The following is a 142,182-nucleotide window of genomic DNA, read 5'->3' as shown; positions in this document are numbered from 1 at the left end:
TCAAATCCTCAAAAATGATGAAAAACGGCATGCTATAGTATGCCGTCTGAGATGGGCTATAGCCCATGGTCAAAAATGATGAAAAACGAGGATTTGAAAAAAAGACGAAAATCACTCCGAGACCATGGGCTATAGTCCATTGTCTCGAGTGATTTTCGTCTTTTTTTCAAATCCTCAAAAATGATGAAAAACGGCGTGCTATAGTATGCCGTCTGATATGGGCTATAATAGTATGTCGCTTTCTTCTCGATTTTCACCTTTCTCTCAAAACCTCAAAAATCGAGAAAAACGACATGCTATAGTAAGCCGTCTGAGATGGGCTATAGCCCATGGTCAAAAATGATGAAAAACGAGGATTTGAAAAAGACGAAAAATCACTCCGAGACCATGGGCTATAGTCCACTGTCTCGAGTGATTTTCGTCTTTTTTTCAAATCCTCAAAAATGATGAAAAACGGAGTGCTATAGTATGCCGTCTGATATGGGCTATAATAGTATGTCGCTTTCTTCTCGATTTTCATCTTTCTCTCAAAACCTCAAAAATCGAGAAAACGACATGCTATAGTAAGCCGTCTGAGATGGGCTATAGCCCATGGTCAAAAATGATGAAAAACGAGGATTTGAAAAAGACGAAAAATCACTCCGAGACCATGGGCTATAGTCCATTGTCTCGAGTGATTTTCGTCTTTTTTTCAAATCCTCAAAAAGGATGAAAAACGGCGTGCTATAGTATGCCGTCTGATATGGGCTATAATAGTATGTCGCTTTCTTCTCGATTTTCATCTTTCTCTCAAAACCTAAAAAATCGAGAAAAACGACATGCTATAGTAAGCCGTCTGAGATGGGCTATAGCCCATGGTCAAAAATGATGAAAAACGAGGATTTGAAAAAGACGAAAAATCACTCCGAGACCATGGGCTATAGTCCATTGTCTCGAGTGATTTTCGTCTTTTTTTCAAATCCTCAAAAAGGATGAAAAACGGCGTGCTATAGTATGCCGTCTGATATGGGCTATAATAGTATGTCGCTTTCTTCTCGATTTTCATCTTTCTCTCAAAACCTCATAAATCGAGAAAAACGACATGCTATAGTAAGCCGTCTGAGATGGGCTATAGCCCATGGTCAAAAATGATGAAAAACGAGGATTTGAAAAAGACGAAAAATCACTCCGAGACCATGGGCTATAGTCCATTGTCTCGAGTGATTTTCATCTTTTTTTCAAATCCTCAAAAATGATAAAAAACGGAGTGCTATAGTATACCGTCTGATATGGGCTATAATAGTATGTCGCTTTCTTCTCGATTTTCATCTTTCTCTCAAAACCTCAAAAATCGAGAAAAACGACATGCTATAGTAAGCCGTCTGAGATGGGCTATAGCCCATGGTCAAAAATGATGAAAAACGAGGATTTGAAAAAGACGAAAAATCACTCCAAGACCATGGGCTATAGTCCATGGTATCGGAGTGATTTTCGTCTTTTTTTCAAATCCTCAAAAATGATGAAAAACGGCATGCTATAGTATGCCGTCTGAGATGGGCTATAGCCCATGGTCAAAAATGATGAAAAACGAGGATTTGAAAAAAAGACGAAAATCACTCCGAGACCATGGGCTATAGTCCATGGTCTCGGAGTGATTTTCGTCTTTTTTTCAAATCCTCAAAAATGATGAAAAACAGCATGCTATAGTATGCCGTCTGAGATGGGCTATAGCCCATGGTCAAAAATGATGAAAAACGAGGATTTGAAAAAAAGAAGAAAATCACTCCGAGACCATGGGCTATAGTCCATTGTCTCGAGTGATTTTCGTCTTTTTTTCAAATCCTCAAAAATGATGAAAAACGGCGTGCTATAGTATGCCGTCTGATATGGGCTATAATAGTATGTCGCTTTCTTCTCGATTTTCATCTTTCTCTCAAAACCTCAAAAATCGAGAAAAACGACATGCTATAGTAAGCCGTCTGAGATGGGCTATAGCCCATGGTCAAAAATGATGAAAAACGAGGATTTGAAAAAGACGAAAAATCACTCCGAGACCATGGGCTATAGTCCACTGTCTCGAGTGATTTTCGTCTTTTTTTCAAATCCTCCAAAATGATGAAAAACGGAGTGCTATAGGATGCCGTCTGATATGGGCTATAATAGTATGTCGCTTTCTTCTCGATTTTCATCTTTCTCTCAAAACCTCAAAAATCGAGAAAAACAACATGCTATAGTAAGCCGTCTGAGATGGGCTATAGCCCATGGTAGCCCATGGTCAAAAATGATGAAAAACGAGGATTTGAAAAAAAGACGAAAATCACTCCGAGACCATGGGCTATAGTCCATTGTCTCGAGTGATTTTCGTCTTTTTTTCAAATCCTCAAAAATGATGAAAAACGGCGTGCTATAGTATGCCGTCTGATATGGGCTATAATAGTATGTCGCTTTCTTCTCGATTTTCATCTTTCTCTCAAAACCTCAAAAATCGAGGAAACGACATGCTATAGTAAGCCGTCTGAGATGGGCTATAGCCCATGGTCAAAAATGATGAAAAATGAGGATTTGAAAAAGACGAAAAATCACTCCGAGACCATGGGCTATAGTCCATTGTCTCGAGTGATTTTCATCTTTTTTTCAAATCCTCAAAAATGATGAAAAACGGAGTGCTATAGTATGCCGTCTGATATGGGCTATAATAGTATGTCGCTTTCTTCTCGATTTTCATCTTTCTCTCAAAACCTCAAAAATCGAGAAAAACGACATGCTATAGTAAGCCGTCTGAGATGGGCTATAGCCCATGGTCAAAAATGATGAAAAACGAGGATTTGAAAAAGACGAAAAATCACTCCAAGACCATGGGCTATAGTCCACTGTCTCGAGTGATTTTCGTCTTTTTTTCAAATCCTCAAAAATGATGAAAAACGGAGTGCTATAGTATGCCGTCTGATATGGGCTATAATAGTATGTCGCTTTCTTCTCGATTTTCATCTTTCTCTCAAAACCTCAAAAATCGAGTAAAACAACATGCTATAGTAAGCCGTCTGAGATGGGCTATAGCCCATGGTCAAAAATGATGAAAAACGAGGATTTGAAAAAGACGAAAAATCACTCCGAGACCATGGGCTATAGTCCATGGTCTCTGAGTGATTTTCGTCTTTTTTTCAAATCCTCAAAAATTATGAAAAACGGCATGCTATAGTATGCCGTCTGAGATGGGCTATAGCCCATGGTCAAAAATGATGAAAAACGAGGATTTGAAAAAAAGACGAAAATCACTCCGAGACCATGGGCTATAGTCCATTGTCTCGAGTGATTTTCGTCTTTTTTTCAAATCCTCAAAAATGATGAAAAACGGCGTGCTATAGTATGCCGTCTGATATGGGCTATAATAGTATGTCGCTTTCTTCTCGATTTTCATCTTTCTCTCAAAACCTCAAAAATCGAGAAAAACGACATGCTATAGTAAGCCGTCTGAGATGGGCTATAGCCCATGGTCAAAAATGATGAAAAATGAGGATTTGAAAAAGACGAAAAATCACTCCGAGACCATGGGCTATAGTCCATTGTCTCGAGTGATTTTCATCTTTTTTTCAAATCCTCAAAAATGATGAAAAACGGAGTGCTATAGTATGCCGTCTGATATGGGCTATAATAGTATGTCGCTTTCTTCTCGATTTTCATCTTTCTCTCAAAACCTCAAAAATCGAGAAAAACGACATGCTATAGTAAGCCGTCTGAGATGGGCTATAGCCCATGGTCAAAAATGATGAAAAACGAGGATTTGAAAAAGACGAAAAATCACTCCAAGACCATGGGCTATAGTCCATGGTCTCGGAGTGATGTTCGTCTTTTTTTCAAATCCTCAAAAATGTGGAAAAACGTCATGCTATAGTATGCCGGCTGAGATGGGCTATAGCCCATGGTCAAAAATGATGAAAAACGAGGATTTGAAAAAAAGACGAAAATCACTCCGAGACCATGGGCTATAGTCCATTGTCTCGAGTGATTTTCGTCTTTTTTTCAAATCCTCAAAAATGATGAAAAACGGCGTGCTATAGTATGCCGTCTGATATGGGCTATAATAGTATGTCGCTTTCTTCTCGATTTTCATCTTTCTCTCAAAACCTCAAAAATCGAGAAAAACGACATGCTATAGTAAGCCGTCTGAGATGGGCTATAGCCCATGGTCAAAAATGATGAAAAACGAGGATTTGAAAAAGACGAAAAATCACTCCAAGACCATGGGCTATAGTCCATGGTCTCGGAGTGATTTTCGTCTTTTTTTCAAATCCTCAAAAATGATGAAAAACGGCATGCTATAGTATGCCGTCTGATATGGGCTATAGCCCATGGTCAAAAATGATGAAAAACGAGGATTTGAAAAAAAGACGAAAATCACTCCGAGACCATGGGCTATAGTCCATTGTCTCGAGTGATTTTCGTCTTTTTTTCAAATCCTCAAAAATGATGAAAAACGGCGTGCTATAGTATGCCGTCTGATATGGGCTATAATAGTATGTCGCTTTCTTCTCGATTTTCACCTTTCTCTCAAAACCTCAAAAATCGAGAAAAACGACATGCTATAGTAAGCCGTCTGAGATGGGCTATAGCCCATGGTCAAAAATGATGAAAAACGAGGATTTGAAAAAGACGAAAAATCACTCCGAGACCATGGGCTATAGTCCACTGTCTCGAGTGATTTTCGTCTTTTTTTCAAATCCTCAAAAATGATGAAAAACGGAGTGCTATAGTATGCCGTCTGATATGGGCTATAATAGTATGTCGCTTTCTTCTCGATTTTCATCTTTCTCTCAAAACCTCAAAAATCGAGAAAAACGACATGCTATAGTAAGCCGTCTGAGATGGGCTATAGCCCATGGTCAAAAATGATGAAAAACGAGGATTTGAAAAAGACGAAAAATCACTCCGAGACCATGGGCTATAGTCCATTGTCTCGAGTGATTTTCGTCTTTTTTTCAAATCCTCAAAAAGGATGAAAAACGGCGTGCTATAGTATGCCGTCTGATATGGGCTATAATAGTATGTCGCTTTCTTCTCGATTTTCATCTTTCTCTCAAAACCTCAAAAATCGAGAAAAACGACATGCTATAGTAAGCCGTCTGAGATGGGCTATAGCCCATGGTCAAAAATGATGAAAAACGAGGATTTGAAAAAGACGAAAAATCACTCCGAGACCATGGGCTATAGTCCATTGTCTCGAGTGATTTTCGTCTTTTTTTCAAATCCTCAAAAAGGATGAAAAACGGCGTGCTATAGTATGCCGTCTGATATGGGCTATAATAGTATGTCGCTTTCTTCTCGATTTTCATCTTTCTCTCAAAACCTAAAAAATCGAGAAAAACGACATGCTATAGTAAGCCGTCTGAGATGGGCTATAGCCCATGGTCAAAAATGATGAAAAACGAGGATTTGAAAAAGACGAAAAATCACTCCGAGACCATGGGCTATAGTCCATTGTCTCGAGTGATTTTCGTCTTTTTTTCAAATCCTCAAAAAGGATGAAAAACGGCGTGCTATAGTATGCCGTCTGATATGGGCTATAATAGTATGTCGCTTTCTTCTCGATTTTCATCTTTCTCTCAAAACCTCAAAAATCGAGAAAAACGACATGCTATAGTAAGCCGTCTGAGATGGGCTATAGCCCATGGTCAAAAATGATGAAAAACGAGGATTTGAAAAAGACGAAAAATCACTCCAAGACCATGGGCTATAGTCCATGGTCTCGGAGTGATTTTCGTCTTTTTTTCAAATCCTCAAAAATGATGAAAAACGGCATGCTATAGTATGCCGTCTGAGATGGGCTATAGCCCATGGTCAAAAATGATGAAAAACGAGGATTTGAAAAAGACGAAAAATCACTCCGAGACCATGGGCTATAGTCCATTGTCTCGAGTGATTTTCATCTTTTTTTCAAATCCTCAAAAATGATGAAAAATGGAGTGCTATAGTATGCCGTCTGATATGGGCTATAATAGTATGTCGCTTTCTTCTCGATTTTCATCTTTCTCTCAAAACCTCAAAAATCGAGAAAAACGACATGCTATAGTAAGCCGTCTGAGATGGGCTATAGCCCATGGTCAAAAATGATGAAAAACGAGGATTTGAAAAAGACGAAAAATCACTCCAAGACCATGGGCTATAGTCCATGGTCTCGGAGTGATTTTCGTCTTTTTTTCAAATCCTCAAAAATGATGAAAAACAGCATGCTATAGTATGCCGTCTGAGATGGGCTATAGCCCATGGTCAAAAATGATGAAAAACGAGGATTTGAAAAAAAGACGAAAATCACTCCGAGACCATGGGCTATAGTCCATTGTCTCGAGTGATTTTCGTCTTTTTTTCAAATCCTCAAAAATGATGAAAAACGGCGTGCTATAGTATGCCGTCTGATATGGGCTATAATAGTATGTCGCTTTCTTCTCGATTTTCATCTTTCTCTCAAAACCTCAAAAATCGAGAAAAACGACATGCTATAGTAAGCCGTCTGAGATGGGCTATAGCCCATGGTCAAAAATGATGAAAAACGAGGATTTGAAAAAGACGAAAAATCACCCCGAGACCATGGGCTATAGTCCACTGTCTCGAGTGATTTTCGTCTTTTTTTCAAATCCTCAAAAATGATGAAAAACGGAGTGCTATAGTATGCCGTCTGATATGGGCTATAATAGTATGTCGCTTTCTTCTCGATTTTCATCTTTCTCTCAAAACCTCAAAAATCGAGAAAAACGACATGCTATAGTAAGCCGTCTGAGATGGGCTATAGCCCATGGTCAAAAATGATGAAAAACGAGGATTTGAAAAAGACGAAAAATCACTCCGAGACCATGGGCTATAGTCCATGGTCTCGAGTGATTTTCGTCTTTTTTTCAAATCCTCAAAAATGATGAAAAACGGAGTGCTATAGTATGCCGTCTGATATGGGCTATAATAGTATGTCGCTTTCTTCTCGAGTTTCGTCTTTTTTTCAAATCCTCAAAAATGATGAAAAACGGCATGCTATAGTATGCCGTCTGAGATGGGCTATAGCCCATGGTCAAAAATGATGAAAAACGAGGATTTGAAAAAGACGAAAAATCACTCCAAGACCATGGGCTATAGTCCATGGTCTCGGAGTGATGTTCGTCTTTTTTTCAAATCCTCAAAAATGATGAAAAACGTCATGCTATAGTATGCCGGCTGAGATGGGCTATAGCCCATGGTCAAAAATGATGAAAAACGAGGATTTGAAAAAAAGACGAAAATCACTCCGAGACCATGGGCTATAGTCCATTGTCTCGAGTGATTTTCGTCTTTTTTTCAAATCCTCAAAAATGATGAAAAACGGCGTGCTATAGTATGCCGTCTGATATGGGCTATAATAGTATGTCGCTTTCTTCTCGATTTTCATCTTTCTCTCAAAACCTCAAAAATCGAGAAAAACGACATGCTATAGTAAGCCGTCTGAGATGGGCTATAGCCCATGGTCAAAAATGATGAAAAACGAGGATTTGAAAAAGACGAAAAATCACTCCAAGACCATGGGCTATAGTCCATGGTCTCGGAGTGATTTTCGTCTTTTTTTCAAATCCTCAAAAATGATGAAAAACGGCATGCTATAGTATGCCGTCTGAGATGGGCTATAGCCCATGGTCAAAAATGATGAAAAACGAGGATTTGAAAAAAAGACGAAAATCACTCCGAGACCATGGGCTATAGTCCATTGTCTCGAGTGATTTTCGTCTTTTTTTCAAATCCTCAAAAATGATGAAAAACGGCGTGCTATAGTATGCCGTCTGATATGGGCTATAATAGTATGTCGCTTTCTTCTCGATTTTCACCTTTCTCTCAAAACCTCAAAAATCGAGAAAAACGACATGCTATAGTAAGCCGTCTGAGATGGGCTATAGCCCATGGTCAAAAATGATGAAAAACGAGGATTTGAAAAAGACGAAAAATCACTCCGAGACCATGGGCTATAGTCCACTGTCTCGAGTGATTTTCGTCTTTTTTTCAAATCCTCAAAAATGATGAAAAACGGAGTGCTATAGTATGCCGTCTGATATGGGCTATAATAGTATGTCGCTTTCTTCTCGATTTTCATCTTTCTCTCAAAACCTCAAAAATCGAGAAAACGACATGCTATAGTAAGCCGTCTGAGATGGGCTATAGCCCATGGTCAAAAATGATGAAAAACGAGGATTTGAAAAAGACGAAAAATCACTCCGAGACCATGGGCTATAGTCCATTGTCTCGAGTGATTTTCGTCTTTTTTTCAAATCCTCAAAAAGGATGAAAAACGGCGTGCTATAGTATGCCGTCTGATATGGGCTATAATAGTATGTCGCTTTCTTCTCGATTTTCATCTTTCTCTCAAAACCTAAAAAATCGAGAAAAACGACATGCTATAGTAAGCCGTCTGAGATGGGCTATAGCCCATGGTCAAAAATGATGAAAAACGAGGATTTGAAAAAGACGAAAAATCACTCCGAGACCATGGGCTATAGTCCATTGTCTCGAGTGATTTTCGTCTTTTTTTCAAATCCTCAAAAAGGATGAAAAACGGCGTGCTATAGTATGCCGTCTGATATGGGCTATAATAGTATGTCGCTTTCTTCTCGATTTTCATCTTTCTCTCAAAACCTCATAAATCGAGAAAAACGACATGCTATAGTAAGCCGTCTGAGATGGGCTATAGCCCATGGTCAAAAATGATGAAAAACGAGGATTTGAAAAAGACGAAAAATCACTCCGAGACCATGGGCTATAGTCCATTGTCTCGAGTGATTTTCATCTTTTTTTCAAATCCTCAAAAATGATAAAAAACGGAGTGCTATAGTATACCGTCTGATATGGGCTATAATAGTATGTCGCTTTCTTCTCGATTTTCATCTTTCTCTCAAAACCTCAAAAATCGAGAAAAACGACATGCTATAGTAAGCCGTCTGAGATGGGCTATAGCCCATGGTCAAAAATGATGAAAAACGAGGATTTGAAAAAGACGAAAAATCACTCCAAGACCATGGGCTATAGTCCATGGTCTCGGAGTGATTTTCGTCTTTTTTTCAAATCCTCAAAAATGATGAAAAACGGCATGCTATAGTATGCCGTCTGAGATGGGCTATAGCCCATGGTCAAAAATGATGAAAAACGAGGATTTGAAAAAAAGACGAAAATCACTCCGAGACCATGGGCTATAGTCCATTGTCTCGAGTGATTTTCGTCTTTTTTTCAAATCCTCAAAAATGATGAAAAACGGCGTGCTATAGTATGCCGTCTGATATGGGCTATAATAGTATGTCGCTTTCTTCTCGATTTTCATCTTTCTCTCAAAACCTCAAAAATCGAGAAAAACGACATGCTATAGTAAGCCGTCTGAGATGGGCTATAGCCCATGGTCAAAAATGATGAAAAACGAGGATTTGAAAAAGACGAAAAATCACTCCGAGACCATGGGCTATAGTCCACTGTCTCGAGTGATTTTCGTCTTTTTTTCAAATCCTCAAAAATGATGAAAAACGGAGTGCTATAGTATGCCGTCTGATATGGGCTATAATAGTATGTCGCTTTCTTCTCGATTTTCATCTTTCTCTCAAAACCTCAAAAATCGAGAAAAACGACATGCTATAGTAAGCCGTCTGAGATGGGCTATAGCCCATGGTCAAAAATGATGAAAAACGAGGATTTGAAAAAGAAGAAAAATCACTCCGAGACCATGGGCTATAGTCCATGGTCTCGGAGTGATGTTCGTCTTTTTTTCAAATCCTCAAAAATGATGAAAAACGTCATGCTATAGTATGCCGTCTGAGATGGGCTATAGCCCATGGTCAAAAATGATGAAAAACGAGGATTTGAAAAAAAGACGAAAATCACTCCGAGACCATGGGCTATAGTCCATTGTCTCGAGTGATTTTCGTCTTTTTTTCAAATCCTCAAAAATGATGAAAAACGGCGTGCTATAGTATGCCGTCTGATATGGGCTATAATAGTATGTCGCTTTCTTCTCGATTTTCATCTTTCTCTCAAAACCTCAAAAATCGAGAAAAACGACATGCTATAGTAAGCCGTCTGAGATGGGCTATAGCCCATGGTCAAAAATGATGAAAAACGAGGATTTGAAAAAGACGAAAAATCACTCCAAGACCATGGGCTATAGTCCATGGTCTCGGAGTGATTTTCGTCTTTTTTTCAAATCCTCAAAAATGATGAAAAACGTCATGCTATAGTATGCCGTCTGAGATGGGCTATAGCCCATGGTCAAAAATGATGAAAAACGAGGATTTGAAAAAAAGACGAAAATCACTCCGAGACCATGGGCTATAGTCCATGGTCTCGGAGTGATTTTCGTCTTTTTTTCAAATCCTCAAAAATGATGAAAAACGTCATGCTATAGTATGCCGTCTGAGATGGGCTATAGCCCATGGTCAAAAATGATGAAAAACGAGGATTTGAAAAAAAGACGAAAATCACTCCGAGACCATGGGCTATAGTCCATTGTCTCGAGTGATTTTCGTCTTTTTTTCAAATCCTCAAAAATGATGAAAAACGGCGTGCTATAGTATGCCGTCTGATATGGGCTATAATAGTATGTCGCTTTCTTCTCGATTTTCATCTTTCTCTCAAAACCTCAAAAATCGAGAAAAACGACATGCTATAGTAAGCCGTCTGAGATGGGCTATAGCCCATGGTCAAAAATGATGAAAAACGAGGATTTGAAAAAGACGAAAAATCACTCCGAGACCATGGGCTATAGTCCACTGTCTCGAGTGATTTTCGTCTTTTTTTCAAATCCTCAAAAATGATGAAAAACGGAGTGCTCTAGTATGCCGTCTGATATGGGCTATAATAGTATGTCGCTTTCTTCTCGATTTTCATCTTTCTCTCAAAACTTCAAAAATCGAGAAAAACAACATGCTATAGTAAGCCGTCTGAGATGGGCTATAGCCCATGGTCAAAAATGATGAAAAACGAGGATTTGAAAAAGACGAAAAATAACTCCGAGACCATGGGCTATAGTCCATGGTCTCTGAGTGATTTTCGTCTTTTTTTCAAATCCTCAAAAATGATGAAAAACGGCATGCTATAGCATGCCGTCTGAGATGGGCTATAGCCCATGGTCAAAAATGATGAAAAACGAGGATTTGAAAAAAAGGCGAAAATCACTCCGAGACCATGGGCTATAGTCCATTGTCTCGAGTGATTTTCGTCTTTTTTTCAAATCCTCAAAAATGATGAAAAACGGCGTGCTATAGTATGCCGTCTGATATGGGCTATAATAGTATGTCGCTTTCTTCTCGATTTTCATCTTTCTCTCAAAACCTCAAAAATCGAGAAAAACGACATGCTATAGTAAGCCGTCTGAGATGGGCTATAGCCCATGGTCAAAAATGATGAAAAACGAGGATTTGAAAAAGACGAAAAATCACTCCGAGACCATGGGCTATAGTCCATTGTCTCGAGTGATTTTCATCTTTTTTTCAAATCCTCAAAAATGATGAAAAACGGAGTGCTCTAGTATGCCGTCTGATATGGGCTATAATAGTATGTCGCTTTCTTCTCGATTTTCATCTTTCTCTCAAAACTTCAAAAATCGAGAAAAACAACATGCTATAGTAAGCCGTCTGAGATGGGCTATAGCCCATGGTCAAAAATGATGAAAAACGAGGATTTGAAAAAGACGAAAAATAACTCCGAGACCATGGGCTATAGTCCATGGTCTCTGAGTGATTTTCGTCTTTTTTTCAAATCCTCAAAAATGATGAAAAACGGCATGCTATAGCATGCCGTCTGAGATGGGCTATAGCCCATGGTCAAAAATGATGAAAAACGAGGATTTGAAAAAAAGACGAAAATCACTCCGAGACCATGGGCTATAGTCCATTGTCTCGAGTGATTTTCGTCTTTTTTTCAAATCCTCAAAAATGATGAAAAACGGCGTGCTATAGTATGCCGTCTGATATGGGCTATAATAGTATGTCGCTTTCTTCTCGATTTTCATCTTTCTCTCAAAACCTCAAAAATCGAGAAAAACGACATGCTATAGTAAGCCGTCTGAGATGGGCTATAGCCCATGGTCAAAAATGATGAAAAACGAGGATTTGAAAAAGACGAAAAATCACTCCGAGACCATGGGCTATAGTCCATTGTCTCGAGTGATTTTCATCTTTTTTTCAAATCCTCAAAAATGATGAAAAATGGAGTGCTATAGTATGCCGTCTGATATGGGCTATAATAGTATGTCGCTTTCTTCTCGATTTTCATCTTTCTCTCAAAACCTCAAAAATCGAGAAAAACGACATGCTATAGTAAGCCGTCTGAGATGGGCTATAGCCCATGGTCAAAAATGATGAAAAACGAGGATTTGAAAAAGACGAAAAATCACTCCAAGACCATGGGCTATAGTCCATGGTCTCGGAGTGATTTTCGTCTTTTTTTCAAATCCTCAAAAATGATGAAAAACAGCATGCTATAGTATGCCGTCTGAGATGGGCTATAGCCCATGGTCAAAAATGATGAAAAACGAGGATTTGAAAAAAAGACGAAAATCACTCCGAGACCATGGGCTATAGTCCATTGTCTCGAGTGATTTTCGTCTTTTTTTCAAATCCTCAAAAATGATGAAAAACGGCGTGCTATAGTATGCCGTCTGATATGGGCTATAATAGTATGTCGCTTTCTTCTCGATTTTCATCTTTCTCTCAAAACCTCAAAAATCGAGAAAACGACATGCTATAGTAAGCCGTCTGAGATGGGCTCTAGCCCATGGTCAAAAATGATGAAAAACGAGGATTTGAAAAAGACGAAAAATCACTCCAAGACCATGGGCTATAGTCCATGGTCTCGGAGTGATTTTCGTCTTTTTTTCAAATCCTCAAAAATGATGAAAAACGGCATGCTATAGTATGCCGTCTGATATGGGCTATAGCCCATGGTCAAAAATGATGAAAAACGAGGATTTGAAAAAAAGACGAAAATCACTCCGAGACCATGGGCTATAGTCCATTGTCTCGAGTGATTTTCGTCTTTTTTTCAAATCCTCAAAAATGATGAAAAACGGCGTGCTATAGTATGCCGTCTGATATGGGCTATAATAGTATGTCGCTTTCTTCTCGATTTTCACCTTTCTCTCAAAACCTCAAAAATCGAGAAAAACGACATGCTATAGTAAGCCGTCTGAGATGGGCTCAAATAAATAGACTTGGGAACCTAACTGTAGGGAGTACAAACACAGTAGAGAACCTGGGGGTTATCATCTATGAAAAGGCAACACAATGAGCAGAACATTTAAATAAACCATGTAAATACAACACATTGAGCAGAGCACTCCAGGGACTTGAACCCCGTTCTGGAAGAGCAGAAGTACCACACCAGTGCCTTAGTTTGTTTTGTTGTAATTTACAGCGTGACGAAAAAGCGTGACGAAAAAACGTGACATCATCATTTTTGACCATGGGCTATAGCCCATGTCAGACGGCTTACTATAGCATGTTGTTTTTCTCGATTTTTGAGGTTTTGAGAGAAAGATGAAAATCGAGAAGAAAGCGACATACTATTATAGCCCATATCAGACGGCATACTATAGCACGCCGTTTTTCATCATTTTTGAGGATTTGAAAAAAAGACGAAAATCACTCGAGACAATGGACTATAGCCCATGGTCTCGGAGTGATTTTTCGTCTTTTTCAAATCCTAGTTTTTCACCATTTTTGACCATGGGCTATAGCCCGTCTCAGACGGCTTACTATAGCATGTCGTTTTTCTCGATTTTTGAGGTTATCAAATCCTCCGAAATCGTGGAAAATGGCACTCTATAGCATGCGCTCCGAGACGATGGACTACTATACTATACTAATATCGGAAAAGCGACAGGCTATAGTCACTATAGCCTGTCGCTTTCCGTGATTTTCACCTTTTTTTTCAAATCCTCCAAAATCGTGGAAAATGGCACTCTATAGCATGCGCTCCGAGACGATGGACTACTATACTATACTAAATATCGGAAAAGCGACAGGCTATAGTCACTATAGCCTGTCGCTTTCCGTGATTTTCACCTTTTTTTTCAAATCCTCCGAAATCGTGAAAAATGGCACCCTATAGCATGCGCTCCGAGACGATGGAATATAGCGTGTCGCTTTCCGTGATTTTCACCTTTTTTTCAAATCCTCCGAAATCGTGAAAAATGGCACCCTATAGCATGCGCTCCGAGACGATGGACTATAGCCTGTCGCTTTCCGTGATTTTCACCTTTTTTTTCAAATCCTCCAAAATCGTGAAAAATGGCACCCTATAGCATGCACTCCAAGACAATGGACTATATAGCCTGTCGCATTCCGTGATTTTCACCTTTTTTCAATTCCTCCGAAATCGTGAAAAATGGCACCCTTTAGCATGCGCTCCGAGACGATGGACTATAGCCTGTCGCTTTCCGTGATTTTCACCTTTTTTTTCAATTCCTCCGAAATCGTGAAAAATGGCAACCTATAGCATGCGCTCCGAGACGATAGACTACTATACTATACTAAATATCGGAAAAGCGACAGGCTATAGTCACTATAGCCTGTCGCTTTCCGTGACTTTCACCTTTTTTTTTTCAAATCCTCTGAAATCGTGAAAAATGGTAACCTACTTATTGTAATGATTTTGTCGTGGGAGGTCGGCAAGAGTACGTTTAAAAATATAGATTTGTGATTTATTATTTTATATACTGTTATTAATGCCTACAGTGTAAATTGTGAAATGACTACTGTTGAAATGTAATGAATGTGATTGCTGTTGGACCTGTAAATTACAACAAAACAAACTAAGGCACTGGTTGTGGTACTTCCTGGGTTACCAGAACGGGGTTCAACTCCCTGCAGTGCCCTGCTCAATGTGTTGTATTTACATGATTTATCACCCTATAGCATGCGCTCCGAGACGATGGACTATAGCCTGTCGCTTTTCCGATATTTTCAGATCCTCTGAAATCTTGAAAAATGGCACCCTATAGCATGCGCTCCGAGACGATGGACTATAGCCTGTCGCTTTCCGTGATTTTCACCTTTTTTTTCAAATCCTCCGAAATCGTGAAAAATGGCACACTATAGCATGCGCTCCGAGACGATGGACTATAGCCTGTCGCTTTCCGTGATTTTCACCTTTTTTTCAAATCCTCCGAAATTGTGAAAAATGACACCCTATAGCATGCACTCCGAGACAATGGACTATAGCCTGTCGCTTTCTGTGATTTTCACCTTTTTTTCAATTCCTCCGAAATCGTGAAAAATGGCACACTATAGCATGCGCTCCGAGACGATGGACTATAGCCTGTCGCTTTCCGTGATTTTCACCTTTTTTTCAATTCCTCCGAAATCTTGAAAAATGGCACCCTATAGCATGCGCTCCGAGACGATGGACTATAGCCTGTCGCTTTCCGTGATTTTCACCTTTTTTTTCAAATCCTCCAAAATCGTGAAAAATGGCACCCTATAGCATGCACTCCAAGACAATGGACTTTATAGCCTGTCGCATTCCGTGATTTTCACCTTTTTTCAATTCCTCCGAAATCGTGAAAAATGGCACCCTTTAGCATGCGCTCCGAGACGATGGACTATAGCCTGTCGCTTTCTGTGATTTTCACCTTTTTTTTCAATTCCTCCGAAATCGTGAAAAATGGCTCCCTATAGCATGCACTCCAAGACAATGGACTATAGCCTGTCGCTTTCCGTGATTTTCACCTTTTTTTCAAATCCTCCGAAATCGTGGAAAATGGCACTCTATAGCATGCGCTCCGAGACGATGGACTACTATACTATACTAAATATCGGAAAAGCAACAGGCTATAGTCACTATAGCCTGTCGCTTTCCGTGACTTTCACCTTTTTTTTTTCAAATTCTCTGAAATCATGAAAAATGGTAACCTACTTATTGTAATGATTTTGTCGTGGGAGGTCGGCAAGAGTACGTTTAAAAATATAGATTTGTGATTTATTATTTTATATACTGTTATTAATGCCTTTAGTGTAAATTGTGAAATCACTACTGTTGAAATGTAATGAATGTGATTGCTGTTGGACCTGTAAATTACAACAAAACAAACTAAGGCACTGGTTGTGGTACTTCCTGGGTTACCAGAACGGGGTTCAACTCCCTGCAGTGCCCTGCTCAATGTGTTGTATTTACATGATTTATCACCCTATAGCATGCGCTCCGAGACGATGGACTATAGCCTGTCGCTTTTCCGATATTTTCAGATCCTCTGAAATCTTGAAAAATGGCACCCTATAGCATGCGCTCCGAGACGATGGACTATAGCCTGTCGCTTTCCGTGATTTTCACCTTTTTTTTCAAATCCTCCGAAATCGTGAAAAATGGCACACTATAGCATGCGCTCCGAGACGATGGACTATAGCCTGTCGCTTTCCGTGATTTTCACCTTTTTTTCAAATCCTCCGAAATTGTGAAAAATGACACCCTATAGCATGCACTCCGAGACAATGGACTATAGCCTGTCGCTTTCTGTGATTTTCACCTTTTTTTCAATTCCTCCGAAATCGTGAAAAATGGCACACTATAGCATGCGCTCCGAGACGATGGACTATAGCCTGTCGCTTTCCGTGATTTTCACCTTTTTTTCAATTCCTCCGAAATCTTGAAAAATGGCACCCTATAGCATGCGCTCCGAGACGATGGACTATAGCCTGTCGCTTTCCGTGATTTTCACCCTTTTTTTTCAAATCCTCCAAAATCGTGAAAAATGGCACCCTATAGCATGCACTCCAAGACAATGGACTTTATAGCCTGTCGCATTCCGTGATTTTCACCTTTTTTCAATTCCTCCGAAATCGTGAAAAATGGCACCCTTTAGCATGCGCTCCGAGACGATGGACTATAGCCTGTCGCTTTCTGTGATTTTCACCTTTTTTTTCAATTCCTCCGAAATCGTGAAAAATGGCTCCCTATAGCATGCACTCCAAGACAATGGACTATAGCCTGTCGCTTTCCGTGATTTTCACCTTTTTTTCAAATCCTCCGAAATCGTGGAAAATGGCACTCTATAGCATGCGCTCCGAGACGATGGACTACTATACTATACTAAATATCGGAAAAGCAACAGGCTATAGTCACTATAGCCTGTCGCTTTCCGTGACTTTCACCTTTTTTTTTCCAAATTCTCTGAAATCATGAAAAATGGTAACCTACTTATTGTAATGATTTTGTCGTGGGAGGTCGGCAAGAGTACGTTTAAAAATATAGATTTGTGATTTATTATTTTATATACTGTTATTAATGCCTTTAGTGTAAATTGTGAAATCACTACTGTTGAAATGTAATGAATGTGATTGCTGTTGGACCTGTAAATTACAACAAAACAAACTAAGGCACTGGTTGTGGTACTTCCTGGGTTACCAGAACGGGGTTCAACTCCCTGCAGTGCCCTGCTCAATGTGTTGTATTTACATGATTTATCACCCTATAGCATGCGCTCCGAGACGATGGACTATAGCCTGTCGCTTTTCCGATATTTTCAGATCCTCTGAAATCTTGAAAAATGGCACCCTATAGCATGCGCTCCGAGACGATGGACTATAGCCTGTCGCTTTCCGTGATTTTCACCTTTTTTTTCAAATCCTCCGAAATCGTGAAAAATGGCACACTATAGCATGCGCTCCGAGACGATGGACTATAGCCTGTCGCTTTCCGTGATTTTCACCTTTTTTTCAAATCCTCCGAAATTGTGAAAAATGACACCCTATAGCATGCACTCCGAGACAATGGACTATAGCCTGTCGCTTTCTGTGATTTTCACCTTTTTTTCAATTCCTCCGAAATCGTGAAAAATGGCAACCTATAGCATGCGCTCCGAGACGATAGACTATAGCCTGTCGCTTTCCGTGATTTTCACCTTTTTTTTTAAATCCTCCGAAATCGTGGAAAATGGCACTCTATAGCATGCGCTCCGAGACGATGGACTACTATACTATACTAAATATCGGAAAAGCGACAGGCTATAGTCACTATAGCCTGTCGCTTTCCGTGACTTTCACCTTTTTTTTTTTCAAATCCTCTGAAATCGTGAAAAATGGTAACCTACTTATTGTAATGATTTTGTCGTGGGAGGTCGGCAAGAGTACGTTTAAAAATATAGATTTGTGATTTATTATTTTATATACTGTTATTAATGCCTACAGTGTAAATTGTTAAATGACTACTGTTGAAATGTAATGAATGTGATTGCTGTTGGACCTGTAAATTACTACAAAACAAACTAAGGCACTGGTGTGGTACTTCCTGGTTTACCAGAACGGGGTTCAACTCCCTGCAGTGCCCTGCTCAATGTGTTGTATTTACATGATTTATCACCCTATAGCATGCGCTCCGAGACGATGGACTATAGCCTGTCGCTTTTCCGATATTTTCAGATCCTCCGAAATCTTGAAAAATGGCACCCTATAGCATGCGCTCCGAGACGATGGACTATAGCCTGTCGCTTTCCGTGATTTTCACCTTTTTTTTCAAATCCTCCAAAATCGTGAAAAATGGCACCCTATAGCATGCACTCCGAGACAATGGACTGTATAGCCTGTCGCGTTCCGTGATTTTCACCTTTTTTTCAATTCCTCCGAAATCGTGAAAAATGGCACACTATAGCATGCGCTCCGAGACGATGGACTATAGCCTGTCGCTTTCTGTGATTTTCACCTTTTTTTTCAATTCCTCCGAAATCGTGAAAAATGGCACGATTTTATATATAGTCCATGGTGTCGGAGGGCATACTATAGTATGTCATTTTTTACGATTTCGGAGGATTTAAAAAAAATCGCGGAAAAGCGAAAGGCTATAGTCCATCGTCTCGGAGCACATGCTATAGGGCAGTGTTTCCCAACCTTTTTTGTCCCAGGGCACACTTTTCATAGCCTAAAGATCTCAAGGCACACCTAGATATACGGTGTATAGGCCTATCTATATACATACATACATACATATGTGTATGTATGTATATATAATATATACAGTATATATATTCATATATTCATCATTCAATATTTTGAACTAAAGTTCATGGTTCCAAAAAATGAATTATTGTAGTTATTTTTCGTTCTTTCTTTTTTTAATTATTATTATTATTATTACCACAGTACCACAGCCCATAGCCATATAGAACCTCAGACTTTATTGAATCAAAAAACTTTGGGGGATTTAATAATTAAAAAAAATATATACACCATAAAACCATCCAAAACGACATACAACAAACAAACGTATGCCGTTTTTCATGATTTTCTTTCAGCGTGGAAAATCATGAAAAACGACATTAAAGTACTAGTAGTATACTACTTAGTACAACTAACTATATAGATGAATTAAATACACAAACAATCAATCAATCAATCAATCAATCAAGACATGATTCTGACCATGAAACTGACCATGATTCTGACCATGATACTACTGACCATGATACTGACATGATACTGTCATGTGATGATATTGATTGACTGATTGATTGATTGATTGATTTATTGAGCACAAAAACTGCGAGGATAAAACTTTACACTTTATTTTCACATCACATTTTAAAAAGTGGGTGATAGGGGGGAACTGGCACAAAAAGGTTGAGAAACACTGCTCTGCACTGCAGAATATATTTACAATAGGCTGCCAGCATTCTGGACTTCAAAGTTCAAAAGACCTGTAACTTTTTAACAAGTCCTCGATGGAGCTCTGCTTTTGTGGTGGATCACCGTGGATGTCTAGCCTTGGTAATAACAACTTCCCCTTGAAAACATGATTCATCCCTTTTTTCTATTTTCTGCCTTTATTGATAGATACAAAGTAAAAGGCAAGGGAGTGGTTAACCAGTGTTAGCTCTGCTTTGAGTGCTGACCGCCTGTAACGCCGGTCATGTGTGCATGCAATATAATAATACAATGCAATATCTATTCTGCGTCCACCCAGTCTAATGTGTATGTGAAAACGTGTGCCACTGTGCCTCATTTACGTGTTCACGAAGTGTAGAGCGAACACACACACACACACACACACACACACACACACACACACACCAAACTGCCAAGAAAACGTGTAATATTCTAATTCATACACATTTTGTCCTTTGAGTTGACCTCACAAAAAGTCTGCCCTTGTGCCGTGACATTGTCTCGCAATGCCGTGACCCGGATTCGAACCGGGGTTGCTGCGGCCACAACGCAGAGTACTAACCACTATACGATCACGGCGAGCTACCGGGGCTTGGGGAGAGCTGCAGGCATGGAGTTTAGGGTTCTGAAATACTACTGTGCAAATTTACACCACTAGGGGCTGTAAAATGGAGCAGTGTATGTATGTTGCCGTAGAAACGGAGGCATGCGTCACTGGAAGAATTTGTTTGATAGAAAGTTTAGTAGCGGGGGAAAAAAGGAAAATCTAAAATTCTCAAACAACACTAGTGGTTGGCTGGTTGCATAAATGGCCACGGATTTGGAGGATTATTTCAACGTCGTCTTTGAGGAACAGCATGCAATGTGAGTGTGTTGATTAATGTTTTCAGGTCGTTTTGATACTAGCCACCACAAAAATAAATCGATCAAATTGATTATGCCTGCGTGTGAATAGAAAGCCGTCTGACGTCGAGATGTGTCTGATGACAAGGGCCACACGAATGTTGGAGAAACACAGAGAGATTACGGAGGTGGATAAACAGCTCAAGGGGCACATAAAGGTTTGTTACATGTTATTTAGTTTATTTATCTCGGTCATGATTTAACAAAGCAATTGAACATACATAATAAAGGTTACATGATAAAAGTAATGAAAAGGTGCAAGTCCTTGTATCTGTCCACTGCATGCCATGTGCACAACACAATCCTCAACACCAATATATATTTTTTTCATCTGAATGTTAACAGCCTCTTTCCCAGACTGGCCGAAATTAGAGAAATATTCCTAAACGATAAGGCTAACATATTGAGTTTCAGTGAAACCAAGCTTGATGAATCAATCAAGGACCCTGAGTTTGAAATTGAAGATTCTTCGATAGTCAGAAATGATAGAAACAGAAATGGAGTTATGTGTTTGCTTGTATGTTCACAAAGATACTGAATACATTACTCGTACTGACTTGCAGCATGATGGAATTTAAACTGTGTGGGTTGAATTCATTTTCAAAAATGTTGAATCAGTACTAGTCGGCACAGCCTACAGACCTCCTGACCAGCAAGGCTTCTATGATATACAGTCTTGAGGGATGCTTAGCTGAGGAGGAGGGTGCAGAGAAAATCCTGATTTTAATACAGACATAGGCCTACAATGTAAAGAGGCGCAGGTTTTCAAATCATTCCGTAGGTTTTGTGACATACACAGTGTCACGTCAGCTAATTACCAAACCCACAAAGGTGTGTGACTCCACTCAAACCACCATTGATCTCATTCTTACCTTGGACAAATCCTTAGCTTAGCGATCATTTTATGATTTTCTGTACCTGCAAAAAACAAAAACTAAAGACCGGCTGTCACAAAACAGTCATATCTAGGGACCTCAAAACCTACTCTTGTGAGGCCTTTAACCAAGAACTGGATAATCTGGATTGGACTGATGAGCTCAGGAGCCCACTAGTCGAAGAACAACATGGCTCCTTTGAGAACCATCAGGGTCAAAACCCACTCGGAGCCATGGATGAATTCGACATACTGACTGCAATGAAAGCCAGAGACTAAAAATGCTCTGAACTTCTAAAATGCAAGTCCAAGCTAGCCAAGCGCTTCGACAGTGATCTCCAAACCCAAGTGGGCATCCTAAAAACCCAACGAAACAAGCTAAGAAACATTGTAACTGCCATGACCAAATCCGCAAAAAGAACATCAATGATAAAGCTGAGGAAAACAAAAACAATCCTCGGGTGCTTTGGAAGCTACTACCAGCTAGGCTGCGGTCAGAAATTAAAAACCAGGTTTACAATAATAAACATCAAATCGAACGACACCCTCATCACTGACAAGCTTGATGTAGCCAACTACTTAAACATCTTCTTTACACACATTGCAACAACGCTGGTTAACAAACTGCCCTCCTACTCTGGGCTCGGCCATCTCTATATAGCTCCAATCATCACCCACATAATAAACCTCTCCATCAAACAGGGACAGGTCCCCCAAGATTTCAAACTGGCCAAAGTAACCCCTCTGCACAAGAAAAGGAGCAAATTAGACCCCGGCAACTACCGCCCTATTTCTATTCTTAGCTCCATCTCGAAAGTGATGGAAAAATAGTCTATGAACAGGTTGAAAAGTATCTTTCAACCTGAAGAAGGCAGTTGTACCTGCTGAAATGTTGGTTTCTATTCTACTCTGCATCCAAATAAATAATCGGCACTTTGGCTATCAGTGTGTGCGGCCACTCTTGTGTCTTTTTAAGACTTAACTCTTTAGATGTTTCTGCCGTGAGCTGGCACCACTACCAAGACTGGACAGTGAAGTATCTTGCCACACGAAAAGATTAAATTACCTACCTAGGTTCCATCCTGGAGGCAAATCTTTCCGGTGATAAAATGGCCACCAACGTAATCAAAAAAGTCAACCAAAGAACAAGATTCCTATACCGGATCTCCTCACTGTTCATTGGTCAACAAAAACACCTTGAAGACCCTAACAGGAGCCCTCTTACAAGGTTTCTTCGACTATGCATGCTCCTCTTGGTACCACAGCACCTCAAACGCCCTTAAAACAAGGCTCCAGACTAACAAACAAATTGGTCAGCCTCACCCCCCGAACCCACCTCACCCCTGCCCATTTTGACAGGCTGGAATGGCTTAGGGTTGACGACAGAGTACAGCATCTTGCAATGGGTCTGGTCCACAAGATTCGATACACCACCAAGATACCCATGTACCTGTCTAAATACTTCCTTAATGTCAATGAAGTCCACACCCACAACACCAGAGGGAGTTCAACAAACCATGTGCAACCCAGATTCAGCACAAAGAAGGGACTAAATTCGCTCCTATGCCACAAAAATGTGGAACGCCCTACCAACTGTCATTAAGACATGTGAATCCCTTGACTCCTTCAAAGCCGCTCTCAAAGGGCACCTACGGAAAGCTGCAATTCGAAACTGGCCCCCGTAAAATCTGAATCCCCACCCACCCCTTTTTCCCCTCACTGTATATGTTTTTCCCCCTTTTTACATCCTTTATGATGATTTCCTGTTTTTGGCTATATAGGAGTGTATATTTGTACGTCTCTAAATGTTATGATGAAATGAAAACCGTGGACCCTCTTGTAAACAAGTGTAATGCTTTATGGTGTCGTCCACTCACAGTTAACAGTTTTTGTATTGAGTTGTGCTTGAAATGTACTGTAATTCTGCAAACTGTTAATAAATACTTCAATCAATCAATCAATCAATCAATCACATACACATCTAGTTATGTTAATTTGCCTGTTGCCATTCAAAAAAGGAAAAGTTCTCATTGTTTTCTGCATCACTCAATGACCTGTATAGGAGTTTGAAATGAAAAGGAAGACTTTGCTGATACGCAGAGATGACGTGCTGATGAAGGAGGAAAGCCTGAAGGAATCACTTCTACACTTTGACAGATTTCTCAAGGTAGACGTTGGGGGCCACAGTGATCACATCATGTTTCAAGGAATCCACAAGTAATGCAGTATGCAGTAGGCTACCAATTGTTCACATTGATCTTCACATACAGCAGTCATGTGATGGAGGTTTGGATCATAGCCTAGAGATGTAAGCTAGAGTTATTTTATTTTTTATTTTTTGCAAAGTTGATTTTACTGAGCTCCTGAAGTGAACATTCACACATCATGAGGTATTGTTTATGCTTGACTAGTGTTAACTTGAGGTCAGAAGGGATATTTTCTTTTGTGATAGGCCTATGTGTTGTTAAGTTTATTTGACAAAATCTTATTCTTTGAAGTTTATAAAATGGGAACATTGGGAACGTTTTTGCATGCACAACTTACCACACTGGGGGTAAGTTTGTCAAAGGAACACCATTTTCAGTGATCAATAGGCAAAATGTTTTTGTTTTTATGGGTGCACTAAAACCGGCAAAAGGTATATGGTTTCATTATAGGCCTATACTTTATTGAAATCTTTATGTTTCTGGTCAATACAATGCTCAATGTAAAAAAATTGCTCAATTTATTATAACCTGTTCACTTATGCAGCTGCAGTGGATAATTGATCAGATTACCTTTTATCTCATCATTCTTCCCCACACAGGAGAACGATGCTAAACGTAACAGAAGTCTAAAGAAAGCTGGGAAAGAGAGGCAGATTGTGCTTCATAAGGAGGCAGAGGCGGAGGAACTGAAGGAGCAATGTGTTGCATTAGAGAACAGACTTAAGAAAATACAGCGCAGAGTACAGAGGAATACTCTGTACTGGACATTCCTAGAACAGGTTCTCAAAATGGCTACGGTAATCTAATTACAGTATGTGCACCTTTCACAGTGCCTCAAAATTTCATGTGGAAGTCAAACCTGAGACAAAATCTCCAATTTGTTGTAATTACTAATTGTATTTCATGTCTACACCACGTGAGTGCTGCAGTTTGAGGGGGTGTGGCAGTTGCTGGGTCGTTTTGAGACCCTTCGTGTCACCAGAGATCAGCTCCGCCAGAGGCAGAGGGAGGTTCAGGAGCAGACAGACAACCAGAGAGCAGTTCTGCAGAGATACACAGGCCAGCAGAGCTGCCTGCTGCTGCAGAAGAACAACCTGCTGTCCCAGCTACAGACACAGCTGGACCAGACACGCTTAGAGGCTCTCAGATGGGTATATGACCTGCTGAATGAGATAAAACATCAAATAGGCTACTTAATTTAGCCCAGTCTCTTTTTTGTGTGTGTGTAATGAATGTCAGTTGTTCCGATATACCCTACAGGAAAATAAGTTGAATCACATCCAGAACACTGCAGCAAAGGAGACGCTGCTGCTGGGCCAAATCAAAATGGTGACCCTTAACCTTTACCAAATGACAGGTGGGCACATAGGGGAGAAGGGAAGTGTGGCTGTAGATGACACAGAGACACAGTTGGATAAGGTGAGCAATTTCTCAGCAAGGGTAACATTTATCCTGATAAACTGAGTGTTCTGCTTTCGTAACTCCTAACTTCCTGGCAGACAAACAGGCATCTAGGCTAAACAGCCAGAGTCCAGCATTATGAATAGTCCAGCATTATGAATACATAATCTGAACAGAATCTGCTCTCCTCAGATCCTGATGTTCATCCAAACCCAGAGTGGCATAGTGAATGACATCAACCTGCCTCCCTCGGACACAACGGTGGATTTAAGATAAGAACAAGACAATGCCAAGAGTGCATATCAACTGCAGCAGATTGTTTAGTAGACTGCACAAAACAGAATATATTGCCAGATCATTTTTTATTTAAACTGAAATGAATGAAGGAACGTTCTATGGGAAATAGATTAATCAAAGATAATACAGAATAGCTTTACTGCCACTCTGTGGCCAATGCAGAGAATAGCAACCTGAATGCCATACAATAAACTGAAAAGTGCCATAGGCCTATAATATCATATGCCAAATACCATATATATATTTTTAATAATGACATGTATTCTGTGAAAAATACTGAAAAATATGTTTTAAAAAACGTTTTCATTTTGTAGTATTTGGTCATTATTTTCAGCAATGTAACACTGAATTGTAATCTCGGCAGCCGAGAGACCTATGTCGCCTAATGTACATCCTGAGAGTGTAATAAAATAAACAGTGACACATTTTGTTCATAAAAGAGTTCTTTCTTTTTAGATATTTGAATGACACATACAAGAGGAATACAATATTTTCATTAGCCTCTCTGAAAACTGTCGCTTTTTCATTATTTTCAGTGAGCAACATGGTCATACGTGCAAATATAAACTGGGCTTAATGCGCAATTAAAATATAGAAAAATACAGTTAATTTTAACGTCCTGAAAGGGAGCCTTTGCCAAACACTGAGATTAAACTATCTGCCTTTCTTGGCTTTTCCCTTCTTGCTTTTCATCTTCTTACTCTTGCCCTTCATGCTCTTGCGGACACGGAAGCCCCGCCACCAGGCCTGGATGATGACAGCAGCTCTGGTGTTGAACTCCAGGTCTCTCTCCTCCTCCTGCATCCTCTCCTCTGCCAGCAGGCGCTCCTCCTGGATCTGGCTGTACTCCACCTCCAGGACAGCATAGGCCTCCTGCAGCTGCCTCAGCTCCTCCTTTTCCTCCTCATAGATGGCTGCCATCTCCTCTAGCTCCACCTGAATGGATGGGGACGGTAGTGAAATTAATGGAAAGAGAAAGCCACGGAGGAGAGACAAATACTGTAATGATCGAAGTTAAAAGTCCAGTGTTTATTGGATTAATAGATATTCCATTCAAGAGTGCAGGTCCTGTATCATGTTTACAGCCAGGATAAACCCAGAGGAATTCATGGAATACACTTCTCTTTTTTACTGCTTGTAAGTGACCTTGTGTAAGTTACAGTATGTTCATTGTAATATTGGGAATATTATGTTAATTAATGCAGACAGATGTGTTTGTGATGAGGATGTGTATCTCATTACTTTAACAGGGATATTTGCTAAAATATTCTGAAACCCAGAACATCAATCACATCAATTCTCAAACTTGGTCCCAGCTCAGAACTGAACCTTTACCTGCTTCTCTCCCATGTCAGCATCATACTTCTTAATCCTGTTTTCTATCTCTGTTTCCAACTTGTATTTTTTCTGCCGGGTACAAAAATAGAATAGATAGCTTACAACAAATACATGTTGTGGCCCACACGATAGCAAACATTAAAAACTTAAGGTTTAGGTATAATTGTACATATTAGGTGCACCTTACGAAGTGCTGATTCCGCCTCCTTGTTCTCAAGGATACTATTGTTAAGCTGAACTGTAAGTTGATTGACCTCCTGCTGCAATCGAGTCTGTTTCCCCTCTGAAGCTTTAACATCTGATTGGCTTTGCTTCTCTGCATCCTGCTGTGTACGTGACACAACCTCTTCTGAGAGCTTTTCCATCTGGTGCAGAGAACTCTTCAATTTCTTGATCACATCATTTTTCTTAGAAATCTGGCAGACAAACAGGAAGATAAATGGGAAAAGGGTAGGGAAACAGTAGACATATTTAACAAAGTTATTGGCCATGAGTTTTCTTCAAACGTTAGAGCTGTGAATATCACATACTTTGCTACCCTCTCATGAGTAAAAGACTGTCATTAGCCTTGTAGCTAGCTATAAATACACATGTTGTCTCACCGCTGCATCTCTGTCCTTGGTGACTGCTGCTACTTCTGTTTCTAGTGAACCCACCAGCTCCATGTTCTTGCCATGGCGCACAGACAGCTCTTGCAAATAGCGGCCCCGTGCTTGTTGCTCAGTAGGACTGGTGAGCAGGTTCTCCAGTACAACCCCATGGAGGTCCCTTAGTCCTCCAATTAGACATTGCATGTTCTTACTCATCCCACTTGCCATATCTGCTTCTCTCCTCAAAATACGGATGGCAGTTGGATGGGCTCGGAATAGTCTCAGCACGTTCCTCAAGGACATCTGGAAATCCTTCTCAAGCTGATCTCTCTCTCCCCCCCTTGCTCCCCCAATTTCTCTTTCCTCTTCTTTACCTGACCCCTGCTTTAGATGTTCCAGCCTTTCCAGACTCTTCCCTAAGACTTGATGCTCTCTCAGTGCCTCAGTCAGTCCCTTATCTAGCCTACTAGACAGAGTGTCTAGGTGAACCAACACAGCAGGCAGCATGGCTACTAACTCCACTCCACTGAGGCAGTCTTCTATAACACCAGATATTTGGTGTGTCTCTAGAGAAGACAATTTCTTTTGTAGAGGGTCAAGGATCTGTTGGGAGTCTTCTGGGAGTCTCTTGGGCCTTGGCTGGGGAGTGGAGGACAACATCTGAAGACTGGCATCCACTGTCACCAAAGTTGGTACCTCTGCAGACATGCTGTCATTGGAACATTAGAATTAACTTTTAGTTTTTATTTTATTTTATCTGTTTATATTATTACTAGGGCACTGGCACCATTAGGCAATTTACACATGGCTAATTGTTATCAAGCTGTAAGGTAAATAACACACCTTACCTCAAGGTTAGACGCTTTGACATTGACAATAGTTTAAGTGTTAGGCTAATTTAGCTGCATGAGTGTCTAACTTGCACTGACAAAACAGTGCTTGTTAAAAATATTAAGCATGATAGTCACATTCCCCTGCCGTTCGCCTCAGCTACTGTATTTAAATGTCTTGTTGCCAACACAGCTATCTCGTATGTTTTTGTTTTGTCGGTTGCTAAGATACCATCTCCAACTGGCTATTGACAAGTAAGCCTGGGACCGAGGCTATTGACTACACAAGTACACAGGGACAGAGTGGCAAAGCACAAAATGACCTAGCGTTTTTCTTTTTTCTTTGTCTTTCCTTTTTTTATCTGACTAAACTTAATCTAATCTAATTAAATGTAATGACAATGTTGATTTTTAATCGCATCCAGATGAGTGTGTTTGGGAGCCTGTTGTTGTTTTTTGTAAGACAGGAACATGTAGCCTACATGCTTCTTATATTTCACAGATATATGAAAAGCAAAACTTTCTTGATTTGCATTCGGGAATCTTGATTCTGGCATTCGTTGATCAACCGGCATTTCAAAATAAGAGTTTGTATTATTTAGGCTACTGTGGAATGTGGATGCTTAAACAAATTAACAAAACAAAAAAATCAAACCCCCTAGTTTGACATCACACATGCACACATGCTAAAACAAAAGGAAAGTTTGACATTTTTTGCCTGCCATATATGTTAATGGTAGGGTCACAAGAAACCCCTATAAAAAAATTGCCCAATACTTTCAGCCGGTCAGCAATTGGATTCATGAATGTATATGTATATAGACAATATTTTAGGCCAATAAAAAAGACTATATACCAAATTTCCCACCCGTCCACCTCGGCTGCCGGACTATATGGAATGTCAGAACAGGGCCGCTATGGAGATCTAAGGGTGGTAGCGGGGACATTCTCTTGAGTGTATACAGGGTTTGATGAGGGCGGGGGCCTTAATTTTCGGCAGGCCCGTCTAGAGTTTGAATGGACAGGTATCAGTCAAAAGGGAATGGTCATGGAGTTTGCATGTTCTCCCCGTGTCCCCTAGGGTAGGTACCCTCACAAAAAACATGCAGTAATCCTGGTCTCTAAACTACCTACCCCTGGCCACCCGGGGTGCCGATGGAGGGGAAAGGAACTGGTCAGAATAACGTGTTCCTTCCACGCGCTACGTAAGGCCGGGGAAACTCCCCCCTCTCAGGTGAAAAGAAGCAGATTGGACTCCTCATGCATAGAAGGAAGCATGAGGTCAGTCCGCTGCCCCCCCAGGTTGGCAGAGGAAGTGTAGCGCCCAGGATTATATTAGATAAGACACTGGGTGAAAAAAATGGGTTGCAAAATCGTGGGATAAAAATTATATATATATTTAAAAAAAAAAAAAAGGGAATGGTCAAGAGATGCACGCACATCCACAAATTTCAACGGGTGCAGGACCCAAAAGAATAAAGGAAAGAGGAGAGCCGCACACCGTTTTAAAAGCTCCCAAAACAATTTATTGACAACAGAGCGGAAAACAATACAACAAAGGCCCTGACGTAGCCTGACAAAGGTAGCCTGGCTAATAAGCCAGACTAATATCACACAACACTGTCCGCCGGCAGGCAATTCTTTTTGCCAACGGCTGATTCGGTCTGGCTTATTAGCCAGGCTATGACAAAAGGCCCCTGAGGCCGAAACGTATTGTTTTCCGCTCTGTTGTCAATAAATTGTTTTGGGAGCTTTTAAAACGGTGTGCGGATCTCCTCTTTCCTTTACCAGTCAAAAGGGAGACATCGAAGAGGAAGGATGGATGGGGAAGGATCAACATATGGAACAGGTTCTGACATATATCCATATATGGAGATCTAAGGGTTTGAGGTCAGATGTGGAGTTGCTGGACAATATTGATGACATCAGGGATCTCCATATATGGGCTTAATTGCGACAGCAGGCCGCATATACTATGACATCAGATGATTTCAGTATCATGTCAGTATCTGAGTATCATGTCAGTATAGTCAGCAGTATTGGAATCGACAAAGCAGTGTAATGGTCAGTATCATGTCAGTAGCCTATGTCAATATCAATGGTCAATGATCAATGATCAATGATCAATGATCAAATAAAAAGGTATTAGATATTAGAGAGAGATTGAACACTTGTGACTTAATTATAGGCTATAAAGGAATTCAACTACCAAGTTTACGGTAGTCCAATACTTTTTACTGGACAGTGTTATAGACCTCCATTGACTATAGCTGTTTCTGTTAAACCAGTTTCTTTGTTTTTGGTTTATAATATACATGAATAACTTCAATTGTTGAGTTTTTCTTTTTAATGTGCAAAGAAAAAACTATTAAAGCAAAGCTTTTATTGTTTTCATTTTGATCCATAAACAAAAATAGATAAATCTTGCACTTAAGCTTTCATTCTTATTCAATGCACATGTACATGTTGGACCTTTATTTTGAAAATTCAACTGCCGTGAATTGACTTGCTTTGGTGTCGCAAACGTTTGTTGATGAAACAGTCTCCAGTGACTGGAATCTGGATGTCGTTATTTGCTTTGCGAAATTATATTGTTTTGGTTACGGTGAGATCGCAATATTTTGTACTTCACTTTCGATTAAACGTTTGAAAAAAATACTGACAAGCAGCTAAAACGCCTGTGTTGTTTTTGTTATGTGATGATGTGATGGGCTCAGAGACTCGGCAGGAGTTGTGTCGTGAATGACAGTGGGTCTGGGTCGATGACAGATGTCATCTCCTTAAGACCAAAGACAAAAACTGAAATAAACAAGCAATCCTGCTTGTCAGACACCCTGGGGTTTGCATTACACATATCGGTAACCAGATAGCCATTTAGCTAACTAGTTGTTATCTTAAGATAGCGTTTTTTGTTTTATATATAAAAACGTACAAAAGTTGCTTGCATGCTAGCAACTAATTAGCTATGAGCGAAGAGTGCGCACACAAGATGTCATGTCCTGCTACGGTTAGCAAAGGAGTTTGTACCGTTATCTAGTTTGAAAACCGAAGCTATCTGCCTATAAATACAGCGATATAACGCTGAATAGGCAAAGTGGAATTTTAGAAGATCGCGGTTGCCTTTTACTTGTGCTATTGAAGAATGGAGACTGATGACGATGTGCCTCTCATCTTAAACTGGGACGACGACAACAGCGGTTTGCTTAGCGACGACACAGAGAGGGGAGATGAGAGTAAGTTACTAAGTTTTACTGGCATCCTCATCCTTACATTGCCTCGTATACTGACAGGGCTGCCACTCATGATGCTGTTGATGATGAATGATGAATGAAAAAATGATGAATGAAAAAAAGGAAGAAAGAAAAATGTATCTGATTAAAGTGAAAATAAGTGATAATTATACTTTTTATCTTTATCTTTTTTTTAATCTCCACAATGCTTGTTGTGAATTTGTGTACGGTATGTCAGTCAGTGTATTTTGTGATAGTAGTATATTGTATATTGTTGCATGCCTACCTACCGGAGGCGTGCCTCCCCTCCCATGCTGTTGTAGGAGTCGGAGATGATGTTGAAACTCTCCCCCTGAGGATGTGATGTTGGTTGCCAGGTGCAATCAGGGAACATTGTTGTTTTTAAAAAGGGGAAATAGAAATGTCCATAATTCTGAGATCACATGTCCATGTCCACTATGTTGTAATCCTGCTGCCTTTGTATGCCTCACATATACTCTACAAACTGACCGGTGCAGGAAACTGCAGGCTCAGCAGTGTGTATGAGTGGCCCCATTACCCCCCATGCTCATCATGGGCAGCATGCAACACATACAACAGTATGTGTGTGTGAGACCAGACCTCCATACCACAACTGTGTTTTGTTTTCCTGCTCTGGAAGTGAACAGGAAGAGGAGATCTCCTTTCCCCCCAGGATATCAGGGAGTGGGAACTTCCCTGAGACTGGGAGGATTGATTGGGAGTTCTCTGGAGACAGGGAGGGAGTTTGAACGCTGACGGGGGCAAAAATAAGTCACCATTTGGACAGCACATTTCAATCTACGATGATTCTCAATCTCACTGGCTAGGGAGAAAGTGTGGTGTTTGGTTTCTTTGTTGTTGAACGCTGGCCATCGTTCTGAAAAGGAAAAGAAGAATAAAGGATTTTTACTGAGAACCAGTCACCATAGACATAGACATAGTAGTGTGTTTGCTTTTGGAAGAGCCGGCTCAGGGCCTGACCTCACTGGTTATTGACTGGCAGCAACAAACGCATTGTTGTTCTCAAACAAATGATGGGTTGGAATAGCGCACAGCGGATAGTGGCTTTGCTTCTGTCGGAATAACAGCTAGTCAGTCCTCAGCTGGACTAGACTTCACTGAGGCTGATTCAGTTGCTGTCATACAGGAATATACCACAGCTGACTTCCAGGGACTGATCTTTACTTTTTCTATTCTGTTCTTCTCCTACATGTTTTAAAAACTTCTACTAAGGATTACTGCCTGGGGCAGCAACGTGACATGAATGGGGCGAGAGGACACTGACAGGATCATTCCGATTGAAACGTGTTGTGACCACGGAAACATGTGGACTAGTTGTTTGGTAAAGACATAATGGACTGTAATATCTTCCTCCAACATACAGATGGAAACTCAAGATGTTGAACTGGAGTTGATTTAATATTTTTTCCTATTTATCTTTATTATGTCCAGTCGCTTAAAATACAAGTAGCCTCTTTATGGAATTTGTGGAATTGAATTAAGGATTACAGTGTTATATGCCTACTTCCTCTTCTGTGTTGAAAGAGCCATAAATAGATGAATAGATCTTCTGCGTCTATTGAATGCACTTGCAAGTTGCTACAACTGTCCACTGTGTTGAGTGAGTCATATAAAAAATTACTGTACTTACAGGCAGCACAGGGTTCAACGTTCAAACTCCACTGCAGTGGCAGCTACAGCTGGTAACTTTCAGAGGTATTGTGACAGTTCAGTTATTACCCTCCATTGCTGGCATCATGATCTGCAATCCAGCGTGCTGTCTACATGTTGATTTCTGGAAGGAGAAACTACAGCATTTGTGAAAGAAGTAATTAGTTCACAAGAAGACTCTAATTATCAGTGGCAACACCGGTGGACATTCTCTTGAAAGGACATCAGTATTGATTGGAATGCTTTCCTGTCTGTATCCTCGGGGGGGTGTGAACACTGGAGCTGGACCTGTGGACTGTGAATAACACACACATTGTCCGTGGTGGACTTCGGGGGACTGTAATACGTTCACATATGCTGAGACAAATACACACGTCCAGGCTGAGCCATGGAGTGCTTGTCTGAGCAAACACAAACAGCTGAACAGCATCAAAGTCAGATCCATGAGGAGAGTCCAGTTGTAATGAACTCTTATGTCCTACATGTAGAACTAGACTGCATTGGTAGGCACGCACCCTTGTGATGTGTGTGTCTAGATTGTCTAGTTTGTCTACAGTATGTCTCTAATAGAATCTGTATAAATAGTGACTATTATACTATAGCCTATAGTTACAGTGATGCTTCAATCTATTCTATATACGTGTGTGTGTGTGTGTGTGTGTGTGTGTGTGTGTGTGTGTGTGTGTGTGTGTGTGTGTGTGTGTGTGTGTGTGTGTGTGTGTGTGTGTGTGTGTGTGTGTGTGTGTGTGTGTGCGCGTGTGTGTGTGCGTGCGCGCACATGCTATACTCACTGTGATCTTGCTTGCCTTGTAACCGAGTCACATCATTAGCTTGGAGGAAATACCGCCGGGATAGTGTGTGTGTGTGTGTGATGTATATGTATGTACACTATACATGTATGTGACAACACATATCATACACGTTGTTCTTATTTTATAGATGGAGGTGGCAATTACGATATAATAAACAATGCAGTAATTCCAACGCCTGGCCCACAAAACTGCAGAGCCCAAAATGCATCATTACAACAAAGCTGGGAGATGAACTACCAAGAGGCAGCTATCTATTTACAGGTATTCACAAGCACTGGGCAAAGTAACTAAATAGCAGAACCTCCACTAGTAGCCTTTAGCTCATGTGATCATATGATAATGGTTTTATTATGTCCTCGGGACTTTGTACGTTTTAATAGAGCCCATTCTGTTCTGTCGCAGCGGCAAGTGACAGTGTTTAACTAGAAAATCCCAAGACAAATGTTGCTTATGTCTGCAGCTGCTTCTTATTCTTAGACAAAATTATTGCATGATTGCCTGTTCGAAAGTATTTGCGATAATCGTTTCCATGTTGAAAAACGTTCACACATTTTCAAAAAGCCTGTAAATCTGCTATGCTTGATGATTGGATATTTCCACTATTTGTTTTAATATTTGAAAGTATAAAGTTATTAAATGTCACGGTGGCACAGTCGGGAGTGCTGTTGCCTCACAGCTAGAAGGTCCTGCGTTCGATTCCCGCTGGGGATGCTGGGGGCGTGTTCCCTCCTCCGCGTCATCAGTACCCATACCCGAGGCGGGGTTGGCGAAAGGGCCTTTCTGTGTGGAGTTTGCATGTTCTCCCCGTGTCCCCTAGGGTAGGTACCCTCACAAAAAACATGCAGTAATCCTGGTCTCTAAACTACCTCCCCCTGGCCAGCCGGGGCGCCTGATGGAGGGGAAACTATGTCCGACCAGGGAAACTCCCCCTGTCAGGTGAAAAGAAGCAGCTTGGACTCCTCATGCATCGAAGGAAGCATGAGGTCAGTCCGCTGCCCCCCCCAGGTTGGCAGAGGAAGTGCAGTGCCCAGGATTACATTAGAAAATTGACACTGGGTTTAAAAAATGGGTTGCAAAATCGTGGGATAAAAATTAATTAAAAAATATATATATTCAAAAGAATTTATGTACAGTTATAACTGTACTGTGTAATATTTGTTTACAAAGCCTAAAAGGCCATTTTTATCCACATGTTCCAATCTTCAATGCCATAATGAAATCGTTAATTGCAATTAATTGTGCGACAAATAATCATTGTGTAAAATGTCATGATCGTGACAGCTCCTACATCCTTATATGCACTCCACTGTATGTATTGTATGTGTAGGAAGGGGAAAACAATGATAAGTTCTTCACCCACCCTCGGAACCCCAAGGCGCTGGCAGCATACCTGTTTGCTCATAACCACCTGTTCTACATGATGGAGCTGCTGACAGCCGTGCTGCTGATGGTGCTGTCGCTGTGCGAGGCTCCCGCTGTGCCATCGCTTCGCCTGGACGTCTATGTAAGTGGAGACACATGTAGTTCCAAAAACTTTTCAGAAAATATGAAAAAAGAACCTGTGTTCAAAACCCGGACTGCTGGCAGGCACCTAGGCTCCAAAGTAGCCTGACAGCACGTTGCGGGTTCGAGTCCCAGTCCCAGTCAACCTACAATCTAACTATAAATGCAGTATTGTACGTCTCTGTACGTCTGTATGTACGTCTGTAATCCACATAACTCGAGAACCGTTCGCCCCACCGACTTCAAATTTTACACATGTGTACCTCCCCACCACAGGGGGTGCAGTGCCCGGTGCCGAGTCCGTCGGACCCATGGTTATCCAGAACCGCCCCAAAAAGGCCTCTGCCCAGGCTCTGTACAGGGCCCCTGCCCAGTGTCCATATATGGAGCTGGCCTGTTCTGACATCATTCTGACGTCTGCATAGACTCCGTATTTGGGCATGCCTGACAAAGAACTCCATATATGGGCATAAAAGGGACACAGACATAATATATGTGTGGGGCATGCATCGTTCCAAGTAGGTCAGTGCCCAACTGGCACCGCTGTAGAGGCCCCACGGGCACCGCTGTAGTCCTATCAATAAAGGCATAACCCCCCTCCCCCAAAAAACATGCAGCTCTAAAAGCTCACAATGTGTTTCATTGCGACATGTTGTGAGCTTGTAGGAAAGAATTGAAAATGATAACTGTAGTCTATTTGTGTGTATGTTATGCTTCTTGTAGGTCCATGCCACTCTGGAGCTGTTAGCTTTGGTCATGGTGGCGTTTGAACTATGCATGAAGATACGTTGGCTAGGCTTCCAGACCTTCATACGACATAAGAGGACCATGGTGAAGGTAATGGATGCACCTCTGATACTTGCAGATGACATTAGGTAATAGTGTTCGGGTGTCTGTCCCTGTGGATCAGGGGTAAATTACTTGCTCACCACGTGGATTCGTGGTGAGCAGGTTTCCCCAGGCTTGGGCGGGCACATCAACAAACACAATTTGGGAAGCCTGCACGGGAGGGCAATCTCTGTCGCTGTACTAGCTATTTCTACAGCTTTGTTCAAAGCACCAGGAAGCAGAACTGGGAGGGATACCGTCATTCCTCTTCATGCTCTCCTATTGGAACTCCTCCGTTTAAAAGAAGGGGATGTATCTGGCGAGACGTGGTTGTCAAAATACCCCCCTATACCAAACAGGGATTATAAACATGACAATGACTAAATTGGGAGAAAAGTGAAAAAGAATGTGCACGATATGTAATAAGACATGAGTGTTGTGTATAGTTTTCTGAGTAATCTCATCTCTTTTCTCTGTGAAATAGACGTGCGTGTTGCTGCTACAGTTCATTGAGGCAATTGTGGTTCTCATCAGACAGACATCTCACTTGCGTGTGACCAGAGCTCTCAGACCCATATTCCTAGTGGACTGCAGATATTGTGGTGCAGTGCGCAGGTTCATAACAACATATTCAACACCACATATAACACGACGACAACACTTATAATATATGCTGTACATATACACACAAATCGCTGATCATTTTACAATTGGGCACTCTCATTAATGACAAGTCTTCTCCTTCCTTTCTTCCAATTAGAAACTTGCGTCAGATCTTCCAGTCACTCCCCCCTTTCATTGACATCCTCTTACTGCTACTCTTCTTCATGGTTATATTTGCAATATTGGGTAAGTCTTCTTATGGCCTACTGTCACTAAATAGTGACAGTAAAAAAAAGAAACTGCAAGCTAAACACACTTATGTTCTTCCAAGTTAATTTAACCATATTGACACTGTGAACATTTGCTCTTACATCATGATTCATGACACGAGCAAAATTGCCACAGGGTGAATATGGTCAATTCATCATCAGACTGTCCGCTTTCAGCCATAGAGTACTGTACAGTTTTTCTGTGTTTGTTTGACTATGGTCCATTGTCTCCTCTCAGGCTTCTGCCTCTTCTCTCCAAACCCTGCTGATCCGGTACGTCTGATAGATTAGTCTGGGTGACATTAGTTTGTTTGGGCTATGTTGTGGTGTTATGTGTTTTGGTTTCCTGGATGCCAGTTGTGGCTCAGTTGTGGTCAAAGTTTTCTGATTTGAGTCCGCTCTTCTCCCCACAGTACTTCAACACTCTGGAGAACAGCATTGTCAGTCTCTTTGTACTGCTGACCACAGCAAAGTAAGCACAACAGAACACACTGTATTGTACATTGCCCTTTGCTCAGATGCCATTCAAGCTATACGCATCATCTCCTTCCTACTTCCGTTGCTCAACGTTAATGTTTTCCATAGCATAGTCTGTTTGGCCTACTACCAGATATTTTTTTCTTTTTTTTGGTAACCATTGCTGTTGTATAACTTTTGTCACTGGTTGAGAACAATCTTCCCTGTTTCCTGTAGCTTCCCTGATGTGATGATGCCAGCATACTCTAGAAATCGCTGGTCCTGTGTCTTCTTCATTGTTTACCTCTCCATAGAACTGTACTTCATCATGAACCTGGTACTGCACACAGACTGCTCTCACTATCTTAAATGTTCTGATATCTAAACATTAGGTGTATATAACATCAACAGTCCAACTCCAAATGAGAAGCATTGCATTCTGAAAACCTTTTAAACAGGGATGAAATTGGTCAGCAATGCATATCACATCCTATTTGTCACTGACTGTGATTAATCTAGAAACTATTACTGCATTACACTGTCTCTGTTCCCTTTACAGCTCCTGGCAGTAGTGTTTGATACATTTAACGGCGTTGAAAAGATGAAGTTTAAATCTCTACTGCTTCACAAACGCTCAGCCATTGACCATGCCTTCCAGCTGCTTGTTAGCCGACAGGTATGCCCCTGTTTAATAACATTGGCATGAATTCAGTCTTCGAAAAGCAGTCATAGCTGTTGCATCACCTCTACATCATATTTTCGTGTGTGTGTGTGTGTGTGTGTGTGTGTGTGTGTGTGTGTGTGTGTGTGTGTGTGTGTGTGTGTGTGTGTGTGTGTGTGTGTGTGTGTGTGTGTGTGTGTGTGTGTGTGTGTGTGTGTGTGTGTGTGTGTGTGTGTGTGTGTGTGTGTGTGTGTGTGTGTGTGTGTGTGTGTGTGTGTGTGTGTGTGTGTGTTTTGTCTCCAGAGGCCGATGGGTGTTTCTCTAAAGCAGTTTGATGGCCTAATGCGCTTCTACAGGCCGCGAATGTCCGCAAGAGACCGCTTTCTCACATTTAAAGCTCTCAACATCTCAGGGGCTCCAATGCTTAGGTACCAGCATTACACACAAGCTGCTTATTAAAGGATTTATTTTGATAAAATAATATATTAAGTAATGGTAATTATTGCTATAGTTTCTTCATTAACAGGCTTCTTTAGTAAACAGAAAATGCATTTTCAGGTCAGGATAGCAATTTTATCCAATCAGGAGACACAACTCATGCAGGATACATGATAAACAAGTGGAAGTGATGACAAAAGCGAAATGAGAAGGCAAAAGTTATCCTGGAACACTATACATTTTAAGATGATAAATGGCTCCAGCCCCTGAATCGCAAGCCTCACATTCAGGGTCTAATGCTGTAGAAAGGTGGGATTTTCTCGGTTGAAATCTATAACCGCCCCAATCCGGATAACCTTATGAACCAATTGCCATAGAGTCCCACTTTGGCCACACCCCATGTCAGAAAACGGCTGCACTGAGAGGGCTTTTAGGCTGAATAATGGAGTGAAACTAAATGAAAATTCTGAATTCAGGCTAAGGTACTCTCTCTCCTCCTGATTAAATGCAATTGGCAAGCCACCTGATGTATTTTCTGTTTATTAATTAAAGCTCTGGAGAAACGGAAAGACCCTTGTTACTGAACATATATAGCAATGATTATTCGTTGAGGTAGTGACGAATAATAGCAATCCAGGACTCTTTGGAGGGCCAGTAATTGGAATGAGTGGACTTTAAATTCGTTAACCTTTTCACAAAAGATATCACTTACACTACCTTTAAGTACTTGTCTTAGTTCATACTGGTGGCTTAACCAAGTAATGCAGTTACCACTGAGTGTATGAATCAAACCTGGCCCTAAACTTTTTAAATCTTCATTTTTGTATTCCTAGTTCTATCTCATTCTCTGCTCCTCTTTCCGTTACAGCCTAGATGACTTTTATAAGTTCTATGAGGTCATTGGCCTTAAATGGAAAGTAAGTTTAAATTAATTAATTTATCATTTTTCCACTATTCCATTCCCTGTGTGTCTGTGGTTTTATTTGTCAAAAATAAATTATCTGTGTTTGATGGCCAGGCGCGACGAAGTGGAGAATATTGGTTTGATGACCTTCCACACACGACTTTCCTCATTTTCAAAGGTGAATTCTCTCTTCTTCTCTTTCAAATCAAGGCTGAAATTAATCTCACACACACACACACACACACACACACTCACTGTCTATATACTGTCTATATATTTCTTTATGCATTCAATTTTAATAGGCATCAACCTTCTGGTGAAGTCAAAGGCCTTCCAATATGCTATGTGTGAGTGCATTCATTCATTATACTCAACATACCCCTTTTTATTCTTGCTATTTATTTATTTAAATTCTCAAAAATCTTTTTATTTTATTCTCCCAAAGTGGTTAATTCATATGCTCTTCTCATATCTGCAGACGTGGTGGTGGCTGTTAATGGCTTATGGATCCTTGTTGAGACATACATGCAAAATAGTAAGACCCTTGCAGCGACACTGATTTGATTGTGGTAGTCGAGAAGACTGTGGTTCTCCCGGCCTGTGACCTCTGTCTCTCCCTCTCCTCCTACAGCCGGATTTTCCTGGTCCAGAATTGTTCCATGGAGTTACATTGTCTTCCTTACCAGTGAGTATGACTTGTCCTGTATCTTGCTTGCATACAAAAGCCATAATAGGTGGCCGTGTCCACAGAAAGCATTTTATGAGCAGCGGAGGATACCACGTTCACAGCGTTTATATGGGGAGTTGAGAACAGGGAGTGACAGTGATAAGCAGAGGGTGGTCTCTACTCCTGAAACGTTGTACAACTACCCTTCTGTTAAATGCTGTGTTATAGCTGCGTTATTAGCACAAATAGTCTAGCTGAAACAACGGTAAACATGGACTTCTCATGGTTGTAGAAGCGATTCAATGTCAGGTTGTTAAAAACCGTCAGTCACAGCCAGAAGGATCAAACATGGCATTGATGAGTGGCGCACATCTCGAAAAGTTGAAATATTTTCTGCTTGGAACGCCGTGAACGCACCCCAAAAAAAGCTGGGCACCGAGAGAACTGAAACGCGATGCTTACACTGGGATGAGGAGCACGTCTTGACTCTTTACCATGTCAGAAAGATGCTGGCAGCTAAAATAAAAAGAGAAAAGAAGAAGCTTTTTGTGGACACGGCCTCATTATCAACATGTGACTTATGCTGGTCATCACCATCTGTTAAGTACTTGACACACATCCCACACAGACTCCATCTATGTTCACCCACTTTCTCTCCAGTTTATGGTGTGGAGGTGTTAATGAAAATAACAGGCTTGGGGCCAATTGCTTATTTCTGCTCCGGATGGAATCTGTGAGTACTGGCCTCTCTCATGTGTGACATCTTTACAATACTCAACAGTAGTACAAGAATGGCAATATTTTAGAAAGAAACTCTCAGTATAGAACATGTATCAAACTCAATTTCTACTGTGTTGTTTCCTAACTACTGATCTTCCTCAACCAGGTTTGACTTCTCCGTGACTGTGTTTGCCTTTATGGGCTTGATTGCTCTTGCCTTCGACATGGAACCTTTCTACTTCATAGTAGTGCTCAGGCCACTTCAGCTTCTCAGGTGGGCCTCAATCCAATGTCCTTATTCACATGCTCTGTTTTGCATATACCGGTAGCCATATTTATATGCATATTATGCATTCTTCTCTCTTTCCTCTGCTCCCGCAGGTTGTTTAAGATAAAGCAGAGGTATCGTAATGTGTTGGACACCATGTTTGAGCTGTTCCCCAGGATGGCAAGTCTGGGCCTGACCTTGATCATCTTCTACTACTCCTTTGCCATTGTCGGGATGGAGTTCTTTGCTGATGTGGTCTACCCAAACTGCTGCAAGTAAGTTGTTGGCAACCCATCAGGGTCAGCACTTATACGTGATTGCTGCTAGCATACATTTGTAGTCCTCACTCACGGTAATTGTTTGAAATGACTGAAATGCATACAGAGGTACGCTGTACTACCAGATTTGACACTTTTACTGGTGTTCCTCTACAGTCTCTATGTTCTACTAACTGTAGTCCTTCTTATCCAATCAACCCCTCAGCACCAGTACAGTCGCAGACTCCTACAGACAAATCAACATCACCATAGGCAACAAGACAGTGCTGGAGGAAGGCTACTATTATCTCAATAACTTCAACAACATTCTCAGCAGCTTTGGTAAACACCTTGTTGCTGTTTTGTTTTGCTTTACATGATCTGGTTGTTGCTTTTAATCAGAGGATCACAGTACCACATGGGAGGTGAATACCCATGCTTGACTTAATAAGCCATGAAAGAAAGACTTACCCCCTTTTCTCTTTACCTATAAATCTGTACATTTACCAAACTGACCATTTGCTTGTCTCATTTATCTCTCTAGTGACACTGTTTGAACTGACAGTAGTCAACAACTGGTACATCACCATGGTAAGATCAAGTTAGCTATCCATATCGGTTTTTCAGCATCATCACATACAATATATAATAGCTACAATACCCACCCTCTCATAGGAAGGAGTAACATCTATGACAACCCACTGGAGCCGCCTGTATTTCATGACCTTCTACATTGTTACCATGGTGAGGTGTGTGCGCGCACGCGTGCGGGCCTGCCTGCATGTGTGCGTCTGTGTTGTGTGTAAGAGAGAGAGACCTGCTTTGTGAATAGATGGGTCTAGACCAGTGGCATCCCAGTAACCCATTAACATTGTATTAGTAGTGCCACCCGTAAGCCACTTTCACACTAGAAACAGTATCTCAAAATCTGATTTGTGAATAGCCATTGAAACCTGCTGACCTTTCCTGTTGTGTCAGCCTGAGGCCAAAATTTCAATTTTGAATGCAAGATATCTCATAATCTAATAGGCAGATTGTAGGATTGCCCCACCTTCAGGCCAAAGAGTTCTGCTTGTTTTTCTTTTTAAAGTCACTGGAGGTTTTTCATTATTAAATTTGTACTTAAGTTGATTTCACTTTAAAGCTTTAGCTGTTGTTTATAGTATAGGTGTTAATTCTTCAGTGAATGTACAATATACCCCACCTCAATCTTTTCTTTTTGCTTGTTTTGGTAAACATAGTATACTTTTGCATATTTTGACAGCATATTAGTATGACCTATTTCTGATGAAATAAACCTATGGTTTATTTACATATTACATACTGTAGTACTGTATACGTTGGTGTATTTTGGTGTGTCAGAAATGCATGCTTATCTTTTTTTGGTCCCCCAAAATGTACAAATCTCTACCAATTGTTAACCTTTGAGGATATATTAACTACTATTTGGTTAATAGATGTGTGAACCACTAGTGTACCCTTATTTCTGAGTGTCACTATCTTGCAAGCAAGTACAGCATTCTTGCCCTTATATGCAAGTACGCTCATGAGATCACTGATGTGTGTCTGTCCTCCCCAGGTGGTGATGACCATCATTGTGGCTTTCATTCTGGATGCTTTTGTGTTCCGCATGAATTATAGCCGCAAGAACAGGGAACCAGTGGAGAACCCAGAGGGTGGGACTTTGTGTGTGCATGAGAGAGAGTCTGTGTGTACAGCATGTGTACTGTATGTGCACATTCTCACATGGGAATACTTTTATAGACGCTGGCAATTTGTTAAATTTGAATGTATTATTATGTATACAAAGTTGTGTGCTTACTGCTTAGGATGTTTGTTATGCTCCGGTAAATAAAAGATAGAGTGACCATGTAGTAGTGCTGTTATCTGAAGCTGTGTGTGTGTGTGTGTGTGTGTGTGTGTGTGTGTGTGTGTGTGTGTGTGTGTGTGTGTGTGTGTGTGTGTGTGTGTGTGTGTGTGTGTGTGTGTGTGTGTGTGTGTGTGTGTGTGTGTGTGTGTGTGTGTGTGTGTGTGTGTGTGTGTGTGTGTGTGTGTGTGTGTGTGTGTGTTAGATGAGAATGGGATAGTGTTTGAAACAGAGGTGAGTCGTGATGAAGCCTTGGCCACACTGGAGCTGTACAAACAGACCTGTCCAGGACAGAACTCTCTACAAGGAGTCCTACTGGTTATGGACCGCAGTGGGGTGAGAACACATCAACATGAGCCACACAGAACCTGGACGTTTTTTCCCACAATTTTTGTAGCTCATTTTTCACCCTGTGCCAATTGCCTAAGCTGTAATCCTGGGTGCTACTCTCCCTCTGCCAACCTGGGGAGAGCCCCGAGGGTCCTTCCTTCCTTCAAAGCATGAGGAGTGAGCAGGCCGCTTCTTATCACCTGACAGGGGGGGGAGTTTCCCCAGTAGGGCGTAGCGTGTGGAAGGAACACGTTATTCCAACCACTTCCTTTCCCCTCCATAAGGCACCCCGTCTGGATACCTACTGTACCCTATGGGACATGTGGAGAACAGGCAAACTCCACAGAGAAAGGCCCTTTCGCTAACCCTGAACCTGGAAGTTTGTGTAATCTATCTAGTTGAGTTTTTTTTGAAGGATAAACATATAATACTGATATGTGTTCAATAGTCTCAGTGCATAATGATGCACAACTGTTTTGTGTCATGGTGCAAGCATTAGACTAAACCTAGTCTCGCGTTGCCAGACTGTTGCCTCTCGCAATTTCCAAATGCTTTCATCATACAGTCTGGACCAACGCTATCATGAGTAAAATATAAAGAGGAAGTGGAGCCTCCTCGCCACTTCCGTTTCGTCTTTACAGTTGGGCAAATGTATCCTAATATATAGAAATCATCTAAGCATATATAGCTTGCTTGTTATTAGCAGAAATGGAAATTAAAAAATATGCTCTAAAGATATTTTAAAATATATTTTCGTGAACGGAAATGGCAACTTCCTTACTCGGATTTCGGGAGGTGTAGTTCCATTCGGAGATTGTGGAATAGTTGTCTGGCTACGCGAGACTAGGCTAATCCTGGCCACATGGGTCATGCGTGGGTTATAATCAGCCGTTATCACTGCATTAAATATACGAAATCCACCGTTATCAGGACGTTGGAATATGGCCACATTGTGGTTTGGCTGTGTTCACCCGGACTGCACACATACAGAGTGGTGCAGACATAGCCTGGTCAAGGACTCCCCCTGCTGAACTCATTTCCAACTCTATTGTCGGGGCATGGAAACTATGAGCTACTAATATTTACTATTCTCTGCCTATCGAGACGTAACTCGGACGGCGCTGAGTCGGCTCTGGTGGCCGTTGCAACGCTCGGCTGGCGCCTCGCTCGGTGGTGCCTCACGTGTCTCAAGGCCACCAGAGACGGCGCGCCTCCGTCATTGACACAAAAAGCAAACACTCCCATAGTTTCACTTCCGGATTTCCCAGTATGTTGATTATCACATACTGGGGGTATTTCTAAGGTGCTGATCACGAACATTCTCTTGATTAAGGGGTGATAACATCCGAAGCGGGTGCAGCAATGCATAACCACTTGGACCCTAGTGTCCCTATTCTGGGGAAAATAGCAGATGCTGTGAGCTTGTCAATGGGCTATAAGAGATTCAGTGTTAAGAGACAAAAGGAGTGGGCCAAGGACAGACCCCTGGGGCACATCAGTCAACAAAGTATATAGGTTTCAACTACGGATGTCTCGATCCGATTCCGATCATTTGATTTTGACCGATTTTTCCCGATCCGATATTTATATTTTATAGAACACATTTATGCCATATCACAATAGTACAATATCCGAAATCAGACAATTTCCAGACAGTTTAATATCATGATATCGATATAATATTGATACTAGGGTGATCGGTCCCGATTCGATCGAGACAACCCTAGTTTCAACTAAAGTGGTTCAAATATTTTCTTTCTCTGCACGAGGGATTTGTATTAAAATGAAACATAAGATTGACAAAATAAAGTGGGTTTGTGTGATTTTGGAGAGGCACGCACCTTGCTGTATGCTAGTTGAGGTGTTTGAACATAAAAATTGGACTGTATCTTTTGGTTATGTGTAGTTCAACTAACAGTCTTTCTTCCTGTGGCAATGTATGCAGCACACGTCTCTGGTGTACATTGGTCGAAGATCACGGACTAAGAGTGACCTCAGCATGAAAATGTATGCAGAGGAGATTCAGGTGAGACACTGTTTGGAAGAATCATAATGTGTCATCCTATCATTTGCTTGTGCGTTCATTGAGCAATAATCCTTTTGCTTGTTTTCCTGCACAGGAATGGTATGCAGAGTACTCGAGGGACAACCTGCCTCAAATAGACCAAAGGCTGCCCCGGGAACTGGACAGTCCCGTCTCTGACCCATCTCCCTCCCCCGAACCCCGGCTCAACTCGCAGACTGGACCGCACAGCATCAACTGACAACCAGTCCCCCAGCGCTATAATACACCTGTCTGAGAATTCCCGTCACTCCATGTCTCTCCTATGTAGTTGCCCTCACCCCTGGCCACAGCAGGCATCTGTCCCTGGGGCTCAGATTGGAAGTGAGGGTGCGAGCAGCAGCTAAAGAAACTGAACTGCTTGGACTCCTCACAACAGACAGACAGAAGGACATAATGGCTGACTGACAAGTAGAATGGTTTACAGGTCTGTTGCTTTACCAGTTTAGCTGGATCATGAACCTTCTTGGGCCTTCTTAAAGACTCCCTCTCTAGCAGTTTGTGTTAGGAAGGAGGCATGTATGGTGTGTATGTATACTGCTGTACGACCCGTTTGGACCTCTTGTAGATCATATACAGTACTTAACACCTGATGCCTTAGTTGAATGGCTCATCTAATCAGTGTTAAACAAGGTAATACTATCCTTGTGTTCCCAATGTTCATACACAAACCTACACTCCTTTAAGCTTCTACCATGTACTCCTACAAACAGATAAATTATATCTCTCAACTCAAGTCTCAATAGACAGAAGAGATGGTTTTACTTTTATATAACTTGTTATTCTTTTAAGTGTATGTGTTTGATCTTAATCATTTGAATAAACTGTCAAGTGCATTGATGTACCTTTACTGTTATATCTTACAGTACATCAATCTATTCTAAAAATGGGAAAGGACCTGTACTGTATGTTGACGGGGTGATGTGGTTGGAACACCAACCAAGTGAAACAAACAAATAACAGTCAAACTGAATTAATGACTCTGAATACTTTTAATTGATGTTGATACTGACATTACTGTCATGGTGAGTGTGTGTATGCGCGTGCAATTTCTACATGGTGTAAAATCATTGGTTAGATAGTAGAAACAGGTCTCTAGGCTGGGTTGCCTACCCAGGTCCCACTTGGAATGAAAACAGAAAACAAAAAAACACATGTGTGAAGTGAGGGGCGCTCTTATCATCGTACATCATCCATTGTCAATTTGTGTAGGACAATAGCCGATTTGCTCGTCTCATATGATGTAAATTCTCCATTCATTGTCAATGGGAATTTAATGTTTGTAAGACGAAGAGCTACACTCTAGCTGAATATTGGAGGGGCTAGCGCCCCTCAATCATATACATCTTGATCACATGACCCCAGAGATCATTGCAATGCCCCCATTTAGGATGAATGAACACACACACACACACACTTGACCTTAGGAAGACTTGACCATCTGGTGACCATTTTGAAAAATGGCTGCTGCCACACCAAATGTTTGATGGCGTATGCAATGCATACACCAAAAAGCAGCTTTTTGCCACCATAAAAAACAAAACGGCAAATATTGAACCAAAGTGATTTAATCAACATGTAGGTACTAAAGAATTATTTACAAGTAAAAAAGCAGCTTCGTTTCCAAGATATTTAACATTACAGTTGATGTAAAGCCCAGTTATTACATTCAAATTGATTTGAACAACAAATGTTATGAATATTCATCTCCACATTTTTCATACCCATGTTGTTTCTAGTCTGTCATTGATGGCAAGAGTAGTCCATGTGTTGCACTCCTGAGGTGCTACAGCAGCTTTGGTCAATACAAACAAGAGTAAAGGCAAGGCACAATGTGATCTGGTTCAATGCTCCCTGAGGAGAACATTTTGTTGGCTGTGTTCCAAGGACCATTCATGCCGTTCCCATTTTTCCTCATGTAACAATGACCCTTAACATCAGCTCAAATTGTTCACAACGAAACCAAGCTGTGTCCTGAAATATCCGTTTGGTCATTCACGTTGATGCAGCTAGGTCTCCCTTGCAAAAATAGATCTTTGATCTCAATGGGACAAACCTGGTTAAATGGAGGGGGGAAAAGGTACATCCTTCTTGCTTACTGGAACCACCCACAACACAGCTCTGGATAATACAGGTATGCATGATTTCTACGTGTATCCCAGAATAAAGAGAGAGAGAATAAGGGGTCCACAAATTGCATGGCCCCTGCTCCAGTGTGTCCACCAGTAGATGTACAAGACAGAGTTTTGGACTAGACAAGATGGATCATTCCAAACTCTGTTAGCAGTGCAATGACAAGAAAGACAGCATAGAAGATGATAAGGAAGATCCCGTAGGTCCGACCCAAATGGAACCGACACAGTGGAACAATAACAAAGGAAAGGACTAACGACAAACCCAGAGAACCTGCAAGAATCCATGTCAGCAAACCCTCTGGTTCCAACTGCAGAAGAGAAAACAACATAAACATAAAACAGGTGCATGATGTGATGTCTGCTCATTTAGTGTTCAACACAGTTTAATCTCAATGCATGTCACAAGTAACTTGTTTTTCTGTCCATTTGCTCGATTCTGCCGTAGGCCTGCAATGTGACGTGAGTCACAAAATAATACAGATTAGGAGTGCGATGGGACAATACCTGTACTTCAGAATGGCTCGTATACATCTGCCTTAGACAGCCCAGTCCCACACCAAACAGCATATCTGATGGAAGCGGTCAAGGTTGACAGTAATATACCACATGTTTGTGTACAATATGTCCACATATATTTCATAACGATTTCACACTAAAGGATACTGAAGATGATGCCTCCGAAGCAGGCAGATATTGCCATTCTTGGGTAACCGTGACGCGCAATGGTGATATCAGAAAAACAATCTGAAAAGACATTTAATACCAAACAGTAGGTCATCAGTTGTCGTTAATTATAATTCCAGATATGCTTTTTTCACAGGGTCTGGTAAAGGTGTGCACTGTGCATGCATTCTAGGGTATGGGACGATATGAAAATGACCCTAATTGCAAATGAAAATGAATAATTGCAATTAACAATTGACAAATATGCTTAAAACTTAAAATTACACTTTTGATAACCACTTGAACCCCCAGCATCCCTATTCTAGATTTGTGTGTAGAGTGAAATAAGAGCGCATCAAATGTGCTCTTTACAGGTCCGTTTTATCAAGTAGGATTTAAGTGTTAGTGGTACTGAATTTGCAACTCAAAAAGCTACTTCATCCTAATGTATGTATGACAGAGGACAATGTCACAATAAATTAAACCATCTCCACGATACAATTACTGTGAGCGTTTTAATAATTATTATTAATAATAATAATAATTATTATTATTGTCCCTTCGTTAATCTTACCTCCTATGCTGTTGCCCCAGGCCAGCAGGGTGAGTCCCAGCACAGTGTTACTGAGTCTCAGCACCATGCCCAGCATGTGGAGAAGGCTGACCACCTCTGATGCTGCTGCGCTGATCAATATGGCACTCACCACAAAACCCAAAAGAGCAAACAGCTAGAAAAACAGCACAGGACAAGCATGTCATACTGACTGAGCACTATAGAGCGCCGCAGTCCCGCCCCCTTTCATGACAACACCAGGCCCAGGAAATAGTTCCCAATGCATTTTTCCCATAGACATTTCGAAACGTATTTATTTAAAGACCTTATAAGCGTCGTACAAAGCCAACTCTTGTCGTGACAAATCATGACAACAAACACAATATTTTGGACCAAACAAATAATTACAAAAAAAAAGTGTTGTTTCTACTTTCTAATTCTTTGTTTGGCCCAAAACATTGTGTTTATTGTCATGATTTGTCACGACAAGAGTTGGCTTTGTCCGCGGCGTAAACGTCTTTAAATAAATACTTTCTGAAAAGTCTATGAGGAAAATGAACAGGGATTTATTTTCCGGGTCTCTCGAGGGGGCGGGACTGCGACGCTCTATAAACACAATCCGTTAAAGCATAGCCTTTTATAGAAGAATTTACTACTACTAGAGAAGTTTCTACTTTCTACAGGAAACCAAGGGGAGACATGCAAGATATAATGGTGGCTAGAGTGTGTGGCTAGAGCAATAACTGACTGGACCACCAGGCAACCCTCACCAGGCTGAGGGGTAGAATTATCTTGTCGTTTCGTTTGACGAAAATGAATCAAATTTGTATTTTTGAAAATCACTTATTTCTGTCAAGCAGCGATCATCAAAAGACAATAGAAATATTTGTTTTGTTATGTTTAACCAGATACTACAGGCTTTATGAGACCTTTCTCCACCTCCAAAGCCCACATTACTTACTGGGTGATAGGTGGGAGGACAGTCATTGGTGGTGGTACAGAAAATGATGGCAGAGAGGAACATGCCCAGTAGAAGAATCAGGAGCCAGAGGGGAAACTGTCCTTGGATCATATATTTAGAATCTAGAGACAAAGCAAGAGGATGAGGGAGAGCAAGATATTAAGGATGAAGAGGATAGGTGTGGTTTTCACCTCTATGACTTTCCTAGTTTCTAGGACATGGCTCCTTCAGAGGTGAGCCATCTGTCTGTGTGTTTTCTTGTGTATACTAAATGGTGCATTTATATAGTAAATGGTGAATTTATATAGCGCCTTTATCCAAGGCGCTTTACATAGTGCATTACATTCACCCATTCACACACACATTCATACACCGATTGCTGCGGAAGCCATGCAAGGTACCAACCAGCACATCGGGAGCAATTTGGGGTTCAGTGTCTTGCTCAAGGACACTTCGACATGTAGACAGGAGGAGCCGGGATATACCACCAGCTTTGTTTACTCATCTATGGCATGTCAAATTGTCACTGTGAAAATTAGTGACATACTGGCTCACAGCAGAGCACATGAGAGTTAAGGGCTATGTAGGTCTTTCCATTTCTCTTTGCCAGGGAGGTAATAACACGTGAACTTACATAATCCAGACTGGAAAGTGAGCACACACACCATTGGAGTGGTGATCAGATGGAGGCAGTTTAACGGCCGTCTCCAGTTCCTGTCTTCTTTATCAGGATCGACGACAGGGACACACAACAGAAGTAGAACCTCCAGTGGAATCTGGTGGATGGAGGGCACGGTTATAGCTTAAGCGTCCACATAACACAATGACAGATGTACAGTCAATTTTCAGTTACATTAACTTTGTATTTCGCTGTGCAATATCAAATTAGGGCCCTTCCGTTTTTCTTTTTGGAATACATACAGATACAATGATATTAATGGATTTCCACTGCCTGGTCTGCCTGTGATAACTGTAACCTGGCATCACAGCTTTCTGTAGTATTCAGGCATATCAGTAGTCTCCATTGCATCAGTAGTGAGTCCGACCATAACAAACTCATCATATTGTTCACCTGACATCGAACTGCTCTCTGTAAATCTGAGACCTAGATATCTCCCCCGTGAATTTGGCCAGCTGAACATTGTTCTGGTTCACATCTCCCTCTGGCAATGACACCCGCACAACAGAGGCCATCTCTGTGGGCATTCATCGCACTCCCTGGTCTTAATATATTCTTTCAAATGAGGTTTGGCCTTATAGATCAAAAATACATGGTCAGTTTTTTAATGAATACATTTTCAACTATTTGAATGAAGGTTGTACACTTCAGTGAAATGAACTGCTGGGAAAATCCCTAATTGAAGCCACCACCGCTCAGTGGTCTAGGCTGCATGGCCCACAGGGCTTGGGCATTATAACCCGAACATCTCTCTCCATATCTTTTGATAAAGGCATATAAAAAACATGACTTATACACACAATGAAAATATACACTTCACAGAGTATAGACCACTTGGAATTATAACAATCGGTTGAGGATTACCTGAGTATGACGCAAGTTAAATTACAACCTTTTGACAGGATGCGGAGGAATTTACATACTTCTGCTTGGATTCGGTGAGTGGCATGTTGCAAGCTCACAACGCGCTGCGACTTGTTGGAGCTTGTAAATCTTCTATTTTCTGTGCACCATTTCATTCAACAAAATATAAATTAAGCGGACTAAGTTTGACTGCGCTCTGTGTTGTGTTGCTCTGAACGCTTCTCTGTCGGGTCCCTCCACCTCACTACGGACACAACCTTTGTCGGTAAAAATAAAATAAATCCCATAACTTTTGATTGGGTGGGCACTGGGCAGGACGCACGTTTCCCCTTATAACTGGCCTTGGCGAGGATTACGGCTGAACGATACGGACTACCAAAATTCTGCCGGTGGTATTTCAATCGGATAGGCCCGGAGATCATGTGTGCCGATTTTTGTGAGATTTGGACAAAATCTGTAGGAGCAAAAAGTGTGTTTTGGAGAAAATTCTAAATGGCGGAAAATCTATCCTGACGGAAATGGGCCTATATGGGGAGATGCGTCATGACCCAAGGAATCCAGGGAAAATGGTTTTGATTTTATGACCTACGGTTCAAGAGTTATAAGCCAAAACGTAAAGTGGGCTGTTATAGCGCCACCATGAGGCCGACCGATAAGTTAATTAATTTTAGTAATTATTATGAACCTACCCTAGTAGGTTTTGTAACTATAGTGCTTACAGTCTCCGAGGAAAAAATACTTGAAAGTGGTTTTTCGCATTTTCCCATTCATGTCAATGGGAGGAGTGGGAGGAGTAGTGCGTCAAAAACAAAGGTTACCCCAGTGTAAATAAAGTGTTATAATTACAATAGTCTGGTTGCCCACACTAATTATGTCTGTACTAGTACAAAGTATTTCCTCCCGCAGCATCACACGCAAACACTCAGCGTCACCTGATATTCACAAACCTTCATGACTTTAAGGACTTTCCAGGACCAGGGCTTCCTCCTCCACTTCATGTTGTCCACCGGGTTGAGGGAGCTCAGCAGAATCTGACTGGTTGACTCAGAGTACGGGAGGAGAGGCCTATATTCTGCATCTGAAATGCACACGTGCAAAGGAAATAGCACTGAGTAACTACAGTCCTGTCACTCTGGTGAATAATATATTAACTTACATTGTGGTGTCACAGCAGTGCTGTATTATCCCCATAGAAATAAACCTTATCTTACTTGTATAAACCTTGTTTTAATTACATATGTCATTACACAGTGTGGTGTGGCCTGCCACGCCAACATTTAACCACAGGAACCTTAGCGTCCATATTCTAGGCATAATAGGTCAACGTTTGGGAAACAAAGCAGATCTACAAGCTCACAACGTGATATGATCAGCCGTTTTTGACGATGAGATTTGGTGTAGAAGGGAAAAAAGGAGAGGACCTCTGGGGAACTGTGGTGTCGTCAACAAACTATGTAGTAGTAGGGTATAGTAATTGTTACCACGGATACGGATAGCAGCGTGATGCCACAGCAGTGATCACACCAAGTATAAGGTCTACCCTAGGAGATTGAGAATAGTAGTAGAGTGTAGTACAGAGTAGTAAGAAGAGAAAGAGAGTAACTCTAGACACGTAGCATCGACAGCTTGTAGCACCAAGCGAAGACGTTCTCAACCCCAGGGCTCAAGGTCTCTCGGAACCTCGGCCTCCAGAGATAATCCATCTACACAGGTAGACTAGCTCTACCCCCCATTGTGCCAGACTCTCAGGCTCTCCTGAGAGGTCCTTGGTCACAGTAATGGTTAACTGCAAATACTTGTATGAGCATGTGACAAATATAACCTCTTGATAAATGTATAGAACAGTCATTTCCATTCAACAGCAATGCTGTGCTTCTGACTGTGTCAACTACAGAAGAGGAAGTAATCAATTCATACTCCTCCGTGACGCTTTGATCCATATGAGGCTCCTAGAAACTAAGCTCACGGCTTCTATGAACTCATAAATACAGACCTACAAGATCCAAACGCATCATGTTGTAATGCGTTGGGAGCTTGTAGATCTGTTTAAAAATAAAATATATTTCTGCCTATTATTTGACAGGAAATGGGAAGGAGAGATGGGGAGTGACACGCAGCAAAGGTCTTACTTTTATAAGATATGTGGTTCTTACCATAGTCCTGCTGGATGTTCCCATTACCCATATAGGGGACCTCATTATCAGAGTCCGATGACTGGATCTCTAAAAAAAGAAAATAAATTGTCACCTCTTCTCTTTGTGTGTGAGGCTTGTCTCACACATACCTACAGGCTGGCCAGTGTGTGTGTGTGTGTGTGTGTGTGTGTGTGTGTGTGTGTGTGTGTGTGTGTGTGTGTGTGTGTGTGTGTGTGTGTGTGTGTGTGTGTGTGTGTGTGTGTGTGTGTGTGTGTGTGTGTGTGTGTATCATGCATCTTCAGTGAGAATGTACAAACATTCCTGTGTCATTCCATCTATGTTTCAACTCTGTGATAACCCAGACATATTTACTTATCTTTGACAGCTAATACACCAGATGTTGTTGTGGTTGAAGAGTCCAGGGAGCTGTCTGTATTAGAGATAGCCTGCACCTTTGACCACAGCCTAGACTCTAGGCTGTGGTGCAGACTATTTGTGTTTATATTCGGCAGCCTAGGGCATACCCACAGACTGGCTGTTAGAGGGTTCCAACAACTTGGGATGCCCAAAAAGGAGGCAAAAAGGCTGGCAAAGTATTGTAGTGTCTCTGCTATAATTGGCAGCCGCCACATATGGCGGAGACGCTGCTACTTATACCCATAGATATATGCTGAGTGACATGCCTAGTATAACATGAAAACACATGCCATGATTTTTTAAGTGTAACTCTACTGCACCTTTACTATTTGTGTCCTTGTATGCATCTCCTTTGTGTGGACATAAATAAATGGTTAATGTGTGTGTGTGTGTGTGTGTGTGTGTGTGTGTGTGTGTGTGTGTGTGTGTGTGTGTGTGTGTGTGTGTGTGTGTGTGTGTGTGTGTGTGTGTGTCACCTGGCGCCTGCGTCACCACAGTTGCAGTTGCGTTGACATATTGTTTTTGTCGGTTGTAGATGTATGCACTGACGATAACAGTTAATACATAAACCACGTAGAGGCCCAGGTATCCTACAGCAAAAAAGTACAACATTCCGGTCCTCAAACCAAAGCCGACACAATGCTTTGTCAACAATGATGGGTCATGCTATGTGTGTGTGTCTGTGTATGTACATACCCACTGTCTCTCCCATTGATATGGTTCCTCTATAGAGGATGACAAATGTCCAAAACACTGCTGCCATGTAGAAGATGATATCACGCAGGAAGGGGCGTGATGCCACAGTGAACGGCTTGACCAAGGACACGCTCCCTGCGACTACAGTGGTAACAAATATACCAGCTCCTACACACAGACAGGGACGAGACATAGAGTCAAATAGGACACAAAGGACATACAGTATGTTAAACACTGGCATCCCTGTTTTTGGCTTGTCATTATAGGTAAAAATAGCACATCTCCAAGCTCACTCCACATTGCAATGTGCTGCATTGTGAGTTTGTACATCAGCTATTTTTTGCTGTGTTGTACGTGTGTATGTGTCTCGTTGCGTACCAAACAGTGCCCCGACAGCCAGTCCAGCAGTATGTGGGCGGGAAAAAGCCGCCATGGCACTGAAGATGTCTGGAGCTCCATTTCCAAATGCCAGAAATGTCACCCCCTCAGCAGCCATACCAGTCAAGCAAAATGCACAAAATATGGTAATCAGAAAAAGATTCCAATCATGACTGCTATTGAGAAGTAATAATGTAATCTGAGAAGTTCTCACTGACAGAGGAACTATGATGGTCAGTCAACAATTAAACTGCACTACACTCCCTGAAGGGGAACTGATACCGTAACCAGAATAGGTGGGAAGTACTGCATCATAAAGGAATGGTTGTTTTTTCATAAGCACAAAAAGGATACAGCCACGTTGTGAGTGAGTCGCAGGGAAGTGGAGATAGCCGAGAGATTGGGACAGAAACTGTAGAGAAACATCAAATGAGTAACTGAAATACTGTACACCCTTGAAGTTACAAATTTAAAAATGAACACTGAAGATTCTACTGTGCAGCAACACAAGTAAATGAATAGCATTCAGCAGTTGAAAACATTCTCATATTTAGTGTGTACAAACTCTGAGTTACAAATAAAATGAATTACTCAACACTGAGAAGTTTACTGTACAGAGTATGTTCATGGTATACTAGGCTTGCAGATTGATATCACACAGGAAGGGGCATAGGACCACAATGGAAACAATTCCCCAGGACATTTTGGTGTTATCCTTTCAGCCCAAAAGTATGACTGTATCTTGTGCTGTTTGCATTTCCATCTAATAAAGTATTTATGGCTGGGACTTTAACTGATTAATTTAGATTACAGAAAGAATAAAACGATTAATAAATGTACGTATTTTAATCACGCTTAGCTTCTGTGATGCAAAAACTTTCTCACTGGATGAGTTTCAGGCCAACCAACAGACAACAAACCCCAGTGCACGTAATGGGAGAGAAAATGATTCTCATAATGATTAATTAATTAAATACAAAGCCTCTGGTTAATTCGATTTTATTTATTTTTTTGTATCGAGTCCCAGCCCTAAAAGTATTCAATCAATCAATAATGATTTTGTACTGTATGTGTGTCTCCTTTTGTGGGAATATAATAGGCATTCTTACAACTCAAGTAGTTAGATGACAACAACAAAAAACTTTCACTGCAGTCATGTGATCCGTCTCCATGTGATTACAAAGCAGCCCTAAAGATTACGTTCAGCTTTTGGCTGGTGTGTGCTTGCACGAGAGCAATAAAGAGAGAGCGGGTGTCACTGGACCACAGCAGACAGCACCACAATATGTAATCAATGGGAATGGAATATTGCATTAGGCTGTGCCTTTGGGTATATACTCTGCAGATGTACAGCATGCACTCACACAGAAACCCAACTACAAGTACAACTAATCATGGCTGGATATTTAACATTATTAAATATTTTACAGCAACAAAAGAGATGCTTACAATTTAGACGCAGTGAGTCCCAGGATAATGAACAGGAAGAGGAGCCACATAATCTGCAAGGAGGGTGTGGAAGATAAAGAATGTCAGACACTTGTTCTCTGTTTCGCTTTCATTTATGTACTAGAAAACAAGAACTGAGATTTATAAGCACTCACTGCCACTCAGGTGTTGTATCTGAAATAGGATCCAAGGCTAAGGCTAAGGCAATATTATTATTATTATTTTTTGTAAGATATTTTTGGGACTTTTTTGCCTTTATTGATAGGTAGCCAATAGTACTGTGACAGGAAATGGTGAGAGATGGGGGATGACATGCAGCAAAAGTCGTCGGGATCGGGATTCGAACCTGCAACCCGCAATCAATTTAACCGTTGCTGGACAAGAAATACGTACAATGAAAATGAAGAGATGTCTACACACTGCACTGTAGCTCACACGGGTTGAAATTAAAGGTTTTAAATGATTTCCCTAGAAGCTACAGTGCCGTGTGATTCTTTGTGTAGACTTGAATGTCAAGCCCAGATTTATTTCCACAGCCTGTTTGTTGCATTCAAGGAATTTGAGCAAGTTATTTTGACATTAAGTGAGTTGAATTAATACATTCACTCACAACTTCATTAGTCAGCAAGTGAGCACATGACTGGAACCCGGCCAGTAAGGCAATATATGGCTGACCGCAGTCGTTTTCTGCTGTGTACTCAAGAGTAATTCATTGTCATGGATAATCAACTGCTATATAACAGGAATGTGTATGACACCCACCCAAGACCATGCCCTCTCTATCTCTCTCTCTCTCTCACACACACACTTACACAGAGAGTGATGGTGAGAGGTGTGAGGTCAGGGCGAAGCAGGCAAAAGGCCAGTTTAAGGTAGTTGATGAAACCATCTTCCATATAGCAGTCTGGTGTGGTTTTCACAAACGTACAGCGTTCTGTAGCATTGAGGTTCATTACAAGGTCACACTGAAAATATAAGTAAAACACACACACACACACACACACACACACACACACACACACACACACACACACACACACACACACACACGTTATTTTACCAGATAGGCAGGTACATGTGTAGTAATGTAATGTATTAATAACAAATTAAGGTAATTGCTACAAGTAAATCCATGGCATTTAGCTACCCTGAGCCATTTCACAATAATAAATAAACACAAGTGGCACAAGTTGAACTTCTGGTGGGGACATGTCTACCACCCCACGTGACAGCTCTGAAAAAACACTTGACAACCTGCCAGGGGCTTGCGCACGGTTATTATAAACAAAACTAATATGCACCTAAGGCAATTAAGCATACATCAGTAAACGCGTCAATTCAATTTGGACGGGCAATGTAACAAGTCTAATTTAATTTCTCACTAACCTCATCCGTCGTCCCTTGAGCCATCACTGTGCGCCTGTCTGCGGTGCTCCAAACTAGTCTGATACCAGAACGTTTTGTAAGAACATGGATCATGTTACTGTCACTGTCAGTGGAGCCTGACGACACATGATGTTGATGACACAAAAACACCAGCAAAACGCAGAGTAAAATCCATGAAGTCATAATTCGCTTCATCCGGGAGCCACTTCCATTCCCTTTAAATAAAGAACAGCTGCACTGCACTACTCCAGGCGAAATATGTCTGTGTTCAATCTGCGTGTGCTCCATTTTAAATTGAATGTAACTATACGAGTCGTGTCTTGTAGCCTAGCATGCTTCTCTGAAACTCGTCTTTATAAACAAACGTCCGTGTACATTATGTACACAAACGTAGCCTGCTTCATTGAAACCCCGCCTGCTTCACCCCCTAGACTTGACGGCCGACGTTGCAACACTTCCAGAGCTCGGTCCCGCCCCCTGTCTCCTTTGCACCTTAGAGCAATTATTAGAACATTAGAACATAGGCCTACTGAGTTCTTGGTTGGTTCATAATATGGCAAGCAACTTGATGCGTGAATTGAATACACAGTCAGGACCAAATAAGCAGGGCTTTTTGTGTTGTCCTTTTAGTCGTACCACTGTAGGCTACTATTTGCAAACTTAATAAAGTATTCAATCAATCAAAGTCAAAGTCAAAGTTTATTGTGCTATTACAGAGGCAAACAAAAAGGTCAGGGTATCGTCATAATATAATTTATAGAATATCTTTACCAGTGTCCTTCGATGTAAAAGTCAAAATCACACAAGAATATCCATTTATATACAAACTCAGTGATGTAAATAGGTTTACAATGAGGGGGTCTCATATTTTAGATGAGTCCCATGAGGGACATTTTATGAGTCCCACTTCAACGCTAGGAGTCATATTTTGCCATTTTTACAAATTGCAGCATAAAACTACAATTTCATTTGATATGGTTATATTCATACAGAAAACAGAAGAAGAAATGATTATTATAACTAAAGCTAGCAAAATAAACTACAATAGAAAACAGTACAGTAGTACAGTAGTGCACCCCGTGGATGCAGAGGTCGTTGTTTTATTGGGTCCCTTAACTATAAACTGCGTTTTGGGATGCAAAATGCACCCTATTTTAATCTCTGCAAACTACTTGCCAAAATAAGAGCAGTTAGAAGTTTAAGTAAAGGTCCGCAAATATTTAACTAGAAAAAGTGCCCCTCGGGGCACAGGTCTCCTATAATAGGCCAATGTGAAAAGGGTGCCATTTCTTCTTATGCCTTGGATGGCAATTGGATGATTTGAGGCATTATGTTCCAAAAATGTGTTTTGCAAAAATCCACCTGTTGGTGGCGCTATAACAGGTCAATGTGAAAAGGGTGGGATATATTCCTCAGCCTAGTAGGAAAGTCTGTGAAAGATTTCACATAAATTGCACGCTGCATGCCTTCAGCCTGGTGGAGACAAATATTAACAATGCACTCAGTCTCAGAGTGTAGACCTCTCCCATAAAAGTTTTTCTCAGTTTTCTCATTTTTGGCCTGATGTTGGTGCTATGCTGTAGTCGAAAAGTTCCTCACAGCCACAGGGTCATACATTTCTTCATCATGGAAGCATGAATGTACAGATTGTACACAGCAATCTTTATAGCTTATTCAGAGAAGGGCAACCTTCTCGTTACCCTCTCGTTGTTACACAAAAGATCATAAAGATCCAAAAGATAACATTTTCTACAAGGCTACAGTATGAAAGGGTCTTGGATGGATGTTCATTCTAGAGTTGGTCGCTCATATACCAACGCAGCATCTTGTGAAGGAGTCTTGGCATTGTACCAGTTTCTGACCTCGTTGGTCACCACTGGACATAAGTCCTGCTCACACCACCTGAAATAGCAATTCAATTAATTAGCTGAGTTGTAAACCCACACAATTATATGCATGCTCTTTGTGGCAAGAATAAAATAATTAAAGGAGGAAAAAGATATGCACATCCCACAGTTTATACGGTGCTGGACCCAAAAAATTATCAAATGAAGAAAAAATGTAATGTCTGCACACAATATAATTCTATGCTTTCTCAACTTGAGAAAGCCCGGAGGGGCGAAACGTTGTTTCATTAGGTTGAAATAAAGAGGACAGGGAGCAGAATTATATCGTGTGCAGACATTCCATTTTTTCTTCATAAGAATAAAATAAGTTTAATTTTAAAGATGGAGTGCCACAATTCTTTCAGTTTTTCATGTGTCTATGAGGTGACAGTACTTCATTAGACACCCTGGAGTCGTTTTTATGTGCAATGGTGTATTAACTTTGTATTTGGGGTTTCTTCCTGGAGGCTGAACCCTTGACAGTCAAACGGGCCAATGAAATAAACAGTAATATAGTGACATCACACTATCAAAATCGTGGCACTCCATCTTTAAGAAATTCAATGAATGAATTATTTCTTTGTACCTGAGAGCAGCATACGTATCAGATGGAGATGCTCCTTTCCAAGAGGCATGGTCTATGAGCAGAGCACCTGAAATTAACAGTGGTGGAAAACGTACTAAGTATCAATACTGCAATGTAGAAACATTCTGTTGCAGCAAGTACAAGTCCGGAATTCAAAATTTACTTGAGTAAAAGTACAAAAGTATTGATATAAAAATGTAAAGTTCCAAAAGTAAAAAGTACTCATTATGCAGAATGTCCCATTTCACAAGTTTTCAAATGTGTACAATTCTTTTGAATATAGCAGATCTACAAGCTCACAATGTGTCGCAATGCATTATGAGGTTGTAGATTGGCTATTTTAATTTAATTATTGTATAGTAATCAAAATCTACAAAGTAACTAAAGTTTTCAAATAATTGTAGTGGAGTAAAAGTACAATATTTGTCTCTGAGATGTAATGGATATTTTGGCATTGAAAGTAAAAAAGACCTCAAAATTGTACTTAAAGGGGCATTCCACTCATTTTCAACATTTTACTATGTCATTAATATACCTTAGAGCTGTTGTGTGGAAATAATAAAAAAGTTCCCCCATTCTGTGTTTCCTAGAACTAGAGGTCTGAAAAAAATCATTAACATGGTGAAACACATCTTGATGATGTCATCAAGATGTGTTTCACCATGTTAATGCTTTTTTTCATAATTACAGTTCTAGGAAACACAGAATGGGGGGACTTTTTTTTATTATTTCCACACAACAGCTCTAAGGTATATTAATGACATAGTAAAATGTTGAAAATGGGTGGTTTTCCCCTTTAAGTACAGTACTTGAGTACAAGTACTAAGTTACTTTCCACCAATGGGAATGAAGATACAGCAAGTTTTTAAAGGAATGTATAACACATGTTCTGCTTGTTCGTGTAAATACCCATGTATATGCGTGCCAGGCTGTATGCCAGATCTCTAGCTGCCAGCTCTAGGTAGGTGGGGGGTCTGGTAGCTGCAGCCTGTACAAAGTTCCCCAGTCCACTAAGGGCGCCATCTACTGCTTTAATGGCTGGGGCCAGGGATGGAACACCAGAAGCTGCTCCTAGTAGGGACTACAAAACAGCCGCATATTAAATGCCTGTACTAGTCAAAGAGTAGTATAGGTCATTATAATTGTTGTTTTCTTTATTGCGGACCTTGGTGTGGGTGAAATAGGCCTGAAGAACCAGTCCTGAACTACGAGCAATGCAGCGCAGCACATCCAGAGACAAAACATTTGTGGTTCCTTCCCATATACTCAACACCTGACAGAGGTAGAGAGAGAGACTTCATGAAAACTTAATACAAGTTATTTTTATCTTAAAGCAGTATATTCATTGCAATATTCAAGCATTATTTTATGTTTCGTGGCACATTCTGGGATTTTCCTACCCTTCTATGCACATATGGAAAGTCCCCTTTTTTCCCTCACTGTATATGTTTCTTTTCCCTTTTTACCTCCATTATGATGAATTCCTGTTCTGTTCTTTGTCTATATAGAAGTGTCTATTTGTACGTCTCTAAATGTTTTGATGAATTGAACATGGTGGATCCTCTTGTAAACAAGTGTAATGCTTAATTGGGTCGTCCACTCACAGTTAACAGCCTTTGTATTGAGTTTGTGCTTGAAATGTACTGTAATTCTGCAAACTGTTACTAAATATTTCAATCAATCAATCAATCAATCAATGGAGAGCAGCAAGTGAAGACCATAGACATACTTGGATGCATGTGATGTATTGCCATGCTTTTTGTTCTCGCTCTGGATTGCCTAAATTGTAATTGAGGTGAATCTAACAAGAGCTTGCAGGTGGTTATGCGTGAATGGGCAAGATGAAGCAATGTTAAACATTAAGTTAAAGATCAATCCACAAAGTGAAAAGCCAACGATAGCTTAGCTGACAGCTAAGTCAGCTGATGAGGCAGACTGGCGGGAATCAGCTGAGCATCAACTGATGAGGACGGGGCTTGCCAGAACTAACTCTATTTATGTTCTACTTATGTAAAAAACTAAAATGGATCCCCCTATATAAACAGGAGGCTTGTTTAAACATACCGTAAATAAACATCATTCTCCCCTACAATGCATCACCTCACCTGAGCATCCCTAAGAATTCCAGGTAATCCTGTGTCCTCAATGTAGCCCTGACCACCAAAGCTCTCCAAACCCTCTGAAACCACAGCAACTGCCTGACAATGGACACAGAGAGAAAATAAGGGGAAATCAGTACTACTACAGCAATCCACAAACTCTCAACACTCTGTGATGCATCGTGAGCTTTATATGTTTGTATGACTTCTTTGCACCTGTTTCCCAGTGTAGAGCTTGACCACAGGTGTGAGCAGGCGCAGAAGGTGTGTGTCTAGCTGGGATGCCAGGCCAGCTTCTTCTCGGCCCAAAAGACGACACACGTCCATCACCAACAGAAATGCCCCACGGGTCTCTACCTACAGGAGAGGTAGAACGATTGGAAAAGTGAGTTTGTACATAGACTACATGTAAAATCCCTCTGTTCTTTGGTCTGTTGTGATTTCATGGCTCATCGTCTGTGTTTTGTTCTTAAATCTGCTGCAGTTAAGGCAAATTACTGTACATTTAGGACTATCCAGAATCGGGATTGACATCCGACCAGAAATCAGGTATTGGTCAATATCTACTACTAATGCCAGCTTGTGACAAATGCACATTATGTCATAATATGTATCTTCTATACGACTGATATAAGTACATGTGAATCCCTGTGAGGTGACTTTGAACACATTTCTATTTCATGTGGGAGGTACTGGGTCTGATTGTGCAGGTTAATTGGGTGATTGATACATCCAAGTGACCTGTTCTTGTGGATTACAATTAATAAGGGGTACCCCGAACGTTCATTCTTCTTTGGACCGTTTCGTTTGGACCGAAGGAACTATGCTGCAGATATTGGGACTTGGTTGGGTTGGGAGGGGATCATTGAAGTAACATTTTGATTTGTTTGTTGATTTGCTTTGTTTATATAGGGAGAGATAGGGACAGCCTGTTTGTGCATAAAGTGTATTTTGTTTTCCATTTGCCAATTATTACCTTTGTGGGGCTTCAAAATAAAGTTTCACTAAGCTAAGCACCTGCCGATCCTGTTGATTTTCCTTTAGCTAATTATTTGCCTTTCAAAGTAAAGGCTGATTGTTACAAGCTTACCTCCATTCTAGCAAGGGTCTGCATGTGGAGTGTGTGGTCTGCAAGGAACTTCCCAAAGGCAGTGCGACGAGTGGCATAATCACGAGCCAAATGGACCACCCTGAGAGACACGATTGCATGTTTAATCAGCTGAAATCTTAGCAACCTTAGAACAGTGGGTACACACACACACACACACACACACACACACACACACACACACACACACACACACACACACACACACACACACACACACACACACACACACACACACACACACACACACACACACACACACACACACACACACACACACACACACACACACACACACACACACACACACACACACACACACACACACACACACACTAGTAGTAGTATAGCCAGTTTGGACATAACACCTTCTCATGGCTGCTGCTGCAGAGATGCTATTGTGGATTCTGGTCACAGTCAACATGTTAGCTATGGAGGCCACGCCTCTCCCTTCATCTGACAACTGTACATTAAGGAGAGGGAATGAAGATGACATTCTTCGTTAGTATACACAGTATTAATTTATCCACAATGTTGTACAAGGAAGTACAAGAACTGCAACGCAATGTTGTGACTGCTGTCTTGTAAGCATGTGACAATAAAACCCCTGAACCTTGCATTTATAAGCCAAAAATAATTGCACTAACATAGAGATGATTGATGACATTAAATTTACCCTGTGTGCTGGCAGGCCATCGAGTAGTAACTCAGCAGTGGGCATCTGTCTGGTGCCCAGTTTGTCTTTTAGCCTCTGGACCTCTATTCCCTTTAACTTCCCTACCTCGTCTCGGCTCACCTCTGCATAGAAGAGAGACAACCCCCTGCTGCCCTGAAGGGTGGAAACATGAATACGCACTGTCTTTGATGGGAAAGCAAACAGTAATTAGAATGGTGCACTCAGTATAGCGCAAAGATTGTCACACACGCGCACACACACACACACACACACACACACACACACACACACACACACACACACACACACACACACACACACACACACACACACACACACACACACACACACACACACACACACACACACACACACACACACACACACACACACACACACACACACACACACACACAAGGAGCTGAGGTTTGAGTAGTGAGTGGTACCGGTGTAGTTGCCCCCTCTCCATCTTGGACTCTGGCCAGTGTGAGAGTCATGTCTGCATCTGTAGCAGAGGTGAACCATTTGAAGCCATGTAGTTTGTACGAACCATCTCCTTGAGGCACAGCCACTGTCTCCGTACCACTGGCTAGATATGCAGACAGGGGGAGAGAAGGCAAGAGATGCCAACATTACTGGATTCTGGACCTATTAGGCAACAGACAGTGTAGGTAGGATAAATTATAGTGTTATCACTGACCAACGTCTGATCCTCCTTTTCGTTCAGTCATCCATTGTCCAGATGTCCAGAAACGTTCAGGGTCACGAGACGTCAAACGACTATAGGCTTCATCTACTGGCCATGACACACCTAGACACTACAAACACACAGTGATCACTATGAAATCATGCTGAAACCCTCAATTATTTCAAAGTATAATATTGAAACTAGAGATACTTAACTGTAATCATTGGATTGTTGTGAGAAGAAGTATATTGTGTTTCTTCTGACCTACCTGGATGACTTTGGCAGCTCCATCGGTCATGGCCAGAGGACATGTGTAGAGACCAGAGGAAGGCGAGTACAAATACAGCTTACTCATTTGGTATACACGGCTGAAACAAACATACACACCCGCACATACACAACCAGTTTGACTATGTTAGTTATAGTATGCATTTGTTGTTTCTCAACTATATGTAGTAGGGCAGTATGCTATTAGAATGAGTGATGGGAGTGTTGTTGGTCAAATAGAAAAAAAGAAGGCAGTGGATATTCAGCAGAATTCGTAAAGGAAACGATATTAAGCCATCAGGTGCTAAGCTATAACTATTTGTTTGGTTGGGCGGCCCCCAAGTAAACATTATGGGAAGAGTTCCCTCACCTCCATTCACCAAAGGTCTTCTCATAGCCAATGGCAACCAGACCCTCCTGTGCAGACAGGTCTTTCATCCGTTTCCAAGCAGGAGAAGTGATGATGAGATCTACTCTGCCACCCCAGGGGTCAAAGTGTTCCAGCCGTGGAGGAGTGACCTCACATTCCCGACCCCACCCATCCACCTCACTTGCCAGCTTCGTTCCAAAAGCATGCAAGTCTGAGAACACTGCCTGTGTGATACACACAGACACACAGGTTATTTAAGACAATATAGAAATGCCTTCATTGATCAGAAATAATCAGAAGTAGTAGTAGTCTACATTTTAACTCATGCCCCTCACCTCCTGCTGTTCCTGGGGCAGATTTCTTATCAGATATCCTCTCAGTAGGGCATCTTCTAGAAAAGGATTCTTCAGCACTGGCTTGACTTGGAAGAATGGCCCTATCCTGGCTTTAGCGAATAATGGATGGCCTTCTGCCTCCCAGAGTTTGTCTTCATGAGACCTTCTGCCATGTTGAACTGCGCTGCTTGTTCGGTTGTGCCGGAGTGGTCTGTGCACCCTCCAAACCGACCGGTAACAGCTTGCACCTCTGTAGCAGTTGAGTGCTGGACACGCTGACATTGCTCAGGGAAACTGAGAATCCATGATAGAAACCTTAGTTGTCATGACATGCTTAGTTCGGAGCACTAGGCGTAAACATGCTAAACAACAATCCCTTTACCATATTTGTATTTTATTTTGTAGGACAAAGTATTGCTGATTGATTGATTGATTGATTGATTGAAGAATTGATTAACAGTTTGCAGAATTACAGTACATTTCAAGCACAAACTCAATACAAAGGCTGTTAACTGTGAGTGGACGACCCAATTAAGCATTACACTTGTTTCCAATAGGGTCCACCATGTTCAAATCATCAAAACATTTAGAGACGTACAAATAGACACTTCTATAGACAGAACAGGAATATGCATAGTCAAAGAAACCCTGTACAAGGGCTCCTGTTAAGGTCTTCAAGGTGTTTTTGTTGACCAGTGAGGAGATCCTGTAGAGGAATCTTGTTCTATGGTTGACTTTTTTGATTACGTTGGTGGCCATTTTATCACCGGAAAGATTAGCCTCCAGGATGGAGCCTATGTAGGTAATTTCATCTTTACGTGTGATAATATTGTCACCCACTTTAACCAAGAAGCCATTTGCCTTGCTGAGATTACTAATAGAGCCAAAGAGAATGGATTCAGTTTTTCCCAGGTGTAAAGATAGTTTGTTATCAGCGAGCCAGGTGCAGATTCTACCGAGTTCAGAGCCGAGGGCATTTTCAACCTGCAGTTTGTCCCTGTCCGAGACCAGCAGTGCTGAGTCATCTGCGAACAGGAACAAGTTGCAGTCACAAGCTGAAGTCATGTCGTTTACATATATTAGGAACAGTAGAGGCCCTAGTATGCTTCCTTGTGGAACGCCACAGCTCACTGGGAGGGGGGGGGGACAGTGTTCCGTTCACTTCCACCATCTGTTCTCTCCCCTCCAGGTAGGATTGTAGTTGTTCCAAAGTATTGTAGAACTAGTAATGTAATCTCTAGACGAATAAATCCAGCCTTGTGATCACAAAATTGTGTCAAAGTTCATGTCGCGGTGCTCAATGGCGTTCTTTCCAAACACGCACGCACACCAATGGCAACATTTTGACATGGTATGGTATAATGGTAATACATTTATTTGGGATAATATAGCCACATAAATACGTTTCAACTGTTGCACACTTACGAAACTACGTTTCACAATTTCCAATTTATGACAGCTTTAAAGACAACTGTTCATTTCTCAACTACAAATAAATGTTATAGGCCTACTTATGTTATTAAGTAGTTGCTACTAGTAACGAAAGAATGTTGGGAGAAATTTAAAAACCTGCCTTACCGTATCGACGGCTCAGTTTCCTTTCTCTTCACAGCTAAAATCTTGCCTTCAAAATAAAATACACTAATATGTATTTGGAACCTCAATTTGGACCTGGGATCCAGAGTAGTTGATTTGTATTCATTTCAAAGTAGTTGGTTTTGGAAACACCACTGGCGTTTGTTTATTAGGAGTGTGTGCGCGCGCGCCATATATATAATACACACACACACACACACACACACACACACGTACGGTATCTAGATAGGCTTATATACCGGACCGGTGTGTGTGTGTATATACAGTAGATTACTGTAGTTGGTGGTCAGAAACTGAAAACCAGGTTTTCAAACATAAACATTAAAGCGAACAACACTCTCATCACTGACAAGCTTGATGTGGCCAACTACTTGAACATCTTCTTTACAAACATAGCAACAACGCTGGTTAACAATCTGCCCTCCCACTCTGGGCTCTTTGGTGTAGAGCACATTAAAACCTTCTACAGAAACCTAGGTGTTTGTAAAGACGATTTTAAACTAGTTATGGTAACAACTGATGAGGTACTTAAGAAACTGAGTGCCCTCCAACCCCACAAGGCCACTGGCCATGACAATATTCCCTCCAGATTTCTCAGAGACTCAGCCATCTCTATAGCTCCAATCATCACCCACATAGTAAACCTCTCCATCAAACAGGGACAGGTCCCCCTAGATTTCAAACTGGCCAAAGTAACCCCCCTGCACAAGAAAGGGAGTAAATTAGACCCCGGCAACTACCGCCCTATTTCTATTCTAAGCTCCATCTCGAAAGTGATGGAAAAAATAGTCTATGAACAGGTTGAAAAGTATCTTGCCACTAATAAATTATTGTACGAGTTCCAATCTGGCTTCAGAACATCCCACTCCACTGACACATGCCTTCTCTATTTGAGCGACCACATCAAACAAGAGGTGGATGCTGGCAAATACTGCGGCATGGTCATGCTGGACCTCCAAAAGGCTTTTGACACCGTGAACCACTCCATACTGGTTAACAAGCTAAAAGCAATTGGTTTCGATAGCACATCAGTGAGCTGGATGCAATCCTACCTGGAGGGGAGAGAACAGATGGTGGAAGTGACACTGTCCCCCCCCCTCCCAGTGAGCTGTGGCGTTCCACAAGGAAGCATACTAGGGCCTCTACTGTTCCTAATATATGTAAACGACATGACTTCAGCTTGTGACTGCAACTTGTTCCTGTTCGCAGATGACTCGGCACTGCTGGTCTCGGACAGGGACAAACTGCAGGTTGAAAATGCCCTCAGCTCTGAACTTGGTAGAATCTGCACCTGGCTCGCTGATAACAAACTATCTTTACACCTGGAAAAAACTGAATCCATTCTCTTTGGATCTAATAGTAATCTCAGCAAGGCAAATGGCTTCTTGGTTAGAGTGGGTGACAATGTTATCACAGGTAAAGATGAAATTACCTACCTAGGTTCCATCCTGGAGGCTAATCTTTCCGTTGATAAAATGGCCACCAACGTAATCAAAAAAGTCAACCAAAGAACAAGATTCCTTTACAGGATCTCCTCACTGGTCGACAAAAACACCTTGAAGACCTTAACAGGAACCCTCGTACAAGGCTTCTTTGACTATGCATGCACCTCCTGGTACCACAGCACCTCAAAGGCCCTTAAAACTAGGCTCCAGACTTCCCAAAACAAACTGGTCAGGCTCCTACTTGGCCTCACCCCTGCCCACTTTGACAGACTGGCATGGCTTAGGGTCGGCGACAGAGTACAGCATCTTGCAATGGGTCTGGTCCACAAGATTCAATACTCCACCAAGATACCCATGTACCTGTCTAGATACTTCCTTAATGTTAACGAAGTCCACACCCACAACACCAGAGGGAGTGCAACGAACCATGTACAACCCAGATTCGGCACAAACAAGGGACTAAATTCTTTTCGCTCCTATGCCACCAAAATGTGGAACGCCCTACCAACAGTCATTAATTAAGACATGCGAATCCCTTGACTCCTTCAAAACCGCTCTCAAAGGGCACCTACGGATGGCTGCTATTCGAAACTGGACCCCGTAAAATCTGAATCCCCCCCACCGCCCCCTTTTCCCCTCACTGTGTTTCTTTTCCCTTTTTACCTCCATTATGATGAATTCCTGTACTGTTCTGTCTATATAGAAGTGTCTATTTGTACGTCTCTAAATGTTTTGATGAATTGAACATGGTGGACCCTGTTGTAAACAAGTGTAATGCTTAATTGGGTCGTCCACTCACAGTTAACAGCCTTTGTATTGAGTTTGTGCTTGAAATGTACTGTAATTCTGCAAACTGTTAATAAAATTTTCAATCAATCAACACATACACAACACTCAAAATCAAATATTTGTCAAAATGGTAAACATACTATAGCAGATTATTATTACAATCCCCAAACCTAAGAATAAAAAGTACATTAGCCTGGATACTTTAGAGTGGTTATTGTATTTGTTTTATTGTTCCATGTAAAGCGTGTCAAAAATACAGTAGAACATCCCATAACTATTTTAAAATCTCTTCGATCATTGTACTGTATAATTATGAACAGAGCAACATAAATGAAACATATCCGAACATAATTGAAAACTGTTTTGCCACAAATGTTTGTTTTTTCTTCTTGTGATTTCAAAATAAACATAATCACATAACTGGAAGGAGGGATTTATGTGAAATAACCATACTGATAAAACGCAGTAAGGAGTTTTGACTTGTGGGTGTCTCACCAACACACAAACTTGGTTGTACTCTGTAGAACCAGGATACAGAAGGTAAGAAGCAACACCGATCTGATACTAGGTGTTTTGCATTAGCACAAATTGAAGAGACTGAATATGCGCTAAACTGAAGAAACCCAACCGGTGAAGTTGCATCTGGAATTATTGATTTGAGTGCCTGGTAAATTCTTTTAATCCAATCACAGATAAGAACGAGGAATAAAAATAATCGTCACAACATTTGAAATAAACAGAAACAGTATTAAACATAACAGTTTAAGTCACCATCAATTGGGGTTGTAGAGTTTAACACATTTAACATACAGAAGTGAGTATATAAAAAGACTAAAAAGGAGACAAAGGGCTCTGACCAAAAGGCTCGTTTCAACCGGACCAATGCAGGACTTTCCGAAACTCAGAGAGCATGCTGGTGCTAACTAAAACACTGAAACCAAAAGCTCAAGATAAAGTTCTGATGAAACGAGCGGGACAGTCACATATTGACAACATCCTCAGATGTGCTTAGGGACCTTTCATGTCCCTCCAACTCAGATGCATGAAAGAATATCCAGTCTTTAGAGAACTATCAAGTCCCAGGTGCAACTGTTAGTCCAGTCCATTGACTCGGTCCATTTATGTGCATATGTGGGCCTCTTCTTCCCTTTCAATCGGTTCTCTTCCATCCTTTTTACTCGCCTTTGGTAAGAAGGTCCTCTATGTAGGCATCTAGTTCATCATCCGTGTTTATGTCAATGTCCTAGAAGTATCAGATTGGCATATTAAAGTGTGTGTTTAAGTGTGAAGACATAACAAATATACAGTAACTATATTCAGTGTTATAATGGCAGTGAAGAATAAAACAATCTCTCTGATGGAAAGATTCAAGTGGAGTTTAAAATCCAACTACATTATCAATATCACAAAAGTAGGGTTTAAAATAATAACCAGCAAGCTTCTTTTTTTTTTTTTACCTCCTGTACTTTCTGCAGAAGTGCTACAATATTGGTTCGCAATTTCTGTAGCTTCTCATCTGCCTCCTTCAGTTTGATCTCAGCATTGCTGCTTTTCTCCTCCACAGCTTTGGCCCTGGCGTCAGCTCTGCTCTGGTAGGAATTACACAACGACTGGAGACCCAGCTCATACTGCTTGAAATACTCTTGCTAAAGACAGAGGAAAAGTCACAAATATACCATGAGACACAATATCAGAACTATTTCAAAACTATTAATAGCACTGTGAAGCATGCTGGCCATGATCCATTTACACATAGTAGAGGTATACACGTTTTAAATACTCAATTAAATGAAAACCATGTTTGAACAAATTCTGAGTTGAGGGTCAAACCCCCAAATCGGAGATCTGACTCACCAATGGAAAGGCTACCAGCTCCTCTGCCGTCATGCTGTTGACATCATCCTTTGGGATCCGAAAATCAGGAGGAAAAAAATAGCGGAGCAGGTTTCTGGTGAACACACACCACACAGATTACTCAATGAAGAATCACCCATTTTCTAAAAACAATGTACCATTTCTAGCCTCGTATTTAGAATCTTGTGACAATAACTTAGTGGTTTAGTGTAGCCAGGGACAGATGTCAGCTTACCTGATCATGGTGACCAGGCTGCCAGTCACCTCTCGACTGGTTCCTGGTTGGGTGGTGTCAGGCTCCATGGGTGCTGGCCCCTTCTCCGTCTCCTGCTGTGTGTCCGGGGTCTGAGAGTTTGGAGACGGAGGTCGCATCAACCGCACGTCATCACTGCCCTTGAACACCCTTTGCAAATAACACAGTGCAATTGGCCCATAAAAAAATCATTTTTTGTCATAAGTCATGTCACATTTGCCATTGACAATGAAATGAGAATTTACGTGTCTGAGCAAATCAGCTTTTTTGCCAACACAAACATTAAATGCCATAGACAATGAAAGGAGAATTTACACCATGTGTCTGAGCAAATCGGCTCTTTGTGCCAACACAAACATTAAATGCCATCATTGACAATGAATGAAGAATTTACTTTTTATGTGTCTGAGCAAATCAGCTTTTTGGGCCAACATTAAATGGTTAAAAGATAATAACATAAGTTGACATATGAATTCATGAGGAAGTATATTCATTTTGTTATTGGATGATGTACGATGATTAGAGTGCCCCTCAATTCACACAGGCGTGAACATTGAACAAACTTTCAAAATAAAACATTCAAATAGTCTGAGTAATTAGAAATTTGCAGTCATTCTATGCAAAAGGGTTTCGGCCATCATCAATGAATATGTGAAAGCAACCCAATCAGTATAAACAACTGGAACTTACCAGCGGTCTTTCTGTGTATTTCTGGGAACATAGTCAAATTTCACTTTCCAACGAACATTGTGCTTGTTGGCCTCCACAGCAACCACTTTTCCCGTGAACCACTCCTTATTCACACGCACTTCAACCAGCAAACCTTTATCTAGAGTAGGAGGGAAGGAAATCCACATAGTTCCACTTCATAGCAGTTTGCAGCTTATATATAACCTTGGTTCATTTAGTAAAGTAGTGGAGACCCATGTCTCTCTGCCTTACCATTCTTAGGATCCTTTTCTGGATCCTCCACTGGAGACTTTTCAGATGCCTACAGACAAAAACAATTATCAACACCATTATCAAGGGCCATTACAAGTACAGAATGTTAATTTCCGTGGCGAGGTGGAGAAATGAAAACGAGAAATAGAAATGATTCCTGTCCAAATGCAATAAAAAAGGTGGTAGGCCTAGTTGGACTGGAGTGGTAAGGTATGAATGACATGCTCCATAGAAAGTCGTTTATTAGAGAAGGAAATAGATACTTCTACTCAAAGAGAGGTTAACTGGAAGAGTCAGTCAGCACATCTAGAACAGATGACAGAGAAAAGCCCTTTAAACCTTGTGAGATGCGAGGACGAAATCGACACGGCTCCACTTGAGAGTGGGTTAGTAGTCGGACCGGGTGGGTAGTGGGGGTATATTCTACCTTGGCCTGTGGGGCAGCTTTGGGCACAGGGGAGGGTGGTATGAGGGGTTGTCGTGTTGTTGTAGAACCTACACCCTTCTTCTCTGGCTGAGGGGGTGTGGCCACCTGCAATGTCAACATCACAAAGGGGCTCTGAATGGAGTTGTAGTTTACTTTATAAGGAAACCCCTTTCAATTGAAGTGTACCCATCTCGTCATCCAAGGGAAGCAATTATATTGATGATAAAGGCCTTCTAGATTTCTGAAGGCCCACACCACTACACAGTATTTGTAGTGGATTGCCTTAACTCAGCGGTCCCCAAACCTTTTTGGCCATGCACCCAGTTACCTCCTAACCTAGCTGACACACCCCCCAGCGCTCAGTCTCATTGTATTTGGCCGAAAATGATAATCTTTTAATGATTATGGCAAATAATCACAGCATGTCACTGTACTGAGAGACATGCTGCTGTACACTCCCACAGCTGCTCTATACATCTCCTTACAACAGTGTTTTACATGGTTTTGCAGTTTGTGTTAAATAACACCATAAAACCACCATTACCCTTTTCATGTCATGCACCCCTAAAGAGCGTTCGAGCACCACAAGGGGTGCACGCACCACAGTTTGGGAACCCCTAAGGCTTAACTAAACATATCAAACGGAATCACTCCAAGACAGAATTGTTACAGCTCTGAATGATACTTCCCAGACAATTCCAGTAACAATCAATCTGAACCTGAATTAGAACAATCACTCTCACAGGACAAAGCAGCTGAGGTCTATCCAATGCATTTCTAGTGTGATGGGGAGGCTGGTGCAGTGGTTTAAATATGTGCCTCTTTAACAACTTGAACCCCTTGCTGACCTACAGTAGGATTGGAACCTCAAGTCCTCAACTCATTACAGCTCGTCAGCCTTCCTATCCAACATGTGATGAAATGGATGACACAATCTCCATTTTGAACTTTTGTTTGTGTACCTCAATCTTGCCACGTTTGAGAGGTGTTGCTTTCTCCACAGGTTTCCCCCGGGTACCAGCTGCTGCAGCCATCTTGGATTTCTTTGTTTGGGGTTCTTCTTCACTCTCTTGTTCACTCTCGTCCTCCTCCTCCTCCTCCTCCTCCTCCTCTTCATCCTCCTCTTCTTCATCCTCCTCACTATCCTCCTCTTCTATTATTCTCTTGCGTTGGCTTGCAGCTGTTTTGGCAGGTAGAGCTCTGGGTGGGGTCTGTGGAAGGACAGAGGATATCACAAATACAGAACCATACATCAGTAGGTGCGTTTCCATAAAGCCTTTTTTTGTGCATTAAGGTTCTTTCGCAAAATCTCCTGGATGGAAACACCTCAAAATGCGTATAAGTCTGCATTTTTCGCAAAAACACTTTTTCGCTTGAAGGTGGCGGCTTTTGGGGCTATATCGAAAAAGTGAAATGCGCAAATGGGGTATGGAAACACTTGCGGAAAATATTTCTAATTAGAAAACATTGAACTCGCATTATATCACTTTTGAACAGTTGGAAAAGAAAAAAACACACGCGATGGCGAGTAGTGGACTTGTGGAGTGATCGAACGGGAGGGTGGGTGGGATGTGGATACATAAATTATTAAATTTACACACTCGAGTCTCGAAGCCTCTGTCTGCAGGCTGAGGCTCTTTTGCTCTCCCCGGTGAGGGCGTTCGCCGTTGATCATGAAGTTAGATCGGTGATATTTCTCCTAAACAGCTCGGAACGAAACGGACGAGAGGAGACTAGTAGTCAACAACAGAAGCGACATCAACACGGCCAAAATGGAAATGTACTGTCAAGTCGCAGGGCAGGGGTCCCGATCGTCCCTGTACTTTGAAAACGAAACTATACCAGTCCCTGTCTAGTCAAAAACACACGCCTATTTATTTAACAGCCTGTTTGAAAGACAGCCTGTCCCAGTGGCCCATCTGGACAGCGGACTTCATGCAAGTGTGTGTGTGTGTGACATGATAAAATAATCGTGTAAGATTATCCTGTAGTGTGTGATGCAGATGCTATCAGATTTCAGACATCAAACGGTAAAATAAATGTCAGATAATATGCACCTCTCTGCGGGTCTCACTTGACTGGCAAAATAGCGCCATCTACTGCTTATTTAATATCTCCAAAGAAGAATTTTATCAGTGGATGGAAACAAGAAAAATACGCTTTTCTTTTTTCGAATTACTTACTTATTCCCTTCCTATTTTCGAAATGTTTTGATGGAAACCCACCTACTGACACACAGGACAGCATTGTTTTAAAATTGTAAGATGGTATGGTAACCCTAATGAAATGTACATCATATGTCATCATCATCTGCGGTCGAGATCATGGAGATATATATATAAATGTACAATGATACTATACAATTATTTCCTTTCCTATATCATAAACCAGTTTCTTAATATTTGTAGGTGAACGATTGTACATTGTGTTGTGTGTATGAGATTTGTATTTGGGTGTGATGGACCCCAGGAAGAACAGTTGCCATGCTTAGGCAAGTGCTAATAGAGTATCAAAGTCACTCCCACTTCCCCAATTGTCACACAAATGCATCCCTCTACCAGTCCTGGTGACACTATTCCCACTTAAGCCTCTACATTTTGACTATCATCAACAGTTCCATATCCTCTGGTTGTGTGCCCAATTCCTTCAAACATGCAATTATTCAACCTCTCTTGAAAAAAACAGTGGAAAAGCCTTGATCCACTAGTCCATAGCAATTACAGACCCATCTCCAAACTCCCGTTTATCTCTAAAATTCTGGAAAAAGTAGTCTGTAACCAACTTCAACATTTTCTGAACAATAATATTTTTGATAAATTTCAGTCAGGTTTCCGTCAGAAACACAGTACGGAAACCGCTCTTCTTAAAGTTTCTAGTGACATTATTATGAAGGCTGATGTCGGCGAGTGCTCAGTGCTGCTCCTGCTTGATTTAAGCACAGCTTTTGACATGATTGACCATTCCATCCTTCTCGGCAGGCTCCAACAGTGGGTAGGTTTAAGTGGTTTGACCTTGGAATGGTTCTCCTCCTACCTGTCAGATAGAAGTGTGTCTGTCGCTGTCGACAGCTATGTTTCCTCCTCAGCTCCTCTGACCCCCAGGACTCCATCTTAGGACCTATCCTTTTCTCCCTTTACATGTTGCCACTTGGTGCGCTTATAAATAGTTTTGAAGGTGTATCCTATCATTGTTACGCCAATGATACCCAACTTTATTTCTCCTTTAAGCACAATGACATCAACAAATTCGATATCCTGCATGATTGTTTAGCTGGAATAAATAACTGGATGGCACTTAACTTTCTTCAGTTGAATGCTAACAAAACAGAGATCCTTGTCATAGGCCCTGAAAACATCACTAACGCAATCCGGCTTTCCTTGGGCCCGCTGGCTTCCAACATGACTGACACTGCGAAACATCTGGGTGTCTTTTTCGATAAACACATGAACTTCGAGCCCCACGTAAAGAAGGTCACCCAATCATGTTCTGGGGGGTGTAGCACCCCCAGAGATCGACATCAACATTTTGTTTGCATACATTTGCATAAATCACACAGGTGCCATATTTGGAATAAAAACGTAGATTCTTTGCCGAAAAGCTACACTTTTGCATGTCTGATAAAGTAAAATGATCAGTAAATCGGTTTATTAAGCAGCCTATAGACTGTTTCTGGTTGTAAACAATAACAGCTTTGCAAAAGTCTGGTTTGTGAATGTTGCCCTGGGAAATTACATCAACTATCAGAGAAACGGCTGTTCGTTATCTAGTTATAGCCAGTTCAGGAAGTTTTCAATTTGCTTTGAGCCTGCCCATTCCTAATGGTGTAAACAGCTGACCCGATGTTGAAGGGTCACATCTCTTCCAGCAACAGTAGACTCTTGACACAATAACTATTCTCAGCTCAAAACCTCAAACATAATGTGAGACACTGAGGGACCACAACTTACCCGTGAGCTGCGTACGGGTAGGGGTGTTTTAGCAGGAGCTTTGGAGGCAGGCCTGACTGGAGGAGGAGAAGCCTTTGCTGCTGCTCTGAGTCTGGACAGGTCAACTTTTTGAGCAGGAGCGGACGCTGCGGGTGTCCGCGTGGGGCGCTGAGGAGTGCCTCGCGTCGGAGGGGCAATGGGGGCATTTTTCAGGTGAGCTGGGAGAGGTGGAGAGCGGGGACGTGTTGAGGACCTGGTGGCCTTGGGGACAAAGACAGGGGAACAAAACATGCATGAAATAACAGAATTAGAGTTTGCATAAAGACTACTACGCTGTTTTTCAAACCTTTATGTTTATATTGGGAATAGTACGTTTTAAACGATTATGGAAATCAATCACTATACATTAACCAATAATTTTAATTAAATCATTTAAACATAAAATATTGTACATAATTGTTACTCATACAAGATATAAGTTATTCTGTTTTTCAAAGTGACCATCAGCAGTTCTCACACAAAGTGGATTTAATAATTAGTTCTACAAGCTTGTCATTCAAATGTGGGACGTGCACTGCTTTGAGGTGCGCCACTAGAAGTGACAGGTGAACCACAGCCACGAGTCCTGTGACGTCAACTTTATCCTGTTGGTTAACCCATTTTGGGCAGGAACCCCTTTTGGTGTTTCTAGCATTATGTTATACTTTAGCTATTGAAAAATAGCAGATCTACAAGCTCATAGCACGGCACCAAGTGCCGCCCTATGAACTTGTAGGTCTGCTATTTTTAAATAAACGTGTAAATGTGCCTCAAATCTTTGAATATATATTCTTTCAGAGTTTCAGTTTTTCCTTTTTATTTTTCAGAATCGATATTTATCGATTTATAGATATCTTCAACAACACTATACATGCATGCATAGAGGGAGCATACAGACCAGTGCTGTTTCAGACAGCTGGCCTCTTTAGTGCTACAACATAAAAAGTGAATGAGAGAAGTTTGCTTGGTACCTGTGAAGAACTCTCAGATGGCCTCATGCTGACCTCCAGTGGTAGCTTCCTCACATCTGCAGCAGATTTGATAGTGGTGGTTTTCTAAGAGGAGGATAAATCTTCTGTAAATTCTCAGGTACACAAATGGAGTATGAGAAGGTTTGTTTGATTATAAATGGAGATACCTGCAAGGACTCGAGTTTCTCTTGCTGCTGTTTGATTTTGTCTGTCAGTTCTTTTTGTTTGGATTCAGCTGTGGGCTTGTCTTTCCTGAGAATTCCACATGGCAGGTTCGGTTTCTGTTCTGCAGCGTCACACCTGAAACAGATGTAGTCGCATGGGAACAACGATCACTACAGTACAGGGTTTTCATACTCGTACATGGACTTTAAAGTAAAATGTGAACTGAAAGAATCTCCCACTCCCACGCCCAGAAACATGGCTGGGCACACATGGGAAAAAAGTACAATAAACCCATCCAATCTGTGTTCTGTGTTCAGGGAATGGGTTGCCCCAGGACCCAACACAAATGACATTTTGTCGGGACTCCCGCGGGTCACGTGATTCCCGGGACAGAATGAAAGTCAACAGGAGTGGGCAGGAGCGGGAATGACATCGATCATAATGATCATTTTCAACTGGTCGCACTGCCAACCAAAAGAACAGAAGCGCCCATTTTTGTTGTAGTCAACTTTGACGCAAGTCAAAAGAACTACATACCCAGGAGGAGGATGAAAACTTCCTCCATGCAGTTCAGTAGGGCTGGACGTTTTATAGTTTTATATGAATTACATGACAATGTGGCCGTGCATGATTCTGCATCGCGCCGGTGACGTGATATAATTGATTATTTATAGCCAGATCATCCTGATGCATTTGTTTAGCTACATGAGCTCCCTGTTAGCTCCCTGAACAGCTGTTCTGAGCGAATGTTCTACAATAAATCGTCTCCCTTCTTTCTCCCAACAGAGTCCCTTACACCAGTGGTTCCCAAACATTTTAATTTATTAGCCCACGGACCCCCATTTGAAAGTGCCCTTCTCAGTAGGGTTCTATAACTATCCGTAGGCTTTAGTTTAGCCTATATTGTGTTTTTATTGGCTATTATATTAACTATTAGCCATAACAATATTGACAAAGCACTTGTTAACTGTTAAGCTTTTAGTTCTGTTCAGGGAAAAACCGTGTCATAGGACTTAAATTATTTTAAAAATATTATGTTCATTTGAAGAGTCAGAACTGTTCTTGGTTTTGTTTTAATAGTGATATGAATATACTGTATTTGGTAGTCAAAGTTAAATCCACCACTGCCCACTTTATTTTATTGGTAGGCTATCTGTCTTGAGAAGCAGGAAGAGATAGATAGATAGATAGATAGATAGAGTGCATCTCCAATTCTGCATGAGTAATCATGCCGAATTGGACCGTGACTGGCATTGGCCACAGTGGTCAGCCAGCCCCCCCCCCCCCCCCCTCCATACTTAAAGTTTACTTTCAAAATGGTGCAAGAACCCTGTTATGTGTTGGGCCTTTGAGGATGTGTTGTTTAAGAAGGCATTATATTAACCACACATTAACTATTCCTGTTGCCATATACTGTAGCACAAAATGCCATATAACACAATTGCCTTTCCTAATGACTTTAAAAAAACAAAACAAAAAAAAAACAGGAGCGGGATGGGAGCGGGAGTAATTTCGAGTGGGAGCGGGATGGGATCAGGAGTGGGACAGGATGGGATTTTTTTTTACTCTGGTCCAGGACAGGATTTTTTCTGTGGGAGTGGGACAGGACAGGTGTGAAAATCCACTCCCGTGTCAGTCTCTAATGTGCACATCGCGGCATACACACAGAACAGCTACATAGCCTACGCCTATTGTTAAATAGTGTATGAGAGTTTTAGACACACAAACACAAAAGTAGACTTAAAATAGTCAGACAAACATGATCTTTACTGCACACTATCAAAACTAAAAAGTTTGCTTTGGACAAATTAATCTGTTTGATAGAGGAGGCGGCATTCTTCTTACTAGAGCCATAGCCTACTGATGCAAGTGTGCATGCTTACCGTATAGACTACGTGCGCTCAGGTATAAACAGTTAAAGCTGTCGTTATACAAAGTAGTAGCCATTAAGTGTGAATCTAGGAGGACGCGTTCTAGCATTTCATTCTGTCCCTGCACGTCAAAAAATTACTGATACCACGCCGTGGTACTGCGTTCTACGAGCATGACACCACTGGTCACCAGTGTATCGGGATTTTCAGACAGGGAGGGACACAACGTTGATCAGTGGCAAATCTTTGGCCAAAATCCAGCTCTTCTCACGTGTGGCCGTGCGTGTGAAACGAGCGCAAGCATGTCAATTTCAGACGACATGGAACATCACTGTGAGTGTTCAGAAATCATGCTGTTGTGGCTGGGTGTGGGATGCAAAGAACAGCGCATGGAGGGCTCTATTTCAGTGAGTACCTGTCCTGGGTGGGGTCAGGATTCATCAAACACACCCAGCTGTCAGGGTAGCGTTTGTCCACGGCATCCATCTGGAACGGTAACGTTCTCCACTTTAAACACTTATCTATGGAGAGAGGGGGGGAAGCAATGTGTCTGTGTTGCAAGTGTCACTCTGGACTGTGTGCTTATACGTATTTATTGCAAGCTTTGTTTGTAACTCACCACACTGTATGGTAATAGGTATCTCCATGGCACGACGTCTCTTGTATCTCTGTTCTGAAGAGGGAGGTGCTATCCAGCTGGCAGACAGGTAGCCAAACTCATCCCAGAACTTCACTATGCCCTTCTGAGCTGCATAATAAACAAACATGTTAATTAATACTGAATGCAGGATACTTGTGTTTTCTTTACCCAGATGAGTACAACTAACCAACTAGCTACAACTTTGACCTTGCCATCTCCGCTATGTCATTAGCCTCGGAAACCACAGGCGTTTTTACTACGTCATCAACCCCTGATCTAGTAGTAGAAATACTATTTAGTCATCACATAATAAACAGTATACAATATAAATAAATGTAATATGCATATGCATATATGTAATATGTATAAACAATATATAGACAGAATAAAGAAAGTCAACAGTATTTAGTAATTACTAAAAAGGCACAGGCAGAAGCAAAATGATTATATATGCATGTCCTACATTTATATCAATTTAAGATACCCTCCAGAAATAAAACAAAAACATTGTGTGTGTGTAAAATGTAATTAACTCACCAATGTTACTATCCTTCCAGTACTGAGCGAGATGCTCTCCCATGGATTTCAGAAGATGCCGATACTCCTTGGCGTCTGCAAAGTCTTGTTTGTTGTGAGTAGGTTCAAGTACTAGATATGGAACATCTACTACTCCCACTACACCTCCGCAGGCCCTGGAAAACAAAGAAATAATTGCCCACTCACCTGACTAGAAAAAACACAATGTCATTTTGGGGATTGTAGTCTCCAAACCATCATTCAATTGGATTAAATCCAATTGTTTGACAGGAATCAAACAGTTTAAAAAACAAGCACCAAAAGTAACGTAACATCGCCTTCTCAGAGAAGTGTGCAATGAGTCATTAGTACAGATACCCTAGATTTTGGTCAAAACATCTATAATTTATGAGGTACCAGGGACAGACCACATCCAGTCATTTTTTGTCCTGAATAGATAGACTAAAAAAAATTATATATATATTTTATTATATTATATTATATATTATATATATATTATTATTATTATTGATTATCCTATTGTGTGTGTTTTACTCACATGCCTCCCTCGAGCTGGGGGCCTGTTTTCTCGTACATCTTGATGAGGCGAGAGCAGTTGTACACAAACATCCCATCAAGCTCCCTCTGGTCAATGTTCACCCCGAATATGAAACTCAGCTCCTTGGGCTCCTTTAATGCTCTGAGGAGAGGAGGAAGGAATGAGATCGAGGGAATAAAGAAACATTTCAGCGAGAACCTTTTAATGGGTTGTCCAGCCACTATGCAAGCCACTGTTCAGCTTTCCGAGCACATGGCAGGCAGTGGGGTTTTAATGGAACAGTATGCAAACTGTGAGCCTTACTTCTGTTTGGTTTCATGGATCTTCTTCTTCATGTCAGCATCCCGCCGAAGCATCATCGCAGTGTCCTGTGCCTTCCTTACGAGCGCCTAGAGATGGGTAGGGAAAGGAAGAGACAGAGGCCAGTGATTGGAGATGTAACATAATGGCTCTTGCATGTTACACAAATTATGATTTGAGATTAAAATGGTTACCATTTCTAATAGCAAATTCTATATAGAATCGAATTACCGGGGGAACAACTCAGACCGAGATTGTATCTCCCAGGTGAATATCTGTAAATATCCATTCATATCATTCTGAGAGAGACATTAACTATCCAGGGTGATGTGTACTGTCCATCTGTATTAGTGGTGTCTTTGTGAAATTTGTAACATACTGGCCCGATGTTGTAAGTTACAAAGTCTTTGAGGTTAGAGAATGGCTTAACACTTATACCGCCATTGGCCGAGATCTACGTCAATTAAAGCTCATTATATAATAAAACCGTCAACGTCATTGCCGTAGATCAATGGCAATTGCGCTTTTATAGCGCTTTCGATTGATCAAGCCATAATGCTACATCGGGTTGCTAGCCGGTGCTCTCAATAACACACATCGTGGCCATAATCACCCATTCTATCCGTTTCTTTCAATCGCCTGTATCTCCTATTCCTTGTCTCAGATGGCATTTTTGGTCAAAACAAGGTTTATTCCAAGGCCCAGAGCAGACGATGCGATCCTTCTGCATCATGTTAAAGCAGCACCCGCGGCCATTTTTTACAAATTGCAGCATTTAACTCCCATTTCATTTTATATGGTTATAATGTGGTTATATTCATGTATAAAACGGAAGAAGAAATTGTTGAAGCTAGCAAAATAAATTAGAATAAAAATAATGCTCTACATATTTCATATTATTTTATATGAAATCTATAATAATTCTGCCAGTTTTAACTGTTAATAAATTGTTATGTTGTTGGTTTAGGTTTAGAAAATGGGTTTGCTAATATTTTCTGTTGCCCCAGTGCCCTGCAGTTGTCTTTGGCACTTTTTTGGGGGGGCATCTTAATGTGTGTGGTGGCACTGGTTCTGATCTTAAATCCCTTTATTTTAGATCGTTTTTAGTAATAGTACAACATAAACATTACAGAGACTGTAGCCTAGTTGTCACTGTACAATACTTTAAAACAGTTGTCATGTTGCACACATGCCTAAAATTGCTGTTATTTGCGCTGCCAAACTCCAGCTTGTCACACTCCAGGCTGCATGAACAGCGCTGCTCGAGCACTGTTTTCTGCCCCCTCAATGGCGCAAAGTTCTCTGTTGTACTTCAATGGCTAGTTGGCTACAACGGTAGCTTTGCGGTAGTCAAAACTAACAGCGAGTGACAGCGAGACGAGATCAACATAACATGTCAACCGTATCAACGCAGAGACCTACTTGGCATTATTAAATCCATTATTGGCCTGGAGGGAGAACATTTACAGCCGCCGTTGCTTCCTCCTCCTCCTATCCGTCTCCCCACACTGGCACGGCTTACGGCTATCAAGTTAGCCATGTGCTATCTGTGGTTTGAGGGTTTTCTCGTCAGCGAAAAGTCAACTAACAGAACATGTTGACATGCATGCTGATCTTCCTTAATAATAAAAAGAAAAGGCTTAGCCCAAGCGGCCAGTGGCTTTATAGGTATAGGTTGCTCCGTTGCTCAGATCTGGACTGGACTTATTTATGTTTTGGACTAGGACCGGCGGACACCTGTACTGTAGACGCGCAGATGCGTGCAGATGCGATGCGTTGCTTATTGATGATTAAGCCTACAACAATTTCTTTGTATTGTTAATGTTGCTTTTTTGTTTGGAGCATAAATAAATGTATACCATTCGACTACCAACGTTAATTATGTAGCCTATACATGCATATTACATTTGGGGTAGCCTATAAATCAACAACCGTTAATTAACCGGATAATGCCATCGGCTACGCGGCTGGGAAATTAACCGTTACCGACATCCCTACACCGGTCCACAACGCACAACATACAACAGTGTCGGTGTTTGTTACACACGATGTGTTTCCCATTCAATCGGGTCTAGTTGCTCGTCATGCTCAAAAATGTTCCCCTGTCTTTCTGTCGGAGGCAGCGCCGTTTAGATGAGAGAGTTGCGACAACTCTGTTCACTGTTTATTCACAGAGCTTCATGAGTCACTGAACGGTATGTTGTTGTTGTCGTCACTCTCTCTCTCTAAACGGCTCTGGTCTCCAGGCTGCACTCTGCTCACCGCTCAGCGCTCGTCTCTGAGCAAGATGATGGCGCCCGCCTGTGTTGTTTTTATGACAAACTAGTGGTTCTACAACGATTCCTATGTGGATTTTACTGTTTATAACAGAGTACAGTAGTGCATCCCGTGGACGCAGAGGTTGTTACTGTATTGCATCCCATAACTATAAACTGCGTTTTGGGACGCAAAACACACCCTATTTTAATCTCTGTAAGTGTTAAGCATTAAGGAATCTGGTGAAGCTGATTTTGGTATTCGTTTTTGAACAACATTTGGTTTAAAAAAAGAATCATTAAAAAAAAGAAAACGGGCTGATTGACAGCAGTGCACATAAAATAAATAGCTGTGGCATTATCTTTGAATGCTTACCCGTGACTCTTTTGATAGGTCATCCCCTAATTTAAGATCCAAAGCCGCTCTTTTACTCTCTGCCTCACGAGCCTTTTCCTCCGCTGAAACAAACACACAAAATCATTAAAAGTCAGTGACTTAAATGAACGCAAAGACAGAATGACACAGCTTAAACAGCCAATGGATATTACAGTGAACTCACAGATTTTGGCAAGGTGATCTGCCTTCTTTACTTCTTGCTCGGCGCGAGTTTTGAAACGAGTTGATGTGTATTTATAAACCCTAATGACAAACATCATGGAATGTGTTAGAAAAATCTGCATTTTGGAATAAGTTAGTTTTAGACAGAATGATGAATATTATATGCATTTTCCTCTGCACACTTTACCTAGGTTTATAAAGACAACAGGACAATCTCTTGGTTCTGACTTTGTGGCTCTGGATGAAGATTCTCATGCGTGGGTCAATGTACAACACAGCTGCATAAGCTCGGAACGACCGCCTCTCTGGCTTCCTGTGAGATAAATTTTTTTTACATGCTCAGCAGTAAAGCTAACAAAAGAAAATACATTTTCATGGTGGACTCTTGAGTTCGTATTACATTTAAGACGTAATTTGAGGGACACCTCCTCGAGTCCGACCTGTCCAGCCAGCCTGCCAGTTCCATACATCCGGACATTGACTGTGGAGCTTTTTTCACAGGGGGGAGGCAGTACTTACACGCCTTCTGCAGGTGTCCCAGCCATCACAATATCCTGGTGATCTGTCTCTACGTCCAACTCAGGCTCCCCATTGTCCATCAGCTTCAGATTGAAGATGATAACCAGAGTACCTTTACAGACCACACGCATCCAAATTAGGAAATAATTAATAAATGATCAAGTCAATGCTCAACCATCAGATGAATGAGTACAGTAGACATACATGCACATAAAAACACTTACCACTGCTACTTTCAATTTTCTTGAATTGGTCCATCAGCTGCTGTTTAGATTTGAATGGAGAGTATTTGAAAATTAGCTCTGTCTCAATTGCATATTTCTCAGGGTCAGAGGTAAGCGGCTCCTGTGTCTTCAGGTCCCAGGTTGGGAGGGGTACAATCACCTGAATATGGAGAACAAGATACTATTAGAACACAATGCCATCATTCCTATAATAAACACTCAAGAGATGTTAGATTAAGGTACATTAGGTGATTTGTTCGCAAAATGGGTCTATAATATTCTATTGCTGCTAGTATAGTGTTTGTTCAGTAACAGTGATCTCCATGTCTTTCATACTGTATATGTATATGGTATGCGCCTTAACCATTCGGCCAACAGCACTCCAACAATATTGAGCTTTAACTTTATTTTTTAAGTTGTTTTAACCAAAATATATCACTCACTCTACCTACAAGACTGTCTGTAATAGATTTATTACAGAGCTGTGGGACAAAGTTACATTATTAATCGTACTAAGCCGAAATCCCATTCTGAAGCAATGATCTCTTCCCTTGGAGAATTTGAACAAACTTGGGGAACTAATGCGGAAGTCTGTTGTGTCCCAATCAATATCATAGTAATCATACTAAATCACAATGGCCAACAAAGGCCATAAGCATAAATAAATACTCTTTTCCACCGCTACATTCAACTCTGACCTCATCCAGTCCCTCTTCTTCATGGAACGTCCTTGATAGAAAAAGGCACGTCAGGGTGTTGTCCTTTTTAGTGAACAGGATGAAGTCCTTCCCAATACGCATGGACCCCCTGTGGATACACATAACATACTTGTTTCAGTCATTTCTGAAAATTGTCTTATGTCAGTACATCCAATTAGTGCCTGAATCAGTCGGGACTCTTACGATTTTAATCCATTTCCGTATTGGCCAATATGAGTGGATTCCGGGGTCCGCTTACTAGACTTTCCAAACTGAATCACATGGGTTGCCTCATCTAATTAAGACAACAAAAATCAATCTATATCAGTATCATTCAAAAACACCAAGTCACTCAAGCATGTTGGATTATCATGAAACATCTATTAACTGATCATACATTTGAATTATTTAATTGTATAGAAGTATAGTAATAATAGTATTATGGTGTCATGTGCAGCACTCACTGGGATCCATTCCAATGCCATCATCAAGAAAACATAACATGTAGCCACCTCGTAGTTCAGGTCTCTTTTCTGTCATCCAAACAGGAAAAGTCAGGGAAATGTGGTTAGGATACGACACTAATGTGTAGTAATGTGTACCTAACTGTGTACGAGTGTGACTGATGTGTACCTGTGTAGAGGTCTATTCGTGTGGCACTAGCATCTCTGTGGGGTTAAAAACAACAACTAATTAACAGACTGTTATATGGAATGGTCTCTGCCTCTCTGGTATAATCAAGGCTTTTCCAAAGCACACTGTCAACAATCTTTGTGCCCATCTATAATCATTACAGGTACCTGGAGTTATCCACAAGTTCTGCCAAGGCTCCAAACAAGAACTCATGTGTCGTCCTGAAAACAGAGAGCTTATCAGTTCTTTGAAAATAAAGATTTGTGAACGCAGAGTACAGATAGAAACTGTAATAGATATGTATTGACAGTCAGTGAAGCGTTTTTGTGAATGTTCGTTGTAGAAGATGCATGGCAAACTGGCAATGTAAAGCGCATAGAATAATACAAATATTTTCAAATACAAAAGTAGACAACTGTCAATTTTGTTAACCTGATGACTTTTGTTTTGCTGGAATTCTAATTGGTTCAGCCTACACACACACATAATGGTGGCGGGTTGCGCATGCTTATCCGACACACCATAGGACCGACATGCGGAAACAACAACCGGATTAAGGTTGGCGAACATGCGCTGCTCCGTGCTTGCGGTTAGGGTTTGAGGTAGGTTGTCGTTCTAATGACAGTCGGACCAATAGTATGTCGAAACTAAAGCCTGTACCCGTCGGTCCTATGGTGTGTCAGATAAGCGTGCGCAACCCAATGGCTTTTGGGTTATTCTGTACATGCTTGCCTTCCTTTATTTTGGCTACATGAGAACATAAGGAGAATGGATTATGTTACTTCTGAGTATATAGCTTTGTGGATGAATTGAATTGATGCTCGCTTACAGACGTAGCCATGTTGAGCTAGACATCTACTGTGCTTCAGAAAGAGTTGAATGCCAAGTATGAAATAGAATCCAAAAGGAAATACGCACATCTCTAAAATATTCTACAGGTGCTGAACAAAAAGAAAAGGAAAGTCCGTGTGCGGACTGCCTTCCTTTTTCTTGAATGGCAAGTATGCCACATTCATGTAAGTGGAAGTATACTTCCTACATCTCACCTATTCTCAACAGTGGGTGGTAGTCAGGGTCAGAAGAAAATTGATTAAGACAGATTAAGTCAGGAAATTACTGTTTTAAATTTGAAGATTGAGTACCAGAACATAATCAATGGGTAATTTAATTTTAAGAACTGGAACTTGCGACAGACTGTCTACAACTATAAAGATGTTTTATCTGTGTTGCAATAAAAGTTAATAAATAACGATTTTTGTGGTACAACTGTATACTGATAGAACTGTGTAAACAAATGTTAAACAATGAATACGCTCTGTGTGCAGTTTAACCTTTACCACTGACCACTTCAACACTTTTCAACCTATCTTCATATAATTGGTCCTCACTAACGATCATGATAAAATAGCAAAAGAAAATTCTACTCAGTCTCTGTCTCATACTGTACAAGGGCTTTGGGCAGTTCAGAAACCGATCGGGAATCCAAGCTAGTAGAAACTGCAGGCTTTCTATTCCTGAAAAGTTGCAGTGCGAAAATGGAAGCCATCGTTCTCACGATAATATAAATCTAAATATATATTTAAAAAATCACACCTGTGTGAACTGAGTGGTGTAAGGTCTTATATAGACTGATCAGCTGTGGTCTGACGTAATGTCTGACGTAATGAAATCACACCCGTGTGAACTGGGTGACCATAGCAACCGTGCTCATTTTTTGAGCACAGACAGACACGTAAACTAACAAAGCCAGTTGTAGGAGTGGTTTACACCACTCAAAAATCTTGTTTCTGAACTGCCCACAGCCCTCCTATGAGACACAAACGGAGTAGAAGATGATTGTGGTATTTTATCATGAACATTAGTGAGGACCAAATATATGAAGATAGGTAACCTGGTTGAAAAGTGGTGAAGTGGTCAGACATTTAACAGATAAACTGACTGACCAAATCATCATGTTTCATGTACTAAACTATGATGCCCCCCCCAGAAAATAATCTTGTCTGTGTGGATGAGCCAGTGTTTTACTGTTTTAGGGAGCTTGTATTTTGTTGTATATGTGATTATGTTTATTGTAGATAGAAGTACTGGTATACAAAAAGGTTGTTTTTGTGTGTGTGTGTGTGTGTGTGTGTGTGTACGCGAGAGATAGAGGGGGAGTGAATGAATGAGAGACTGAGGAAACATGGAGACCATCACTGTCTGTCAATAATGGAAATGTAATATTAGCTTTTGTGTCCACTGGGGGGGGGGGGGGGGGGGGACATTCCTCCAATAGAGCCACGTCAAGTTGGCATTGCTATTTGTAAGAGATGCAGTCTTTGTATTTATGTGGTAATCTCTGACATAGAACCTTTGAAACCTTTGAGCACAACACATCAAAACATTTGAGTTGGATTGGTTTTAGCAGAAGAATGTGGTGTTTATGTCAACATGTTGGTCCATAGACGCACTTTATTCCTATACTGTGGGAATATAGTCTATGTAGTAAGTACATAAACTGTACTTACGAGTTGGTGTGCAGGTATTCAAAAGTCAGCTGAGCCCTGTTAAGGGTACTGTAGTTTGAGTAGGCCATTGTCCGTAACTTTCTTCCTGGTCTTGTGTCTCCTCTTAGTCCATCATTAAGCCCTTTTCCATTTCTGAACCCCTAAGAAGCAGAGCTGTTGGTGGTGTGGGGAGACAAAGCAACAGCAAAACGGGGAAACACGTTTAACTCTTGACAGTCCACCGTGGATCATTTTTTCAGATAGTCAAAACACACCCCACTCCCACCCACCGTCCCTCCAAATTATTGCCACTCACTCACGTGGTTAGGCCTGCCGTAAGGTCACCATGTATTTAAGGTTTGTATCAGATACACAATTTTGCCAGTTTATTGCACACTGGCATTATTCGTATTTTCAGATGAGACATGAGTTCTTGCCACGCAATGTGATGCGGAGGAAAGAATGTCTAAACTTGTTAACATAAAAGGCATAAACGTTCGTCTGCCAGCCTGGACTACTGTTGTTCCTATCCTATGCAACTTAGCGAGCTTGTTAGCTAACGTTAGCGTCTGTATGGCAACGTAATGTTAGCTTGCTTGCTAGCTGAAGACTGAATAAGAACGTTACGTGTAGCTATCTAAATGAACATTCACCAACTTTGCAATCCAGTAGAAGTGGACACCAACTTCATCGAGTGTTATGCGTTGGCGCAAATACGTCCTTTCGATGAAGAATAAAGTAATTGGCGCTTTTATTTCCTTTACCGGATACATACATCTGCAATTCGCCACAGGCCGCCAAGAAGACAGTCCGCCCCAGTCGTTCCAGAGTCGGTCCGTTTACTGTTAAGGTAGTCTACATCCCATAGGCCGGTGGGAAAACTCGTGCATTGATTGGCTAGTTGGTTGCCATGCAACTGCTAGCAAGGTCTTTGGTTTGCACATCCGTTCTAGAGAGGATGCGGAAACTTTGTATGTGTGTAGGAGTAGGCGGGCTCTGGACCGGATAGCACTGGTTAGCAAATGGACTTTCAAAAGCTTGGTAGAGTGGGGCAAGGTTAGATCCACTTTCGCAGCAACTACTACAATGATATGCTTGTTTTGGTCTATAAGTTATGAGTTTTAAGAGGTTGTTGTCGTTAACATATATATCTCTCCCTCCAGGCTACATTAATTAGAAACCAGCACACCTTTGTTTTTCGTTTCACAACCTGTAAAGACAGTCTGTGCATTCTTGCCATTGATTGGGAGATGTACAACTTCGTCCACGTCCAAAGAGTAGACATAAGTTGGTCAGACTTCTTTTAAGCAGTTATAGTACCTCAGAAGTTGTCAGTTCGTGTTGCAGTCCCATTTAAGGCAAATATCCATCGTTTCTAATAATAGGACAGAGTGGTATGGTAGTTCGGCACACTGACGGGGGCTAGGATTGTTCCCCGCCAGGTTCTGTAGTCAGTGAGTGAATATAGCACTTAGTTCTGGTGCAGAATAAGAGGACCAGTTACTTAAACCTGTGAATTATCCTTGTGTTCCAATTCTACTCGGGTATGGAATTAAATAAAGACGCACATGGAAACAAAATACTGATTAATAAAATTAAATAAAAACTTTAATCTTTCGGTTAAGATGGCTACATTATTATAACGCTACTCCCAGAGTAGTTAACATTAACAGTCTTGGATGAATGAATGCAATTAAAGCCATGTGATAATCAAATGAAATATATTATACAGATATATTACTGCACACTAATATATAAATAAGATTTAAACACCAATGTATTCTTTGCCAGTTGAGGAGTTGGTCCGATTTGGTTGGTCTATCAGGAATCATGTACCATACTGTATACAGATTCCTGACTGCCTGGCTGGCTCACCCCTATGTTTATTTTCTTCCCCAAATGTGAATTCTTCTTCTCTCCTTCTGCAACTTGATTTCTTCAAGATGTAGTGAGCTGTTCATGAGTCTATCAGAGGTTCCTGCAATTCAAGAGCGGCAAGCAGGTTAGGGTTTGTACTTGGTATACAGCACGCTGTCCGTTATGCAAGTGCACCATCAGGACTGCTAGTCAACTTCATTGTAGCATCTACAGTGAAAACAAAGTAAATATGATTTTTATTTTTATGACTGGCTGGCCTGCATTAGTGTTTACTGGGAAATAAGAACTGCTTTGCCAAAATACTGCACCAGGGTCATCTGATTACATTTGTATCCTTTGGGTTAACCATTCATCCTCCTGGAACTCTACAGTATATGTAGGTTTTACTCCCGGTCACTCATCACTAATAATCATGAAAAAATGGCAGGATTTTTTCCTACTCAGTCCGTGTCTCATAAGAGCGCTGTGGGCAGTTCAAACCCCTCCACCAGTGACATCATCGCTATGCACCGCGGAAGTTCCAGACCCACAGGAATGCGGCACAGGGTGCCGGCCCGGTTCCAGCGAGCCCCCCGCGTCCGAAACGGTCGAGAAATGACAGAGTTACCATGTGGGGGGCCCCAGGGGGTCCCTGGAACATCCAAACCCCAGTAATGCGGCCAGGGGGCTGGCCCTGTTCCGGCAGGCCGCCCCGTGTCCGAAACGGTTGAGAAATGACAGTCACAGTGTGGGGGTCCCTGGAACATCCAGACCCCCAGGAATGCACCCAGGGCTCGGTTGAGAAATGGTGAAAACCAACCAAGCTATTTTCGTGCTCGGACAGACAGACAGACCCAGGGACACACATAGCTGTGTAATGGAGTGGTTGCACCACTCAAAAAATGGTGCCATTTTAGCATGATTAGTGAGGACCAATTATATGAAGATACTAGGTTGAAAAGTGGTGAAGTGGTCCTTTAACTAAACCTAAAAGGTGGCAAAGCCTTTCAGGCTGAGGCTCCTCAACTTCTCCTAGTCTAGAGATCTCTGTGGACATTTTTAAGAACTTTAAAACTCTGAAGTTGAACAAGCGTTGGCTGATTTTACGTGTTGTCCTGCTTGAGATGAAGTGTACAGCCTTATTCTGCTTGAATACCTTGTTTTGTTTTTAATCTCACTGTATGTAAAGCATTTTGTGAGATCCCTTTGTGAGAAGTGCTATATTAATAAAATGTACTTACTTACCCCCCACCCACTTGGTACAAGGCAGCACTCATGTCAGTTTTTACCCAGCTGTCCGATAAAAAGGACAGGACATAAAAAGTTGCAGATCTAGAGTAACGTTTATATAGTAGAGTAACGTAGAGTAACGTTTATATAGAAATGATGTGCGTGTTATGCGTGTGCAAATTACTGGATAAAGTAGGTGCGCTACTGTAGATCGGATCTGAGCTATGAGAGGAATACATATAGTTTTATCCCACGATTTTGCAACCCATTTTTTCACCCAGTGTCTAATCTAATGCAATCCTGGGCGCTACACTTCCTCTGCCAACCTGGGGGGGCAGCGGACTGACCTCATGCTTCCTTCTATGCATGAGTAGTCCAAGCTGCTTCTTTTCACCTGACAGGGGGGAGTTTCCCTGGCAAGACGTAGCGCATGGAAGGAACACGTTATTCTGACCAGTTCCTTTCCCCTCCATCAGGCTAGCCAGGGGGAGGTAGTTTAGAGACCAGGATTACTGCATGTTTTTTGTGAGGGTACCTACCCTAGGAGACACGGGGAGAACATGCAAACTCCACACAGAAAGACCAACCCCGCCTCGGGTATGGGCACTGATAACGCGGAGGAGAGAACACGCCCACAGCGTCCCGAGCAGGAATCGAACCCAGGACCTTCTACCGACTGTGCCACCGTGCCCGAATAAATATAATTTCTTGCTTAAAGCTTTTGTGGGGTTTGACCTACCCCATCTCCACTGTTATTGGGCAATAGGCAGCTAGGTAAAAAGTGACATTGAGCACTGCAATGTAGCCAAAGCGCTATATAAATGCACCATCTACCTTTCTTTACCATACCAGTTAGAAACACCAGTGACGACTCGCTCTGCATTGCAGAACTGACCAGATGGCATTCACGTTTACACTGCATTATTTGACCATATGCACAAATACAATAGAGCTTCGCAGTCCCGCCCCCTTTCAGAACGACGAGTGGCCCAGGAATTGATTCCCCGTTCATTTTCTCCATAGGCTTTTCAAAAAGTATTTATTTAAAAACGGTTACACCGCGGACAAAGCCAACTCAGATCGTGACAAATCATGACAATAAACACAATGTTTTGGGCCGATCAAATAATTTATAAGAAGAAAAACAAAACAAATAGTGTTGTATCCTGCCTTTATTTTCTTCTAATTATTTGACTGGCCCAATATATTGTGTTTGTCGTCATTTGTTACGATCTGAGTTGGCTTTGTCTGCAGCGTAACTGTCTTTATATAAATACTTTTTGAAAAGCCTATGAAGAAAATTAATGGAGAATAATTTCCTTGGCCACTTGTCATTCTGAAAGGGGGAGGGACTGTGACGCTCTATAAACCATACGAAATAGAACTAACTATTACCCTTTGCAGATCATTCCCATTGTAGCGGTGAGATGATGAGTGTGTCAGGATAGCCGATAAACAAAGCATTAGACATATTCCTAGCAGGCACACACCGACTTCCACCAGATGTCGCCCTGCCACACTTTGTTCGTCCTACAGCAGAAAAAGAAGAAACGTGTGGGCTTTTTTTCTGGCAGAAGCACAGCATAATTGTGTTTTTTTACCCATGTTCACATCTACCTTTGTTAACATGACTGTTAGTGTGGGGTCATGCTTCCACTGTAAACTGTAGCAGGTGCGTGAATTCGTAGGTGACTTCTTGTAAGATTCCACAGATTCCACTTGGACAGTGGAAATCATTTTTTCATTGACTGGACATTCTGGAGGAAGTCTTCACAAAAGGTACAAATTTGCACAAAAAGACAAACTCAAACAATCAAGCTTAAATAATTATGCAGAACACACAGAGGTTACAACAGTCGGGCTTTCAAGTTTGTGTGCATAATGTATATGCAAACTCACAGAGTTGAGGGTAGAATGTGTGTAGGAGCACTTATGGTAAGGCAGGTATAAGTATCATTTCTATCTGGCTGGGATGTAGAGTAGAGATGCAGAGTCACATTCACAGTTGCATTGCCTGCATGGGGAACAAATTATAATTTCATGATCAGCACTTTATTTATTTTTTTACAAATAAACAGAAAAGACAAACAAGCAACAACAACAGAATACAAGTATGCATTGACATTATCCGTTTTATATTATGTTTCTGTGCATCTCATACATAGACAAGATAAACAAAAATAAAATAAAAAATTGTTTACACGCAGCATCAACCGTATCGTATGTATTACTAAGACAACGAACAATCAAAAGGGCCTGACCATGGATCACAACAAGGGCCTGCAACATGACAGGAACACGTTCAACTTCAAGGAACAAATTATAATTTAACTGTGGACCATATTGACCCTAACCAACAAAACAATCATAGTACCACATTCCACAGCAACACCAACCTTTAAACCCCAGCTGACTGGCCACAAGGGTGCTGTGTAATCCCAGGTCTTTCAGAGACTGACTTGAACTGCACGTCACAACCACTGGAACCTTCAGATGCAGTTGAGTAACAGGAAGAGGCTTCATTGTACTGCTAAGTGATGTCATTCCAGCTGTCCCGTGCTCCGTCAGAGGAGAGGTGCTGGGAGAGACCAGGTCATCTGAGCTGACATTGGATACACACAGCTGAAACTGTGATAACGAAGACAAGATGTGGTTCCAGTCCTAATAGGAGAGGAAACAAGAGATTACATATTTGACATCATCTCCTCATAACACGAATACAAACGATCACACACTCCTACATCAACAGTAATAACATCACAGACCAAGTGTTCACTTTTTGTAAGCATAACATTTTTTAAATGTAAATATGACCACACCACAGATGTGAGCCAAACAATGAAAGTGCTGGGTATTTCTTAATTATATTTAATGAGTATACCCATTGATAGTGTTGTTCGTGTCAGATGAGCACAAGCTAAATGAGACTTCAAAGGATGCAATGAATTGTCTACACTACTACATGTGCTTCACAAAAATGGTCTGGTTCTTGCTAGTTCGGTCTAGATAACTGCCAGTGTTCCAAATATTTATCAGTCTCAAACATCTAACTTTTCTCAGGAAATGTGGGCAGAAGTTTCTGCAGTACCAACCTGTGCAATGTCTGGGTTAGGCAGGGTGTGAGTTTGGCCATATAAACTGAAGCCGATAAAGGAGAGAGCCAGACTCAACACACAAATAAAGAAGGTAACTACTGGAGGGTTCTGGGTTACAAAGTCTTTCAGGGTAGTTACTGGCTGCCAGAACCCCATCACCAAACTCCAGATGCATTAGGATGTGCGTGACCTGTAATAGCAAATATTGCAATAGCAATAGTACAGCAAAGAAAAAAAATCACATTAAGCATAGTTTACAACATGGTTGGTCACAATGACCACAATTTTCCCGTGAATTTTCGTGCTGTGGAAAAGTTCAACTGTCTATTTTTATGTGCACCAATTGACCAGTCTACGTCAACAGGTTAAAACAAGTGCAGTACAAAGTTTATACTATACTTATACTATTCCCACTTCAACATTAGGAGTCTTAAGTCCAACACTAACATTACGCAAGTTACTGCAGCTTTCATAGATAACATGGTTAACGTTCATCATGCTATAATGCTAACCACCTACCTTGCACGAAATTATCAAATTCACGTTGGCAGCAATTAGGTAAACGCAAGTCTGAATACAGAATTTAAAATGTTTGGTAAAGATAAAATCGACAACTTGAAAGAAACATTCTGCCTGCTGTCTGCAAATTGTGCAGACAAATCCACACGACAAAAATACTTCCTGTTGTACTCCGATTGGTAGAAACGGAGTGATTCTTCGCTCTCCTATTGGATGTTTATCAAGGGACGTACAACAACAAACCCGCCCCTTTGGGAAACACTCGAGAAAGATGCAGTCAGGATCAGAGCCATAATCTAAGGATCTGGTCAGGATCACAAAAAGTATCGTTTGTTATAGAAAACAGGTACATAACTTAAAAAATGACACTCATTGGTAACATTTTATTTGCATACAAATCATTTTACAAAATAAACATATCAATCAACTACAAGTGAATTTACTAGGTTCTAATGCATAGCAGCGAGGGCTCTTGGTTTGGCTTGGTTACTGTACAAATCACAACTCTCTGTAATATTCTTTGTATTAATTTATGTAATGGAAACACTGTGTATAGTGCAATACTTTGATTTCCAAACATTGTGCCTAGTGTTCCTGAGAGCGGATACAATCCCATGTCCGATGACAGTCATGACCATTAAAAAAATCTTGTTCGAGTCCTTTGTTCATGGTAAAAATAAAATGGTAAATGGTGCATTTATATAACGCCTTTATCCAAGGCGCTTTACATAGATTGTGCATTACATGTGCATTACATTCACCCATTCACACACACACATCCGTACACCGATTGCAGCGGAAGCCATGCAAGGTACCAACCAGCACATCGGGAGCAATTTGGGGTTCAGTGTCTTGCCCAAGGACACTTCGACATGTAGACAGGAGGAGCCAGGATTCGAACCGCCGACCCATGGATCATTGGACGACCTGCTCTACCTCTTGAGCCACAGTCGCCCCATGGCTTGGCATGTATTCCCTTTTCTAAAAAAAATCAAAAATAGCTGGTACTACAAACAAGTATGAGCCACCTAAGTACGTGAGTTTGAAGAGAGAGTGGTTAAGGAGACCAGGTGACATGTATAGGCTTGAATGTCCAAGTATCAGGGTGTCCCATATGTACAAGGTCTTTGTATGGAGAAGTACTCCACTGGAACGGTGGAACTTGGTCCCAGGTGGGTCCATTCACTGCCACCATACCAAATTCGTGGAGCATGCTGTATGAGGTCACCTGGAACGTGCAAAACATGCCTGAAATTAGCACGCTTCTCTAAGCTCTTTGTCAACCGCAACCGAGAGAGGACAGATAATGAATCTGTATTATTCCCACAGAGACAGAGACTGATTCTACAAATGTCTTCTAAATCATGAGTTTTCTGAAAAACCTATGTTTCTATGTCATTTTTCAAAAATAGCTAAAGTATAACATAATGCTTAAAACACCAAAAGGGGTTCCCGTTCAAAATGGGTTAATAAATTAGACATTTGATGAGGGAAGATGAGAAAGAGACAAACCTTCATGTCTGTTCCGCCATGTGGTCTCTGCCTCAGGGCACCAAATGGGTATGTACCATTAGCTGGGTTCAGGTCTGAGCGGGCTGAAATGGCATTTTCCCCATTGGCAAGTGGATTACAGCCATCACATCGTGACAGTGGGTCTTCCTTGAAGTTATTGTACCTGAAAGGAGAGACATTACAACACCACTCATTAAAAAAAAAAGAGTAATACAGAAATGTTACAAGTTCAAACTTATAACACACAAATCACACCAGAAATAAAGTTTGTATGTATCAATAAGATTCATGTCAAATTCCTATCGCAGATCTGCCTTAACAATCCAGAAGATCATACCTCATGAGGCGGACCATAGAATCCAAGTCTGTAACATCGGTCTGATTTCGTCTAAAGATCTGAGCTCTGGGATTCTGTTCCAGAGAGAACCATGGACCAAACATCTCAACCAGCTCATTGCAGCCACTGGCATTGAATATGTCAACGTAGTATCTAAAAGTCAATACATTAACAAATCAAATCATGCACACATTTGATATGTTTGTGAAAAGATTAGCACTTCACATACTTACGGAATATTGAAACTTGCCCAATAGCCTTTTTTCAGCAATTCATCCGTTTTGTCACTGTAAACAATCAGACCCCTGCCAGAAAACACAGTTTAATCAGAATGGAATAGAAGAAAATCAGACATAAGTCTTGATCACGTGACCAGAGATAATGTGTACTAATGTGTGTGAGGTTTGAACAAAATCTCCAGTAGTATAAAAAGTGTTTTGCAAAAATCTGTCTCATGGTGGCGCTATAACAGGCCAGGGGAAAAAACATGTCTCTGGCCTTCCGCAGACAATTTATAGAAAATTAAATGTCGAGGGTGTTGTTGTGGTGGTGGCCATTCAAAATGGTGGTGCGAGGACTTACGGAATCTGCTCCAGAACAGTGAACAGCTGTTCTTCATAATCTGTCTTTCCTGGAGTGAAGTGGTTATAATCCACTATCATCCACTGATTGTTATACCTGCAACAGAGACAAACACAGTACACAATGTAAAAGTGTACCCAGCTGGTCCATAGTCCAGTTAAATTAACACTCAGCATTTTGCACTGCATATTGAGAAACAGGTCAGACTAAACTGTGTAACAGGTTTTGTGATAAGTCAGTGGAACACACAACTCTGCTGACTTTATGTGATAATGTTGCCTTGTGTGTGATTGTGTACACTGACTCTGTACCTTCCCCTTTGCTCCTGTTCTTGCATGGTATATTTCATGTTCTAAAGACATTCAAAATGTGGTGGGAAACAATTTGAGATGGCATTTAAAGGAACAAGGAGGACCCCCAGTGTACATATGCTAGCAATAAAGAAAAATAAAGGCATCCAGATTAATGTATACAGACTCACGTTCCACTGTTGTACTCGCTAAAGATCTTTGCCCATTCCTTTCCAGTTGTGGCCAGTCGATTGGCCACAATATTCCTCAGCCATTCCATGACTGCTCCTTGAGGCTGAACAAACTTCCAGCGAGCCGAATTGCTGTTGCCAATGGTGGTTTCCAAAGTAACCTAGATAAAACAGGAACTGACAACTAAATCTCTATTACATTTCTCATTGTAAAAATAACATTGGCAGCATGATTATCCCATTAAGACCTGAGGCCAATTCTAAAAATGCCTTCCAAACCAGTAGTTCTATCAGGATTGTCATGTAAAAAAATCACACCTGTGTGAACTGAGTGGTGCAAGGTCTTATATAGCCTGATCAGCTGTGGTCTGATGTAATGTCAGTGACCATAGTAACCATGCTCATTCTTTTGGGCCCCACGTACAGGTACACACAAACACGGATACAAACAAAGCTGGTTGTTGGAGTGGTTTGCACCACTCAAAAAATTGCATATGTACAAGCTTGCTTATAGCTTTTATCTGCTATTTTTGAATAGCCAATGCAAAAATCTAAAATGACACAAATGCTTTCCCGATTTTAATGGGTTAAGACTCATTCTCACCAGACCACTGCTTAGGATGTAGAAGTCATCACCAGAGAAGATGGATCCTGGGTAAGAGGAGAATGCTTGGGTTCTTCCAGGAAGTGGCTCACTGTCTGAGAACACCACATAATATATGTTTGCTAAGTGGAACAGACTTTCATAGGTCAGGGAGGACACGTTTTATAAAACGCACAGCTGTGGGTTGCAAATACATTTAAATTACTGTGACTCTAAATAGCCTCTTATATTAAAAACATTGGTCGTGGAATGGATTACCTGTTGGGGACACATTGAAGGCAAAATTATACTTCTTCATAATGCGCAACATGGATTGATATGTGCTCCAAGTGTCATGTGACACCAGCAGTTCCTTATTGCCTGGTAACAGCTTAATCAGAGCAGAACAGGAGCCTGATCCCAGAGTCCGTGTTTGGCTGGATTTATTTAGAGCAGACTCCAAATCTTCGAGATCCCCACCCATTTGGAACAGTCTAGTAGAGAGGGATGTAAAATGGTTGAGAATGTGAAAAACACATTCAAGGGGCAAATGTATGGTCTGGAGGAAAAAAATAAAAAAACTCACAGGAAGCCAAATGGTTCAATGGAAAAGGGGCCTTTAGGAAATGATAACTGGTCATTATAACTGTCCTCCAGTCCTTTCAGTTGCAGCAGAACCAGACGTACCTGAATACAAGAACCAGGGGGAATGAAGGCTGAATTAATTTTCCTTGAGGGGCTAATATTCAGAATATGAACGGATTACCATCTTTTCACAAATAAATGAGTCAAGTCAGTTTTATTTAAAATGTTCATTTAAAAAAAAGATCAAAATCATGGATGATGAATACATATCATATGACAAAAAACTCAACTGTTAATAAATGCATAAATTAAATGTGTAAAATAAGGCATAAAAACACAAAACACACACATTAAACATTACGACAAAATAAAAAGGAATGCAAGAATAATACGCTAGTATTATATGCTTTTTGTGTTGATGGAAGGTGAAGACAAGCAATTATAATATAATGTAGTGTCCAACCATGAAATTCTTTCAAAACAAATGATAAAAGCTTAAATTCAATATCAAACAGTGAAGAGAGAACAGTATAAACAGAGGAAACTATAAACACAAGTACCTGGTGCCAGTAGGGTGAATTTGGTTGATCCTGTATCTGTCCCTGTATCCACTGCATGTTTTTAATGATGTAAGACTTCAGTTTCTGGCAATATCCTGCCTCAAATGTGAAGGGTCCACAATAACCCATTAGTGTGTTCATCCAGTGCATGTAGATCGGCTGAAACAAACATCTTAAATGTGAACTGTGCAATATGATTTTGCAGATAAAGTTCGAACGCATATGACCATAAAAAGTCACTATTTATCCTGAGTGTCTGACCTGCGATGTGACAGCAGCCTCCACTGCGCCTGCAGCATAAGCCTGGATACTGTCATTGTACTGCTTGCTGGTAGTGACCTCCAAGAACGACCAGCTGAGAAGAACGTTTGCAATTAAATACCCTTTTTAATCAAAATAGACAAGCACATTTCAATACACTGGTATAGCCCAAACATAGACTCTCGTAGAGGTTTTTTTCGATTCTGACGAATCTCTCAACGAGAGTCTAAAAGACTAGGTCCCCTTTAAGAGGGCTCGTGTTTACGTTTGTGCCTCAAAATCACTCTTACCTTGTACAAATGCAAAATCTAAAAATAATCAAGATTGCCCCACATGTCCGGCGGGTGTTCGGAAAACAATTACTTCCGTAGCGACCGTAGTTTTCAATAAAAAAAAATATTTTAATCCACTCCGTCCATACTCCTCCATTGTAAATGCGCAACAGAACATTGGCCGCGCCCCTAGTGGCCAGGGTTCTGTTGCGCATTTACAATGGAGAGAAAACCAAGATGGCCGCCAGATTCCGAGACAGAGTATGGACTTTAGTATGGACGGAGTGGATTAAAATATTTGTTTTATTGAAAACTACGGTCGCTACGGAAGTAATTGTTTTCCGAAAACCCGAGCCCTCTTAAAGGGGACCTAGTCTTTTAGACTCTCGTTGAGAGATTCGTCAGAATCGAAAAAAACCTCTACGAGAGTCTAAATGTTTGGGCTAACACTGGTAGACAAAAACTGCACGTCTCTCATCCAACATTTAATCGAAACAAAGGACATGAAAAAAACCAAGCCGATTTCGGTTCCACTGCATTGATACCAGCACGTTTTCATAATTTCCATTCATATTGATTGATTGAATAATGTAAGTTTGCACAAAAAGGTAGTGGTACACATTTATACAAAAGATGCTAAAAGGATAACAGAAAAACCTTAAGGACTTATTTCCACTGTGGTCCTGTGTATTCAATCAAGGACATATAATATGCTTTTTTTCTCGAGTAGTCAATGCCAAAGTCCGTTATTTAGGCTACAAAACAATTATATCACTCGATATCAACTCACCCCGAGTTTTTGATGTCATCAGTATAGTTTGCCCAAGCAACAAAACCGTCTTTATATCCTTCAACGATGGATAGCAGTCCAGTTTGCTTATCAATAATAGCAGTATGTATTTCTGCTCGAACTGACGTAAAAGAAAAGTAAAAAACGTATAAAACCATACAACTATTCATCGTTGTTGTTAACATCTTTCCATGGCTAAACGCCATGTTTTCAGAGTATGTCATGTGATTGTTGTGATTGTTGGGCAGTGGGCATGTGGACAATGGATGTGTGATCACGTGGAACATGTGACCATAACCTAGGACGCACTTTCAAAATAAGAGCTCAGACAGTTCCGAGCTGATAAACCAACCAATAGTAAAATATTCACACAATATCAGAAATGACAACATTGTATAAAGCATACATTCTAATTTTATATATAGTATTTATTACAATAGTCCAAACTCCAATGTTCTCTGTTTGAGGCGCAATCTAGAAATTAAAGGGTCATGATCCAGAGGTCCTACTTGGTCCTCCACACCATCTGAGGTGCATATGTTGACAGTCCTGTTCTCTCAGGTTGTCTGAAGATCATGGCAATAAACAAGGGATCTCAATCTTCTTCAGTTGCTGTAGTTTCCATCGCCTCCATAATTCCTTCCAAGACATCTGCCTGTTTACGTTTTTTGGGAGCCACTGAGGGGAAAGGAAAAGGTAAACTTGTTAAGAGAGTTTGTTGTGATGCAGCATGCATCAACTTGTGTTGTAGTGGCTGAGGTTGGTGTTACCATGAAAATGTTCAGCAGTTTTTCGTCTCAACTTCTCCACTGTGTCTTCAGTGTCAGCCCATTCTAACACCAAGCGTCTTCCGTACAAATGGGTGCTGTGGCACAGTGCAGCAAAGGCTTTCTATAAAGACCACAACAGTGCGTTATTATGGGCAAGCTATAGAATTACTGGGTACATTTCACCCTTAAATGAATATATGATGGGATGGCTCACATAACCAGAAAATCAGATACCGGTAATCCAGTATGCACATTTGCAAACACACCTTGGCATCCTGTTTGGTAAGGAAGTCAACAAAGCCAAAGCCCCGATGATTCCCTGATCCAGCTGCTTTCTTAGGGAGACGGACTGTCTTCAGCTCTCCAAATGTACTGCAGGCAAGGAGTAAATCTTATTATTAGAACCCGTAAGTTGTCCGGTGTTTATCTTTTCGCCTCTTGTAGTGCAATTGTCTCCAAACTTTGCACACAAAAAAGTCATGGGTTGGGTCATTCAACTTTCATGCTTTCAACTATCATAACTATCACATAGAATGGGGCCTAGCGCCTACAGGGCTCTTTTTTCTTGTTTACCTAATTAACAACCTTGAATGTGGGATGCCAAACAATAAGACAACTGTGTGTGTGTGTGTGTGTGTGTGTGTGTTACCAGAAGAGCTCTCTGATTTCCTTGACAGTAGTTTGGAAGGGGACATTGCGTACTAGGATCTTAGATCCTGTCTGCTTCTTGACATCCTGCTTCTTCTTGTGGGACACATCAGCAGACCTGAATATAAGGAAAGGTGATTTAATAAGTAACGATAACTTTCAGCCCCTGCCACCTTATATTTGACCCATTTTCAAATACATATCAATTGCCAGCACCAACTCTAAGGGACCTAAGTTAAAGCTAAACATATAATAGTCGATCAATAATGCATGAGTTACATACTTTTGGAATCTTAGACTTTTCTTTTTGTTTAGACCTCTAAGTATTCAGTAACATATATAAAGAAAAAAAGAGAAAGAAAAATGAAATGGAAGACCTATTACAAACATCACAAAACAAAGCCTAACCCCCCTCCCTCCTATTCATTTATTTTGTCTTTATATATCTTTTGTTTATTTGTATTAAATGTACTTTACTCCTATAAGTCTACAGATAAATTAATGAAATTACTTAAGTTTTACTTTAACATGGGCCTATTTCTTTCTTTCTTTTATTTATTATTTTCCTTTCTTGCTTGGAATAGGTGAAGGGTTGTATTGTCTGTATAATGTATGCACACAAAAAAATTTATTCTTACAAGGAATTGTACATGTGAAAACATGGTTATGCAGCCACGCCTGGCAGCCGGCAAAAACTAGAGTTCTCAACAGGCAAATGAAGGCCCTACCTAGGCCTTCATCAAACCTTGTACACTCAAGACACTGCCCCCGCCGTCACCCTTAGATCTCCATATATGGAGCTGACCTGTTCTGACATTCCATATGTTGATCTGACCTCATCAAACCCTGTACACTCCAGATACTCTCCATATAATATGGCCAGACCTCATCAAACCCTGTACACTCAAGATACTGCCCCGCTGCCACCCTTAGATCTCAATATATGGAGCTGACCTGTTCTGACATTCCATATGTTGATCTGACCTCATCAAACCCTGTACACTCAAGACATGCTGCATATAATATATGGCCAGTACAGAATTCATTCCATATGTTGATCTGACCCCCATGCCAAAGAAAGCGACAGCGCTCGCCGCTCGCCCAGCAGTCTGCCGCCACCCTGGTGGATGCGTGCACTCGACCCGTCACTTCTCGCCCTCAGGGCATCTCACTGGTATTGTTGTAAATAATGTATTTTATTTAAGCCAGTATATTTCTGCTGTTTAATCACAAGGGTTGACACCTTCAAAGTAACTTGTAAACTGTTATCTTACCAAATTCTAGCTAAACTACATCTCCTTTTTAGGATTACTGTGTCATCTTCTCATCTAGACATGGCACTATGTCCCATCGTACGTCGCATCATACCTTGTGGCTTTCTCAGAAATCTTCAGCTCTAACTGGTGGTCATCCACATTACAATGCTGCAGAGACGTTGAGGGAGAGAATATAAATCATAGGTAAATGGCTGGTTTAGGAAGGTCAGTGAGATTAGGAACAGTGTTCAGTAAAGACCGTCATTACTTGTAGCAGCCTCATGGCTTTCTGTGCTGCATCTGCGGTTTTATACTGGACAAAACCGTAGCCCATGGACAACCACTTTCCTAGATTAGAGAATAGCACAAAATGGTTATTTATTGCATCTGGGATTACATACTGTATGATTTTCGGCCAGTTTTCTTAGTTGTGTGCTAGTATCGTGCATGAAAATAGTGCAATCTACAACAGGTACATTGTGAACTTTTCTATTTTTGGCAATCACACTTCAACAAAAAACAACCACAGGCACAAAGAATAGAGTACCCCACTTTCAAGAGGATGATACAGTTTCAAATTATGGATTTGTTTTAGGACCTGCTTTATCTTTCTTCTTGGAGATAGTGCACGTCTTCACTTTGCCACATTTGGAGAATGTCTGTAAAAAAACAAAACATCTATCACTTATATTGAACCAACTGTTTTGAACAAACTGTTCCCTCACCAGTCTTTAATTCCATGTAAACTGAGGGTCTCATTACAACTGAACTTACCGCTTGTAGTTTCTCCTCTGTTGTGCAGAAATTAAGATTCTTAACAAAGAGTGTGGAACCTGGAGCAGACTCCTCCTCTTCCTCCTCTTCTTCTTCTTCCACCACTCCCTCTTCCTCTGTCTGTTTGTCTTTGGAGACAGACAGATCTAAAAGATATGATTATTCAAATGACCCATTTTGTATCTTAAAAGAAACAAGCTATTGAGAATGTCATGTGTGCCTATTTGAGCACTATTATTTACCTGGTTCCGGTCTAGCTGCTGTAAACACTCCTACAGGGGCCCACTCCAAATATAGTGGGATGTGATGGAACTAAAATGGAGACAAGAGTAATTAACATCAATACAATACATTGAATGTACTGTACTGTGAATGTACTGTGTTATTGTAGAAAGGGCAGTACAAACCTTGCTGTAGGCTAGCCTGGTGAAGGCACGTTTTGCTTCAGTTGGCTCCATAAATTCTATAATGGCAGTGAGCCCTGAAGGAGGCAGCAGCACCCGACCCAAAGAGCCATGGGGTGAGAACAGCTCCTCTAGCTCTGACACAGTCACACCCGCTGGAAGGTTTTTCACCAACATCACAGATGTACTCCTGGCTGATGCTGCCTATTTACAAGCAAGCACACAGAACTTATAGTACAAAAACTATTATGTATGTATTGTATACTCAGTATACTATACTGTATATGCAAGCTTGCAACATACCTGGCTGAATGAATCCAGAGACACGTTATTGTCTAGAAGGAACTGGCGAGTCTCCTGGACGATCTGGGTCTCCCCTAGAGCCATTCTCACTGCAACGCTACCCTTAGATTCCTGCAGACAGGGACAAAGGACCACACTAGCATGAAGTAACTTTTAGAATACATCTGAGACTAAATTATATCTTAAGTAGTAAGGGTGTATGTAAGTATGGACAGGGGCACATGGGATATATTGGGGTGCAAACATGGGTCATGGGCAAGTGTAAATAGAGAGAGGTACGCAAAAAGAACAACTTACATGGTCTAGAACTTGGCTTTTGGTTGTGTTGTATTTCTCAGCAATGGCATCTGCCACGGCACTTGTACCAACAAACAGAGTGTTCCAGTTGTGGGAGCTAGATGGTAAATTAGAAATAGAAGGGACAGGAAATGAGGTGTGTGTGTGTGTGTGTGTGTGTGTGTGTGTGTGTGTGTGTGTGTGTGTGTGTGTGTGTGTGTGTGTGTGTATTAAAGAGAAAATACCATGACTTTCTTTTTACATTAAACTTCTTTTAACATTAATGTTATATTATATATTAAATAAATATTATATTATATATTATCATTCAAATCTTATTGTTTTGACAATTCTTTTATTTGCAATATCTTCACGGCCCACCAGTGGGCCAGGGTCCAGCCGGGCCCACAGGTTGACAATCGCTGCAGTACCTGGAACTCGCAGCTTTATTTTTTGCGTCTTTCTGTCGTTTATAAGAGGAAGACCCAGGGGCGCCAGAGTCTGACGAATCCGTTTTTTCCTTCTTCACGGTGGAGGGAAGCAGGTGAAGCATCCTGCCCTGAAAGCATGACAGAAACACAAAGGTCAAAATTTGTTTAGCATCAAGCCAAAATCTGAGCCCAGTTAGTAACTACATTTAATTTCACTCATTATAGCAACTTAAAGATGGAGTGCCGTGATGTTTTCCACCCTAAAACATGATCATCAGGTATTATTATTATTATATAAGGAGGAAGAATGTTGTCAAAAAAGTGTACAGTATTTGTTAAAATGTCGTTTTTATGTGGATATGCCCACCAGTTCATTAAATATGCCTGATTTGCCTGGTGGGTGGCATGGTGATGGGTGGTGATCCACCTGAACTGAAGCCGCACCCACAGCTGTTGTTGTATGATAACGGGGAGGGGTTAGGGGAGGGGAAGATATTGTGATGTCACTATATCACAGTTTTTTTCATTGCCACATTTGACTGTCAAGGTTTCAGCCTCCAGTCCCTATTTTCCAGTTTTTTTTTTCCTGTTGCCGTTTGTTTTTGTTGTCTCCACCAGGCCGAAGGCAAGGGGAGAGAGTATGTTTTGCACTCCGTCCGTGTGTGTGTCCGTCCTTCCTTCCTTCCTTCCTTCCTTCCTTCCTTCCTTCCTTCCTTCCTTCCTTCCTTCCTTCCTTCCTTCCTTCCTTCCTTCCTTCCTTCCTTCCTTCCTTCCTTCCTTCCTTCCTTCCTTCCTTCCTTCCTTCCTTCCTTCCTTCCGTCCTTCCGTCCGTCCGTTATCAGCTAATCTCCGGCACCGTTCGCCCGATCCATGCCAAACTTTGCACACACACTCCCTGGATGCCAACAACGAACCTCTGCCCCAAATATTCTTCAATGGCCTGTTATAGCGCCACCATGAGGCCGATTTAGGCAAAACACATTTCTGTACATTACTCGTACACATTTTATCCATACATCACACAATTCGGTATACACTATCTTCATAGTCATGTGATCAACACGGATCTGCACCATTTCCCATCTTCCATCCTGATTGGCTAAGATTGGCTTCCAAAGCTCACATGATTGGTCCGTTTCGAACAAAATGTCGCAAATCACAAACACAGTGTGCAATTTCCGTGAAATTATACACGCACATTTCCACTAGGCCGAGGACGACATGCCACTCATTCTTTTCCAAATCAGCCTCATGGTGGCGCTATAACAGGCCAATTCCTGTTTTTAGCTATAACTGCATCGATCTGTATACAACTTATGTATGCGCACTCCCTAGAGGCCATGGAAAAACATTGTCTCTGCATCCCTCCACATCTACCGGTTATAGCGCCACCATGAGGCCGATTTCTGCAAAACACATTGCTTATGTTAGTCGCACAGATTTCATCCAAATCTCACGCAAATCGGTACACATGATCTCTGTAGTCATGTGAACAAGACAGTCTGTTGGATTTCTCAGATTCCACACTGATTGGCTAACATTGCCTTCCAAAGTTTTCAGGAGTGGCCCGTTTTGTTCAAAATGCTGCACATGTCCTGCTCATCCAGAATTCTATCCTCAGAGATGCTATGAGTGATCTGGCTCTGCATTTCCTCAACAAAAGAACATTGTTGCAAAAAACAAACAAACAAACAAACATGTTTATATTACTCCTAAACATTTTGCCAAACATCTCACACAGTCCTATCCTCCTGGTGGAGACCTGTGCCCGGAAGGGCACTTTTTCTAGTTTTTCCTGTTTCTGTTTGGGTTTTTTTTTTTTTTAAAGAAAAAACTGATTCTGTAATTATGTGATCTGAAGATAATGTCTGCATTGTCAATAAACAATTCTTTAAAAAGAAAAAACAAACAAAAGAAAGTTGTTTTTTTCCAGGAAGGGAAGTACTGTCACCTCATAAACGCATGAAAAGCTGGAAAAAATACAAAAATCACGGACTTGTGTACACGACGTCCTAGGGCATCTTCAATGATATCAGGCGAGAGAACAATATTCTGAATTTTTTCTTCTTTTTTTTTTAGTTAGACCCTACGGCCACCGTACGCTTCGCTCTTCTTTCACCAGCGGTCCCGGTTACTTCCTAGTGTACCGCGGCAGAAAGAATGCCTCGTCTTTCCTAATCTAGAGCGCTCTCCGTGGTTTTGACCTGATGGATATACTAAGCTCTTCATTTCTGACTTCTCAACTGCCTAATGGATTATTTAGCGATAATATTAAAACAAGACAAAGGTAAGCAAGCAAAGAAATATCAGTTTTTTTCCGGAACAGAAGGCGGAGGGGGGGGCTTTACAGAGTAAAAGCGGCCATGTCTTCCCAGCACCCCAGAGCTCCTATTTTGAAGGAATCCCGGGGCTGTTTGGGATCATAAAACCACATCTCAAATAGCAGTTGGAGATCAGGTTACCTGGAAAATGTGTCCATCCAGCTGAGCTAGAGCTGCCACAGCATTCTCTGGAATCATGTATGTTACAAAGGTGAAACCTTTAGACTTCTTGGTTAAGTTGTCGATGGGGAACAGCACATCAGACAGCGGACCTGCATACAATGTGGAATCATGACCGTTGTAGTGACTAAATTTGTTTGCATTTGCATGCACTGTACATGTGCGTATATGTGTACAGTATGCATGTACTTGTATGTGTTTTAACACACCATGTTTAGTGAACAAATCTTTGATGTCTTCCTCTGTGCAGGTGTAGGGAAGGTTTCTCACAAAAACTCGTCCTGATTCTGCAACGTCTTCCTCTTCTTCGTCGTCTTTCAACTTTCTGGTGAAGTCCCTGTCAATCTCCTTCGGATTCTTGTCCCAACTCTTACCCTGCACATTCACCCGGAACACCTCAATGTAGCGCCCCCCTGACAGCACACAGAGGCCATACAGAGACATCAAAATCTGCTCCAGATTTACTATGAATACATAAACAAACACAAAAGAGTAGAACATATGTTTACTCACCCATATAATCTTTGTTCTTCTTCAGTGCCTTTTCCACCTCTTCATCAGAGTGCAAGTCCACATATATATAACCTAAAACATACATTACAAAATCTGACAATTATCCACATAAGTCATAAATCGAAAGGGGAAAGAAATGACAAATGATCAGGAACATAATGTATGATTATGAATAGTGTCACTCTCACACCTGTTCTATTGCCACTTTCATTCCTCCCAATTCTGATAGCGGCGGGCTTCAGAGGAGTCATGAACTCTCGTACTTGTTGCTGGTGACATCAAACATTAAGAACAAAACAAAAATATTTTTTGAATTAGGTACGTATGAATCAATGTCACTTCTCTCCATTCTACTCACCTGTGTATCTCCTTACTCACTCACCTCTTTAACTGTGAAAGGGGCTCCTCTTAGTTTTATTTGGAAGTCTGTGGTAGGTTCAGTCTAGGGAAGGTAGTATCAGTGTTAACCAGCGGAAACATAGGGTTGATACTAGATGGCCATCCTAAAAAGGACAGACATCCCACCAGAACACACTCACCACACATTACCTTAACCTAAACAAACCCATCCCCATTGTAGTTAACTCTACTAATAGCCTAACCTTAATTAATTCAACCAATGCCTAAAATATATGCAGAACTTCCATCCATTCTTGGGTGGCCATGTAGTGACAAGACTGCAATGTATGTATGGAAAATAATATATTTAACTTACTGCATGTAGAGGGGGAAAGGTTATAAGTAAGCAATTACCTCCTGTTTTGTAGTTTTTATGGTTTTGCCCTGCTTCTTATCCAGGGACGATACAGATGTCTTGGTCTTTAATGTGTCTTTGTCACCACTCTCATAGGCACTGTCTGACTGAGGCAAAGGGCATTGTACTTGTACATCATCTTTGTTATTATCTTCATTTTCTTCAACATCATCCCCTTCTCCACTATGATCCATGGTGTCTTGTGTCTGTACCACTTTGGAGCGCAGGTAATCCATATCAGACAAATCAGATTTCAGTGCTTCTTTGGTGGCCTCTGAAAACAACACATGATTTCATAATCACATTTGGTTTTACTGTAGATACTTCTGAGGACATTAAACATTTTGGATTGCAATTGTATAGTTTAAAGTAGCCAGATGGCCAACAATCTACGCCTAATGATACGTATAGTGTCATCTAAAATCAATGAATAAGCTAAAAGAGGGTGTAACGAATTCGGAAATGAAAAACAACAGCATCACAAGGCGGTCCTTCATATTCGGAGCAGTATCAGGATTGGTTTTCAAAGCAGTGGGCAAAGGTTTGTTATAGTTAGCAATGTTTTTCTCCAACAAACGCATTTATTGCACGCACACGCACACGCACACACACACACACACTCCATTACCCACCCTGATCTTCACAATTTTCCTCTTCTTCACATTCTGACTCCTCAGAATCAAAGTTGAGGTAATCATCAGTTGCGGGTTTCTGTTTCTCTCTTGGTAGTTTTCCCTTTTCAGCTTCAGGGGCAGCTGATTGTTGCAGATCATCGTTGGCCCAGGTGGGTACCAGACTTCGATTCTGATACACTGACACAAACTCCTTGAAAGTGTCATCCTCTTCCAGCTGACAAACAAGATTAACATCAAACATAAATCACTAAGTTTATATATCTTGCTTAACATACATTATAATCTATATGTATCTTCAGTGTTTTGATTGTGTGTGTGTGTGTGTGTGTGTGTGTGTGTGTGTGTGTGTGTGTGTGTGTGTGTGTGTGTGTGTGTGTCTCAAGAGATTGACTTACTTTGCCCAAAATACTTGTGGTTTTTTGTTTCTTCTTCTGAGGGTAACAATAGCAGAACATGTATTTTATTTCAAATTGCAATGCAATGCAAAATGTCAGTTACATAGTAGCCTCGATACCCAGGCTTTCATTTCGTCTGCGCGAAAAATGAAAGCCTGGATTTACGCATGGGCTGCACTGGCCTAAATGTGGGAGTCAACCCTTCCGCGTAGGCGTCGCTTCAAATTATGTGACGTCAGGGCTCTGAGCGGTGTGCACCCCTCAAAATAACACAGTGAGGAAATCATTACCAGTGGAACTTCAAACGAGGCTATGCGAGGAAAATGAGGAGAATGGCTGAAGAACCCACCACAACGTCTAAGAAAAAAACCAACGTGTGCAGACTCTGTGGAAATAACTTTGACAGTCCGTTCGAATGGTATACTCCAGCAACCAGTGGTTTCTGCTTCTGGTCGACACAATAACAGTGCTGCACTGGGGGGGGGGGGGGGGGGGGAAGAGACCGGGGCTGACGGACAGATCGGTGAACCAATCCAGGGTGTGCACAAATCTGAGCCGCGGCCCTCCCATCTAGGCCAGAAATGTCTAGCGTTAGCTCAGGCTAGTTACCTAGTAGTGACGGGGCCCGTCACATGTGCAAATACCATTAGACAATTTTAATATAGGATATGTAAGAAGTTAACAAATAGGTAAAAAAAATCTCATCAGTTTTATTTTAAGTTGCTGTACACACAATACCTTTTCATCGGTTTCTTTAACAGCCTGTGTACCTGGGCCTGTACTCTGTGTGTGCTTGCTCCAGGCTTTTGCTTTAGTGGGGTCTCCAAAAGATTTACACATCTCCACCTGCAGAAAAGGATGGGAGGTAAGCAAAATTGCAAGATGTGTCAAGACAGGGCTGAAATTGAGGGCATGATGGAACCAATGGTTTGAATCATCCAGCTTACCGTCACTCGAGATGTATCAACAAAACTCTTGTTGAAATGTTTTAAGGCATTATTTGCATCCTCTTCGGTTTTAAATCCAACAAAACCAAACTTTCGAAACTTGCCATCCTTTGTAAACTTCAGAGTGCAGTCTGTCAAAGTTCCAAAGGCAGCAAACATCCCCCGGAATCTATCCTCCTTCATCTACAGGGGCAGATAACATTTTCAAGTTTATCACAACTTGCAAGATGTTTGCCTACTGAAAACCGAATGAAATTATTAGCTTCAGCAGAGACTGTAACCCATTGTTTGGATCGATTCTGGCATTTTGATCAAAACACGATAAATCATGGGGCACGTTCAGAAATAGCGCACTATTAGTGCGCTATTAGTGTGCAATGCAAACTAATAGGCGAGTGCGCTCCGGTGTGGTATTTCCGAACGCACCCATAGTCTCTGTTGAGGTCGTGATACTCGTTCTCCCCATTGCAAATGAAAAAAGAGAAGGACATGATAAACAATAAATTGATGGGTAAATTTAGGTCTGATAATGATGTACCGAGCTTGTTCAAATCTTATACGTTCCTAGCCGCAATTTGCAACACTTGTATTAAACAACGTTAAGCTACTTTCTGTCAAGAAATTCTGTGCAGGTGATTCTTTTTCTAAGTGTTGTAGTTTGGAAGCGCTCGTCGAAGTCACTGAACGGTCTTGCGTACCACCCGTTTCGAATTTGCACATAATGCAGGAGGCATCAGCACGACCCGTTTATAAAAACGAGTGCTTCCAAACTCCAACACTTAAAGATGGTATTGCAACTGATTCATCCCAAAAAACATCTAGTGTTGCAAATTGCAGCTAATACGTTCCAACCATTTTTCAAAGCATATTTTCCAGAATCCAGAATGAGAGGCCTACATAAATTACTGCAAATCTGTGATATCCACTAATTTCGGTGATAAACAATAAATTGATGGGTAAATGTTAGCTAGCCCCTCTCGGGACCCCCGGTTGAGGGTCCCAACAGGGGCTAAATGTTAGCCTCAATCCTCCCAGTCTTACACATCTGCTGGAAAATGTAGGTGTGGTAAAATGATGTACCGTGCATGTGAAATATAAATAATAATCATATACTTATTATATGCAACCATTTTCCAAAGCATACATTTATTCTTTATGTTTTTACATTTTGAGAAAAACAGCGGAGATGCCCTAGCCTTGGATCAAGACTATCGACGTAGTAGCTGTACAGTTATGGTCCAGTGCTTACAGCGAGCACTGGGCCAGGGCTTGTGTACTGTATTCTTATCGATGTCAAAATCAATAAAATACTAGCCATTGTTCACATGACGCTCGTCATGATAATCATGGCAGCCATGCATTGTTTCAGGGCTAATAAAATACATACCTGGTGTCTAGCCTAAACATTTAGACTCCCGTAGATGCATGTATTTATCGATTCTGAAGTTCTACATTTTAAAGAGTCTAAATCTTAAGCGACCTGGTGCCCATTTCTACATGCACCATAATACCTAGCCCCATATGTGCCCTCTCCCTACGCTCATTCTGTAGGGAGCGTAGGGAGAGGGCACATATGGGGCTACATAATACCATACTCTATTTCGTGGAATCTGGCAAATGTTAACTGCACACATTACTTACCCCGTTGGGAAGGTTTTTAACGATGATCCTTGACATGTCTGATGATTTTTAATTGACACAATAAACATAAATTTGGATTTACGTGAACGTCAGGATGTCAACAAACAAGCATGGAACTTTCCCTAGGTCGCCATTTTGAGTAGGCGGTGCTTCTTAGCATCCGGGTACTTGGTATGGAGTATGGACAAAGTGGCCCATCGTCAAAAAATAAAGGAAAAACAGCGCCCTCTTGACGTGAGTCAACTGTGTGTGTGTGTGTGTGCGTGTGTGTGTGTGTGTGTGTGTGTGTGTGCGTGTGTGTGTGTGTGTGTGTGTGTGTGTGTGTGTGTGTCTGCGTGTGTGCGTGTGTGTGTGTGTGCGTGTGTGTGCGTGTGTGGCTGTGTGCGTGTGTGCGTGCGTGCGTGTATACAATAGCTCAAGGCTCTATTGCTGATTGGACCCGCTGCAGTGTTGTCCGGTTAGAATGCTTCGACAAGTTCGACTTCTGCCTTCTCCCTGAAGCCGACCCTTGTTATATATATTCTCCGACTATGCCTGACTGTCATGATGACTAAGCCAGTTAGATCTATCCATATATGGTTCTACCACATCTATCTGATATCAGCACTACGTCGGCTCGGGCCAAATATAGGGATTGTCATACTAGACAATAGACATGTCATATATAGCCCAATGTCCTAGTCGGATATCCCCATATGGGGACTAAATATCCAATGAGCAACTACTCAGATCCAACAACATGACTGGCAGCGAGAGTCTTCAGTGTGTGTGTGTGTGTGTGTGTGTGTGTGTGTGTGTGTGTGTGTGTGTGTGTGTGTGAATACCTTTATACATCTATTTGTGTTTGATATAGAGAAGTGAGCTACATTTTCCCTATAGGCTTTGATTGATTGATTGATTGATTGATTGATTGATTGATTGAAGTATTTATTAACAGTATGCAGAATAGGTACATTTCAAGCACAACTCAACTGTTAACTGTGGATGACACCATAAAGCATTACACTTGTTTACAATAGGGTACACCATTTCATATGGTTATCTTTAAGATAATGGTTCAAATTAACTATTCATTTAGAATTCTATATTTTTGACATTATACTTTATGATGAAAAATATATGAAGTAGCCTACAAAAGATTGTTGACCCTTTTTATTTTATATAGACAGAAAGAAAGCAAACATATACTGGTAAACAATGAAGAGACCAAAAGTAATCTATAAAGTGGGTGCTTTTCTGAAGAAGATTCTTCCGCCGTTCAATTAATGAATGCCTTTTGCTATGTCTGCAGCCTATACTGTGTATTCTGTATTGCATTGTATAGTTTTTATTGCACATTTACTATGAAAACCTGAATTTCCTGTTCCTTCATTCGTTGCGTCACCCATGCCTCCATATATGGTCACACCCAGTAGTTCAGGAAGAATGGATTGTGTGGCCCTGGTTTTTCCCTAATGGGACTGATCGAGGGTAGCTACTGGGACGTAAGTCGGGACTTGATCACCCCGGCTGGGTCACCTGAGTGAGGGGTATGATGTTGCGAGACCCGAAACCCCGATGACCTTAGGATACATCACTGAGGATACGTCCCAGGTGCATCCATGTATGTATGTATTTTGTTTAGTTATTCTATTTATAGTGACTCATAGGAACAGACTACGTGACAACCAGGAATAGTCTGGTGACCACCGGAGAGACGGGTGGCAGCCGGAAATTAGACGGCACCCGGGAGCAGTATGGGTTGGCGCCCCAGCCTGTGTCTTCCGTGAGGAAGAAGCCCAACAAACCCATGGTGAGGCCTTTAGGAGGGCCATTCAAGCCTCAAGCGGCGCCTGCGGCACCACCAAGGGCAAGGTGGAGCCTGCGGAACTGTTGCGGCTCGAGAATCCACTATTTCTGAATAAAGTGCCTGGTGCTGGGAGTCTGGTGCAACGCACAGGGCCTGACCTGGTGAGAGCAGGAGTGGACCTGGTGAGACGTAGGAGGGGCCCGGACAGGAGTCAACCCACAGAGCCTAGTCCCTCCACGCGCCAGAATGGTACCTCCCAGTCCCGGCAGAGTAGTTCAGGAAGAACGGATTGTGTGGCCCTGGTTTTTCCCTAATGGGACTGATCGAGGGTAGCTACTGGGACGTAAGTCGGGACTTGATCACCCCGGCTGGGTCACCTGAGTGAGGGGTATGATGTTGCGAGACCCGATGTCAATATATGGCCATATCGCGATAGTCTGATGATAACCTGTGTGGTTACCCGGACACAGTGTTGTCACACTTGCAATTGAACCAAGTTGGTACAACACATGGATCTCCATATGTGGAACTGACTAGCATCACCTGGATCTCCATATATGAAGATCACAACACTGACCTCATCAAACCCTGTATAGCCATACATGGTTTGACATACTAGATCTGAATATATGGAGCCGGCCAGCAACTCTTTTGACCTCACTGACATGACACCAGATTAATAGTTTAACTTCTGCTTCTCAACTGTGCCATATTAAGAAGCTCTGTTGTTTCATACTGGTTGTAGGCTTAAACCATTTATGAATCTGTGCTCCATATGAACATGGTCGTGACTCTTGAGTTTAACTAAATTAATTCTTCCTTTCATTCTTATATTCATACAGTATATGGAATTTCTTGTTTGTTTTAAAATGTATGAAATCTTTTTTTTATTTTTAAGAACAAATCTTTTTTAAATGTGGGAAAAATAAATGGGATTTTTCTTTCTTCTTTTTTTTTTACTCGAGTCGTGACCCACTGTTCGGGAAACAGTGAGTTTCAGCATCTTCAGAATATTGACAGACGGGGGTCGCGAGTCATGGCCAAAGCATTTCCGGGGGTCCCCAGCCAAAAACGTTGAGAACCCCGTCTAGTCCACATGGTTCTCCAAGGGGAAGAGGGACACATTTGCTGATTTTCACAAACAGCCTGCCAATTGTGTTACCGGAGGCAATTCTAACATGGAGCAATTGTAACATCTTAAATCGCACCAATCAGACATTATAGAACAGTGAAATTCATTATGCATATGGTCTGTCATGACCCCTTTCTACCCGCCAAAGGACAAGCAGATGTTTTTTTTTTGTTTGTTTGTTTTTTACTTGACTGTCATAGTTTTTCTGCCATGACCGTTTCTTTTGAGGCGTTATATTCAGTATTTTCCTCATACTGTCTCATAATAACGGTAGAGAAAATCCTCATGCCAACACTATACATATAGGCATAGATATACACTTAGGTATTCTATTGTATAAGTCTCCATGATGGTATATCATAAAACCAGCAAACCACATTTCAAAGTGCTTGAGTTCGAATATACTGTACGATCAGCCATTGTTATATACAGTACACATTCAAGAAAAAAAAACAGAATCCCTCTGCACTCACCTGAAAATATACATATTTTTTCCTTTTACAAATGAATACAAGAACGCTCACCCTAAAACACCCTGGCCCTGAGTCAAATTCGACGACCATGGAACGGTCGCCATTCCTAAACATAACCTCAGTAAAACTATACCTAAACCCTAAACCTACCCTTATTCCTAAAAGAAAACTATGCCTAAAGCCTACATTTATTCCTAATCTTAACCTCAGTAAAACTATGCCTAATCCTAACCTCAGTAAAACAAATACAAGAACCATGCATGGGGGCGTATGGTCCCCGAAGAAATGTGGTTGAGTGTGTCTTGGGGCGAGACTTCCGGTTACCAGGCAGTTAGACATACCCTGGCACAACATCACTGATGGTGGTACAGTTTATTTAAAAGTGCAATCTTTAGCTCACAGACAATAAATGGTCATAGGGAAAAAGAAAATCAGCTATATCACACACGCACGCACGCTCGCGTGTGCACACACGTGCACACTTGCGCGCGTGCGCACACACACACACACACACACACACACACACACACACACACACACACACACACACACACACACACACACACACACACAGAGGGAGAACAAGAGAGAAAGAGTCAGATCGACAGACAGACAGACAGACAGACAGACAGACAGACAGACAGACAGACAGACAGACAGACAGACAGACAGACAGACAGACAGACAGACACCTCCCAATTTAGCTTAGGTACTTTAGACTCGAGTACAATGAGAATCAGCAGCATTGCTTTCCCTGATGATTATGTCGCATCATTCAAGCCACGTGGGAACTGAAATCTTTGATGCACTGCATTCAAGTTTCTGATTTAGAACTATCTACTTCTCATCTCAGAGCGTTTAAGTGGTTGAGGTCAAAGAAAAATGGATAATGGACTGCTTTTTCAGTTAGTAGGGAGACTGCGGTCAAAATGAACAGGGGGCAATTGTAACAGTAACACACTCAATAATTCTAATAAGAAGCAAGCGAGGGATGAGACTTCTTCTGCACATGCTCAGTACTAGGGTCCTCTGTCTACCTATGGAAGAGTATAGAATGATCACTTCATCAGTTCATCTCAGCAGAAGTTTATAAAAGTACATTTTTGAATGTACAATAGGCTATTTTCCTTCTGCTGTCTAAAGTTTAATGACAGCAAATTTAAGATACAATTCAAATACATTTAGTCTAAATACCGTCTAAATTTGAAAAACAAAATACCCTATTGACCTGAATATAAGACTACGTTTTCCCCCCAATGTTAATATCCAAAAAAAACAGGGTCGTATTATAATCAGGGACTAAACTTTTTGACATTCAATGTTATTTTTCCACAAATGAGTCTTGAAAAATGGGTGTCGTCATATAATCAGAGTCATCTTATATTTGGGACAATACGGTAATCCAAATAAAAATAAAAACAATAACTGTAATTATAAAACATTCTTAAGCAAAAATGTTGTAAAAAAATAAATATTACTTTGTGCTTTTATTTTAGATGCCTTTAAACAGAAAACAAATGTTTTTTAGCCTAAGGGTGGCACTACTAGAGGAAAGGCCATGGGGTCACCAAAACATAGGTTTCATCTACTGTAGCTCTGGTCCATAGCCTTACTGCTCTTGCCTCCGTTAGAGCTATGGACCAGAGCTAGGTTTCATCCTGCAATCTGCCTGTTACATTATGATGAGACATATTGCGCTCAAAGTTTACACTTTGGCCTGAGGGTGGTGCTAGACTAGACTAGAGGAAAGGTGATAGGAACACTCATATTATATATTAGGGTTCCTCCTACAGGAAGCATGAATGCACTCAACAAGTGTCATGACAAGCTGCTTGTTATATTTTTAGGTATCTAACTGAACTGAGCCCCCCTTAATTAGTATCAAGTCAAACATGAATTATTAAACTAAACACAAAAATATAGTGTTTACACTGAATACTGTGTAGGTGGTGTTCACCTATAGTCTCACAGTAGCCAGTTGATTAGAATCTAAATCTAATGCCTGGGGTTGACAAAAAACAAACAAAGAAAAAAGAAAAAAAAAGAAGCCTGACATTTCACAATTGACCAACCATGGGCAAAATCCAGACATTCTGACTTATGATTCAGACTGAGACATTTGTTCACCTGATAGGGGCAGCAGATTAGTCTTCATCACAGGCAACATAGTTTGTAATACGTGTTAGTGAAAGCTTCCATGAGTTGTATTTCAAAAAGAGCTTGTAAACTGTGCTGTCCTTGGTTCTAGTGCATAATTGTTTATAATCGTACTAGTCTTCCGCCTGTCTTTCTTTTGGAATTCATTGTGGATTTGTAGAAAGGTCTTGTTCTTGGTTTCAGGAACAAAAAAGAATATGTAGCTTCCCACAAACAGGCAAATGACCATGAAAACCAGGAAACAGTACTGCTGTAGTCCAGTCTGTGGAGACAGAATATATTACTTACTATCTTAGATGAGCTTTATTAAACAGTTCAACTTTCAAGCCCTGTTTCCTGCTGGTAACCATTAACTTTTGAGCTGTACCAAGTAGAAACCCAACATTAGAAGATAAAGATTGTGGCATAATAGACACCTACCACAATAAATGGGAAGATCATGCCTATGAAGAAGAAGCTGAACCAGTTCACAGAACCTGCAATTATGTATGCAGCAGGGCGCGTGGTTTGTGTGAAAAATTCTGTGGTCAAGATGTTAGTCACGCCACCTTCAGGGCAAAAGGAACAACATAAGAGGTATTATTTAACAGAATTTTAAGAACAATGGATGAAAAATAACTATTTGTTTTTTGATGAGTTACCTGGTCCTAAACCAAAACTTAGGATAAAAGCAAAAACACACGCCATACTTATATAAGGTACAATTGGGCTGGATTCCTGCAGGGAAACACAGGAAAGAATTCTGTTAACTTGACACACACAGGTTAACATGCTATTATACTACAAAAATATAGTAAAAAGAACAAGAAAATATTTGAAGGAAAAACAAAAACAAAAAAAACAAGTAGGCTAGTATACCATGTGCTTTCTGTAGGCTACAGTTTAGAACAACATGTTAAGCTATTCAATTACCTGAAAGGTGAGGCTCACAGTGAATAAAATGCAGCAGATACTCATCAGAGCATACCCTCCCAAGATTAGCACTTTCCTTCCCAAACGCTCTATGAGCATGCCCTAAGAAAACACATAACACGTCACATGAATGCACACCACAGGATTAGAAGAGAGCATAATAAAGAGAGAAGCATAATAAGTATGCTTCGCAACACTAATATTGCACTAGTATGTCCAGCACATAGAACCAATATGAAATAATATAGTTGGAAACAGTATCTCACATACTTACACAGGTTAAAGCAGTGATGCATTCACAGGCACCGGTGCCTACTGTTGCGTATGGTATTCTTTCATCTGGAATGCCAGATTGTTTGAACACATAATCTGCATAGAAATAAATCTGCAGAGAAGTAAAGAACACAAAATAAAAATAATAATAATGTGCTGTACAAAGAAAATACATTATGATTTTAGACATCTGGATATCGAATATCACTATGCAAATGTCTTTTTTTGCTGACATTGTTGGTATAACCAGACATACTGCATTGATGCCATTGAGCTGCTGTGCAGCGTTGATCAAGATGATAGTGACAAGCTGACATTGTTGGTATAACCAGTCTGGTTATACAATCATCATTGTGAGAAAGCAGAGTTTTAGTGGACAACTGGACATACTGCATTGATGCCATTGAGCTGCTGTGCAGCGTTGATCAAGATGATACTGACAAGCTGCAAGCGCAGACTGCGGTCACTGAACAGTTCCCATGGTTTCTTGGCTTCGACCCCTAGTGCAGCAATCCTCTCTCTCTCCATATCCTCCATCTCGCCATCATAGTTGCCTGCCCCGTGTAATTGCTTCAGAGCTACACCCGGGAAACACAAGACGTGTGATTGTGAATAATCTCATTGCCGCATGACACAGTTATACAGTTATACTCTAATGCATTTGTTCTGCGCACATGACAGATTCACCTAACAGACAGCTCAACCTGTGTAGGCTCCCTCTACAAACCTCCACAGTATGTTATAATGTCTGCTCAAAGACAACGTCTTACACATTATCATGGTATATGCTTGAACATTTATCCATTCTCCACAATCATGTTTCTGTCTCTGACTATCTGAGATAATACAAGTCTTGCTCTGTCTATTCAACCATGCAGTCATGTGCACAATGTGAAATCAAGATTTGCAGTGCATTGCTGGACTTTAATCTATCAACATTAAATCAATATTTGTGTATATATTTATTTGAGTTTCATTAAAAAGTACAAGAGTGGTTTTGATGCCATATTACCTTTTCTACATCCAACATCATCCCCCTTGTCAATCAATAGGTACCGTGGGCTCTCTGGGAAGAAGGGCAAGATCAAAAGCTGCAGGAATGCTGGGATACAAGTTGTGGAGAGCAGAATGGGCCAGTGTTCCTCATTACCCAGTAGCTCCCTGTAAAATCACATGAATGATATCTCAATAGCAAGGTGAAACAAACACACAGGCATATTAACACAAAAACAAATTTCAGTTCTCACTTGAGGCCCATTACTTGACCAGTAAAGATCCCACCGGTGATGAAAATTGAGGTACCCATTGCCATGGCACCACGTAGAGCTGTTGGTGCTATTTCCCCTAAATAAAGAGGCTGAACACATACACCAATTCCTGCAAAAGAGAAAAGTTTTAAAACCAAGATTTTGTCTCTCAAGAGTTTGGGCGTATTTTCTCATTTTTGAGAAATGTAGTTCTCTTTATCTGACATAAAGACATACTGTAGGTGTCATTTAGATGAGTATAAAGATAGGAACAAGCCTGTTGTAAGAGAGTATTTCTGAAATATTCACCTGCATTTAGGCCTGAGACAAAACGTCCCAATATGAGTAGTTCAAATGCTCCTGTGTGGTAGCTCAAGGCAATTATCAGTGCCGCAAGTAAAGCCAATAAATTATTACCCAGCATTGTTCCTTTTCTGCAACAGAGATCATATACAAAGGAGGAATACATTTAAGCTTTATTTCAAAGGCACACATTTGTAAAAAAAACAATAATAACTATGTAATAATAATGTATAAACCAAAAATCATACCTCCCATACTTAATGGACAATACTCCACCAATACTTGTTCCACAAAACCCTCCTAATGTGAATATAGATACAATAGTGGACCACAGTAGTGTGAGAGTATGCTCTGAGATGGTAGTCTCATAACGTTCTTGCCAGGTGTGGTTGATGAAATTCTGCACAGACTGAAGTAAGGAAAAATATCAACGTGTAACAGATGGACTGAAATAATGAGCTGTTCTTATGGTATATAATTATTTGAGAAATCCTAAATATTTCAAAGTTGCAACACAGTTGTATGCTAAACTAAACCTTAACACTTGGCCTTCGGTGCTCCCATTGATTATTCCTAAACATAAATAACATAGAGGCCTATAAACTATAATATATGCAGTCTCCTACAGTGATTGACAGCCAAATAGGTTATATTATATTATTACCTGAGTGGGTGCATTGATGACCGAAACGTTATAACCATACTGAAAGGCCCCTCCAATACCAGCAGCACCAGCAGCCATTAGAAGTGATTTATTTGGCAACTGCAACCAAAACAGACACAATGAGTCACCCTAATATTAATATAATAATAATAAATACAAAGTTTATAATTAATTGCGACCGAAGGAATTATGGAATCACGCATTTCCCGTCAGTGTGTCGGGCACCAGTGTGTGTTGGGCACCATGTATATGGTCAGGTCTCGTGACATGTGACATCATCAGGGATGGAGTTAAGCCCATATATGGAGAGCCCTGAGGTCAACAATATTGGCCAGCAACTCTACATCTGACCTCAAACATCAAACCCTTAGATCTCCATATATGGATATATGTCAGAACCTGTTCTGACATTCCATATGTTGATCCTTCCCCATCCATCCTTCCTCTTTGATGTCTCCCTTTTGTTTTAACTGATACCTGTCCATTCAAACTCTAGAGGGGCCTGCCCCAAAGTTATTAGTGCAGCCTGCCCGGCAGCCGCTGAAAACTAGAGTTATCAACAGGCACGGAAATTAAGGCCCGATTTGATGAGGGCCCAGGTAGAGAATGTCCCCACTCCCTGCTACCACCCTTAGATCTCCATATACTGTATGGAACTGACTTGTTCTGACATTCCATATGTTGATCTGACCTCATCAAACCCTGTACACTCAAGACATGCTCCTTATATGGCCAGTACAGAATTCATTCAATGTTGATCTGACCCCCCCATGCCAAAGCGCCAGCGCACACCCAGCAGTCTTCCGTCAACGAGGCAGATGCGTACACGCGACCTCGCCCTTTAGGGTGAGGTCGCTTCTCGCCCTCAGGCGTCTTAATGGTAAATAGAAATTAGAAAACTAAAAATACAGCTGTGTTTAAGGTAAAAGCTATGAGAAGGTAAAGAGCTATGGACATAAAAATGGGTTTATTTAAATGACAGATTAAAGAAATTGGTTTTCAACTTCTTCAAAACACTAAGAGGTCTTGTCATTGTGAGTTCAGGGTATTCTCTAGGGGCATAGCAGCAGCAGAAGTTTGTCTCACCATGCAGTGATTTTGTCAAATGCTTTTAAAATTAAGACCTGAGTGTTTTGTCTGGAACAGAAAATTTAAGGGAGTGTGTGACAAATAAAACTTAAATTTAAACTCAAATCTAAGCCAGTGCCATATTGCCAGAACTGGAGTAAATGATCGCTTGTCTTATGTTAAAATAATTGACGGAGCATTCTGAATTATTTTCTGAAGTAATACAACCGGCTTGTAATAAATGTAATGTATTTAACTTCTGCATCTTTCTGATATCTAATTTTGGTTAAGTTCCTGAGATGAAAAATGGCTATGCTTGTTACCTTGTTCAAATTAAAATGTAGTTTAATGTAATTTAATTACAATCCGAATTTAAAGTCACACCAGGTCTGTAAACTGTTTTGATCTTTTTACATTCCAGACACCTGGAATGTAGCATTCCACCCCTCAATACATTTAATCCTGGGATACATACCTTAAATTCCCTTTTACGTTCTCTGGTGCTTAAAAGTAAAGGATGATATTCATCTCGATTTTCTCTCCTGAATCTTTCCATGATTAATTTCTTTAACTTATTTAAATCCATGTCTCTCAATTCTCTCACAGAAGCACAAAGCTCTCTTCACAACGTTGTCATCTTAAACAGGAAGCCCTCTATGAATGAGACGATTCACAGAAGTAGTAAATATACCGTAGCGAATACAATTGATGAGTTAGCTCATGCGTGACCCAGTGGGAGTGTAAAAACCAAAAGGCGTGGTAAACTAGAGAATAGTGAAGCTTGTTGAAGGGTACCTTAATGTACAGCAAAATCATCTCTCTCACTTAATTTCAGTTACTACAATTCATGATATGTTCAGTATCTATTCTCAGTATTCATAGAAGTTTTCATAGAAGTGTATATTTGTACGTCTTTAAATGTTCTGATGAATTGAAGATGGAGGACCCTGATGCGTGCGTGCGTGCGTGCGGGCGTGCATGTGGGCGTGCGTGTGTACAGTATGTGTGTGAGGGGGAGAGAGAGAGGAGCAGTGGTCTCATCATGACATAGCTACGGTACTTCAACTACACCCTGGCAGTAAACTAATGTTGCACTGGCCTCTACAGGTTGAAACTTCCAACTGGCTTTATTGAAAGTCTGTCACTTGGGGTGTATTTATTCTTTAATTAAGGTCCCCAGACTGGCAGCAACCCACTGATTTATGAGTAAAACATTGTTTGTTCATTTTCAAGAAAAATAAACAAAAAGGAATAATCAAGAAATAGAAAGTTTCGACTGTTTCCTAAGGTACTTAAGGTTCTTAAGGATCTATTGTGACCTGTGCTAGTGTATTTGGCATTGTTCAATACACAGGCTGCCTCTGACCCCAGACAAACAACCACGGTTAGGCGACTCAAATGTCCTCACAACCAAAAAACATGAAACTCTCCATCATTTATTTTTACTTTATAGTAGTGATGCACCGATGTATCAGCCACATATCGGTATCAGCCGATTTGCTGTTATCGGTCAATATCGGTAACGGCAAATACAACCGACATTAACCGATGGCAGTAGCCCATATTTATTTGTTGTTGATTAGCATAGATTTTGCATTGGCTATGTTGGTGTGTTGGTTATCTGTAGTCTACCAAGCTGTAGATTCCGAACATTTATTTATTGTATTGGAAGATGTATTTGTTTCCCTGGACCAAAAGGGGGAAGTAAAAACAACAAAAAAGAAATAAACATATATCGGTATCAGTATCGGCTATCGGCTAAATTGTTATTTTAAACATCGGTATCGGCCAAGAATTTCCATATCGGTGCATCCCTACTTTTTAGTTAACCCGACCTTTATCCTATACCCTATAGTACATAGACTACAGGGTCATGACTATAGCAAGTATTGCAACTCAATTGAAAAGATATGATAGGCTATCTGCAGTTTGACAATGAAACTGCTGATGCTGCAGTTCTTTGACTTCTTTCTATGTCTGTTTTTACCTCCTTTTATGATGATTTCCTGTTTTTGGTTATATAGAAGTGTATATTTGTACGTCTCTACATGTTCTGATGAATTGAAAATGGTGGACCCTATTGTAAACAAGTGTTATGCTTTATGGCGTCGTCCACAGTTAACAGTTTTGTATTGAGTTGTGCTTGAAATGTATTGTAATTCTGCTAACTGTTAATAAATACTTATTATATACATTATGTCTTAATAATACTGTGCATACCGGTATATTATACTACTCTGATGTTTCATTGGTATATAATGTAGAAAAACTATTTATGCAGATGTTGTTCTATGATGTCATTCCCATTCAAATCACATAAAGAAATATCTTCCAAGCAAACCTGACCTAAACAAAGTTCTTTGACCTACCTCTTTCTTTAATGCTGGAGATCCTTCATTTGACAAACTCATTTTCAATGCAAAATATGTCTAAATGCATTATATATAAGGCTACTACTTGTGTTTCAGTCTTTACATAATAGTATGCAGAGGAGACTATGATCTCATAACACCGGGTAGCCGTTTATTAACTCTAACAGCACATTCCACATGCCTTTGGTATTAGGAGGATTGCTGACCCCGATACAGAGATTATTAACAATTTGTTGCCTTAACTAGAAGTTGAGGTATTTTCAAATGGGCACATTTATGATGTTTCCCTTAAAATACCAAAAAGAAAAAAATTACATTTGAAACAATGTGCTGTTTATTGTTATATAATGAACTATGTATAGTTAAACCTACAGTACAAATTAAAGGGCCACTTCAACCCTTTTGCAAACAGATCTTATTTTAATGATGTTTGGGAGACAAGAAACACTTTCCTGGGGGTTTTATGTGGGTAATATGTGTTTTTTAGATATTTCTCCAACTCTTCTTCTCACTCTATACAGTCCACCGGCTCCTCTACCACTACAACACTAGTCCCATTAATAACTACATTTTCACATACTCTCCAACCACTACACCATAAATTCAAACAGAACTTCGCCACTACACAACAATCCTACCCCCCATTACAAACACATCAGGTCATCTCTGCACTCAGAAGGAACAGGAACCTGGGAGACCTCCTTGTGCATTCCAGATTCTCCACTTTACCTCCCAAGCCCCCACAGCCACATACACTCCATTTTAAGCCCCGCAAATTCATCAACAACCCCCATAGTCACACTCCCCCCCCCATTCAGGATCCCCTGTCTCTGACCACCCCCAATATAGTTTATATCATCACCTGCACACAATGTCATAAACATTACATAGGAGAAACCAGTCACACACTAGAAACACGCCTCAAACAACACCTATATCACATCAAACGAGCAGACCTACACACTACCCGGTATACACACTTTCAATCCCATCCCATCGCTAACCTCATCGTTTCAGGTCTGGAATGTGGAGTCCGATGGACCAGTGGACAGCGGAAACTAATGGAGCATAGATGGATTAATAAATTAAACACCCACTGGTCTAAATGAAAGAAGCTGACTATCAAACACCTACATAGTACACTCACACCTCATTCATTTTATGTTCATCTTTCTATTCAATTAAATAAATTGTATCCAGGCCTTGCTGTGAACTTTTACTCTTTTAGGTTGTTTTAATGTCCATTTTTTACCAAGTATATCCATTTTACCATTGTGTTTTAGAGGATGGGTTCGGACCATGGTTTAGGTATGCGGTCTAGTCTAACTTGGACTCAGGGGGGTGGACGCCTCTGCCTTGCATAGTCCCCAGTGAATAGGCAGGTTGCCCTTCACTGGTAACCTTACTTTGGATTTTAAATATATTAAGGTATTGTAGGCTGGGATTTTACAAAAAAATCCCCCCTTTTAAATACATACATACATACAGACATACAGACATACATACATACATACTTAATAAGGTATGCCATCTGGTGGCTAATGAACCAAACACACATTCTCAGAAGTTGAAGCAGTTTTAGAGGACCCACTTTTAGGCCAGTGCAACAGAGCATGCTTTTGCCTTTTTTAAAACCTTACCCATTTTAACCAAATACATACATACATACATACATACATACATACATACATACATACATACATACATACATACATACATACATACATACATACATACATACATACATACTACAGACTACAGATACATTATACATGTATGTATCTGTAGTATGTACAGTATGTATAAAATTACATTTTTGTTTGTGTTCCTCCTTAGGAATTAGTTTATAATAAGTATATGCTTATAACTTAATCTCATTTGGTTCTAAAAATGTGTTTTGATTTCGATTTTTAGATTTATTATAATTGGCCTATCATTTGTTTTAAGACTAGGTTTAGTGTTTAAGTTTACCATAACTTTTAGGTTTTTAGTCTTATTTAGATTTACCTGTCATTCATGTTGTTTTGGTCCATGTTATTTTAGGGGGGAGTAGGACTGAGTGTGATCCTGATCTTGTGTGTGACATCCCTCATGGCTTGCAATTCCTAAAAACAAAACAAAAACATAACGTGTCGTAGTTTCACCGTGTCAAATAAAAACGTTTTGAATTAATTCTACGACACACCTTGAAGTAGCCTATCCTCGTGATCATTCGGCCTCAGGGGGGCGCCACATCTTCACATGAAGAGCTCGGTGCAACACTATAACTCTTCCCCCGATCGTTTTGAAATGTTACAAACAGGTACTAGTGTACTAGTTGGTACTTCTTTTCACAATGTCGGGCAGAAAGCCCCGGTCGGTGGCAAACCCTCTGGAATCTGCGATCACCACACCCAGTGAGCGAATTTTGAAAGAATGCCACAATTTGTATGTGGACAGCAAAAACGGTAAATAGCAATATGTGGATTATGATTCAATTCAATGTTCGGCATGAAGCAAACAAAACCATGCATAGTTGCGATGTTATGTAAGGTTACAAACTATCCAGCAAGACCTAAAGTTTACTCGAACGCAAAAACTACATATTTATTGTTTAAAGTGATATACAGTAACAGTTAAGAACCACATGCTGCCTTCTGTCATTGTTGTCTGTCGGTTATAACATTGCGTTGACCCTATCTAATCCTTGTGACTAGTCTGGCCGTTTACCCCCCGGGGACTGGTGCTGCACTGCCTGTGTTCTCATGCACCGTGTGTCTGACAGATATTGAACATAACTGCAAGTGCAAGGTTATGCCTGTTTACTATGGTATATGTATTCGGGTTTCGAATCGATTATGAGAAAGTACCACTAAACACGTCGACATTCTTCTCCATACATTATGGATTTATGATCCAACAGCTAAGTAAACATTTTAGATAGCCATATGTTCACTGTCCACAGTGTCTGACTGTCATAAAGTAAGACATTTCTGAATCCAATATCAGAGTACAGGCATTCACCCAATGCAGGCTACCTCTACCTCATTTATTGTTAAACATTCACTTGACTACATGATGCTGCCTTTAGTGGTTTTTGTACCAATCATCACACAAACATAGCGGAGAGTGGCCAGATTATGCCAATAAAGCCCCATTGAATTGAATTATAGATGGTAGGATCTACAAACTGGATTTGACAGTGTTGAATGCTGCAGTTGAATTGAATACCAAGGGGCAAGCGTCTCTGCAGTTAAGCACCACACCACATGCTCTGCTGCCCTTAACGTGTGTGTGTGTGTGTGTGCGTGTGTGTGTGCGTGCGCGCGCGCTCCATATAGGCTTGGTGAAGATTGCCAGCAGCCTGGGTGTCCGTCTCCTACCTCCTAGAAAGAAGATCATAGTAATGATAATGGGGAATCATTCGGCAGGAAAGAGTTCCTTCATCAACTGGTAAATTGATTATCATTATTACACACTGTAATACACACTGTACACACGACACAAGCTCACCTCATAAGAGAGATTACTAAATTCACCTAATAAATAAAGGTTAAATAAAAAACCACACCTGTGTGAAGTGAGCGGCACTCTTATGATTCTCATCATCATTATGAATGATGCATCATCTCATTCCGGCCAATCACAATTTGCATCCTCACTTTCACGTGTTCACTTTTCTGTCTCACTTTTTATCCTCAATATGTACTTTGCTCAGCCAATCAAATTATGGGGTGCTCAGCCAATCAAATCATCGCTATGGGCCGGGGTACACACACACAGACAAAGCTGGGCATAGGAGTAGCGCCCCTCAAAAATAAAGAAGTAACTGAATGAGAGAGAATTTCATCTGGACACATGAATTGCTTCTCACAAAATGAATGGTCATTCTTATACCAGTACTGCAATTGGCAAAGTTGATTTAAAACCCAAGAAAGCATAGCAAACATTTGTTCTTGTTATTACCTACCATCTGGCTGCTATGACACACAGAAAAATCTAGAAGACTTTGGCTGTCTTTCCTGTTGATAGGCAGCAGTTTCAGACTGGGGTGAGACCTTACCCCAAAATGAGTACTGGCTCATGCAGTGGCTGGCATGTATGAATAACATATATAAAGACACATTTTTTATACTTTCTCAAACAACTGCTTTGCTCACTGAAAATAACAGATTTTTGATTAAAACAAAGTGATGGTGAGTTATGTTTTTCAGTTGAAACGTGTTATTTTCAGCAAGTGACATTGGAATACCCGATACCGGTACATTACAACAAAGTATAAATCTGATGCCTCTTGTGGCTCATATGGGTAAGCACAATAAAAGCATGTGAAGTGTCACAATACAAGCTCACATTGCAGATCTGCTAATTTGGGTGTGCCACACTGTTGTACAACATATAAATCGCTAAGATGAATGGATATTACAGAGGTACTGTAAAATGTTAGGCAAGTCTCCTCAAGAGCATGCAATTAAACTGGCTTAAAATTGTCTCCTTAATTTAAATCTTCACTGGTGTTATTTCAGGTATGCTGAAGAACATATACAGAAAACGGGTGTTGCCATTGAAACACAGGGGTTTACCTTCATCACAAGTGGGCGTAAAAGAGAATCATTGACGGTAAGAGGAGCATTTAGCCTCCTGAAGCTTCTCAAACTGTCACAAACATACTTAGTGTTCACCCTGTGAGCCCAAGCCTTATAATCACAGCATGAAAATAATATTTATTTTAGAGAGAACCATAATGCAGTAATTAAAGTAACTACATGGCAATTGTCTTGTAGGAAGGCAATGTTGTAATTATTATTTGGTTTTTCTAGCTGTTAATTAGTTTTAACTATTATTTATTATCTATTATCTATTTTATATATTATATATTCAGAAAACATTTTTCTGCAGGAAAGAACCATATCTTAGCCCAATCAAAATGGTTGGTTAACAGATACATTGGAAGCCTGTGTGTATGGAAGGCACTCCCTCTCAGTGTAGCGATGTCTCACTGCATGCCGCTCCTACGAGGGGCTGGGTTACACAGACACACACACATGCACGCACACGCACATAGACTCACATCGCACACAGCATCTCTGCAGTACTACATATACTAAGCAGGCTGGGGAACAATCTCTCTCCCTGTCTTCTTCTTTCTCATTTTCCTTTGCATTTCTTTCTCTCTACCCTCCTTTGTGTGTGAAAGAGATGAAGCTGAATAAGATAATTACAGAGAAGGACTGTACTGGAAGGAATATTGGCTATATACTATACAGGAAGCCACAACAGAGCACCTGACAACGGGTTTTATGATGTGCAAAGATGAGAGAAGATTCAGCGCTAACTGGCTGCTCGCTCCAGAAAACCATAGATATAATCTGTCACTTGTTATTTCTCTCCCTGTTTTCTCTTCCACAGGGGAATGCAACGCTGCATCTCTACCCTCACTTCAGACCACTCCTTGAGTTCAAAGGTAAGGCGCTCCCCTTATTTTTAAATTCTGTATCTGACTCTAGAAATCAGAAAATGTTAATTTTCACCACTTAAATGCTGCCATGAACACCATTAAAAATTATTATTATTTATTCGCTAGTGTGCATCTTTGTAATAGTAGCATTGATATTGGTATTCGAGGTGACACGCAGGCCTTTCCAGCCTATCCACCTGTTACTCAAACTAAAGCCATATTGGTATTCTACAATTCATGTTTTAGGGTATGTACATTTTGTCTCAACACGTAGGCTCTGTGATAGCCTGACTCTTACGGTACCATCACACAACACAACAGAGCTGTTGTTTCATCTCATGTCTTATGTAGCTAGTTACTGTTGCGACTCCCTGGCTTTGGTATGGTTTCTGCCCAATGATGGACAGATTCAGCACTCTGCCTGAAAAGGTTATTAGTTCTTGTGTTGTAACAGTACCAACAAGTTGGGTACAAGGAAAGGCAGTATGACAAAAATAATCAATAGGTGATAAATGGAATTGAGAGGTGCAGACAACAATCCTTAGCGAACAACAGAAATAACGTTCTGCTGTATCATCCATGAATATCTCATTGGAGAAACTGTTGGAGCTGCACCAAAGCTATGTTACAGACTTACATTTAGGTTTGAATCACTGAATCAAATTACACTTATATAATTCACTGAAGCTGCAGATAGACGCAGATATAGACTTGGTAGCCGCTCCATTTGTTTATTCCATAACTCTAGAGGTATTAAAATCTAGTATAGTACTATCTGATAGTCTATCCCACTAAAGAAATGTTCTTGTGAGCTACTTGTGATATCCAGCTGCTGTTGTCTATAGAGCTCATTCCTGTCTTGGTGATTTGAGCTAGAGTTTATGTGCTTCACCTTGATGACTAATGCTCAATACTGAGTCATAGCTTCAGAGTGCACCAGGTTTATCACTTCATTACAAGTCAGGCACAGACTCCACATTTACTCACTGTCTCACACCAATGTCATGCAAATCTGTATCTGTATATGTATATGCTAGCATATAACGGAAAGGGACATAATTGTTGAACTATTCATTCGTAATTCCGTCTTTAGTAGTGTCTATGTTGTCCTGCTTGTGGTAGCAGTGGTTGGTGTGGTCAAGTTGTACAGTGGGTCGGTGGTAATAGGTGAATGAAAAATGCTTGAGTAGGAACTCTGGGTGTGCCTCCCTGGATGAAGTATCCGCGTGGAGGGGGCTGCACTGTACTGTACGTCTATACATTGACAGTATGTAGATAGTGAGGGTTCACTGGGTGCGGAGTGCACACGGTATGGCGCGTGAGTCACACGCCCCATCGACAGCAGTGCAGTGGAGTCAGGAGGAGCTACTGAGAAATGTCACAGCCATTAGAGCCTGCACAGATTAGAGCACAGCCCGACAGCAGCTCCACGCCACAGGCCTTTACCTCACCCATGGAACGGATCTGGCCTGGAATCCAGCTGCATCACTGGCCCACTGCCTCCGGAAATACTACATTAGATACACTGTACCTGTTTGCCAGTCATGCTGGCTGAGGATGACTCTGCAGAAAAGAACACATCTAATATCTTCATCCAGTGGAAGTTACTGCTGATTGTACAGTTTGTTTGTTGCGTGTTGCGGTCCCAGGCATGTATGATGTTGTTTGTGCATGTTTGGTGTAAACGTGTGTGTGTGTGTGTGTGTGTGTGTGTGTGTGTGTGTGTGTGTGTGTGTGTGTGTGTGTGTGTGTGTGTGTGTGTGTGTGTGTGTGTGTGTGTGTGTGTGTGTGTGTGTGTGTGTGTGTGTGTGTGTGTGTGTGTGTGTGTGTGTGTGTGTGTGTGTGTGTGAGATGTTACAATATCTTATTAATCAACTTTGTTGTCAAGAAAGAGTTTAGAATATCATGCTCTGTTGGAATGAATGACTGCTGTCATCCTTAGTAAAATGATTAATTCTGGTTTAAAGTGACATGCATAGATGTGATTTGTCTATGTTGTGTTTGCATTTGATATGCTTAGTTTTCAGTCAACAAGTTCTTTTTTAGCTTTTGTCAATGCAGCATTATTTCAGCCTTTGCCCTTTTCCTCATGCACAGGATCTCCTGTTCAGCCTTCTCAGTTACTCTGTCTAGAGGGACTCTCTGTATGCTGTAGTCACGCTTGTTGGCACCTATTCACCTTTAGCCACTTTTTTGGGGCATGTCATTATAGGTGAAAATGTTAAGAAATAATAATATATTTCTGAGGGGCGATATCCTGTGTGTGTGTGTGTGTGTGTGTGTGTGTGTGTGTGTGTGTGTGTGTGTGTGTGTGTGTGTGTGTGTGTGTGTGTGTGTGTGTGTGTGTGTGTGTGTGTGTGTGTGTGTGTGTGTGTGTGTGTGTGTGTGTGTGTGTGTGTGTGTGTGTGTGTGTGTGCCATTGACATTAAGGACAATGGACAATTTTGAGTGGACAAACATTGCGTAACACAAACATTGAAGACGATGATGTACAATGATAAGAGCGCCCCTCACTTCACACGGGTGTGATTTTTTAAAGAGTAAAACTTAAAAAAATTGCTGATCTAAAAGATCCCAATGTGCTGCCCTGTGACCTGTAGATATTTTCACGGTCGTACAATAAAGTTAATTATATAGATGGAGTATAAATGATTTTGGCAGGCTTTCTTCTATGTATTACATCGATAAGTATGGTCATAATCTATCTCGCTCCTAATGTTTTCAGCATTCCTGATCAATAGCTATAATATTGTACTGTTACTATATAAGCATTAAGCATTCTGTTCCACAGTTGGGATTTCAGTTTTATGTAAGCGGAATGGCCAATTAATAGGAAATATATGGGAACAACCTTTTGAACAAAGGTGTGGATTTGGAGACAGATATATTGGTAGTGAGGCCATGCTGATAATAGAACCATAGGGGAATGCTAATGTGTCACAGTCGCTGAGGCTGTGGTCGCAGCAGCACAAGGGTGTGATTTGTACTAACACCTGCCCCTTGCCATGAAATACCCCCAGTGTAATCTCGGGCCTCTATCTGCTGCATGTGTTTGTGTGTATTGAGTGAGGGTGGGGGGAGTCGGGCTTGGGGAGGGTAGTGGTGGTTTCTCAACGGTCATCCTGTTCAGCTGCTCAAAGAGATGCGGGCTGTGTGGATGTGTGTCAGTGTGGAGCCGACTTCAGGGGACTCATGTGCCGGTGTTTGTGGGATAGTGCGACCTCACAGTGCGTTGCTTCACAGTCGTTCTTCACTGGCTAGCTTTATGTCCCACGCCCCACACTAAAGCTGCCAGTTGAAGAGCTGTTGTGTGTAACCATGACAACAGGCCTCTCTCTGCAGAGAGGATGGTGGGAGAAGTTAGACCCTATGAATTGTTTCATGTCGGGTAGTTTGATCTGTGAGGGCGTGGACACCAGGGGTGTTGGCCTTTTCGGGGATTTTCATCGTAGCTTACGGAGCAAGCTGTAATGCATTCTTGAATTTTTTTCCAAATGTGCATTAATATCAAAATGCAAACATAGAGTTGTATGAACTGGACTAATATTTATTTGTAATAATTGACAAATGTTCATTTAAGAAGTCAAAGCATTGACAGTATTCCTGGCCATCCCTGCTACTGGCTTCTTTCAGCTCTCATAGTATTGACTGCACTGCGGCTTCCAGTAACAAATAAACCAGTCATTGGCGGTGACAACCTTCAGCAGGGCTTCAACATGTTATTTATCACCCTGAACCTTTACTGAAGTGGGGTACGCTACAGTATATCTCTCTCACCCTACATAGTACATTCCTCAGTGTTAATATACTGTAATGTTGAGCATTTTACTCTGCAGAGAGAGAACTGCATACACAGAATCTGTATCCCCTAGGTGTTTTGGACTACTTGGCGTCCGAGATCTCGACCTCCAAAACGAAGAAGTTCAGCCTGGTGACATTTGTGGACACGCCAGGTTTGGTGGACGGGGACATGGTCTACCCCTTTGATGTGAACAGCGCCATCACCTGGTTTGGTAAGGCTTTATCGTTCAACTTCTTTCCTAATTTCAGTGTATCTGCTCAAGAGGCATAAACCGGTGATTGATTTCTGTCTCATCTAATGTATATTCTCTTCTTGTCTCTTTGCAGGGGAGCAGGCAGACCTGATCTTCGTGTTCTTTGACCCCATGGGCCAGGCGCTGTGCAAACGAACACTCAACATTGTGGAGAAATTGAGTGAGACGTGTGCAGACAAGGTGTTGTTCTATCTCAGCAAGGCGGATGTGGCTGGGAAAGAAACAGACAGACAAGTGGGTTTGCCCAATACGTGCCTATAGCACCGAACCTTTTCTAGACACCGCTTTATATTTTGAGCTGCATGTAATGAATAAACCAGGCTGTGCTCTTGTAATTACAGAGGGTGATGATGCAGATAGTTCAGGAACTGTGTCGTCGTCCGGGCCTCAACAAATGCGGTTTTGAGATGCCCACAATATACATCCCTAATCCACAGAAGGTAAACATGCAGGATCACTGACACTGTACATCCTTATTATTTATAATTATGGAGTAATTAAGGAGTCACAAGGAGAATATGAATTATAACTGCAACAAATGATGCCGACAACCCATGTGTGTACTTCCAACGTTTTTTCGCCTACATCACATGCCGTTCACGTGACTATAATTAGAACATATATGTTTTGTGTTTTAGCCTCTAATTCTATTAGCTACAGTATACACATGTGATGATGACAATCATAGTCAACTAGTTGCTATTCATATGCTATTTCCTTTATATGTTCTTTTGTAGGATTAAACGTTGAGTTTCTTTCAATAGTCAACCTCAAGTGTGCACATATTTAAATTGGGTCTGAATTTAAGGTTCTTTGCTATCCTTGGTGTTGAATGGCCATTGATTATCTAGGAACATAATTTATCCACTTCAGCTTGTCGCTGCACTGTGGATAGCCAAGAACAGTATGAATCATTTTGTAATATGATTGCTGGGTGAGTTACACACCGTCTCAAGGAGAGCAAGGGTTGTAAACCATGGCCTTTGATCAGCCATCTTTGACAATGTCTGCCCTGGTCCGGAGTAATTACTCTGCCGTCCCCCTGATCAATAGCCGCAAGGCTGTGCTCTGCATGGTGTATGGCTCCTGCACAGATGTATTTTTGCGTAGAGAGTTCAGCTTCACGTTCTGCTAAGTGCACATGGCTGTCAGTCAATATTCCCATATTCCCATTTGTGGAAGAACATCGTTTTTTCAAGCTTAGGGCGCACATAAAATTTGCTGAGTCATTCCATCAAACAAACCATTCCATTCAGCCATTCCAGTCTGTATACGCAAACATTTGTTCTGTTTAGCCAAGCCGCTGTGTGAACCAGATTGATGGGGTGTGTCAGACCATTGAGAAGACCATCAACCAGGCAGTTCAGAAGACTCTGGATCAGCTGGAGAAGGACTGTGATATCATCTGTTCAACAATTAGCAACAGACTTGCCCAAGACAGGTAGACCACTGAACAATCATGTATCAGTCGTGTTATCCTTCATATTAAAACTATTCTCGTAGAAATCCGTAAGTGACAGTAATGGTCCTACTCAATTAACCACTTAAACCCTAGGATCCCTATTCTGGAGGGAAAATGCAAGCCAACAAAGCACCGCAATGTGTGGGCTTGTAGATCTGCTTTTTTCTGTGACAAGATTTGGTGTAGAGGGGGAAAAAGGGCGATCCAAGTACAGAGCCAACTCGGGTCAGGTTTACCAAGTAGGCTATAGAGGTTTCAAGTGGTTAATGTATTAATGTAGTCATCTTTCAATATTTGGCGCGGAGGTACCCTGCCCTGAACCATGGAGGATGTGGGTTCAAGTCCACCGCGGTGAATCCGGCTTTGTCAGGGGTCTATGCAAACACGATTGGTTCGGGGGAGTGGAGCCGCTGAGCCGGGTGGGTAGGGTGATATTTACACATACTCCTACAGGCATGGGCTGCACCTGTCAGCAGGGAGTGTTGGGCAGGGGAGTAGTCCTCCCAGTGGGGGAGCAGTGACAACACAGAAATATCTGTGGGGAGGTATTAATTGGCATAACGACTAAATTGGGGAGAAAAATGGGGTAAAAATAATTGGCTACTCTAAATTGAAAAACATTATTTAAAAAAAAAATATATAAAAATATATATATATGTATATATCTTTCTGCGTACTGTATATACCAGATGTATGTTTTATTATACACAGGATGCAAGCATTATCCATGTTTCTTTGTCGATTGCACCTTACAGTATATTAATTCCCTCTCTTAATCAACATAGGGCAGATGTCAGCTACAACAAAAGTGTCCGTCTTCACTCCTTCCTGTGTGGGGCTCTGGGCGTATTTCTTCCCTTCCTCTTCATCCTCAGCTTCGTCGTGAACACCTTTGCCAAAGAGACACTAGATGAACTTTTTGGAGAAGGGCTGTCCAGGATCCTTTCAGCCTCCACGGTATGCATGTGACCCCAATAATGCTCACACTGGACCCTCGGCAGGCCTAGTTTGACACTCCCAGATTTAAATGAACACTCAGGAAACTCCCCCCTGTCAGGTGAAAAGAAGCAGCTTGGACTCCTCATGCATAGAAGGAAGCATGAGATCAGTCCGCTGCCCTCCCCAGGTTTGCAGAGGAAGCGTAGTGCCCAGGATTACATTAGATAATTGACACTAGGTGAAAGAATTGGTTGCAAAAACTGTTTACAGTTGGCTGAATGCATTTACTATGTATCTCTTGAGAGTCTTGCAAGTGATATTACATGGCAATTTATAGCGAACGACTGCTGAGCAACATGCATGATGGGGTTTTGCTTCATGATAGAGGACTTCACTGGACAATTTAGCATAGGCCACAATCCCTGTGGTTTATTTTGTGTTCTGACTGTATATTGTTTGTATCTCACCAGGGAATAATGGTGTATCTGTGGGACTGGATCCCGGAAGATGGACAAGTATTGTTTCTTATCATCTTTGGAAGTTTTTGTTACCTCCTGCTATTCCTAGCAAAGTATTTTGCACGGTAGGCAAAATTACATATCATCCCTTTTTATCCCATTTTACCCTACCTCCAGGCAATGTCAGTTTTACTTCTAGAGACTAGAAAACAGCATTTCACATAATAAAGTACAGCATTTACAGTTTCCACTTCAATATAGTGTATTGGTTAGAACACAAGCATTCTCTGTCTCTCTCTCACTCGCACGCGCTCTCACACACGCACACGCATGCACGCACGCACACACACACACAAGCACACAAATATAGTAGAATTTGTAATTATGTATCTATTTTATTAATGATAGTTGATGTGATGTTTATCTTTCTTAGCCAAGGGAATAAGACTCTGACAAAGAAGGAGAGGAGGAGTCTGGCAGAGTATAATGATTACATCCAGGACGTGGTCAGAGACAAGAAGGTTAACATCCTTTTTATTGTTTTAATCTTGTGGTTTTTTACTCACCAAATGTATCTGAAGATCGTTGTTTTTCTTTTGTTTAATGTCGTATGGTGGTGTCACTTGCCAAAAATATCATATTTACAAGCTCACAAGGCGCTGTGATGTGTTGTGAGCTTGTAGATCGGTTACTTTCGACACCATAGTACGACGAGAATACATTAAGCATAATTATGTTAGTTAGTTATATTTCAGCCACAGAACTAACATTGTACATTTTAATCAACAGGGTAAATTGTATGAATGGTATCTGCAGCAGTGTGCAGCTGAATATGACTTCTAACCATGGGTAAGCCGCTGAAAGTTTACATACTGTACATCAGAATTGTTGATGTCACCATTTGGTACTATTTGTCAAAATGACACTGCCTCTTTTTGCCACTGGGCATTTTTCAATGGGGGCCACGGGAGGTTCTGATCAGGTAATTATCACCTGCGTGATAAGCTTTAATCTTCCCAATTATGTGCTCCCTCATGATCTTTGACAAATTGTATACAGTGATAAGCTTTAATCTTCTCATTTATGTGGTCCCTCATGATCTGTTATAAAAATGTAATACAGTTTAATGCCAACGTTGTCATCTCAGAGTCGGAAGCAATTTAATTATGCACATGCAATTAAAAGTGCCTTTACTGTTAAGTACAGGATAATACTATGCTGATAATAATTTGAGAAATATCCTTGTGATCTTGTTTATAAGTTTTTTATTAAGCCATAGTGTTTCTGTTGGAAACTTAACTGTTTACATCTAAATCTTGTTCTTACTGACTTGTAACTGGCTCCTGTTTGCAGAATGTGTCATGGAAACTGAACTCAGAATATTTTATAGTTTTTTTTTTTGTAATCGTTTTTGTTTTACCTCTGTTCAGCCAAAGCCGTCACTTTATCTTTACAAAATAACAGAATGTGTAGTACTACACTTTATATTTGTATTCTGAATGTTCTAAATTATGTCATTCTAAAATAATCAATACTGCAGCATAGAATGTTGGTTATTGTATTTGTACAAGAACAGATGCATTTCCTTGAAAAGGTTTTCAGCAAAACTAATTAGGTGTAATCACCCATGCCATGATGTCCAGAAGTTCTCCCATGACTCCTAGTGTTAAAACAATATATCTCATTTGATCCCTGTAATGTGAAGTATGTTACCTTATTGTGTCTTTAGTGCATTGTCCTACAAAACATTATAGTCAGAGTTTAATACAGATGGAGAAACATTACCAGATTCAGATTGCTGTCTATTAGTAGTTAATAGACCGCAATTAATAGTTCTGTTCAACTAGTGAGCATAGGTTGGTCAACTGTGAACTCGTCCAGTCCACTGATGTGTGTACCCTGTATCCTTTGTTGTCAAATTAAGTAGTGAAAATAGCCAATCTACATCTGGTAGATCTGCTATTTTTGCAAATGTTTGCCTATTTTGGCTTATGTTCATCTATTATGCCAAGAATAGGGATGGTAGGGTTTCATGTGGTTAATTTGATTTTGAGTGTACAATGGACCTGTAAGTGTCCATTTGTACAGTTAAATTAACTTTTTATATGTGGTTGTCTGCTTTGGTTGAACCTTTTTGCCCTACAGTGTATTACTTTGGGTTAGGGTCAGTGTTGTTATTGCAATACAAACTCTCTGTTCTATCACCTTAGCTGCAATACCACATAATGCCTTCACTCCAGTGTTTTATTTATTTCTCTCAAAGGGTATCGTTGGTCTATTTGTTTTACCCAAATGAGCCCTATTTGGGCTCTTTGCAATATTGCTGTGAATGCTTTCAGTTTCTATTATATTGTATGTCTTAATGTAGGATGGGTTCTTTCTATTTTGTCCTTTTAAATTGACTGTTTCAATACGTTTATTGAAATTGTGTGTGAATTTGTCTATTGTGTGTAATTGTTTTTAAATTGATTTTAGATCTTTATGGGTGGTACAAACAATGTCTCAATAGTATAAATCTTAAACCAGTGACTCTAAGACAGCCTGTCTTCCCCTGTACCCTGTCACATCTTTCAAGATTAAATATTTTGTAATGACATGACTCCTGTATTTATCACTCAAGTGTGTGTGTGTGTGTGTGTGTGTGTGTGTGTGTGTGTGTGTGTGTGTGTGTGTGTGTGTGTGTGTGTGTGTGTGTGTGTGTGTGTGTGTGTGTGTGTGTGTGTGTGTGTGTGTGTGTGTGTGTGTGTGTGTGTGTGTGTGTGTGTGTGTGTGTGTGTGTGTGTGTGTGTGTGTGTGAATATATACCCTTAAGTCATTGTTGAAGACTTTTATTTCAAAGTTTTTGTTATAAAAATACCATTCCAAGCCTCTGTAGGAAGAACAATGCTGTTTAAAATGTTTGACTTAT

The 142,182-nt window shown here is 41.0% G+C and overlaps 11 protein-coding genes across 19 annotated transcripts; 3 read left to right on the top strand and 8 right to left on the bottom strand.

Annotated features, from left to right (window-relative positions):
• Positions 1–20,311: 20,311 nt before the first annotated feature.
• On the top strand, positions 20,312–25,721 carry cfap73 (cilia and flagella associated protein 73). The gene is made up of 7 exons (XM_079515659.1): positions 20,312–20,480; positions 20,572–20,677; positions 23,456–23,560; positions 24,200–24,397; positions 24,530–24,751; positions 24,861–25,019; positions 25,194–25,721. Exons 1-7 carry the CDS (start codon positions 20,425–20,427, stop codon positions 25,275–25,277), a joined length of 930 nt encoding a protein of 309 aa, XP_079371785.1. The 5' UTR covers positions 20,312–20,424; the 3' UTR covers positions 25,278–25,721.
• Positions 25,722–25,854: 133 nt separating this feature from the next.
• On the bottom strand, positions 25,855–31,635 carry drc10 (dynein regulatory complex subunit 10). The gene is made up of 5 exons (XM_079515658.1): positions 31,577–31,635; positions 27,239–27,935; positions 26,819–27,052; positions 26,634–26,705; positions 25,855–26,234 (listed from the first exon to the last, which is right to left on the bottom strand). The coding sequence occupies exons 1-5, from the start codon at positions 31,597–31,599 to the stop codon at positions 25,953–25,955; spliced, it is 1,308 nt and encodes a 435-aa protein (XP_079371784.1). The 5' UTR covers positions 31,600–31,635; the 3' UTR covers positions 25,855–25,952.
• tpcn1 (two pore segment channel 1) lies at positions 30,558–46,459 on the top strand. Of its 2 annotated transcripts, none has more exons than XM_079515657.1 (26): positions 30,558–31,289; positions 33,918–34,051; positions 35,166–35,294; positions 36,017–36,130; positions 36,606–36,736; positions 36,882–36,970; positions 37,232–37,266; positions 37,407–37,465; positions 37,687–37,786; positions 38,009–38,125; positions 38,414–38,538; positions 39,417–39,465; positions 39,567–39,630; positions 39,755–39,799; positions 39,931–39,987; positions 40,084–40,137; positions 40,780–40,852; positions 41,006–41,113; positions 41,221–41,382; positions 41,591–41,706; positions 41,909–41,955; positions 42,040–42,108; positions 42,944–43,040; positions 43,437–43,567; positions 45,507–45,587; positions 45,682–46,459. In XM_079515657.1, exons 1-26 carry the CDS (start codon positions 31,199–31,201, stop codon positions 45,823–45,825), a joined length of 2,421 nt encoding a protein of 806 aa, XP_079371783.1. In that variant the 5' UTR covers positions 30,558–31,198; the 3' UTR covers positions 45,826–46,459. The 2 variants fall into 2 exon arrangements, with proteins under 2 accessions (XP_079371783.1, XP_079371782.1); XM_079515656.1 differs by having other exon boundaries at positions 35,118–35,294.
• A 714-nt stretch (positions 46,460–47,173) lies between these two features.
• slc8b1 (solute carrier family 8 member B1) lies at positions 47,174–58,407 on the bottom strand. Of its 3 annotated transcripts, none has more exons than XM_079516071.1 (16): positions 57,940–58,407; positions 57,366–57,518; positions 56,554–56,606; positions 55,459–55,516; positions 55,105–55,210; positions 54,727–54,894; positions 54,507–54,620; positions 53,632–53,700; positions 52,426–52,556; positions 50,570–50,711; positions 49,936–50,057; positions 48,996–49,149; positions 48,422–48,502; positions 48,263–48,327; positions 48,021–48,066; positions 47,174–47,679 (listed from the first exon to the last, which is right to left on the bottom strand). In XM_079516071.1, the coding sequence occupies exons 1-16, from the start codon at positions 58,225–58,227 to the stop codon at positions 47,666–47,668; spliced, it is 1,764 nt and encodes a 587-aa protein (XP_079372197.1). In that variant the 5' UTR covers positions 58,228–58,407; the 3' UTR covers positions 47,174–47,665. The 3 variants fall into 3 exon arrangements, with proteins under 3 accessions (XP_079372197.1, XP_079372198.1, XP_079372196.1); XM_079516072.1 differs by having other exon boundaries at positions 48,030–48,066; XM_079516070.1 differs by having other exon boundaries at positions 47,174–48,066.
• A 212-nt stretch (positions 58,408–58,619) lies between these two features.
• On the bottom strand, positions 58,620–67,594 carry LOC306933961 (acyl-CoA dehydrogenase family member 11). Its single transcript, XM_079516348.1, has 15 exons — positions 67,533–67,594; positions 65,955–66,248; positions 65,620–65,843; positions 65,251–65,350; positions 64,995–65,112; positions 64,741–64,883; positions 64,295–64,447; positions 63,987–64,081; positions 63,601–63,700; positions 62,727–62,867; positions 62,517–62,609; positions 61,577–61,684; positions 61,321–61,492; positions 60,412–60,478; positions 58,620–59,841 (listed from the first exon to the last, which is right to left on the bottom strand). The coding sequence occupies exons 2-15, from the start codon at positions 66,234–66,236 to the stop codon at positions 59,727–59,729; spliced, it is 1,911 nt and encodes a 636-aa protein (XP_079372474.1). The 5' UTR covers positions 66,237–66,248; positions 67,533–67,594; the 3' UTR covers positions 58,620–59,726.
• A 2,388-nt stretch (positions 67,595–69,982) lies between these two features.
• Positions 69,983–90,502, bottom strand: morc2 (MORC family CW-type zinc finger 2). 5 transcript variants are annotated; one of them, XM_079516766.1, is made up of 28 exons: positions 90,397–90,502; positions 89,643–89,795; positions 87,303–87,356; positions 87,136–87,170; positions 86,967–87,035; positions 86,707–86,797; positions 86,503–86,611; positions 85,805–85,964; positions 85,581–85,692; positions 85,249–85,374; positions 85,063–85,142; positions 84,879–84,961; positions 82,251–82,336; positions 81,948–82,088; positions 81,410–81,564; positions 80,852–80,980; positions 80,648–80,753; positions 78,364–78,496; positions 78,197–78,280; positions 77,208–77,447; positions 74,223–74,471; positions 73,261–73,365; positions 72,834–72,882; positions 72,582–72,720; positions 71,874–72,041; positions 71,639–71,732; positions 71,242–71,430; positions 69,983–71,027 (listed from the first exon to the last, which is right to left on the bottom strand). In XM_079516766.1, exons 2-28 carry the CDS (start codon positions 89,708–89,710, stop codon positions 70,959–70,961), a joined length of 3,123 nt encoding a protein of 1,040 aa, XP_079372892.1. In that variant the 5' UTR covers positions 89,711–89,795; positions 90,397–90,502; the 3' UTR covers positions 69,983–70,958. The 5 variants fall into 5 exon arrangements, with proteins under 5 accessions (XP_079372892.1, XP_079372891.1, XP_079372890.1 ...); XM_079516765.1 differs by having other exon boundaries at positions 90,275–90,442; XM_079516764.1 differs by having other exon boundaries at positions 90,279–90,442.
• A 699-nt stretch (positions 90,503–91,201) lies between these two features.
• On the bottom strand, positions 91,202–96,494 carry LOC306933254 (transmembrane protein 248). The gene is made up of 7 exons (XM_079515397.1): positions 96,323–96,494; positions 95,801–95,993; positions 95,105–95,369; positions 94,608–94,722; positions 94,326–94,476; positions 94,104–94,238; positions 91,202–91,599 (listed from the first exon to the last, which is right to left on the bottom strand). The coding sequence occupies exons 2-7, from the start codon at positions 95,957–95,959 to the stop codon at positions 91,579–91,581; spliced, it is 846 nt and encodes a 281-aa protein (XP_079371523.1). The 5' UTR covers positions 95,960–95,993; positions 96,323–96,494; the 3' UTR covers positions 91,202–91,578.
• A 203-nt stretch (positions 96,495–96,697) lies between these two features.
• Positions 96,698–102,572, bottom strand: plbd2 (phospholipase B domain containing 2; the record flags this gene model as incomplete). Its single annotated transcript, XM_079515350.1, has 12 exons — positions 96,698–97,550; positions 97,835–97,997; positions 98,172–98,324; positions 98,405–98,476; positions 98,754–98,849; positions 99,235–99,395; positions 99,839–99,933; positions 100,097–100,311; positions 100,404–100,504; positions 100,963–101,121; positions 101,224–101,317; positions 102,286–102,572. The coding sequence occupies 12 exons, from the start codon at positions 102,570–102,572 to the stop codon at positions 97,380–97,382; spliced, it is 1,767 nt and encodes a 588-aa protein (XP_079371476.1). The 3' UTR covers positions 96,698–97,379.
• A 27-nt stretch (positions 102,573–102,599) lies between these two features.
• On the bottom strand, positions 102,600–114,699 carry rbm19 (RNA binding motif protein 19). The gene is made up of 24 exons (XM_079515349.1): positions 114,534–114,699; positions 112,893–113,075; positions 112,684–112,791; positions 111,946–111,981; positions 111,548–111,764; positions 110,915–111,189; positions 110,544–110,603; positions 110,352–110,430; positions 110,162–110,233; positions 109,858–110,061; positions 109,610–109,740; positions 107,148–107,275; positions 106,738–106,834; positions 106,441–106,551; positions 106,141–106,341; positions 105,976–106,045; positions 105,734–105,879; positions 105,558–105,618; positions 105,228–105,307; positions 105,072–105,127; positions 103,705–103,821; positions 103,322–103,427; positions 103,056–103,176; positions 102,600–102,963 (listed from the first exon to the last, which is right to left on the bottom strand). Exons 1-24 carry the CDS (start codon positions 114,567–114,569, stop codon positions 102,881–102,883), a joined length of 2,778 nt encoding a protein of 925 aa, XP_079371475.1. The 5' UTR covers positions 114,570–114,699; the 3' UTR covers positions 102,600–102,880.
• Positions 114,700–120,014: 5,315 nt separating this feature from the next.
• Positions 120,015–125,107, bottom strand: slc2a11b (solute carrier family 2 member 11b; the record flags this gene model as incomplete). Its single annotated transcript, XM_079516958.1, has 12 exons — positions 120,015–120,346; positions 120,505–120,632; positions 120,726–120,801; positions 120,997–121,098; positions 121,271–121,381; positions 121,660–121,847; positions 122,282–122,430; positions 122,517–122,646; positions 122,826–122,950; positions 123,068–123,228; positions 123,484–123,582; positions 125,027–125,107. 12 exons carry the CDS (start codon positions 125,105–125,107, stop codon positions 120,137–120,139), a joined length of 1,560 nt encoding a protein of 519 aa, XP_079373084.1. The 3' UTR covers positions 120,015–120,136.
• A 4,138-nt stretch (positions 125,108–129,245) lies between these two features.
• On the top strand, positions 129,246–141,870 carry LOC306934615 (uncharacterized protein). 2 transcript variants are annotated; one of them, XM_079517260.1, is made up of 12 exons: positions 129,246–129,370; positions 130,244–130,355; positions 131,429–131,522; positions 132,312–132,366; positions 136,233–136,373; positions 136,489–136,649; positions 136,757–136,855; positions 137,711–137,856; positions 138,753–138,834; positions 139,287–139,399; positions 139,708–139,795; positions 140,064–141,870. In XM_079517260.1, the coding sequence occupies exons 1-12, from the start codon at positions 129,259–129,261 to the stop codon at positions 140,115–140,117; spliced, it is 1,257 nt and encodes a 418-aa protein (XP_079373386.1). In that variant the 5' UTR covers positions 129,246–129,258; the 3' UTR covers positions 140,118–141,870. The 2 variants fall into 2 exon arrangements, with proteins under 2 accessions (XP_079373386.1, XP_079373385.1); XM_079517259.1 differs by having other exon boundaries at positions 138,663–138,834.
• Positions 141,871–142,182: the final 312 nt, after the last annotated feature.

This window comes from Electrona antarctica (assembly GCF_951216825.1).
Source record: "Electrona antarctica genome assembly, chromosome: 12".
Taxonomy (NCBI): Eukaryota; Metazoa; Chordata; class Actinopteri; order Myctophiformes; family Myctophidae; genus Electrona; species Electrona antarctica.
Note: the sequence above shows the minus strand (reverse complement) of the source record. Positions and strands in the feature narration are given on the sequence as shown.

Excerpts from the sequence above, each read along its gene's own strand:
- cfap73 (XM_079515659.1), top strand. The coding sequence starts at position 20,425 with ATGGCCACGGATTTGGAGGATTATTTCAACGTCGTCTTTGAGGAACAG. Across the intron at positions 23,561-24,199 it reads ACTTTGACAGATTTCTCAAG|GAGAACGATGCTAAACGTAA; the intron begins GTAGACGTTGGG and ends TTCCCCACACAG. Across the intron at positions 24,752-24,860 it reads GCTTAGAGGCTCTCAGATGG|GAAAATAAGTTGAATCACAT; the intron begins GTATATGACCTG and ends TATACCCTACAG.
- tpcn1 (XM_079515656.1), top strand. The coding sequence starts at position 31,199 with ATGGAGACTGATGACGATGTGCCTCTCATCTTAAACTGGGACGACGAC. Across the intron at positions 37,466-37,686 it reads GTACTGCTGACCACAGCAAA|CTTCCCTGATGTGATGATGC; the intron begins GTAAGCACAACA and ends TGTTTCCTGTAG. Across the intron at positions 43,041-43,436 it reads ACCAGTGGAGAACCCAGAGG|ATGAGAATGGGATAGTGTTT; the intron begins GTGGGACTTTGT and ends TGTGTGTGTTAG.
- drc10 (XM_079515658.1), bottom strand. The coding sequence starts at position 31,599 with ATGGGAGGGGAGGCACGCCTCCG. Across the intron at positions 27,053-27,238 it reads CCAAGGACAGAGATGCAGCG|ATTTCTAAGAAAAATGATGT; the intron begins GTGAGACAACAT and ends TTTGTCTGCCAG. Across the intron at positions 26,235-26,633 it reads CTGACATGGGAGAGAAGCAG|GTGGAGCTAGAGGAGATGGC; the intron begins GTAAAGGTTCAG and ends CCATCCATTCAG.
- slc8b1 (XM_079516070.1), bottom strand. The coding sequence starts at position 58,227 with ATGGAGCACACGCAGATTGAACACAGACATATTTCGCCTGGAGTAGTG. Across the intron at positions 56,607-57,365 it reads CTCTCACCATCACTCTCTGT|ATTATGTGGCTCCTCTTCCT; the intron begins GTAAGTGTGTGT and ends CCCTCCTTGCAG. Across the intron at positions 50,058-50,569 it reads CACTTTCCAGTCTGGATTAT|ATTCTAAATATATGATCCAA; the intron begins GTAAGTTCACGT and ends CTTTGTCTCTAG.
- LOC306933961 (XM_079516348.1), bottom strand. The coding sequence starts at position 66,236 with ATGTCAGCGTGTCCAGCACTCAACTGCTACAGAGGTGCAAGCTGTTAC. Across the intron at positions 65,351-65,619 it reads AAGACCTTTGGTGAATGGAG|CCGTGTATACCAAATGAGTA; the intron begins GTGAGGGAACTC and ends TGTTTGTTTCAG. Across the intron at positions 61,685-62,516 it reads GAATTCTTAGGGATGCTCAG|GTGTTGAGTATATGGGAAGG; the intron begins GTGAGGTGATGC and ends TACCTCTGTCAG.
- morc2 (XM_079516766.1), bottom strand. The coding sequence starts at position 89,710 with ATGGCCTACTCAAACTACAGTACCCTTAACAGGGCTCAGCTGACTTTT. Across the intron at positions 87,036-87,135 it reads ACGAATAGACCTCTACACAG|AAAAGAGACCTGAACTACGA; the intron begins GTACACATCAGT and ends TTTGGATGACAG. Across the intron at positions 86,612-86,706 it reads TACGGAAATGGATTAAAATC|GGGGTCCATGCGTATTGGGA; the intron begins GTAAGAGTCCCG and ends GTGTATCCACAG.
- LOC306933254 (XM_079515397.1), bottom strand. The coding sequence starts at position 95,959 with ATGGGGTTCTGGCAGCCAGTAACTACCCTGAAAGACTTTGTAACCCAG. Across the intron at positions 94,723-95,104 it reads CAGTCAGCTGGGGTTTAAAG|GCAATGCAACTGTGAATGTG; the intron begins GTTGGTGTTGCT and ends TTCCCCATGCAG. Across the intron at positions 94,477-94,607 it reads CACATTCTACCCTCAACTCT|ACTTCCTCCAGAATGTCCAG; the intron begins GTGAGTTTGCAT and ends CCTTTTGTGAAG.
- rbm19 (XM_079515349.1), bottom strand. The coding sequence starts at position 114,569 with ATGTCAAGGATCATCGTTAAAAACCTTCCCAACGGG. Across the intron at positions 106,342-106,440 it reads CTCTGGATTCATTCAGCCAG|GCAGCATCAGCCAGGAGTAC; the intron begins GTATGTTGCAAG and ends GCTTGTAAATAG. Across the intron at positions 103,177-103,321 it reads TTACCAAACAGGATGCCAAG|AAAGCCTTTGCTGCACTGTG; the intron begins GTGTGTTTGCAA and ends TGGTCTTTATAG.
- LOC306934615 (XM_079517259.1), top strand. The coding sequence starts at position 129,259 with ATGTCGGGCAGAAAGCCCCGGTCGGTGGCAAACCCTCTGGAATCTGCG. Across the intron at positions 136,856-137,710 it reads ACATCCCTAATCCACAGAAG|CCAAGCCGCTGTGTGAACCA; the intron begins GTAAACATGCAG and ends TGTTCTGTTTAG. Across the intron at positions 139,796-140,063 it reads ACGTGGTCAGAGACAAGAAG|GGTAAATTGTATGAATGGTA; the intron begins GTTAACATCCTT and ends TTTAATCAACAG.